Source organism: Pteropus medius, unplaced genomic scaffold, assembly GCF_902729225.1.
Source record: "Pteropus medius unplaced genomic scaffold, Ma_sr-lr_union100, whole genome shotgun sequence".
Taxonomy (NCBI): domain Eukaryota; kingdom Metazoa; phylum Chordata; class Mammalia; order Chiroptera; family Pteropodidae; genus Pteropus; species Pteropus medius.
The window spans coordinates 303,426-447,604 of record NW_024346824.1 but is presented as its reverse complement, the minus strand read 5'-3'; the positions used below and the strand labels follow the sequence as shown (position 1 = coordinate 447,604).

At 38.2% G+C, this 144,179-nt stretch overlaps 4 protein-coding genes, 1 non-coding gene and 3 pseudogenes across 12 annotated transcripts in view; 3 read left to right on the top strand and 5 right to left on the bottom strand.

Moving 5' to 3' along the window:
* Window positions 1-31,582, bottom strand: part of RLF (RLF zinc finger) — a 66,142-nt gene extending 34,560 nt beyond the window's left edge. Inside the window, exons 1-5 of one of the 3 annotated variants that reach the window (XM_039876649.1) lie at window positions 31,313-31,582; window positions 11,738-11,892; window positions 10,141-10,222; window positions 5,848-5,980; window positions 1-36 (exon numbers count right to left, since the gene is read on the bottom strand). The exon at window positions 1-36 is cut by the window's left edge and continues 167 nt beyond it. In XM_039876649.1, the coding sequence (XP_039732583.1) occupies window positions 1-36; window positions 5,848-5,980; window positions 10,141-10,222; window positions 11,738-11,892; window positions 31,313-31,549 (643 nt within the window). In that variant the 5' untranslated portion in view covers window positions 31,550-31,582. Of the gene's footprint in view, window positions 37-560; window positions 652-5,847; window positions 5,981-10,140; window positions 10,223-11,737; window positions 11,893-22,504; window positions 22,532-31,312 lie in introns of those variants that run through there. The other 2 variants (XM_039876650.1, XM_039876651.1) reach the window with 2 other exon arrangements.
* LOC120614052 (uncharacterized) lies at window positions 10,413-10,531 on the bottom strand (annotated as a pseudogene).
* Window positions 31,583-35,231: 3,649 nt separating the features above from the next.
* On the top strand, window positions 35,232-37,528 carry LOC120614038 (crk-like protein). The gene is made up of 2 exons (XM_039876727.1): window positions 35,232-35,265; window positions 36,828-37,528. The coding sequence occupies exons 1-2, from the start codon at window positions 35,232-35,234 to the stop codon at window positions 37,526-37,528; spliced, it is 735 nt and encodes a 244-aa protein (XP_039732661.1).
* Window positions 37,529-67,729: 30,201 nt separating this feature from the next.
* On the bottom strand, window positions 67,730-67,848 carry LOC120614048 (uncharacterized; annotated as a pseudogene).
* A 4,757-nt stretch (window positions 67,849-72,605) lies between these two features.
* Window positions 72,606-94,951, top strand: PPT1 (palmitoyl-protein thioesterase 1). The gene is made up of 9 exons (XM_039876648.1): window positions 72,606-72,771; window positions 76,558-76,667; window positions 77,212-77,339; window positions 77,669-77,739; window positions 79,631-79,733; window positions 89,778-89,868; window positions 90,675-90,773; window positions 92,105-92,176; window positions 93,457-94,951. The coding sequence occupies exons 1-9, from the start codon at window positions 72,648-72,650 to the stop codon at window positions 93,577-93,579; spliced, it is 921 nt and encodes a 306-aa protein (XP_039732582.1). The 5' UTR covers window positions 72,606-72,647; the 3' UTR covers window positions 93,580-94,951.
* Window positions 94,949-117,652, bottom strand: CAP1 (cyclase associated actin cytoskeleton regulatory protein 1). 6 transcript variants are annotated; one of them, XM_039876645.1, is made up of 14 exons: window positions 117,510-117,617; window positions 111,722-111,856; window positions 106,254-106,375; window positions 105,553-105,653; window positions 103,969-104,046; window positions 102,046-102,189; window positions 101,859-101,944; window positions 100,452-100,557; window positions 99,104-99,281; window positions 97,652-97,836; window positions 97,346-97,469; window positions 97,126-97,208; window positions 96,655-96,798; window positions 94,949-96,052 (listed from the first exon to the last, which is right to left on the bottom strand). In XM_039876645.1, exons 3-14 carry the CDS (start codon window positions 106,363-106,365, stop codon window positions 95,969-95,971), a joined length of 1,425 nt encoding a protein of 474 aa, XP_039732579.1. In that variant the 5' UTR covers window positions 106,366-106,375; window positions 111,722-111,856; window positions 117,510-117,617; the 3' UTR covers window positions 94,949-95,968. The 6 variants fall into 6 exon arrangements, with proteins under 6 accessions (XP_039732579.1, XP_039732578.1, XP_039732577.1 ...); XM_039876644.1 differs by having other exon boundaries at window positions 117,492-117,605; XM_039876643.1 differs by lacking the exon at window positions 111,722-111,856 and having other exon boundaries at window positions 117,510-117,652.
* A 5,265-nt stretch (window positions 117,653-122,917) lies between these two features.
* On the bottom strand, window positions 122,918-123,036 carry LOC120614041 (5S ribosomal RNA). Its single transcript, XR_005655843.1, has one exon. It is a non-coding gene; the product is annotated as a 5S ribosomal RNA (ribosomal RNA).
* A 12,177-nt stretch (window positions 123,037-135,213) lies between these two features.
* On the top strand, window positions 135,214-135,332 carry LOC120614046 (uncharacterized; annotated as a pseudogene).
* The last annotated feature ends 8,847 nt before the right edge of the window (window positions 135,333-144,179 follow it).

Sequence of the window (144,179 nt, the reverse complement as noted above, 5' to 3'; positions counted from 1 at the left end):
GAAAGAAAGGTCCTTCTTGTGCAATCAATTTATTGACTAAAAAAAAAAAAAAAGGAAAATAAAACAGTTTGATAACATATCACATAAGAGGTTGTTAGGAAAGTCTGATCTTTTGTTGTTGGCTGGTTGGTTTTTATTGAATAAAAATTCAGTTGATGTAACTGGGAAGTTGATTCTGGTCTCAATACTCATTTAATAGAGCAGAAAGTAAAACTAATTTTGCTAATAACTCCCACATTACTTAGTAGTTTTATTTGGAACACCAAAACTTTTAATAAAGCTAATAACATTGCACCAAAACTAATTTGATCTTCTCCTTCAATTTCTGATAAGGATAGTAAGGATTAGTGAAATTAACTATAAGCATAGATGCAAGAAAAAGAAGCAGGTAACCTATGTAATATTAACAACTACAACCTGAACAGTTATGAGGTATCAAGCTTTAAGCTAAGTGTCTTTATGTACCTTTCATTTATTCTTCACACCACCACCAAGGCAAGTATTATCATCCCCAGTTTAAGGTTAGGAAAATTAACATTCAGAGAAATTAGGTAACTTGCCAAGGATTCCAAAGTCAGTGGTGCTCTTTCCTCTAAATCAGGCATTTCTCAAAGTGTGTTCCACCGACCAAAAGACCTGAGAGATAGTCCTAGAAAAAAAAAGGATTCCTTGGTCAAATCTTGGAACAGTCCTGCAATAAAGAAAACTGTTCACTTTTATTTAACTCAATTTTTCCCAAACTGATTTGACCAGAGAACCCTTTTACACATATTATTAGTACAATGTAAAATATATGTTCCTGGTTCAGTACACACTTTGGAAAATGCTGCTGAGCAGTACTGAATATTAAGCACTTGAGTACTGATTTGTACAGTGTTCTGGACAATCCCTCAATTTATGAATAGTAGATACTCAACAAGAGTGTGGCACAATTTTACAATAGTATTACTTATAGACGTGAGTCTGACGCATGTCAAGACGAGTGGGGAATGATCAAACTGCTTTAGGTTGCTCATCTAAAATAGTGTTTCTTAAATTTAAAAGTACTTTCTGAATCACCTGGGGAATCTTATTAAAATGCAGATTCTAATTCAGTAGGTCTGGTATGGGACCTGAGATTTTGCTTGTCTAACAAGACTCTCAGGTGATATCCATGATGCTATATCTATATGGACGCATATGGAGTAGAAATCATTAACATTAACGATAAACCACTGGTGTGGGGTGGTGGTAGAGATAAACCACTGGCCCAATCTTAACTGTATATCAGAATCAACTGTAGAGTTTTTAAAGTTCTTTTATTAGGTAATACATATTACACATGACAAAAAACTCAAAAGGCTTACAAAAAGGTATACAATTAAAATTGTCTCCCTTTCTACCCTCCTTCTATAGCCTCCTTCCCCAAGACACAATAACTGTTTCCAGTTTCTTATTTATACTTCCAGAGATATTCTGAGTACAAAAGATGTATTTTTTCCCACTTAATATATCATACAGGTCATTTTATAATTATTGTACACTTAGAGCTAACTCAATACTTTCAACAACTGAATAGTATTCTACTGTGTGGATCTATTAATTTAGCCAATCTCCTACTGATACATTTGCAAATTGTTTCCAATCTTTGGCAACAGCCAATAATGCTACAATTTACAACCTTGTACACAGATCTATTCACATATGTCTGACTATATTTAAAGAAAAAATTCCTAGAAGTAGAAATGCTGCCAAATTGATCTCCAGAGTTTGTACCAATTTATATTCCCACCACTTATCCATGGAAGGTACTCATTTCCTATGGCATTTCAAAAAGGTCTGGATGCCAAAGCTCCAACTCTGGAGATTTTGGTTTAGTAGGTGGAGAATGGACCTCGGGATGCGTGTGTGCTTGCGTGTATATGTTGGTTTTAAATTCTGTAGATACACTGAAATGTAGTTAAGATCAAAAAGCATGGAGAGGAAACAGATCACTTTCACATGGACTTTTTCATGTTAGTCCCATGGGCACTAAACTCCACAAAATGAACTCATAACCATATTTCTCACTCAAATAGTTCCTCATTTCTTCTATTTTCCGTAATGGTATTCTCTCAATCCTACAGAAATGAAATTCTGGCATTATTCTTCTTGCTGACTCCTTACCTCAAGGAAATCAATTTAGTTATGTCCTATCAATTCTTTTTAAAACTGTCTCCAATCTCATTCTTGCCACATCTGTCAGCCCTATATCCTAATCTGCCAAACATCTGACTCTACTGCTTATCAGCCCTATCAGGTTTTAAGCATTTTCATAAATCCCATACCTGAAAACAAGTACATTATTTACACAACCCACCCCCTTCTATATTCCCACATTTACTTTCACCACACTTAGTTTTCTCTTAAAGTACAGTAATAAAGGATTACAGTGTATAAACGTTAAGATCTGGAGTTTTGGAATTACCAATCTGAGGCTGAGTCATGACTCTGACACATATTATGAGACCTTTGGACAAACTGACCTCTCTGAGCCTCAAGTTTCTTCCTATATAAAAAGATTAGTAATATCCACCTCATAGAGTGGAAAGAATCATAAATGAAATACTAGTAAGGCAGATAAGACACTTAGCACAGAGCCAGACTCAGAGTAAATGCTCAGTACTCAATACTAGTTATTATTTGTCTATGACATCCTCCTTATTATAGTATCAGAAATTTGTGAACAAATATCAAGTCTTGTTAATTTTTCTATTCCCCACAGTACTACACACGTCTTCTATATAAAAGATACTTAATAAAACCACGTATTTAGCAACTAAATGATTATCACTCAATCAAAAACCTTTAGTATCTTCTAACCTGAGCTTAAATTCTGCCTCCACAATTTTAACTACGTGGCCTGGGGCATGTGTGTAATCTCTCACCTGTTTAATGAATTAAATGATATGGAAAGCACTAATACAGTGCCTATCACATAACAAGTACTGTATAAATCATAGCTATTATTAAGGTAAAACTATTATTGAGGTAAAACTATTTTATTCAATATATTACAACCACAGTTAAATTGTTATATCAATTTTTAACACAGATCAACCTTGCATTTTAAAAATCATTTATGTTGAAATCAATCTTTATTTTTTGAAAGAAAATCTATCCATACACTTCAATATTTAAAGTGAACACTGAGAAGTCTCACTCTCAATCATGATCCTTTCTGTATTTTTTCCCAAACACTTTAATACAAAAAAATTTTTAATCATATATCCTCTCCTCCATCCAGATTCAACAACTGAACTGTTTTGGCATATTTCTTTACCTATATTTTCTCTTTCTGAACCATTTAAAAGTAAGTTGAAAACATCATGACAGTTTACCTGGTATATACTTTATTATGTAAAAAATGATAACATTTAAGGTCCAGTTAAAAAATGAAGTTGTTTTTTTTTTTTTATTAAACAGGAAAGTTTGTTGTTGTTGTTGTTGTTGTTTTTAATAGAGACTCAGGTGGCACATGAGAATTCATAAAATGACTTCAGTGGTAAGGGGTAAAGGGAAACAAAAATCAAACAACCAAGGGGTGGGGTAAAAGCTGGCTGGTTCCTTCTCAGACTTATTTAGAGAAGGGAGCTGGTGACTCTGAACAGTAAGAATGGATCCCTTCAAACCTCTGGTAGCGGGGAAAGAGAGAAAAATGCAAAAGGCTACTGCTTTGGTCCTTCTGAGTCTCAATGAGAAGGGGGAAAAGCTTGTGTTTTGGTATCATAAACTATGGAGGCAGGTGCCAGGTAGGGTACAAGTCCGTTGGAAAATTGGCAGATACTAGATAGTAGTTCTGGATGACCTTTGTGCTGGAATCACTCCAGTGTGGTGGTAGAAGGGTCCCCACTGTTGATGGGGGTTGATGTCTCTGTACGGGGCTGCACCTATTTCCAACTGCTCCACCACCCTGAGAGTAGAGGTTTTATGGGTGCTAGGCCTCAATATTCCATGGTGCTTGGCTTGGCCTTCTGTGGTAGGCTGCTGAAATGGCCTGGGGTGGAAAAGCCTTTGGTACCTGGGCTAGAATCTGGGTATGAGAAACCCCCTCATTTCCCTGCTTATCATGCCAGGCAGAAGTGTCAACAACTGGTACTTAGTATGTATTTCAGTAATAAACTTTTTTGGGGGGTGGGGGATGGGGGAAGACACAAAATTCAAGAATTCAAGGTGGGAAAAATAAAAATCTTATGGATTTTTTCCCCCAAAAAACTAAACTGAAAAGCATTTATTAAGTTCTTTGGAGGTTAAAAAATGCACACTTTTATGCTTCTATATTATAGACCAGAAGACAATCAATGAGATGACAGTCAATATTTCTAACCATAAAATATGTTAATATCTGGGCTGCAAGAGCAGTTGAGCTATAGAGGAAGCTTTCTAATCTGTTTTTGACCTGAAATCAGCGTAACGGTAAACTGAGAATATAGGCAGGACACAGGCTGCCCACCACTTATATTGTGGATCTCAGAATAATTCCTTAGATTTGTGGGTAGCCTATACCCAGTGAATCTTATAGACAGTAGGTGTTTAATAAATCTTTATTGAACAGATGGGATAGTATGGGGATGTTACATAAACAGTGCTTCTCCCTGCTTTTGATTTATTTCTATGTGAAAAGAAATTAAGTACTGTTAACTCCTGAGGTGAGGTGGTATATTTGATTAGTACATCAGGGGAAAATAAATCGGGGATATTTAACTCAACTCCACCTTGGGCCTGCCTACAGAGAGCATGAGTTGTTTTTCACCCTAGTCAAGCCTTATGTAAAATGGGAACTGCCAAATTCTAGGATCCTTTTAAAACAATTTGGTTCTCTCCTTTAACTTTTATTAATAATAAAGGTGACATTTTAGCTTCCATCTGCCTATATTTATAAATGGAAGCCATTTACTAGGGACCTCAAAAGAAAACAATAACCACCAATTTCTTTTTTAATAGCTTTTTTCCTTAACTCTTTTTCTTTTGTTGTCAGTATTAACTGATAAGCAGTAGAATTATCAGAGGAAAAGGACCAAAGGAAAATCTAAGTACCCTTACTGCTAATCTTCTCACTATGCAGAAGAAATCAAATAGCATAAATACAGTAGATTGTCAAATTTGGTGAATGAATAAGCTAACTGGGATAGTTTAAGGCATTAACATTCAAATGGCCTGCTGTAAGACCTATACTAGCTACATATCAAAAGTGTAAATAAAAACTGTTCTGGAAAAAAACTGTTCTGAAACTCATTTTTATTCCAGAATCATACTTAACAGAATGTGATATTTTTAATTTATCATTAACTCAAAGCAAATGAAATCACAATTGTTGGCAATACCAAATGAGATACTATTGTGTTTAAAATGCAAATATCAACTCAAATACATAAATCTTAAACTGCCGATTTTGCAAATAAAAATGTTCATTCTTTTCATTTCTCTGCAAAACACAAAATTTCAGTATTTCATAAGTTTAAAATAAAATAGCAATTTTTTTCATGGTCCTCAGCTGTAATAACCAGTGAACAAAATATGAGCAAAGCTCAACTATAAATCAAGGACTAAAATCAGATTATTCATTTCTATCTCAGGAACTCTGTATAAATATTGTTACTCAAAGCAACATTTCAAAATAAGTACAAAGGGACACTTAAAACTACCTAAAAATACATTAAGTGCTAAAAACATTAAGTACTAAAGGTTAGTTTTTACTGTTCTAAGGAGAATAGAATGACTGGGTATATCAATATACAGGTGAAATTCACAATAACTGTAACCCATAAATCAATTTTAATTCTCTTAGAACTAAGTCCTCCTTCTACATAGTAAAGTTTTAAGGCTTACCTTCTTCAGTTTCTACTGGCTGCTGAGATAGAATTTTAAGAAGAACTGGATTTTTCCACACCCCTTCCTTGGTAACATGAACCAATATTTGTAGGTTATTATTCCCAAATTCCAATAATGCATCATGTGACTCCTAAAACAAAAACAGCATATCCAGAAAACAGGCTAACAAGCAATACAGACAGTAGTTTTGCCTCTTCGATATATGTGAATGTCTATGAAAGGACCTATATTCTTAGATTTTAAAAAAAAAAAAAAGGGCAGGAAAAAAACTAGTCTCAAAGTTTTGTGAAATTCTGTTACTGCTCTTTTTAAATGAAACTAAGATGTTTTCACTAACTTAAAGGGTATCTTTAAAATGTTTCTTGCTTTCCTTTAGGTAAAATTATCACCGCAATTCAATTTACATAATTGCATTACTAAATTATTTTAGGGCCAATGGTACAGTTTCTTTAAAAAAGATTCTGCAGTATCCACACAGGCAACCTGTTCCTTTGAACAGAAATATTACTTAATGATACCAACTGTTACATATTTTTTAAATTAAATTCTTCAAATCAAATGACTTTTTAAATGAGAGATGACTGACTATAAAATGCCGTGGAAAGTCTAGGTTACTAGTTATTATTCTGTCTCCTTGAAAACAAACATAATTGCCAATAGTTGTTCTTTAAAATATTTATATACACAAAGGATAGGAGGAAGAAGTTAGAAATTTAATGTGACATAAATTAAGTATATGTCTCACTGTCCTCTATTACTAGTAGGAATTATTGGTGGTTCCCACATCTAAAATCTTAACTTGTTTTCCCTTAGACTGCTAAAATTCTCAAGAAACATAAGATTCCTTTTACAGCAATATATTCCTTTAGAAAATATAATGTGGTGAACACACTATGTAAATATACATATGACATACTGTTAAAATGTACATCTGTAACTTATCAGATTCCATTAACCAATGTCACCATAAAAAATAAAAAAATATATAATGTTCATTTTCTCCACTTAATTTTCATGTAAAAATAGGTTTTTAAAACGTGTGCTCTCTTTCTCTCTCTTCCCCCCCACGCCCAATATGCTCAGTTACATTCTACTGGGAAAGGGTGTAAGATATAATATTGACACAGAAAGTGATATTTCTAATTTATAGTTTACTAATAGCAATATTTTACTAATGCTGCAATTTTTCTTTAATAGCTTGACATGTCCTCAGGCTTCTTTCTCTTTAACTTAGGACATCAGGCATTTACTTTGCAGTGAAGATGAAGATTTCATATTAAAATTTAAGAATTTACAGTGTCTGGTTACTTTATCTGTAATACCTAAACAAAGGTGTACCATTACACTTAGCAACAAATACTATCACCCACTATGACACACAGCAACTAAAATAAAAGGCCATAGTTTAGGTTAAGAACAAAAAGTTTTATTTTTTATTTGTTCAAAATACAGTTTATTCTAAGTAAGAATGATGCGTGTATAATAATCCTTAGTTGCCAATGGATATACATTTATTATGGTAAAGTTACTTTTAAAAAGTAATATATAGAATCTTTAAACACTATGGTAGAATTTTAAAAATAATTTTAAAACTTAAATCTTTCTTTTTTTAAGGTAAAAATTTCAGTCCACATCTTGAAGTCTATAATACAGACATACTAGCATAAGATGTTCACTCTAGCATTATTTACAATAAATAGCAAAGAGATTTGGTCAAATAATTTATGGTACAACCACATAACAGAATCCCAAGTAATCGCCACAAAGGAAGTTGGTTCTATATATGCAATCTTAGACATATGTCCAGGATTGCAATATTGTGATTTATATTTGGACTTTATCCATAGTTCCTGGCTCCCCAAACCCTTAAAATTTCCTTAAAAAGTAAAGGAGTCTTTTGTTATGTTAATGAGGTGACCTGTGGACTCCACCTAAGGGTGGGGGCTGGTTGCCAGGAGAACCATATGGTTAGAGGTTGGAACTTTCAGTTTCCCCACTCCCACCTCCAGGAAGGAGAGAGGGGCTAGAAGTTAAGTTCAACTGTCAAAGGCCAATGACTTAGTCAATTATGACTATGTAAAGAAGCCTCCATAAAAACTCAGGAGGACAGCTTCTTGGTCCTTTTTAAGAGAGCTTCCAGGTTGATGAACACATGGAGGTGCTAGGAAAATGTTGCACCCCAGAGTGTGTGGAAGCTCCGTGCCCCATCCCACGTACCTTGCCCTATGCATCTATTCCATCTGGCTGTTCCTGAATTACATGCTTTCATAATAAATTGGTGATCTAGTAAGTAAAATGTTTCTCTTAAGTTCTGTGAGCTACTTTAGCAAATTAATGGAACCCGAGGAGAAAGTTGTGGGAACTTCTGATTTATAGCAGTCGGTCAGAAGTACAGATAACAACCTGGATTTGCACGTGGCATTTTTAGTTAGAAGAGGTCATCGGTCCAGCCAGTCAGTCAGAAGTCTAGGTAACAAACTAGGTTTGCGGCTGTTGTGTGTGGGGGGGGAGGGTTAGGAGGGCACTCTTGTGGGACTGAACTTGTAAAATCTAATGCTATCTCCAGGTAGATTGTGTCAAAATTGAGTTGAATCAATTCTTTGACACCCTGCTGGCATCCTAGAATTGCTTGTGGTATGAAGAATGACCCCCCCATATTGAAATGGGGGTCTAGGGAACCCCATTTTATACTAAAATTAAGTGTTTAAAAAGTTACGAAAAAAGGATCTCATTTTTGTTTATTAAAAAATCCGTTTCAGAGTGTATTTTTATACCTATAGGGAAAAGGTGTGGAAAGGTTACAAAGTGGTAAACTGAGTGTTGTATCTGTGGCTTGCCTGCTCTGATAAAACTATTCTCCTACCAAAAGTATCCTCAAAACCATCTGTGGCCTTGTCCACTTATCACTTAAAATAAGAAAATTTCAGGGTTTTACCTTTTAGATTTCAACCGACACCACATCTTACATTTATGTGTACCTCTGCTGCATTTATTTTATTGAACACATTTAAAAATATATTCTAAACTTCTGATAAAAAAAACTTACACAGATGGGAAGGAAAGGGAAATATTTTATTCAGACAAACAATCTAAGAAAGAATGAAGAAATGAGAGTAATCTCTCTGCAAAGGATACTAATAAAAATAATAGCAACAGCCCTAATAAGAATAAGTAGATTTGCCCTTCTAGAATGTTGTACACTAGGACAAAACTACTGGCAGGCCTCAAAACGAAGAGTGACAAAATCAATGTGCTATGTATGTATGAAAGATAATTTTAGCAGCTGTATGATATGTGAGGAATTAGTACTGCACTACAGAGATTAAAACAGGCCAAGAACATGACAAAGAAACCTCTTCTCCGCAAAGAGAAAAAGATAATATTGTATCATTTCATATAGGGTTACATATCTCAGAGGAAAGAAATACCAGATAATAAGGTGTGCCTGATAATATGGAAATTTTTACTTGTACCTATAGGATACAGGTCCAACCTAATACGGAGTTTGGGTCTTTGAGGAAGCAGTTAACAGGGAAAGTTCTGGGGCAAGCTGATTAACCTGATTAACGAGCCTGTCTTCTCGAGATGCAAATGATTATGAGGTTTGTAATTTGATTAAAAGATACAAAACATGTAAAATATAAGTAGTGTTTGGTACATAATCAGTAATAATAAATAAATTATAGCTATTATTGCTTATATTATGTATATTTTTTTAAAAATAGTTTTTGTCTCTACTAGTGAAAGGCATATTTGCCTACTGTCACTGGCAATGACTTGCTTTTCTTCCTACCCTACTCTCCCCACCCCCAACTACTTTCTAATCTGCTCACCCTAAGAAAGCTGATAATCAAGCCAATATGAAAGCCAACATAGTTTTCCTGTAACTAAAATGCATAAATAAAATCTATGACTATCTTGACTTACAATGCTTGACACAATCCCTGAAGCATTAGAGAGAAATTACTAGATAAGTATACTAAAAATGATCCAAATACAGCTACCTTATAACAATATTTGATTTTACATATTTAATAGTTTTATTCTGTCTAAAGCTGTGAATAATGAAAACTTTTTTGTTGATTTCTAAGCTGTGTAAAGGCTAATAAAATGAAAGAAAAAAATTTTAACATACCCTTTCCATCTGAAAGGCCTCTCATTTAATGAACTTAATACCAATTATATAATGAACTTTTTGTTCTAAGTTTCTAATTTTAGTTTGCTGGAAGAAATTAATTAGGTGTCTTAGATACCTAAGCAGAGACATTTTTTGAGCCCAAATCAACTTACCTGTAGAGACTGAAGAAAGAGTACCCAGACTTCACATGGCAGTTCACTTTCAGACACTGAAAGTAGTAATTCAAAACAACTCCTACAATATAAATAACTAAGTCAGTATATCAGTCAATAGTTATAATCAAATACAGTATGACAGTGATATTGGATATATATTTTACATTTGTTTAAACTATTTTAAATTTGTTTTCTACTCTTCACAATTTTCTTCAACATTGTTACCTTGGAATTTCATTTTTATATTCTTTTTATATATATATTTTTTACACCTACAGCTCCTGGTATTCCTAGGTGATCTCCCATCCAAGTACTAACCAGGCCCGACCCTGCTTAGCTTCCGAGATCAGACCAGATCGGGCACATTCAGGGTGGCATGGCTGTAGACAGCATTTCAACTTTAAAAAAGAAAAATCATAGGGCTTTATAATTACATTGTTGTTTTAATACTTTTAGTAAGACTATAAGTCTTTTATAAATCATATTCCAAGCAGTTTTATTTAGTTTATTAGGGTGTGGAGAGAGTACCCATATAGGAACCATACTGACTGCAGAAGAAAAAAACAGGAGCTCATGCTATTGTCAATTCACCTGATCAAGTAATAAATATATGTAACTCATCTATACAGGTTCTTGTCACTTGCTGAGGTAGCAGAAATATTGGCAAGGTCATTTCTTTACCTAACGAATCAAGAGAGTAGAAAAAGTTTTCTTTTTTCTACCCTAACCAATACCCAGAAAAAATAACGGAGAATTTTTAAAGGAAATGCATTGACAATCTGAATAACCGATGCCTCTCTAAAATCTTGCAGAATGCTACTTTATCCCTTAGGGATTAGCACAGGTAGTGGAGAAATTGGGATTTAGAAGGAATAATGGGATTATAAAACCAGAAATGTTTGTGTTCTATGAAAAGTATAGTATTAGAGATTTTGGGTTTTGGAGACTAGAAAGGAAAACAGGTGAAGCCAGAGAAACATAAAACGGATGGCCCAGACTAGAAGTTATCCCAGTAAACAATGTGTAAGCTGAACCAAGGTGATTCCCCAGATAAAAATTGAATAGCTGCTGTGTTTTTTCAATCTGCAGCTGAAAACTGCATTAGAAGTGTAATTTTGTCTGCTACTAGGCAGCCAAATATTAAAACAGTAGCTAAATTTTCATGGACTCTTAGGGTGGTAATCTTACACTGTGCCCTGATATTTTCTGCTAGTAAAATTCTTAGTTCCAATAATATAACTGAATTGCAGAATTTCATAGTGTTTCCCCTCAGAGTGTTCTTCAAAGAACACAAAAGTTTCCAGATCTATAACTTGAATTGATCTTTACTAAGGACAGAGAGAAAATGTATCATTCTTGGATTCTAAGCCTGAGTAGGAAAAGAGACTCTAGAGGCAATTAAAGATTATGTTGCTTGGCTTGTACTTTGTCTCCTGGGAACCTGAGTATGAAGGCTCAGAGCAAAGGAAATTTCATTCAATAGTATGATTATAATGGTGCTTTGAATAACATGATGCCATAGTAAACAGAAGTCGAGCAAACATTACAACCAAAAGTACTCAGCTTTAAGAATGATTTAAGTTCTTAAACTTACAATACTAATCTGCCAAGTACTAATAGGACATCTTCACATTCAGTAGTTAAATATGGACGAGCACTGGCAAAGCTTTGGATGGCAAGTCGATATACCTCCAGAAGATACACCATATGTTCTGATGCATTCTTGTTGCTTGCATATTGCAAAAGGGTCTAAAAAACAAAAGTTTTAATTATTTAAAAAATAAAAACAATGAAACATTGTCTTTGTTTCTCTTTTTCTACGACACATACACCTTTTATTTGCCTTTACAGGTTCTGGGTTGTTAAGAGTATTCTATTTTCATCATTTAATGAGTTGTTTCTGCTGCGTTAAAGAAAAGGCACACTGCTCTTTTGACATGAAAATAATCTATAAGTAAAGCCATAAAATGCTTATAGTGGTTCTCTCTAGAAGTTTGGAGTTACCACCTCTGAAATTTAATAATGAGTTTCATTAATACATTAAATCGAGCACTGACCACGTGCCAGGCACTGGGTATACAAGAATAAGACTGATCTCTGCCTTCTATAAGACGACTTATTCCTGAGTATGGCCCTCAACTCTACAGCTCCATAAAATCTATTTTTTTTCTGCATACATGGAATTGATTAGGCTTAATTTATACAAACCAATTTTTAGAAGCTTGAGATTATATTTTTATTTTTAATGAAGTTTATTTTAAAAAATTAACATATAAGACAAATGTTAACTTGTTTACAGTGGGGAAATGGTCATCAGAGTACCACATAGGTGAGTACAAAATCCAAAACAAAGAAAAATGGAGCCACAATAAGGCCTGAAAAATTACATGTCTGACACTAAGAAGTTGTTCAAATGATAGTGAAAAGCTAGCTTATGTTCTCTTGGACAGTGCTGGAAAATCACTGCCAAATTCTCATCTGGGACTCTCTAGGTTCCATGGAGTTGCTCTATTAACATATTTCTTCTAACAACTGATCAGGTTTTGCTTATGATGAACTGATATATCTAGTTAGGTTAAGACAGGCGGGATACAAGCTTTTCCCCCCTAGAATACACATTCTGACTGGGCTAGGGAGTTCCTAATACTCTTAGTTCAGTACTACTTCTATAGGCAAGTCTTGTTTTGAGAGGGTAGCTTTATCTTGAGTTAATTACATTATGATGTGAATTCATTACCCCCAGAATAATCTCCAGATTCCTAACTTCTTATCTCTACTTTTTCTGCTTAAAGAACTACATATAGCTGCAGTGGCATTGCAAGATTACACTGAATTTTCTGCAGCTTTAATTTCCACACTAACAGTACCTATATCGGTTCTGATAATTTAGAACAGACTGGTCTTGATTACTTTAAAAAAAACTTAACCAAGACATATATGATAAACCACTATACAGTTAAAGCTCTCTTAACACACTGAATTATTTGATCTTTGCATACCTGAATGATCAAACTAGTTAAGCTATTTTAGTATGTCCATTCAATTATCTTGCTGTTTTACCCATCTAATCAAATTCTAAATTTTAATAAAATAAGGAAAAAAAACCCTGAATAACAGGATCATAAAACTGACCTCTTAACAATCCTCTTCCCAGCTAAATGAGAAAAGGAACATAAAATATGTGCTTATCTATTATGTAAATAAGATTACACCGACTTTCTCTTAAGAAATTTATTAAAATGTAAGAAGATTCTGTTTTAGGTCAACAAATTACTTAATGTCTGCTTTGGTTAATCTAAAAACTAGAGAACTTTACAAATTTATATTCGCTACCAGACTTTATGCTCCCTGAGGTCAGATATTGTATTTTATCAATCTTTATAGGTCTACCACTCTTCCACCGCTACAGGACATTTTCAAGTCTTGCTAAATGTTTGCTGAATACATTCACTATTTTCTTCATTTGAAAAATATGTATTGATAGCCTACTTTACATATAGTGCTGAGTGCTGGGGAAAAAGACGTGGGGGCCCATCCTCGTGGAGCTTTCAGAATGAGTCAACACAACATGATAGTAGAAACCACACTGCAAATTAACCAACTGCTAGCTAATGTATGCAAAGGGAAGGGCAGAGTAGAATGCTCCTGCCACCAATCTAATTATTTTCTGACACAGTCACTCCATTAAGACTTCTGCAAGTTACATCACTTCAAAGATTCGATACCCCATGGGTATTTATGTTTACAGTTTGCCCTATACTCCTATTTTTTTAAATATTTCTAAATCTTTTCCCCGTCATGTGTTAGTTCAGTTAAATAGTGAGGTCTCCTTAACATACAACCGGCATACTCTGGACATCTGAATGATCACTGGAACAATCTTCGCTATCATCTTTTTTAAAAATGAAGATTAAGATTAATGAATTTATAGCAATCCAAATAATATTTTAACATGTAACAAAATGTAAAACTTCCATCAGAAGCAGTAAAGAAAATGAAAGTCTCTTCAGAAATTTAAATTTTAGACACCAACAAAACTGAAATAAAAAGAGGAAAATGATAAATATGACTCCCTCTAGTTCACTGGCATTCCAAAGAGAGCACATCAATGGCCTCTCCTCTTTGTTTCAGTAAACCAATTTATTCTACAAATGCCATTATATGGCAGTACTGTGCTGGGTACTAAGAATGGACTCTATTCTTGCTCTTAAAAAGCTAGGTATGCTGAGAGGTCAGATACACAATATACAAAAAATCAGTCCAATTAGGCACCATCTTTGACAATTTCAAACATTCTTAATGGGAGCTCCCATTCATATTCCAGGTATATTCTCTCTCAAGTCCTTGCTATATACATCAACTGCCCTCTTAGACATTTCCACGAGATGTCTTATTTAAATCTCGAACTGAAAACGTCTAAAACAAACATCTTCCCCAGCAAATATATTCTTTCTATGTCCCATCTGCCTCTTTTCAGGAGGCAGTGCTAAAAAAAATTATCTTTGAAACCACCACACCAAAATGTGTAGATTCAATGTCTTTGTCTCCTGCCCTAAGCTTTATTTCTATAGCCACTGACCTAGACCCAGTCCCCAACATCCTTCACTTCGACTGCTACAACAGTCTACTTCCCTAGGCTAAATATCTTCCATTTCTTTATATGTTTTATCACAGTATATTTGCACATTAAAAAAATTAAAGCACCGGAGGGGGAAAAAAGGACCAGAAAAAACTCAACTAAAATGCTAATATGGCTATTAGAACTCAGTAGTAGAATTATGAACAATTTTTTTGTCTTCATATTTTTCTGAACTTCCCAGATTTTCTTTAATAAGCAATATTATGTTTCCAATGAAGGAAAAAATATCTCCCCTCATCTCAATTCTATCTATATACCTCACTCCATTGTTTCAAAGAGGCTATTCTCTGAAACTATCAAGAAGGGAGAATTTCAAGGTGGTCATATTTTATGCAGGGATGCATTCCAATTTAAAACTCAAATGGTCTAAATTTCCCATGGAATAACCATAGTTAATGTTTTTGAGTACACAGTATGGGTTAGGCATTTTCTTAAGAGCTTTATGTGCTACTATCATTTAATACAGCAATCCTATGAGCTAGTGATTTATCGTCACCCATTTAAAAAATGAGGAAATGAAGGCATAGAGAGATTAAGTTATTTGCCCAAAGTCATCCAGAAGATAAGTGCTAAATTCAGGATTTGAACTAGGGTCAAACGGCTCCAGAGGCCACACTTAAATCACGTTACTTCATGTCCTTTCAGAATGCACAATTCTAGAACTATTTTAAGTGTGTTTTTAAATTCTGCTTCCCCTCCCCCCCCGCCATGCGTTAACTTTAATATTTTGCAGCAAGTAGTATCATGGTCATCATCTGACTTTCTTCCTAAGAGCTTATGACATCTAATTTCCATTTAAAGTGATTGCTTCCAGGTAAAATTTTCCTGTAGTGGTGCTGACTGACACCCCACACTTTAGAATGCTGGTGGTTCACAAAATGACAAAAGGTATCTGGTATTTATTGTTAAAACTACACATCCTATGGCAATAGAAAATAATATGACTTTTAATAGAGGATTTGCATTATTTCAAATTTTGCACATAAAGCAAGAAGCCTTATTTTGATTTTAATTTCTCAAGTGAAATTCCCCAAATTAAATAAATATGAGTAAAATGTGATTGCATTATGATAAACAGACTTCCAGCAGGCGGTGGCACCTGAGCTGGGTTTCTGAAGTATGGATCTAGTCTGAAAATGCAAAATTCAGGGGAATAGGAGGACTTCAAGTAGACAGCAATTTGAACAACCTCAGAAAAGACAACGAGAACAGATGGTGACAAGACTTAAACGTCAGTTGGTGAGGAAGCACTGGAGGTTTCCCATGAAGAGACTAAGCCTGGTTAAGATGAAATGGATGAATGGGAAGAGAAGAGCTGGCTGCTTACATTGAGAAAGAGGCTAGAGAAAATTAAAACCTTTAGGTCTTTTATATGTGTTGCTACTAGGCCCCAATTTGCACTTTCTATATTAGTTACAGTTGGGTTTTTTAATCCAGAAATATAACTGGCTTATTTATCTGTCTATCTATTCATCCAACCATTATTAAATTTCACTGGATTCAGTCCATCATCCCAGCCTACCAAGATTATTTTTAGCTATTGATTCTGTCATAGGATTTTAACTATACTTTCTAGCTTCATTTCAAATATTAAAAAATACCTTTTACTGTTTTGTCATAAAAATAATATCATTTATCATTTAAAAAATAGAAATGGAAAAGTAAAAAGTAAAATGTCAACCAGCCACACTACCACCACCCAGAAACAGACCACTATTAACAGACAATATTAAGTTTGAGGGGTTTTTATGCCTAAATAAAGGCATTTTAATGGAATCGTACTATACATTGTTTAGTAAAAATTTCTTCAACAACAGTATTTCTATAGCTGCACAGCCTTGTATGTGTACCACAATTTAGTACCCAATTCTCTATTTCTGGACATTGTGGTTTCTAACTTTGCATTATTATACATAATGTTGAGAGCACCCCTCTATCTAACTTTTTCCATGTATCCATGACAATTTTCTTAGGATAATGTCCTATAAATGAAATTGCTGGGTCAAAGAATGCTTAATTTTTAAGGCTTTACATACTGCCAAATTCTGTTCCAGAAAATTTGTTCTAATTTACATGTCTATTATTAGTGTAAGATAGTGACAGACTGAGGAGCTGTCACAATTATTATACATTACAATTTAAATACAATGTTTGAGGGTGAGCTAGATAGGGGAAATACAATGTTTTCTTTATTCAATTTACAATTCTTTCATTAGTGTGGTAGGAGAATAAAATGTATATGTTTCTATTATGATATAATCTTAAAATTTAATTACTACAGCACATGTATGGTATCTTCATCTGGGTTATCAGTAGCAGTAAGGAAGACAGTTTAGATGAGAATAGCATCCACAGTTAATTTTTATCTTGCAAAAAATCAAAGAGAAGGGAATAATTCCAATTCATTCTATGAGGGCAGCATCATCCTGATACCAAAGCTAGACAAAGACTACAAGAAAACTACAGAATATTCCTTATGAACAATGACACATGAACAAAAATCATGAACAAAAATACTAGCAAACTGAATCCCACAGCTTATTAAAACATGATACACCACAACCAAGTAGGATTTATTCCTGGAATACAAAGATGGTTCAGCATATGAAAATCAATGTAATACAGTCATGTGCCACTTAATGACAGGGATACGTTCTGAGAAATGTGTCCTTAGGCAATTTTGTCATTGTGTGAACACCACAAAGTAACTTACACAAACCTAGATGGTATAACCTACTACACACCTAGGCTATATTGCATAGCCTACTGCTCCTAGGCTACAAACCTGCACAGCATATTACTGCACTGAATACTGTAGGCAACTATAACACAATGTAAGTATTTGTGTATCTAAACTTATCTAAACATTGAAAAGGTACAAGAAAAACTGGTATAAAAGATAATAAATGGCACATCTGTAAAGGCACTTACCATGAACAGAGCTTCCAGAATGGAAGTTGCTCTGGGTGAGTCAATGAGTGGTGAGGGAATGTGAAGGCCTTGGACATTACTGAACACTACTGTAGACTTTATAAACACTATACATGCAAGCTACACTAAATCTATACAAAATATTTTTCTTTCTTAAGTAATAAATTACCCTTAGCTTATATAAAATGGAATAAAACCATGCATACAGTATGCCCTCTGCATCCATGGATTCCCTTAAAGATAAAAATACTATTTACAGAGAACATTTTGATGGTTGACAGATGGAAGGGGGTTGAGGGGATGCATGAAAAAGGAGAAGGAATTAAGCTGTATGAATTGGCAGTTATAAAAACAATCACAGGGATGTAAAGTATAGTATAGGGTAGGAGTCGCCAAACCCAGGCCACAGACTGGTAGTGGTCTGTGGCCTGTTTAGGAACCGGGTCGCACAGCAGGAGGCAAGCGGTGGGCAAGCAAGCAAAGCTTTATCTGTATTTGCAGCCGCTCCCCAGCGCTAGCATCACCACCTCAGCTCCACCTCAGACCACTGGGCATTAGATTCTCACAGAAGCACTGGTCCCTGGTGCCAAAAAGCTTGGGGACCACTGGCATAGGGAATATAGTCAATAATATTGTAATAACTATGTACAGTGTCAGATAAGTACTAGACTTACTGGAGTGATGACTCCATAAATTATATAAATGTCTAATCAGTACGTTGTACACCTGAAACTAATATAATATTGTATGTCAACTGTAATAAAAATTTTAAAAATAAGCAACAATGAGAAAACACAGTTTCGAGCCAAGGTTGGCTGAATCTTCGGATGTGAAACCTGGGGATATAGAAGCCCAACTGTGTATTTACTGAAAAAAATCTGCATGTAAGTGGGCCCATGCTGTTCAAGCCTGTGTTGTTCAAGGGCCACCTGGACACTATTGTGCTACCATCACCAACATCCATCTACAGAACTCTTTTCTTCTTGCAAAGCTATAATTGAACCTATTAAACAATAACTTCCCATTACCCCCTCCATCCATTCCCTGGCAACCACCATTCTACTTCCTGTCTCTATGTGCAATATAGCTTTCATAACATTATATTTTCAATTTAAAAAAGCAAAACAAGAGTGTGGTAATGGCATCAGGATAGACAAATAGATCAGTGGAACAAAACAGAGTCCAGAAATAGACCCACATACTTATAGCTAATTGATTTTCAACAAGGTGCAAAGGCAATTTCTCAATTCAGTGAGAAAGTAGTCTTTTCAACAAATGATGCCAGAACATTTAGGTATTAAATGTTAATACTAAAAAAAAAGAAAAGAAAAGAAAAAAAAGAAAGAAAAAAAGAACTTCCATCCATCCTTTATCCCAGAGGTTTTCAACCTTTTTGGCACCAGGGACTGGTTCTCCTATGAGAATCTAATGCCTGATGATCTGAGATGGAGTTGAGATGGTGATGCTAGTGCTGGGGAGCAGCTGAAAATTCAGATGAAGCTTTGCTTGCTTGCCTGCTTACCTTCTGCTGTGTGGCCTGGTTCCTAACATGCAACTGACCGGTACCGGTCTGCATCCTGAGAGTTGGGGACTCCTGCTTTTATGCAATATACAAAAATTAACTCCAAATGGATCATAGATCTAAATGTAAAACCTAAAACAATAAAATTTCTAGAGGAGAACATAGGAAAAAATCTTTGTGGTTTTGGGTTAGGCAGATTTCTTAGACAGTAAAGCTGATAAATAGAACTTTATCAAAATTAAAAACTGTTCTGTCAAAGACACTGTTAAGAGAATAAAAAGACAAGCCACAGCCTAGGAGAATATCTCTGCAAAGAATATATTTGATTCTATTTCCCCTAACTCCATTAGCTCTGTGGTTATAGAAGGAATCAATTTAATAGAACTTAATCATGGCTTGGCTGCTCTATGCCCACCTAGTAACGTAGAACTTTTCTTTCTTGTTAACATCTCACCCAGTTTTTCCTGGAAGTTCTTTGATAGTATCTCACATGAGTTCATCAACAAATCTGACTAGAATGTGTGACATCTACCATATTCTGAGACAGTTGTTCTACTTCAGCTCATCCTTTTTAGGATATGCTCCCTTTAGGCTGGTGGAGAACACCTTAGCCGCTCCCCTTCCCACATCACCACAATGGAATCTGTGCCATGGCCAAGAGTGTTCCCTCCAGAGAGACCCAAGTGAACTGAAGGCAGAATGTGTATAAGTTACAAGTGATACAAATCACCGTGCCCAATCTCTCCACCCTTTGCCATCTAAACCTCAACGTTTTTAAAAAAGGAATATATTTGATGAAGGGTTTATGTTCACACCCACATATATGCACATACACACACACACACACACACCCCGCCTCTCAAAACTCAAAAATAAAAAACAAACAATCCAATCTTTTCTAATATGTAAAAGACTTGAAGATACTTCATCAAAGAAGATATAAGGGTGCTAAATAAGCACATGAAAACATAAACAACATAATGGCATTAGGGAAATGCAGATTAGAACCACAATGAACTATCACTAATTTTAGAACACCTAAACTTAAAAAGACTGAACACACCAAATATTGACCAGGAGCTGGAAAACTAAGAACTCTTATGCATTGTTGGTTGAAACGTAAAATGATACAGCTAACTCTAAAAAACTTGTCATGTGATCCAAACATGCTACCTAGGTATTTACCAGATAAAGAGGAAGCATTTGTCCACACAAAGGCTTATACAGGAAGGTTCACAGCAGCTTTGTCTGGAAACAAGCCAAATGTCTATCAACAGGTGAATGAATAAACAAATAATAATACATCTATACAATGAATACTAAGCAATAAAAGGAATTAACTATTAATATAGACAACATGAATTTCAAAATAATTATACTGATGAAAAAAGCCAAACAAAAAGAGACTATGTAATTGTATTTATATAAAATTCTAAAAAATGCAATCTAATCTATAAACAGAAAGCAGATCAATAGTAGCAATAGTAGAGTGAGGATGGAAGGATATATAAAGGAACAAGATAATAGGAAATGCAAAGAGGTAGAAGAAACTTCTAGGAGTAATGAACATACTCATTATCTTGATTACAGTAATGGTTTCATGGAACATAGGTATGCCAAAGCTTATCGACTGCATATTTTAAATATGAGCAGTTTATTGCTTATCAATTATACTTCAAGAAAGCTGTTTTTTAGAAAAAGACAAATAGGCATGAAATGCACAAAATCATAAAATGAATTTAAATGAATTTTACATTTCAACTGTCAGATTTATGATTGTTACTGCAATAAAATGTAAAACTTCTATGCCTAAGATAAATTGGAGAGAAGACAATTCCAAAGCATATGACCAACAAAAGATTCATGTTTAGAACATATAATTTCATAAAAACTGTTAAGAAAAAAGACAATAAAATTGAAAAATAAGCAAAAAAATAAGAAAAGGCAATTCACAGGAAATCTGAATGGTAATAAATATACACTAAAAAGATAAAACAACTCACAATTAAGCAGAAAAAAAAATTAAAACCACAATGAGATACCACAGTCCACTCCCAGAATGGCTAAAATTAAACTGTCTGACTATATCAAGTATTTGCAAGAATGTGGGGTAATGGTAACTTTTGTACACTGAAACTGTTATAAACTACTACAAATACTTTGGAGAATAACTTGGTGGTATTTATTACAGTTGATGATAGGCCTATATATAAACTTGGCAATTCCCCTGTAAACATATGTCTTAAAGAAATTTTCACACCCACGTATTAAGATATTTGGAAAGATGTCTACTCCACCAGTTAATGTAAATGTCTCTAAATCCATCAATAAAAAAAAAAAAATAGACAAATGAACCGTGATATATTTACACAATAAAATACTACACACCAGTGAAAAATGTGTCAAAGCTATACATACCAATAAGTCTTAGAAACATTACATTAAATTTTAAAAGCTTTAGAATAAACATATAGTACATCATTTAAGTACTGCTGAAAAACAAAATACTACACATTGTATCAAAATGCACAAATAAATTTTAAAAAGTAAAGAGATGCAGGAAATGATTAAATTAATAAGGATGGTGGTGGGAGGCAGATGATATCTGTGAAAAGATACATAGGTAGCTTCAATCGATTTCAGGTTGTGTTAATTTTAGTGCCCTTTACTACTTTGTATGTTAGAGATATTTGATTTTTTAAGAAGTATCATATCCTTCAAAGTTTAAACAAAACCGATTTCAATCTAGATTCTTATACCCAGTCAGACTAACACAATCAAGATAAAGGAGAGACCTCAGTAAGCTACTGAAGGGTATCTCCCCACATTCAAAACAAGAAAAAGACATGAAGGCCAGCAAACAGAGTATTTAACAAGGGAGAGAAGCAAAGACAAATATTAAAACTACAGCTGATTAATTGAAAATTAATTCAAAAGGGTAACATGTAAGTATAAACTGTATAAAAACACAAGACATAAAGTGAATATCTCACTAATTCTTCACTGAAATGCAACAAATGATAGTACTTTAGTAATTCTTTCAAAACTTTTTCTATACATCGTTGCTTTATAAAATGGGATTATATAGTTTTCTTTTTAAATAACAGATCTTGAATATCCTTTCATATCAATACACAGAGTACTATTTTTGCCTGTTTAAATTTTATTTGAAAAAATACTGAAATACACAGTAATTCACAAAAATAAAATTCGCACACAATCTCACCACTTTAAAATTACGTATGCAATAAAGATGCGAAGGATCACACCTGTGGTTCCATCTAATTCCACTCCTGCTCCCCATCTCCAAATAACACCTATAAACAAGTTAATACATGTTTACATATTACACAAGTTAATACTTATTTACATAGACAAAAGTTTTCCCATTCTTTGTGATAATCTCCTGTGCTCGAATGTTTTATGGCTGTGGAATATTCAAAGAGTACTTATTTTTTGGCATTTCCAAACCTAAAATATCTTATAAAAGCCCTCATCCAGTCCGAAATGGATTCCTGGCATTCCTGCTCTCCCTTAAATTAACTGGGTCTTCTCTTCTTAATCACACACTTGCTTCGAATTTTAGTCTGGCAACCAACACCAATGAAGATGGTTATAGAAAAGTGCACAGAAAATCATGTCTTTAAAATCGATATCAAGTGGTAAAGAGCAATAATATTATTGCCTATTAAAAACCATTTATATTAGACTTCCAAATGTTATGCGATATTCAGACATTGGGAATTGTTTTACTTATGCTTCTATTACCTAAAAATTTAGTTGGAAGATGGATAAATACACACGATCATCAAACAATGACTACTAATTATTGTATCATAAGCAAATGTAATATGAAAAATTTTTTAATATTTATCTTCACTAGACAATAAACTCAGAGAACAAGAACCACATGTTTTTATCTCACTGTAGACCAGAACCCAGCATAGTGAATATCACATAAAAGATTATTCTGAAATTACTTGCTTTTGATGCTTTGCACTATTAAAATATTTTCTAACTTATAAGTTTAATTAAAAGTTTTTCAGGTACGCATCTTTAGCATGAAATATGCCTGTATAGTACTAAAACAAATTCAACTAAGTAGATTTGATTCCAAATTCTCACCGCTTCATTCAAACCCTAGGAGCAGAAGACAGTAGAATGTTGACCAAACTGTGCTTGTGGATATTTTTAAAAGGGAATGCTTAGATTATATTTTTTAGAAGACTGCACATATCAAATCATAATGATAAACTAGTTCTGACATAAACAGATATGTCAAAGTTCAAAATTTTATTGAAATCATAACCTATTCTGATCCTCAGCTAACATCCTAGTTTTCCCCTTAAAAGTTTGAAATTAGAAAGGGAATGGGCTAGATAATCTCTAAAATTCTTCTCTGAAACATAAGATTCCATGATTCATGAAAATATGGCTAACTTTTCCCCAGGGACTCAAATCCAATGTGTTATAAATTCAAATCACTTTTGATATATGCATCTTTCAACAAAATGAACTACATAATTTAAATCCCAAACAATAAATCAAGTTAAAACCAATAGCCAAATGAATAAAAAATATTTCATATAGGACGATCTGTTGGTTGCTACAGGTCACATCCATTATATCCACTATAAATCCCAAAGGGTCCCCATATTGCTTCAAAATGTAATAGAAATTCACTGTAAATTACATTTCCAGTCTACAAAGCTCAGCAGAGGCTCTCTGAATCTAACACCATGCTAGCAAATGCTGTGTAAACATCTAGGAAACTTTTTTCTTTCTGCTTTAATTTTTTAAACATCTTGTTTTAAGCTTTTAGAATGAGCATGTATGAATTGGAGTCAAAAGAAATAAAATACATATATTTAGTTTATTACTTTAAGATACCTTAGTATTTAAAATACATATACAAAAGAAGCAAATTAATGAAAATGAAGTCACAAATAAAAACATGTCTTTTTTATACAATCGTATATTAAAAAATGTAATTCCCAAGCTAGGCCATTCATACTATCACATCTGGTAATAACTCTTATAAGTGCGCATGTAAATAAAGCATTATTGTACTGGGTAATGTGACACTCAGGTTATTTCCTCAAAAGTAAAAATACAATGAATACTCAAATGTCAGTACAGTAACCTATTAAACACCCCCCCAAAAAAGGTACTAAAAAAAAAAACACATGAGAGAAATCAGAAAACACAAAAGCAAAGAGAAATAGACAAATACATTACTAGTTCCCAAGCTAGCTATGTTGCAGAAATATTGGTAAACCCTGAAATAACCTTGAAATCAAGATATATCTGAAATATAATTCATTATCAACTTCTAAAAATTATGATACATTGAAATATTTTTCATATGGGACGATAACTTAAAACCTATAAAAACTTTGGAGGAAACTTCTTCATAGAAAGCTCAGTCATATTTTACGCTGAAACTAGGGAATCAAAACTCAGTAGTATATAGAAACATAAAGAATCAACTCTTCACCGCAGCGTTTTACTTTACTAAAATGAAAGAAAAGCATGTGACTTTTGGTCTGGTTTAGAGTTTAGAACATGGTAAAATGTTAAATGTTTTGAACCTGCTAAATCTGGCTAATGCTGTCCGACTCTTAATGTCTCTCTAGAAGATTCACAATGCATCTAACCATACAAAAGACGCATTAAAAAAACATTTATCCACTATTATTTCAACTTATATGAACCCAGAATCCTTATTAAAAGAAGTACTTACATATATATGTATTACATATATAACATATATAAACAAAACACAATTTAGGAAATGCTGACATAGGCAAAACAACATGGGCTGTGGAGTCTAAAGACTTTGCCACAGCTTACTAGCTGTGTGACCCAAGGAAAGTTACTTAACTTCCCTAGACCTCAGTTTCTATCTGAAAAATGAAAATAATACCACCTATCCAAGTGCTTGGCACGTAAAAAATGCTCAATAACTTAAATAGCTCCTCTAATTTTTCATATAATGGTTTGGATATTGGCTTTATGTCAGCAATGAAAGTTTTAGGAATCTATTTTTTATATCTTCTCGCTCAATCCCTTATCTATATATGTTTAGGTTTTTCAGTATGATGTCAAGCATATCCAAAATAAATGCTTCAATCTGGCAAAGCAAACTTTGTGGAAAAAGTCATTACTTTAAATATTTGTGGAATACAGGCAACCATGGGAAGTTCTTAGAAAACAAAATAAAAATGAGGTTCTACTCAGGTAATCAAGATACAAAGAACAACAAGGTCTGATCCCTGCTGGGAAGCAGCATAATCTGGTTGCCAAAAATGTCCCTATCTCTTGATAAAGACATGTAAAACTTGCCTGTTACCCTCAAGAAGTCTAGTCAGGAATTTAAGGAATGGAGGAGGTAAAAGATCAATAAATATTGTTGAATGCCCATTAAGTGCTAAGGATTATTCTGGGCACTGGGTAAACAAAAGTCAAAAGCCTCGTGATGCTTACATTCCAGGTAGGGAGACAAATATACACATCAGATAGTATAAAGCAGTGAAGAAGGGTAAAGCAGTGCTAAGGAGTTGGAAGAAGATGGGAAAGTGCTATTTTAGATATGATAGTCAAGGAAGACCTCTGGGAGAGGTGACAGGTGTCTAGAACTGAATGAAAACAAAGCACATTATAGTTTACCAATGCCTTTGCAGTCTTGAAATAAGTTGGTGCTTTCTACTTAACCTTTTAAAATTAACATTGGTCAGAAGAGCATGATCCACAGGTAGAAATCACTAGGGGTCACAGTATACAGCAAGAGACTAGGTGGTACCACAGTAAATGACAGCACCCAAAGTTCCCACTGCTTCATAGGTCAAATTTATAATGTTTTGGTCATATGCACTGCAAAGCTAATTTTTGCTACTATAACTACCTGTCATTTAGTTTCTATTTAGACATCTTCCAAGAGACAGCGGCACAAGAAGAAAAGTTAATGCATTAAATTATTTAAAATAAATGAAAAAGGTAAACCTCAAGAGTCTTCATGGCCACCAACTGCAAGGAGTTAGGAAGACTGATTCTTCCCATCTCAACATTTCTAAACTGTTGTCCTATTAGACTCCTAACTCTTCCTCAATACTATAATTCCTCCCATTTTCTCCTCAACACTAACCTTCATTCTACGCATGTAAATGTGTACATCATTATGTGAATGTAGATTAAACTGATGAGTAATGTCTCCAAGAAATCTATCCTGTTCCTTCACAGTAATTTCTTATGGTAAAATTGATTTTTAACATACCAGATTTTACATTAGGTGTTCCTCTTAAAATACTCATCTTGAGTATATCATGAAGTCCCTATAATTAATTAATTCAACAATTACTGTGCCTAGCATTGTACTAATTGCTAGATACCAAGAATACAAAAATGAAAACAACAAAACAAAAACAAACAACGACAAAAAAAAAACAAGACCCACACATTCCTGCTGGCTTACTAGACGGTATGAGACAAAATGGAAACAAATATTCAGGCATCACGCTTATGTTTGAGATGCTACTGTAGTATACTTAATGAAAGAACCACCTCTTTCTGTCTGCTGAAATTTAAAAAATGGTTCTTAAAGATTGTTAATATTTGAGCCAGGTTTTAAAAGGATAATTGGCAGATGGGGGAAGGAGGACCCTGAGGTTAATCAAGCAGACTGAGTGACACCCCTGGTGAAATGGACCAAAAGCTTGAAAGGTGGGAGCTGGGGAAGGAGGGTCCAGATTCCAAAAGACCTTGTACACTGAGCAACTGGGTCTGAATTTTACCTTGCCTTTGAGGCAAGAAACCACTGAAGAATTTTAGGGAACAAAGTGACTAACGAGATTATATTTACGATTTAAAAAGAAAACCAAAATGGATTGTAGATAAGTCCAGTCAGAAGGCAAGGGAGATAAGTAAAGAGGTTCCTGCACTAGGATACTATGAAAACTAAATTAAGACAATGACAAGAAAAACAAGAGTTAAAACCCTAGGTATGTACAAAATATCAAAAGAACACAAACAACTAGGAGGAAATCTATTTAGTGAAATCAGAAAAATTCAGAGGAAGTGACATTTGCACTGGGCGCTAAAGAAGGAAAATTCACCATGCAGAGAGAGATAGAACATGAGAGAAAAGGATAGAACAGCACAATGAAAAAGAAAGACAAAAGAATGCTTGATGACCTATAATCTTGTTAAAGTAGTAATTCTATCCTTTTGGAGATCGGTAAGTTGGTTGATAAATACTTACTGAAAGCCTAATATGTCTTGGATCTTAAATAATCAAATGAAAATTAAGATCATCTTTCCCAAAACAATGCTCTTGGAAATTCACAAACAAAATTTTATTCACAGGAGAAACTGAGATCACACTTTGAAGTGGCCCTGAATAAGAGTCGGATTAGGTTAATGAAACTGGCTAGGTATGAGCTGAAAAGTAAACTAAGGGCAAGGTTGTAAAGGCTTTTTATTCCAAAACTAAGAAATCCGGATAACTCAGGCAATTCCAAGGGTGCTGTTTTCTACAGAGATTGTCTTATTTAGTCCACACAACAATGCATTTACACAGAGAACAATAAGTACTATTATTGTTCCATTTGCAAATGAGAAAACTAAGGCTTAAAAAAAATATAACATGCCCAAGGTCAGACAGCTAGTTTAAATGAAGAAGCCAGTATAGTATGTCTATCTAATTTAGACCCTTTGTATCCAATCCGTAATCTAGAAACTGGAATACATATGCAGTACTTATTTTAACCATTAAATATTTACAATGTCACTGTGAATCTAGAACCTAAAAGTATCTCATAAAAACAAGGTTTACTTATGAAACTATTTTGCCTGGTAGTCTCAAAGTATAATCATTCACCCAATAACCTCATGTTAATGACAACCTTAAAAGTCTTCAAAATTTGTGTTACAAATAGAACAATTGGTTGTAAAACTGCTAATCCCAAAATATAGCAAAAATCTGAGATATCATCAATTTTTCAGCAAAACAAAGGAAGACTGTTTTCTGGAGTTAATCTTATCCACACTGGCAGATGATGTTTTCAGAAAAGGAACTGAGGGAAAGAAGAAACACACACACACAACCACATCCCATAGTCACTGAATACAAATTTTCACGGAATACAATTTGATCTAAGTACCATTTTCTTAGTAACTATTACTTCTAAAGTTTTGTTTTTATCATCTTCACAAACTTCAGAAAATTGAAAATATGCCCAGAATGAGACAAGTTTCTCTATCCTTTCATATGTTAGTTTATTTCTTGATTTGGTGCAATTCCAAAGATAAAGCCATTTCTTTTTAAGTGCTACAAGAAAGGGAGAGAATATGGTCCCAGTCTATTGCAGGAGGAATCTACCTGACAAAATCTAAGTCTCTAGGATAATATTATAAACTAAACGCCTGATGAAGATATATTTGTGGCAATTAAGCATCCCAGAGAACACAGGTCAAGCCTTTATGATATAATGTAATGCTATTACTTATCTTTACACATTATGTGCTCCAAGAGGGCAAGTTCTCATCTCCAGTACTTAGTGCAATTTCAGGCATACACATAAGCAATGTTTCTTATTTTGCCTTTCAAATGTGAAACCAAGACCTATTAAGCCAAATTTGGATGGTGGAATTTTTCCAGTTCCATCATAAAATTAAAAACAACAACAACAGTCACTCTAAGTTGACTTTATCTGAGCTACTGGAAAAAAAAGTGACAAATTTATTGCATTAAGCATGGTAAAGAGTTGTATGTAAACTTTCTATTCTGTCTGTATAAAGCATTACAAGGAGATAAAGATCAGAAAATAGAATTTCAGTCTTAGTTTGCCTAAGATTATTAGCTAATAAGCGGTAGTCACAATTAAGATCCAACTCTCAACCCTATGTGCCTTCTATTTCTACTACAACAACCTCACAGGAACATCTTTTCGTATTTCATTTATTAATCCAAAAAATGTTTGGGGAAAAATTTTAAGCCAAAAAAAAAATTCATAGAAAAGACAAAGCACAAAAGTACTTTCTTTTAAAATTTCTTCTGTGCCCTCACATTTCTAGGTGTGACCAAGACTCAAGACATTAAAACATTCACTTAAAATAAAATCGAAGCTGCAAGCACTACTTCAGAATCTCTCTATATAATTGATATATATGTATGTAATAATAGTAATAATAATAATAATAATAATAATGTGTCGTCGCGTCACGTGAGAGAGATATCCTCAACAAGTTTCAATCTGATTGGGTGCATCCATTCTAGGAAGACAACTGGCAAGCCTTACTAAATCCACAGATTCTCCCTTGCCCTCCTCCCACTACTCCTTGATCCCAATTCGCTCCCCCCTTCTCTCAGCATTTCTGTATTCCTTTCATCTCCCTTTTGTTTCAGATACCACACACCACACACACACACACACACACACACACACACACACACACCATTCACATGGCTCATTTTCATCCTTCAGACAGAGAGAGTTCCTTGATCACCCTATCATCTAAAGAGACATCTCCCGGTTACTTCTAAGCACATATTGCAATCTATAGTTAATCTTTTTATTTACTTTTACTAGCTAATTATTGTTACCATTAGGAGGTCCCATGAGGGCTCTTTCCTCACCACTATCTCTACAACACCTCCTTTCTCATCATTACCAAAACTGCATTGGAAATCATGTTACTTCTACCAGCTCCCCCCGAATGTAAGCTCATTAGGGGTAAATATCTTATTCACATTTCCTCAGAACTTTGTAAAGTGCTTGGCACCATCTTATGGAGTCAGTAAAAGTTTATAGAACAGAAGTGTGTATTAAGTATAAATGATCATTATTAGTGAAGAAGTCAAAGAATGATTACACTTTAACATTTCAAAATGCAGGGAAATGCTGCAGGTTGTAGACATAAAAATTGGAGTGAAACAATGTATGGAAAAGATTAACAAGGACAAAATTCCATTCAAAGATGAGGCACGTCTGGCTCAGCAGAATGAAGGTTGAGAAAAACAATCAAGCAAGTCGATTTTTGATTCTCCTCTGGACCCAAAGAGCAAACTGTCCCCTAAAATTATAAGTTTGGAGCACCACAATTTATTCAACATAGTCAACTACTCATTAAGAGACCAAGAGCCAATATACTACGATTATTCTGCATTCTCTAAGGCATACCAGGTGAGGAACAGAGGAGTAGCTCTAAAACCTGACACAATAGAAGTAGAAATAGTAATCGTATATATCTTTAAATCTATTAAGAACTCGAAAACATTGGGACAAACCTCGGAGTGATCATGGAGACTAAATAAACATAACAATAAATACGTAATCATAGGTTAGAACCCACTATGGCACAGAAATGGTCATACGACTGCCAAGAGACCACACTCCACATCTTTCTCGATTCCCTTCTACTCAAGAGATCCTAACAGTCACTACAGGCTCACCAGCTTCATTCCTGGTAGCACAATTCTTAAAGGAACACATAAGAATCGAAAGAAAAGCTTAAATGTCAAAGGAACAAAAAAAAAAAAAAGCAAAAACCAAACAACCAACCGGCTCCGCAATTCCTAACCAGAAAGCCCTAGACGCCTTTCAAAGCCAACTGTCATACCTTTTAGGGACCCAGCAGACTCTGACTCTAAGGATAAGTGTCTGGGCCCAACACCTATCTTCGGATTATTCAGGAAAAAACAGGTTTTCCAGTTTGGAGATCTGCATTCTACTCAAAAAAGGATCTCCTGGCAGGAACGCGCAATCAATCCCTCAGCGGGCAATGGCGCTCCAACCACCCGGCCAGGGCACAGACAACGGCGACAGGGCACGGCCCTTCCAGGGAGCCGCTGGCGCCCTCGGAGCTCTTAGTCTGGCCCAGCGCAACCCGCCCTGACGGTGGCTAAAGTCGGGCAGTGGCGGAGGGGGGCTAGCGGTTCAGCTTCCGAGCTGGGCCTCCCCGGCCCGGGGGCGCGGCGAGACACGGAGGTAACGCCTTTCAGTCCGGCCCCGGCTGCGGCAACGGATCCAGGGCCTCGTCCCCTGGCCTCCTCGCCCCGCTGCCCTCAGCCAGTCCCTCACCTGGCAGAAGCTCCGACAATATTTCAAAGATGAGACCTCCGACACCTCTTGCTCCCTCAGCTCTGTCTCTAGCTGCCACAGACACGGTCGCAGTCCCGGGGCTCCTGGCGCCGGAGACGTAGGGCGCTGACCCCGAGCCATGGACTCGGTCTCAGTTCCGTCCCCAGCCCCGGCCCCAGCCGGAGCCTCAGCCCCAGCCCCAGCGGCGGTGGCGGCGTCTCCCTTTCCGTCCGCCATCTTCCCACGGCCCAGCAGCGCGTAGGCAACCAACCCACGTGACTCAGCTCTGACCCCGCCCCCATTCGACCGCGCGTGGTGACGCACTCCCTGGCGACGCCGGCGCCCGCCAGATTCCGTCACTGGGACTCCCGACGCTCCTCCTCTTGGCGGCCACCCCAACAGCCGCCTTGGCAACAACCTGGCAACAGCTGGCCACGGAGGCTCCTTCCCACCTCAATCCTTTCGGATCATTTATTGTAATGGGGTCACCGAGCCGGACATACCTGTAGACTTAATCTAAATGTGAGGGGGATGACATTTGAGCTGAGATCTGAAGAACGAAAGAAAGGTAGCCCTGAGAATAGCCATAGAGAAAAGCATCGCTAAAAGAAAATAAGCAAAGGTTGTGAGGCTAAAATGAAGACTAGCTCCATGGGAACGTGATTTATAACAGAGAGGCCATTACAAGTCAGTAAGGAAAGCATGAACTCAAATAAATGGCGCTGAAACATTTTTTCCAAAATGGAAAAAAAAATAAAAATAGAGTTCTACTTAAAACCGTATCCAAAAATAAATCCCAGATTAGTTAAATACCTCAAAATATTTGTCAGAAAATATAAAATACCTTTATGATATCAAAGTAGGGAAGAATTTCTTAAATAAGATCCAAAAACTATAAGGGGAAATGTTAGATCTGACTGCATTAAAATGTGTTACTTCGGCAATAACAGAAATTTAAAAAGATGGCACACAAAGACAAGCCAAAGACTAGACGATATTTACTATACACACAAACACATCCACACACATACACACATATCCATCAAAGAATTAAGATCCAGAAGTTACCAAAATCAAAAGTCAAAAGAAAAGCAAACAATCCAATATGAAAGTAGATAAAGGATATACAGAGTTCACCAAAAAAGGAAGCTGGCCCATAAATGCATGAAAAGATATTTAACTTCACTATATCAAAGTACAAATTAAAACGAGATGTGATTCCATACCTATCAGATTGGCAGAAATTTTAAATTTGTATCATATTTTAGGATTGAGGAAAATTGAATTTACATATTGCCAGTGGAAGTATAAATTGGTACATCACTTAGGAGAAGAATGTGTATTATTTAATAAAATCGAAGATGTACATGTCCTGGGACTCAGCAATTCCTAATAATAATAATCAATATTCATTGAGATTTAATATATACCAGACATTTTTCTAAGTTCTTTACATATATTAACTCACTTAATCCTACTAACAATACCTTCATTTTACAATTCTGGAAACAGAGGCACAGAGAATTTAGGTAACTTGCCAAAAGTGACAACTAGTAAGTGATGTGCCTGGAATTCAATCCCAAGTAGTCTTCTCCAGAATCTGACCTCTTAACCACTACATTGTGATATTCACTGAAGTGCTATTTAAACAACCTAAATGTTCAACAGTAGAAAGACGAATAAACAAATTATTGTATATTCACACTGAAATGTTGTACAGCCTGTAAGTGAATAAATTAAAACTGCATACATCAACATAGTAAATATGGAAAACATAAAGCATGATAAAATGAAAATTTCAAAGAACGTATCATTCTATACTAATTTTAAAAACATACAAATTTTAAAAACATACAAAACAAATGTTCAAGTGGTAAAAAATATTAAAACAAGGGAATGTATAGGAATGGCATATATTACCTTTAGAATGGCAGTGCCATGGGGAAGGAGGGAGGGAGGTGTAAGAGGCATTTATTGCACCTGTAATGTTTTATTTATTTTTTTAATCTGAAGCAAATATTCAATCACACCAGGAGCATTGAGCAGCTATTATGTTTTGGGCACTTTCCCAGGTAATAAAGATTCAGAGGAGCATGCATTTTAATGCACAAATGGTGCTAAGTATTAATGTGTTAGATATGAGTAATGAGTATATGTCTGTAATATTAGTCTCTGTACTTTAAACAAAATACCAATAATATTTTCAATACAAATAATTAGGTTTAAAAAAAGGAAAGGAGGTCAGTGTGCCTGGAGTATGGTACAAGAGAGAAAATGGCAGAGATGAGATTGGAGAGGGAGAAAAGGGCCAGATCGCATAGACTTTATAGCTCAAGGTAAGCAGTGATGATTTCAAGTGTGATAAGTAACCACTGGAAAGCGTTAAGTGGTGGTGCGATGTTACCTGATTTACACTCTTGCTGCTGTATGCAGAATAGGTAGTAGAGGCAAGAATAAAAACAGAGAAGCTATTGCAGCAGTCCAGATGATTAAAATGAACAGATTAAGGATACATTTTTGGAAGTAGAACCAACAAACTGAAGCATTGGTTATGAAGGAAAGGGAGGAATCTGGAAGGGCTATATCACTTCTGGTTTGAATGGTTGACAACGATGGTTACTGAGAAAAATTAAGACTTAGAAAAGATGAGATTTGGGAGAGGGAGAGAGAATGAAGAATTCTGTTTGGGACAGGTTAAATATGATTTTCCTGAGACATCCAAATGGAGATTCCAGATAGACACTCGAATATATGATTGTAGAGCTCCAGAGAAGGCAGGTCTGGAGATGCAGAGTCATCAGTTGTTATGTCCCCTGTTATTAGACCAAAAAAAAAAAAAATCTTCCTTGACTCTAAGGAATTTTAGGGATTTTCATTAAAAGTTAATCAGCTTTTGTTCTGCTTCTGTAAATACGCTTGCTGCACGTAAGAGCTCACTTGTACTTTGTCCTACTTGTCTGAGCAGTGACTATAACTGTTTGTACTCCTTAGCGGCTCCTGCTTCCTGTAACAATTTGTAACCATCAGTACTCTAGCCTTTCTACCAATGTTACTACTCACAACAATAGCAATTCCTGCCATTTGTAATGGGCTGAGTTCATACTAACCAATCAGCATGTGTAAAAATCCTGTATATAAGGAATGTTGCAACTGAGCTCGGGGTCCCAGACCTTCAGAGCACCAGCTCCTCTGGGACCATGGTAATAAATGTGAGTTAGCCTTCTCTCCGAGTTACTGCTTGGTTTTTCACTGGTCTGATTTGGGAGCTTTTCTGCAACATTTTTGGAGGCCCCAGCGAGATTCCAACCACGCTGGCCCCTTGAGCTACTGGACCTGTGGCTTGGCCTGACTGAGGCGGAGGAGAACCAAGACAACTGAGGAGGTGTGCCACCTGAGTATTTCAGGTTCTCTTTTGGATCAGCACCCTGACTTGCGGGAAAGCTGAGTCACCAACCAGATTCATAGAAGGAAAAGACCAACTCACCAGAAACAACTTCACGAAAAGGTACCAAAGTAAGATCAATCCCAGGATTAGCCCCCCATTCAGGTGCCGCCTGTCAGGCTGAAGAAGAGTAGTCTTAGTAGTCCTAGTCTTCAGTAAGAAGACATTGGTTTGGGTCTTCCTAGTTGGGGAAGACACCAAGGTCTCCAAAAGCGGGGGCGGAGACAGGAGTCTCACCACTGGGGGAGGTGTCAGGTTGAGGCAGGCACCCACTAGCCAAGGGTAAAACTTATTGTATATACTGATGGGGAGGGACAATGTTTTAACCTGATGTGTGAATGAGTGAGTGAATAAGTGTCTTGGCCCACTTGATCGATCATGTACGAGTTTGTAGGTCCATGGCTAGGCACCCTTAAGGTCCCCTAATGACTACAGAGTTCGTGTGGGCTTATTCTGTGTTTCCGTGGTGAATGGCATATGGTCCAGGATGGCATTGGACTAGTGTCCAATTGTAAGTCACAAAGCTGAGTCCGCTACAGCTAAGCATCACCTAAATTCCTTTGGGACGCAGCCAGATGAGCATCTGAATGGTCTCCTCTGTGGATGGGGCACACACCTTTTTTGTCTTTGCATCACCGTTGCAGGGTGCAATGAGTTTGGTCAACCCTAAGAAAAGGGAGGAACACAATCACCCTCCAGAGGGTAACCAAGTACCCTCCACAAGTTAGGGGGAGTGACTGCTTGCTCTCCAGTGGACAGGTTAAGGAATGGTGGGACGTTGTATGAAAGAGAGTGAGTGGTGAATGACTGAGACGTGGCTTTGTCATGAAGTGAGAGTTGAGCCTCAATCGCAGTTCCGTGGTGAACCTCATACAGCTTACGGTGACCTCACTGGATCTCCGTGAGGAGTCTACTCCAGTGATCCAGGTCGGGGGTTTATACCGACCCATCAATGCTAAGAGGCACCCAAAATCCCTGTGAGGGGAGCGGCCGGAGACGGATGAAGCGACTGGCATCCCCTCCAAACTTTCCCCAAACCTATTCCCTGACCCTCCATGTAGCCTGATTGTTGTCTGTCGTGGGAGATACGGGAAGTACTCCTGATATATATATGGTGGAAAAGAAAGTGTTTTTGATAACAGAAAGTATAAGGTCTAGAGAGTTATTTTGAAGGAAATTTAAGGAAAGGTATTTGCCTCAGAGTTGGTTACTTCTGAGAGTGAAAAGAGGCAAACTGAAGGAATAAAGGAAGTATGAAAGAAGGTTTGTGGAGGGAAATCCTGAGAGGAATTTTATGAGAGAAAAGTGTGGAAGAAGGTTGGTGAAAGAGATCTTGAGGAGAAATTTTATGTAATTAAGCGAAATGAGGTTGGAAATTTAAATGCCGAAAGTAAGCCAATGGAAAAATTAGAATTGTGTTTAATGTTTCTTGGTCCGATGCTAATGTTATGAAAAGGTTTTCTGAGTAGAAAATAAGAATTCTGTACTTCGTCGAAATAATTTCAGTGTTTTATGCCGCCTTAACCAGGTTTCTGGGACTCTAGAGAATATACTAAAACTGGCCTCTGTGCCCAATTTTTAAAGAAAACTCCCTGCAAATATGGGGGGAGGTTCTGCTAAGCCAACTATCTTAGATTGTATGTTGAAAAATTTTAAGGAAGGGTTCTCAGAAAATTACAGGGTCAAGCTGATCCTGGGAAAGCTTCATACTCTTTGTGAGCTCAGATGTCCCGCCTTCGGGGTAGGTTGGTCCTCAGAAGGGACTCTAGACCTTTCCACTGTGAGAGCCATGTACCAGGTAGTGACAGGGAACCCTGGACATCCAGACCAGTTTCTGTACATAGACTCATGGTTGCAAATCACTACTATAGTGCCCCCTTGTATCCGGTTCTGCACAAATAGGCAGGGAGAGAGCAAGGTACTTGTGGCCCGACCGGCTAGGTGGAAGGACAAGGTGCCGGCAAAAATAATCCACCAAGAGGACCCTGCGGAAGAACCTGTCTTCCCACCGCTGTACATCTCAGCAGCATCACCAGTCCCCATGCAGCCGCTTTACTCACAATTGCCAAACAGGCCTCCACCATCAGTGTTATCACCACCCTGAGCCCTCTGTCAGGTTCAAGTTCGACTCTTCAAATCATTCCACTTGGTATAAGGGGCCAATGTCTCACCAGGGGGCGCAGATCCAGCTCCAGGGCCAGCTCCATGGCATGTTCCTAGTCTGTGATTCCTCTACCTACTTCGGGGACTATGTGCTGTCCATGTCCGAGAATTTGCAAGTCTCCCACAACATAATCAACTCACTATCCAACCATTGTTTTAAGATTGGGGACCTAAAATTTGGCCACTTGCCGGCCCTGCTAGAGTTTTACAAGACTCACCACCTGAACACCGCCACCCTGATGGAGCCCACACCCAGGTATTATGTATGGACTCTCTATGACTTTCCTGGAAATGATGCTGAAGACCTGCTTTTTAAGGCGAGTGAGATCCTGGTGATAATCGAGAAGCCAGAAGAACAGCGGTGGAGTGCCTGGAACAAGGACGGCTGGGTTGGGATGATTCCTGTCCCTTTTGTTAGAAAGCTTTTGAGATCTCTACCACATGGAAAACATAAGAAATCCAAATTAGAGGTGAAAGTTGGGGCTAGGAAGCCAACAAATATGTCAAATATGGCAGAAGTATGGCAGAGGCCAGAGGAGTCACCCACAGAGTTCTATGAGAGACTATGTGAGGCGTTCCGGGTGTATACTCCTTTTGACCCTGAAGCATGAGAGAACCAGAGCATGGTCAATGTGGCATTTGTGATCCAGTCCTTCACTGACATCTGCTGCAAGCTTCAAAAATTAGAGGGCTTTGCTGGGATGAACAGCACCCAGCTACTAGAAGTCTCAAACAAAGCGTTTGTAAGCCGCAGTCAGAAGGCCCGATTGGGGAACCCAAGTCAAATACAACAGATTTTCTTCCCACACGGAAGAAAAAACTAAAAGAAATCCCCACTTCATAGTGACCAATGCTCCAACTGTAAAGAGATCGGCCATTGGAGAAACGAGTGCCCCCATCATAGGGGAATACCTGAAAGGCCAAAGAATTTAAGATACTAACTTGAGCCAGTCATCCAAGAGCTCATCAGCCAGGCCAAGGAATAATCAGAGTAGGAATGATCAATCCCCGTGATCCTAGGCGACCAGGAGCCTACGGTTACAATAGAAGTGGGCGGCGGGGGTGGGCAATCAATGACTTTTATAATGGACACTCAATACCACAGCCAAACACCAAGAAAGGACTCCATGAGTTTTTAGGGGCAGCTGGATTCTGTCGAATCTGGATGCCAGGTTTCTCTGAGATTACCAAGCCACCATATGAGGTCACGGCTGAGTCTGGTAAAGAAAGACCCCCTACTTTGAGGCTTCAAACAAGAAAAAGTGTTCGCAGAAACAAAAGAGACTCTTAACCAGCATCCCAGTATTAGGACTACCAGATGTGACACAGGACTAACCTTTTAGGTCAGGCCAAGGCAACGCTCAATTGTATGTTTGTCAAAACAGCTAGGTCCAGTAGTTCCAGATGGCCGCCATACCTCCAGGCCTTAGCCGCTATGGTAATCCTGGTCAGAGAAGTAGACAGGCTTGCGCTGGTACAGAATGTAAATGTAAAGTTTCCCCATCTGTAGCTGCATTAATGAATAATCAAGAACATAAGTGGCTGACCAACGCCAGAATAACTCCCTGTCAGGGAAAGTTGAACACATGAACTGGACTCTCATAACCACACTAACTAAGCTTTATATGTACATCAAGGCCTTCAGGCTACTTCCCTTTAGACCTCCCCCCAGTGATAAGGAAGTTAAAAGGAGACCCTAGATTAATAACTGACCTAGAGATGTCCCAATACCTTTAGACCTTAAGGAAAATCCTCCGTCACATCGCTCAGTTAATTTTAGAAATAGCCCCTATCCTTTTAGGGAATTGGATCCACCTCTTTCAGCCAGGAGAAGAAATATGGGTTAAAGATTGGAAGAAAGAGCCACTCCAGCCAAGATGGACACGCTCTCACATTGTTATATTAACAACTCTCACTGCCATTAAAGTTACAGGTATCACCCCATAGATCCACCACACTTGGGTGAAGAAAGCAGCGTCTCCAGAAAAACCGGGAGACTTTGGCTATAGAACTTCTTCCAAATTGCATTCCGGAGGCAGCAGAAATCCACCTGAAATCGTTGGCCCTGCTCTGGCCACCCCCGGAAGCTGGCCAGTCAACGCATGAGAAGCTTGAGGATCAACCACCGGCTCCAGCAGAAACTCCTTCATGGACAGCATAGATGGATCCCACCAACCCTTGTAAGTTGACCGTGAGAAAGACAACATGCCCCGCTGCAGCCACAAACCAGAAGCTGGCTGGTCCACACATGGCTGAAGACTGAGGAATTTCATGGTGGGGCTCCTAATAATTGGACACTGGAGAGGGGGCGAAATTAGGGCAGAGGACTGTGAGCTATGTATCCATGTCACCAAAAGGGGTCAAAGAATTTCCACTACCTTCATTTTCTCTAGCTACTATAAATGTCAAGAAACTCAGAAAGGGACCTGTACCTATAACCAGACTCAATATTCAAAATGCAACCCAGAGAGTAATCAACCTTATGCATGTTACAACCCAAATGACCCTCCCACTGAAACAGTTTTTGAAATAAGGGTAGCTTTGAAGGACTATGGGGGAGGGTGGACAGATGGACCTATGTTGGCCCAAACTAGAGTAAAAGAAAATCCCAGTCAGATAACCCTAAAGTTTGATGCTCGTGCTGCTATGAGTCAGGGCCAATGGGAGGAAAGGAGATCCTACGGATCTTTCAGCTGGGAAGAAAGCTACAGAACAGAAGAAAAGTATATATGTCCCCACAGTTTCACATGTGGAACAAGCTGTGCCTATTGGTCATGTATCCTACAGCATACTTGGAAAGAAGACACTACCAACGAGAAAGAGGTGCATTTAAAAAAAGGGGTAGCTTTATCAAACTGTACCACACATATGTGCAATCCGTGAGAATTAGAATTAATTATGATTAATCCATTAGAATTAATCATAACCAACCTCTTGAACCCCATTGGAATTCCAAAGAATTATTAACACTTGGCATTGATGGGATAGGACTAAATCCCTATGTTCAGATTCATATTAGAGGTCAAGTACTAGACCATCCAGCTCAAGTCTATCAGGTTTGTAAGTCCTTCTACAAGGAAGTAACTGAGCCCCTACTTCCACAGCCACAATCAATCAAAAACTTATTTCTCAGAATGGCAGAAGGAATAGCTCACTCCCTGAATGTCACTTTCTGCTATGTATATGGAGGAACTCTGGTGGGGGATAGGTGGCCATAGGAAGCTACTGAATTAGTTCCCTCCCAGGCAATGGCAGATATAACAGCCCCACATACCTCTGATGATGGTCAATGGATTTTAGAACATACTATTATAGGACAATACTGCCTGGCCAGAGGTGGAGGGAATCTCATAAAGTCAGACGGCAACTTGATTTGCTTAGGCCAATGATATTATAATGCCACCTCTAAACGAAATGTGTGGTAGGGAGGCAGAAAAGAGAGAAATCTGTTGGCCAGATTCCCGAGTAGAGTAAAGCCTGGCATAACCCAGGCACGGTTCAAAACTGGGCTTTACTGGATTTGTGGAAGCACGGCCTATATCCGCCTCCCCAAAAAGTGGGAGGGGAGCTGTGTAATTGGCATCATAAAACCCTCCTTTTTCTTCTTACCTCTGAAAACAGGGGAACTGCTTGGTCACCCGGTCCCACGACCTTCACAACAGGTAAAAAGAGAACTTCAAATGGGGGACTGAAAGGATGATGAGTGGCCCCCAGAATGAATAATCCAATACTATCGGCCTCCCACTTGGGCAAAAGATGGATCCTGGGGATACTGTACCCCATTTACATGTTAAACCAAATTATCCGACTGCAAGCAGTTTTAGAGATCATTACTAACGAGACTGGGAGAGCCCTGACCCTCCTTGCACATCAACAGACTCAGATGAGAAATGCCATCTACCAGAACAGATTGGCACTAGATTATCTATTAGCAACAGGAGGAGGCATGGGTGGGAAATTCGATCTCACCAACTGTTGTATACAGATAGATGCCCGGGGCCAGGCAGTTGAGGACCTTGTTGAACAAATGACAAAACTGGCACATATGCCTGTGCAAGTATGGCATGGATGGGACCCTGATAACCTCTTTTGGAGGTTGGTTCTCTGCCTTTGGGGGCTTTAAAACCTTAGTTGGAATAGTACTTCTCCTCCTAAGTGCCTGCCTCCTTCTGCCTTGCCTGTTGCCTCTTGTTGTCCAGTCAATTACCTCCCTCTAGAGGCTATAGTGGAAAGAAAGACTGTAGCAAAGATCTTAATGCAGTGGAATTACCAGTCTCTAGCTCAGGGAGATCAAGAAGGAAATCATGAAATTGATGTCTTATGAAAAATTTAATAGGGCATCAAAAAGAGTGAACTAAGAAGAATTTTAGGGATTTTCATTAAAAGTTAATCAGCTTTTGTTCTGCTTCTGTAAATATGCTTGCTGCATGTAAGAGCTCACTTGCACTTTGTCTTACTTGTCTGAGCAGTGACTATAACTGTTTGTACCCCTTAGCAGCTCCTGCTTCCTGTAATAATTTGTAACTATCAGTACTCCTGCCCTTCTACCAGATATTACTTGCAACCATAGCAACTCCTGCCATTTGTAATGGTCTGAGTTCATACTAACCAATCAGCATGTGTAAAAATCCTGTATATAAGGGATGTTGCAAATAAGCTCAGGGCTCAGACCTTTAGAACACTAGCTCCTCCCGGACCGTGTGTTATAAATGTGAGTTCTCCTTCTCTCCAAGTTACTGCTTGGTTTTTCGCTGGTCTGATTTGGGAGCTTTTCCACAACAACTCCATCACATGCTTCTTTAGTTTCCATTCCACTTATTTGTTTGCTTTCATAGAAAAACTCCTCTAAAGAGCTGGCCAAATCCTCTATTTTCCACTTATTTTCTTCTCATTCCCTCTTGCACACTTTTCAGCCAGATTTTTATCCCCATCCCTTACTGAAACTGTTCTTTTTAATGCCACAAGTAATTTCCACTTTTGCTGTATCAAATGGTGAGCTCTCAGTCCTCCTTTATCCAATCTTTTGGCAGTATTTGGCATTGTTGATCATTCCACAACATTGGATTTCACCTGGTCTCCAAGTCTCCACATTCTTCTGGTATTCTTGGTTTCTTTTCTTGTTCTTCCTTCTCTTTCTGATTTCTAAATGCCCAGGCACACATACACACACAATACAAATATATTAAAGAACATACCTCTATTATTTGAAATCCAGCACTTACCACACAGTACGACCATAAATATTTGCTTTTACAACTGCCACTATTCAGGCTCCAGGAGACTTCTCTAAATCTCTTTTCTGTGGCCTAAAATTGAAAGGCACCAAAATATTTAAAAGCAGGGACTTGAACAGATACCTGTATGCTCATATTCACGACAGTATTATTCATACTAACCAAAAAGTGGAAATGATCAAGTATTCATTGATGAATGAATGGATAAACAAAATGTGGTCTATACATACAATGGAATATTGTTAAGCCTTAAAAAGGAAGGAATTCTGACACATGCTGCACCATACATGAACCTTCAAGACATCATCCTAAGTGAAATAAATACATCGTAAAGAGACAAATACTATATGATTCCACCTATAAAAGGTACTTATAGTGGTTGAAATCATAAAGACAGAAAGTAGAATGGTGGCTTCAAGGGGCTGGGAGGGTAGAATGGGGAGTTTGTGTTTACTAGGTACAGAGTTTCAATTTGAGAAGATAAAAAAGTTCTGGAGAAGGATGGTCATGGTTGCATAACAGCGAGAATGTACTTAGTGGCACTGAACTGTAAACTTAAAAATGGTTAATCTTGCAAATTTTACCACAATATAAAAAAACTGAAAGGCAATTGCATCCTAATGCCTTCAAGGTTTTCTGTTGTGCCATTATAGAGAAACAGGAACTGCTTCTAAATGCCAAGAGAATTCAAACAGCAGAAGCACTTAGGTGTAAGAGAAAACACAAATTAACTTGTCAAACCCTTCCTCTCAGATAGTACAAATGCATATGTTCTTGCATAATCAAGTATTGTTTCCCAGCAGTAGTGAATGTTCCTTTTTTAAATTGCCTCCCTTCATGTTCCAATTCATGGTCTGAAACAACATTTCCCATGATGGCCGAATAAAACTTTTAAATATTAAGTGTTTCCTATGACCCTTAAATTTTGTATGCATATATATCTGTCTAGAAGTAACATGAGTGAAGAGTGAGACTAATCCTTTACAATATCAATAGATGAACAATGAATGCTAGCATTAAGAATAATTCTATTTGTATAAAAATCTTTAATAAAACAATTTAATTTTTTAAAATCAAATTTATACTTCTAGCATTATTTATGTAATTTTTATTTAAAATTTTGATATTTTTGTGTTTTGTTTTACATTTTAATTATAATAGATAATTTGAATGTTTTCAGATGAACATAACTTTTCTGAAAACACATATAAAAGTTTTTGACATTTTACAATATAACTTTTTATCAAAATATATTTAAGTTTTGTATACTTTGAATAAATTACATTTTATTTTAAATCCTTTTTAGCTCCTTATTATCATAGACACAAACTATGTGAAAATTTTTATTATAAAAATGTGAGTAGTGATCTTGCTTAGGCAAGAAAAATTAATTGTATGAAACAAATATGTAAGCATTTATCAATTATGTATGCATTTTATAATTTATCTAACCATCCTTGGCCCATCAATAGAACACCCAGATGTGTACAATAATTAAAGTCAGTCATCTTTGATATTTTGCCGAATTTCAGTCATAAAAATCACAGCTTAATAATGTGTCTGTTTAAATTTCATTGTTGTAACGTTATCTTTATCAAGGTAGAAGGATAGAACATGTTTTATTTTACCCTGTTGCTAACTTGGTTATAACTTCTTAATAGTTAAGACATAAGAGACATTTGTGCTCTTGCTCCTGATCCTATAAATAATAAGAGTGAATCTGCTATCACCACTGCCCTGAAATCCAGACTCTCCCTCCTAACAATGTGTTTTGGATATCTATTAAGCATCTCACACAAAACGTGTCTAAAATGGCTCCTCTTCCAGTAAATGACACTCTATTCATCCAGTTGCTTAAAACAAGGACTTTGAAGTCATGCTCAACTCCATTCTTCTTCTCACAATCCGTTATCTAATTCACGCTCTAAACTGAAAATATATTCTCCAATCTGACCCTTTCTCACCTTCTCTGTCTCTACCTTCTAGATCCCTTCACTAACACCTCTCATCTAAATTTAAGTAATAACCTTTTAGTGGACTATTTCTATTCTTGTCCTCCTTCAATCAATTCTCCAGACAATAGCCATATTAATCCTTTTAAAACATAACTCAGATCTCATCACTCCTCCTGCTCAAAACATTCCAGTGGCTTTCCATCATGCTTACCACAGCCCACAAAATCCTACCTATAGTGACCCCTGCCACCTCTCCATACACATTTCCTATTACTTCATCTCTCATTGGGCTCCAGCCATATTGACCTTACTATTCTTAAACAAGAAAACAAGCCCTATGACTTTTACACCTAATCCTACCTCTCTGGGGAACTCTTCCTTTTTTTTCATGTCATTCAGTTTCAAGTATCACCTCAGAGAGTCATTCCCTGATGACCCTATCTAAAGTAGCCTCGTCTGTCCCCTTGCTCTCCTTTAATTTTTTTTCACATTAATTGGCTTTACAATATCACTATTTTGTGTGTCTCTCCTTGCTAGAAGATAAGTTCTTTTCTAAAAAAATTGAAATATAATTGACATATAACAGAAGGTAGGTTCTTTGAAAGAAGTAGGGTGACTTGTTTTATTCAATGCTGTATCTCTAGAGTCTGGTACTGTAGTCTCTGGCATATTGTGAGTACTCAACATTTGTTACGAAAGAAAAAAAGGAAGAAAGAAAGAAAAAGAAAGAAAGAAAGAAAGAAAGTAAGAAAGAAAGAAAGAAAGAAAGAAAAAGAAAGAAAGAAAGAAAGAAAGAAAGAAGAAAAGAAGAAAAGAAGAAGAAAAGAAAAAAGAAGAAGAAAGAAAGAAGAAAAGAAGAAAGAAAGAAAGAAAAAGAAGGAAGAATCAGGAAGGAAGATGGAAAAAAAGGAAGGAAGGAAGGAAGGAAGGAAGGAAAAGGAAGGAAGGAAGGAAGGAAGGAAGGAAGGAAGGAAGGAGAAGAAGCTTTAAAGTTTTATGGTATTTAAATGACACTGGATGAGATCACTGGGGTAAAGTGTAAATCAGGAGTCAGAAACTCATATTCCTACATGCCTTAGGCAGGTAACCTAAATGAATAAAGCAGACTGGATCTCACTATTTTGGAAATAATGAACTGATTAAGAAATGACCCAAACCTAGGAAGACCAGGTACTATAGGGAACAAAAAAAAAAAAAGACCCAGGCAGTAGGTACTCAGCTCCAGTAAATTATTGCTATATGAGAAAGTAGATTCCATTTTTATAAAACTTCTCCAAAAGAAATTTGAAATCCAGTTTTGAAAACTGCAGGCCATCTAATGCCCACCTATGAGTTTGATTTGGTTGATGAGCCAATAGTGTTTGACCTCAAACAGTAAAAGAGAAGGGTACAGAATCAGTTCAAAATTGACTTGTCAGAGGAAGGATCCATCCAGCAAAGAATGTTGAGAAGGAGCTATCAAAGAAGTGGAGGGAAAACCAAAAGGGTGTGATGTTCCTGAAGACAAAAGAAGAATGTATTGGGAAAGAATAGTCAACTGTGTATAGTGCTAAAAAGTGTTTGGGTAAGACGAGGACAGAAAAGGGATCACTTGATATGACGTCATAAGTTTGTTGATAATATTGACTTAGAGAAGTTTCTGTGGATCTCTGATATAGAAGCCTGATTGGAGAGGGTTGAAGAATTAACTCACGGTAGGTTTTTTTTTTTTTTTAAATAAATAAAAAGGAGGGGAGGAGAGGAAGTTAACCCTTTTGAGAAGTTTTCCTGTGAAAGAAAAACATAAAAACGGAGCTGTGCTATAAGGCAACATGAAGATTTGGAAGGAGTTCTTAAAGATAGGGAAATTCTAGAGTATGGTTTTATGCATGTGGAAATGATACAGGAAAACAGGAAAAATTATGATATAGAAAAGAGAGAGGGGGAAAACTAAAAAAAAAAAGTCTTTGAGAAGGCAAGTGGAAACAGCATCCAGAATACAAGAAAAAGTTTGGTCTAGAATAGAAATTAGAGACACTTTTTTTTTCTTTTATCAAGAGAGAAGCTAATGAATATGGGTACAGATACAGGTAGATGTATAGATTTGATAGCTGGAGATTTGGGAGTCACTGACTGACTTTCCTACCCCCACAACCCCTTCCAGGAAGTACAAGATGAAGTCATTAGCTGACAGTGAGGTCGGGAAGGAGAGACAATATTAGACATTTGGGGGAGGAGAAAAACCTTTGCTAGAGTTGTTTCAGAGTGAGATAAGGAAGAAAACTTGCTAGACATGTGCGGGGAAAACTGTAGGGCAGTGTTGAGTGGCATTCATTCATTTGTTTAACAAATATTCATTGAGTCTAGTATGTTTCAGGTACTGTCCTAGCTAGGGGTGGAAATATGTCATGAATAAGAGAAGTCCCTGGGTTTTATATTCTTTTTTTTTTCCCCAAAAAAGTTACAATATAGTTAATTTATTTGTAACTTTCTTTAGTCATATTCCAGTTCTAAGGATACTCCCAGTTCCCCTTGATTAAACTTGGATATTTCTCATAACACCATCAGTAACACATTTATGAGTGGTGACTTAGGGTAGTTCATTTTGCAGATTCATCTATTCAGATTCAAAAAGCATTGTGAATACCTACTATGGTTATAGCATTTCATTTGCATATAGGTAAAAAGCAGAGGGTTCTGGGGTCAAGTTTGCCAGGTTTGAATCCCAGTTCCACTACTTATTATGTGCCTTTAGGTCATTTACTTTCCTTGAATCTCATGTTTCTCACCTTAAAATGGGCATAAAAATAGCATGTATCTCACAGGAATGTCATGGGTTCTAATAAAATACATCTGAAGGGTCCAGAACAGGGCAGGACACAATAGTAAGCACTTCCTAAATATTATTATTATTGCTTCTATGGGGTTCAGTATCAGAGAATAATTTAGCTTCCCTTACTGTAGATCCCACACACACACACTGATTTGGAAACAATCTATTCTCATGACTGTCTTGTAATTGACAAGTGGACAGAGGACAGACGCACATCGTGTTTCATTAAAGAAGCTTATGCTAGAATTTCTGATTTGCAAGTTCAAGAACTAGATTCTATTATTTCACCTAGGTAGTGATTAAGTCACAAGAGCCCAATTTACTAATTTATCCTAAGAAATATAATGGCATCCCTACAGAAAAGTCGGTTTGGGAAACAAAATCATCATCAGAAGGTTGCTTAGGGAAGGTAGAATCGGTGTAAAGGGAATTAGAAGATCTTAAATCATCCCCATTCCAACACCCAGGCTTCTCTCATAATTATTTTCTATCTTCTTTCTCCTCCTAGAAATCTAATCAGGTTAGATCTCAAATCCTATTAATTTGTCCTCAGGAAATTATCTTCCACCCATCTTTTCTCTGACCCATTTCCACTTATTCATTCTCAGGAAATGAGAACATATAGATAACACGATATAATGTCCTCTAAAAGTCTGAGAAGAGCGTGAAGGGTGAGAGTCTCAGCCAGGTGAAGAAGCAGTGTTTATACTCCAGAATCTCTTTTTAAATGATAATCCCCCATAACTGTCACCATGCTCTCCCAGGCCCTTTATCTCCTTTGGGCCCCTGGAACATTCTATTTCTTCCCCAGGAGCTTAGTGTTCCTTTCTGGGAGGTAGGCTTTGTTGCTGTGCCTTAACGAAAGCTTAGGTGATCTAAAGGCAGAGAACCTGCAAAAGAGGTAGAAACTCAAAAATCTCACAAATGCTGTTTCAGTCTTTTCTCTGCTGCCAAAGATTTCCCCCAGAGAAGTCTTTGCTCTTCCTTTTGTGGGGAGGGACATCTTGGTTGGACTTATGGAAGGGGCGATTCCTTCATCATACCACCACCCTTAGACAATTCCTACTTCTCTCACGCTTGCACTATTGTAAGTGTCCCAGCAGGTATCCCAGCTTCTAGGTCATCCCGCTCCCTGAGATTCATCTCCCTAAATTTATCTTCATTGCTTAAAAATGTTCAGTCCCTTTTTTCTTCAAATAAAATAAAATCTTCAGCCTGGCTGCTAAGTCCAACCACTTATCACTTGCTATTCCTGAGAGCACAGAGGTTCTTGCTAGCTCTCCAAACACCTCACCACCACTACCCATTATACACACTTTTCCTGCTTTTTGTCTTTGCTCAATTTGTCACCTCTTCCTGGAACTCCTTGTTATTTGTCCCAAATAGAATTAGGAGATAGTATCATACTGTCATGGTAGAGGGGACTCCAGGTACATCGGCCTTCCTACAGTCCTTCAAATCTAATCTTTTTCTTACCTCAGGGCCTTTGTACTTGCTGTTCTCTCTGTCTGGAACATTCTTCACCTATCCAGCTCCTTCTCTTCATGGTTCTCCTCTTAGAGTAAGTTCTTTGCTTTTCTCTCTTTAGGCATCCTGTTCTGTCTTCCTTCAGAGCATTTACCATGTTCTATAATTATTCGTTTAGGTATTTTGTTTGTTTGTTTAACCCTCCCCCCCCTACACACAGTAGATTGTAAACTTGCAGACAGTGCTCATGTCTGCTTGTTTCCCACTACTCACATTTCAGTGCCTAACACAGTGCCAGGCCACAGTAAGCATGAATATTTGCTGAATGCACAAGTGACCGAACGGGTTATAATGCATGGAACTCATTGACTATCATCAGCAAAATCCCCTATATTCTCAATCTCTTCTCTGCTTCAACTTAGACCTAGCTCTTCCCAAAGGCCATTTCTCCCAAAGGCTGTCTTCTCTCTTTTGTTCACTGCATAGATTGGTGCCTGGCAGAGTAGGTGTTCTATATGTATTTAATTACTACAGTATCTACTTGCTGTCTTTTTCCCTTTAATCTAGTGAATGGTCAGGAAGATAGCCCAACAGAGTGAAAAGCAGTCCTTGTTCAGGCAGACTGAGATGGAATCTGCTACTGACTAGCTGGTGATCTTGACCAAGTTTTCTTTAACTTCCTGCACCTTAAGCTTCTTCCTTTGTATGTAGCAGAGTGGGCAGAGATACCGTTAGGTTGGCCTAAGGAGTTAATCTACGCTGCCCCCTAGAGGATCTTTATTTCTGGGCTAGTGACCGAATATCGAAATGTTTGTGAGCTACACTAACATCCTGGAGAGAGGCGGGCTCTAGCGTAGCCTTGCCAGAGTTGGCTCCAGCATAGACAGTGGGGCTAACTCTGGCATGAACAGATGAAAAGTTCAGTGGTCTAGGAGCGAGTAGCACAGACTTTGACAAAGGTCAGCAATTCTGAAGCAGAAGAGTGACAGTGGTCATTCTAGTTACTTCTGAGAATTGCCAGGGGGACCTCATTGGGAAACTAGATTTGCTGCTACTTAAACATGTGGCGGGTTGACAAGAGCTTTGAAATTTGGAATATTGCTAAATGTGTTAATCATACTTAGGTGAGGTCAGGGATGTTTCTGAGCCACACACAAAATGGAAATAATAATAAATATCCACCTTTTAGGGTTGTTGTGAGGATCAAATGAGAAAATGGATTCATGTAAAGTGCAAATATGGTGCCTGGTACATAATAGATACTTAATAAATGGCAACTGCTATTATTGTTCTTGAAAACAAGGCAAACTTTCTGCTTTTTTTTCTTATTCCACGTGACTAATTTATTCTTTAATAATAAAGAGAGAATCAGAAAAAATGGATTAAAACAAGAACATGCTCAAACTGCATTCTTTGTAGACAGTCCTTTGCTTTCTGGTTTAATTATAAAATGCAGACATTCTGTTAATAAATTAAACGTGTATAAATATATTTAAAATCCATTAATAGGTAGGTGACAATGTCATTATTAAGTGATCACCAGTTGTCAGGGTGGGAGCTAGAAAGTGATTGAGAAGGGGCACACAAAACCTTTTCGGGTGATGGAAATGTTCTATCAATTCTAATTCTATCAAATGTTCCTATTTAATCAAGAAATCAAATCTTGATTGTGGTCATGGTTACACGTGTATATATATTTGTCAAAATTCATTGAATTATACACTTAAGTGGGTGTTTTATTATATGTAAATTATACCTAAATTAAGCTAGGTTTTAAAAAATTCCAATGTTTTCATAGATGTTATTTTTAATAATTATTTTATTTAAATTAATTTAAGGAATAATTGAATTTAAAATTATTTATTTTCACTATTAATTAAGTTATTATCTGCTCACAGAATTCCTGAATATTTAACAATTGACTTTTGCAAGCCCATGTGAATTGACTCCAGCCTCACACTTTAGAATCCACATAATAACTGTGTTTGTGTATATGTGTATCCATACATATGGTTCCTAGTTGTTGTCCTATGTCCTTGTTCTACTGAAAGAACCTACAAGAATGACACCCTAATAGCAATGAGCATACCTAGCATCTACATCTTGACTTCCAAATATCATTCTTCACTAAGAAGGAATGAAAACTTCTTGGAGAAACGGCTAATTCCATGACTGGGGCAGTAAAAAATCTTAGTGGTTCCTTACTAAAGAAAGAAAGTGCTCAAAGAATGATAATGTACCAAACTGAATAATGGCCCTCATAGATAACAGGTTTTAATCTCTGTTATCATATATGGAAAAAGAATCTTTGCAGATGTGATTAAGTTAAGGATCTTGAGGTGGGGACATGATTCTGGAGTATCCTCTTTCTGTTAAGAAAGAGGCAGAGAGAGATTACATGAGAGAAGATGACAAGCAGGAGGCAGAGACTGGAGTGATTCAACCACAGGCCAAGGAATATCAGCAGCTACCGGAAGTTGGAAGAGGTAAGGAACAGATTCTTCCCTAAAGCCTTTAGCATGCCCTTCCCCCATTGCATAAACTTGCCACTCTTGTCAAAAATCATTTGCCCACATATGCGACTATTTTTTTTTCTGGACTCTATTATATTCCATTGGCCTATACCTGTCTTTATGCTAGTACCATACTGTTTTGATTATTGTAGTTTTGGATTAAGTTTGAAATCAGTAAATGTGAGACCTATAGCTTTGTTCTTTTTGTGGACAAAAAAAGAGGTGCTGTAAAAAATCTAACTGAAAGTAACTTCACAGGGTGATCTGATCATAAATTCCTGACTGGACAGTTCATGATAGGTAGTCAAACACCAGGCATATAAGTTTTAGTAAAATGTTTATCTTTGTCTTATGCAACCCCTGTTCATTGTTTTTGTACAATGCCTCTTTTTCAGACCCCTCCGAAACAAAAGTGTGACTGCCCTCAAGAAAACATGTAATCTTGTTAATTATCCTGTAATTCAATCCCTGCCTTGCTTCTCCCACCTTCGGACAACCTTCTTTACTTCTCTCGTTAATTCCAAATGTATAAAAGAAATGGCAAAATGTCATTCATGGGAGCATTTGATATCTTGCTTCTTGTCAATGTGGTCAGTTTGGACTCTAATAAATGCTTATAAAAATTCTCTACAGGTTTGAATGTTCTTACATAGAAAATTTTCGACATTGTTCTGACTATTTGAGGTCTCTTGAGATTCTATTTGAATTTTAGAATAGATTTTTCTATAAAACTAAAAAGTGTTAAAACTATTTTTCTATAGAAAGAAATAGTACACATTCTTAAAATTCAAGGTTCTCCTTAAAATGGTCATAACTGGCCACAGACATAAAATTAAGGACCTTTTTGAGACATCTCTTAATGGTAATGGACCCTTGTACAGAGCAAGTTGAGAAGCCCCAGACTCAGCATTTTATATCTCCTTTCCCTGTTTCCAGCCATGATGATCTCACATTGAACACACAAAAAAAAATTTTGTAGAACACAGACATCAGAGAGAGGTGGACTATGATAGAGGCAGACAAAACCCAAAAGAGAGCAGGATCAGTAACCTTCCTGGTCTACTTTCCCCAAGGCTATAACATCAGAGAACAGAGCTTCTCTTTTATTGGTTCGTTTGTTTCAAAGGCCTTTTCAGAGCCAGGGGAAGTTCAGTGGTTCTTGATAGGTTTGCTTTATCTTATTAATGAAGAAAAAATTTAACAAATACTACATAGTCACAATATCTTTTATGGCCCAGTATCACTTAGCAGTATAAAATGATGTTCTATTCATTTGCACAAACAGTGCGTTTGAAATCAAATCACTCAACATGACCCTTCTCTTTCTAAGACAAAAAAATAAATAAATGATGTATATTTTAAAAATGTGTGTACATAGATTCTGGCCCTGCACTTACTAAGGCTCTTAATCTCTTTGTGTCTCAGGTCTTTAAAATGGGATAAAAACAGAAACTACATCATGGGGTTGCCTGAAAATTAAATTCACTAGTATATGCAAAATGTTTAGAATAATGTTATATAAATATTGGCCATTATTATCACCTTATCAGGTGTCGTGAGGATTAAAGTAAATGAGATAACCTTTGTGAAGCTCTTGGTACAGTGTCCGGCACATAGAAAGTGCTACATAAATATTGGTTATCATTATAAACAGATATTTCTGTGATTTCATATGAAGTTCACCCCTTTATTAAGTACATCTTACCTTTCTTCACAACTTGGACACATGTGGAACATAATAAGCATTAATTTCTTTATAGTTATTCTTCAGGCAAGCAACTCATTTTTGAGTCCTTTATGGCTGCATTGTCCAACATGGTGGTGGCCTAGAGCCACATATGGCTATTGAGTACTCAAAATATGCATTAATAATTTTATACTTATCACATGTTGAAATATTTCAAATATATTGAATTAAATAGATATATTATTAACATTAATTTTTCCTGCTTTTTAAATTTTTAATGGGACTACTAGAAAATTTAAAGTTACATGTGTGGCTTACATTTTATTTCTATCAGATGATGTTGTTTTATAGGGTTAATTTGTGACTATTTCCTCAAGTCATGACCACAGTTTCAAGGTGGACTTTTCATAATTTGGCTTAATCCATAAATAATACTTCTAAATGTTTACAAACATGTATTGATCATTTACTTCTACATTGCAATTATATTTTAACTATATTATATGTTAATATCTTTTTCATATTATTCTGGATTCAAGGCATTTTTATAGATTTAACTCATTCCAGTTGATTACAGTCATGATTTCAATATTTAGCTTGTCATGGCTTGACTGTTCTTGGGTGCGCAAACTATTCTCAAACTGCCTTGTTTACTTCCTTCAACACTATACGTGATATCTGCAAAGAACTGCTTCTTCCTACCAGTAGCAAGATATACCAGAGTTTCTCTGCCTGGAGATTTGGCACTGGCTGCCCTCCTAGAAGCTCTGGTTTCTTTTAGTGGATAATGTGAAGAATATAGGCTCTGTGGCTGCATCTGTATCATTCTCAGTGACGACTGAGTATCAGCTGGCCAAAAACAAAGCAAACCTTAATCATCTCACTGGCTGAGTGAAAGCCTTTCAGATTTATAAGTTCCATTTAACCCTAATCTCATTATTTTTATCTAATGCAAATCATAATTCTAAATAAAAATTAAAATTCTACATAAAAATCTTAATCATTTTACAGTGTGAATCCTCTTATTCTGCTCTGTTTTTCTATGGTACTTAAATTTTCCAACATACCATCTCTCAATTTTCATTTATTTTCTTATCTAAATTGTCAGCTTTTTAATTTTTAATAGGTGATATATCCATACCATACACATTCTTAACATGATGAGAAAGAGAAAAGCAGTCCCTGACCAATCCAGAGCTGTCCGGGCACTCACACCAGGGCCTTAGCACAGCTAGGAGCTAGCCTGGTACTCATAGCTCGGCCATGGTGATCTCTCATTGAACGCATCAGAGAGAGGCAGACCATGATAGAGGCAGACAAAACAAGATCACTCCATAATTATGTCTGAGTAAACAAAACCAAAAATATTGTCTAAACTGAAAAGATGACTGAGCATATGCCCCTTTCCTGGATATTAAGAGTGACTACTGCTTCTTTACCGAGTACAGCTTTAACTCTGCTTTGTTCCTCATACCTTCTGGATAAAAATTATTAAGATACCCAATCACAGAATTAGTCCTGCCTCCTGAAAACATCTAATCCAGAGCAAAACTCCCTTTCCTTAAACCCTTCCCCAAATCATCTAGCCCAAGCCCAAACTCTATAATAAATCCTTTATGACATCTTGTGACTAGGATGCCCCACTGAGCCTATGGTTTACTGTCTCCCTCATTGCAACGAGCCGATAAATCTCACTTTGATTGACTACAGGTGTGTTTCTTCTGGTCTTTGACAGACATCAACACATGCTACATATGGCTACACCAAATCATATGTTTAAATTATAATGCAGCCCAAAGCTTTATAAACATTCATATTCAAATTTCAATGTATGTTTCCATTAAATTTACCCTTGTCTATTAATTTCTTTTGGCTAGAAGACCTGACCTTGCAAGACTTCTGAATCTAACTCTCTTAGGTTTACTCAATATATTCATAGCTAATGGATTCAAGATAATAGTAGCAATATCAAATTCACCAAAATCAGTCTTATCTAAGGACATTATAAAGAAATATTTAGGAGCAGGTACATAAGGACTCCATAGGATAAATTTTTAGACACTTGAACTAATACATAGAATCATCTGACAATTCAATTCAAATATATTACTTTTAAATTGAAGCATTGAAACATTGAAACATTATGTAAAATTATCGTACCAAATGGCTGCCTATAGACTAGACTAGCTCACTATTCCAGTCTTAAAACACAAATTGAGATGTCCTCACGTATCTTAAATTTGTTAATTTTACTATTTTGGGGTAAAATCTTTCATTTATTGTCATCTCCTCTTTTGAATTTTCACATCCATGGACACCGGCTAAGAAATATCATCCAAAAAACCCCACTTTGGCTTTTTCCTGTCGATAGGGGGAAAATCGGCTCCTTTGCTCATCTTTTTGTCATAAACAGCTTTGCCATAATTTAATTTAAAAAAACACAACAGGAAAAAAAAATCCTAAGCAAGCAAGGAAATATAATTAATTTATATGTTACAATTTATGATTTGACTTTGCTCTGAATAATAATTAGTCAAAATAATTGAATTATTATATTGTCGATTTCATCTTTTGGAATCAAGTTATAGAGAAAGCACAGAAGGCTGAAGGTAAATGTTTTCCATCTTAATCATGTGAAAATAAAAACATAGATGATAGAAGTTGGGAGATGAAAGTGGAGAAGAATGCTGACATCTGCATTTTACAAAATGAAGAATCTAGTGATTTTTCTACTGTCAAGTAGACATAAACATTGATTAGAATTACTAAATTAAGAAGAAAAGATCTAAAATAGTGCCATAATTATACTGAGAGAAGGAGATGGTGTGTGTTTAAGTAAGCTCTTTCCACTTTCTTTTTCTTTTTCTTTTCTTTTTTTTTTTTTAATAGTAGAAAAGTTTTATTAGAAGGGAAAGTACACTTCCAGAAGTGGAAGCGGGCCTGAGCAAGAGAAGCGTGCCTCAAAAGGCCTCCTTCCACTTTCTTTATTGCTCACTCTCCTTCAGTCACACGGCTTATTGGCTATCTCTCAAACTCACTAGGCACACTTCTGCCTTGGAGTCTTTGCTGGTATTAGTTCCTTTGCTTAAGAGCTTCTTCTCCCAGCAACCACATGGCTAAATTCCCTCTCCTTTGACAAGTCTTTAAACAAATGTCCCTTCACAATGAGATCTACCTTGACCATCCTATTTAAGGTTAAAATACCCTCACTGGCGTTAGCAAAACTTTGCCCTGTTATATATTTTTTATTCTATTTTACATATCACCTTCTAACATTATTTACTTTGCTCATTTATCATGTTTATTGCTGCTTTCTGCCTTCCCTACTATAAGCACCCCAAAGATCTTTGGTCAGTTTGCTCACTGACCTATCCCAAGTGCCTGTAACAGTGCCTGGCATATAGTAGCTGTCAATAAATATTAACTGAATGAATGAACTTGATAATTTCCAAAGGCTTTAAATACTTACAGGTATTTGGTATTCACTACCAATCCCAAATTTCCAAAAGATATTTTTAAATCAAGAATTTTAAAAATCTAAATTACACATTATAAATTATATCTAACAATATACTCTCAACTGTAGACAAGAGTTTTTAAAAGACCATATGTTATCCTCTTTCTATTCCAGGAGATAAACTGCACGGGAAGTTAAATTTTAACTGAGTTCTCAGAATCTTAATGCTTTCGTATTGAGAATTCAAAGATAAAATTGCCTTCGGGTAACCACTGGGTCAGCCTGCTTACCCTAGCTCTGCTGACTGTATTTTGAGAAACACATTGCATTTAGATATTAACAAAATTAATTAAATCAATCTGTTCAGCTTTGGTTTTTGCCCTCAAATTTCCCAAGTAACTGCAGACACAAAAACACGCCCCCGTCCCACATATAAACATATAAACCCATGTGCAAAAATTACAGCAACAATTTATCTTTTAAAACAATAGTTTATTTTTGCTCATGAAAGTATGGGAAACTAAGTTATTTCCATGAGTTGGGCAGGTCTTATTTAGCAATCAGAAACTTCACCACACAGAATCAAATAATTCTTAATCTTTATCCTAAAATAACTTAAAAACTGGACAGGAAGACAACTTTTGTTTAGTTTTGTAATACATTTGGTTCACGAATATATCATTTTAAAATTAATATGTTGCTGAATCATGAATTTTCTTAAATAATTATCTCAAAGTAAGTTAACTGTGTGTCAATTGTCCAATTGGAAAACACAATCTAAATTTATTTTCCCAAATTATAAATATAATCAAGTCTTACATTTAAAAATGAACTTCATAATAATATTTAGAAATATGCAAACCTAAAATAAAATGTTTTACTAAAATCTGCTTTAACATATATGCAAAGTTGACAAATTTATTACCTAAATGGCTCACAAAGGTACAGGTTACATTGAAAGGGGTTTAAAAAATCAAGAAAATGTGTTAAATGTTCATCTCTAGCATGAATTAAAATAATTTATGATTATTTTATTCTATTGCTTTGCTCAGTACATGGCTCATAGTTAATAATCTATCTTGACATATTTGTATTGTCTTAAATGAAACGTAAGAGTTCTTTATTTTCAGTATCTAAATATAGAGCTGTTGTCAACTTTTAATTTAAATTCTTAGATATGGTACAGTTTTATTTGCTCTCCTCTTTATTGGTGTTCCTTTTTAAAAAGTGAAGTAGGAAACTATTAAATTCTATTGGTAAATCTGACACCATAGAAGCACAAAATCTTAGAGCTGCAAAAGTTAAAAAATAATTTAGTCCATCACTCTCTCCTTCCATTTTTATAAGTGAAAAAAAGCTCTGGTAAGAGATGTTATAGAATGTCTGGCTCCCACCCTTGGTTTCTTTGTACCACATCCATCTCCCACAAGTTAAAAAAAGAAGTTTCCATATCAATAACGCAGGACTTATTAAGTAGATTGACTTGAATCCAAACTCATAAAGAATAAAAATATTTGAAGCAACTTTCAGCAATAACACACGTAATAAACTAGAAATTGAAACAGAACACCATATTTAGTGAGAAAACTAGGCACACAGCTTTGGGAGCAGAGGCCTACAGTCCTTGGATGCCCTGACCTGATCTCTCTTCCTTTTGTTTCTTTGTTTATCTTTCAACAGTATATTTTACAATTTCCTGTAGAGTATTGAGAATAGTTGGAAAAATGTTCTCAGAATTTATTTTCTCTTGGTGCATTGCTAGATACTGGGGAAGAAATAGCTTCGCTGTGAAGATATCAGGCAGTCTTGAGGATCCATCTGAGGCCTTTCCCAGGCTTATAGGGAGATGCTATATGCTGCAGCATTCCAACATGCCACCAGATAATGCAGCAGGAACTCCATACCTCCCCAGGAAAACATCTCTTGGTCTGGGCCAAATGGCTCTCTTTATTTCCTGGCCAAAAATCTCCACCCACCACTGCTTATGTTCTACTGGTATGTAGGACTTGACTGTGATGGAGAAGGGAGGTAGGACTGGGAGGGAATGGTTTAGTGTGTGCAGACTTAGGCCATAGGAAATCCTTTGTGAAAGTTGATTCTTCAGCATTGTGACTCCCAGCATTGTGACTCCAGGATGCCATTGTGCCTCGTTAGTTCATAAGTCTCATAAGAACTTTCAAGTCATAGGTAGAAGTGAGTTTAGGTACTTGGGCTCTGGAGTCAGAATTGCTGGCTTTAAATTCTATTTCTTATTTACTGTCTCACCTTGGCTTTAACTTCATGTCTCAGTTTCTTCATCTGACAATTGAGGACAATTGAGCTTACTTCATAGGGTTGTTGTTGGCTTAAATTCGATAATCGCCATAAACTTCTGTGAAATAACAGAAAAAATATATATATTAGTCTCCACCCCTGGATTTTTGGCACAGAGTTCCTAAAACCCTTGTAATTTCTCAAGTGGTAAGAGCAGTAGGAGCATCTTTTTTTCTAATAGATAGTCTTTGACCCTGATTCCTGACAGAGCTCCTAAACCCCTTGGAATTTCCTGGGTGATAGGAGTGTTTTTTGTTCCAAGGAGGTTTCTCTTGGTGGGCTCCTGAATAGCTTCAGCATGGGGTTGGTGACCAGAAAGGCCAAGCCATAATTAGATGCTTGGAACTTTCAGCACCCCTCCCCACCAATCCTTTGGGAAGGGGAGAGGGACTGGAGATTGAGTTAACGATCTATCATGTCTACTGGATGAAGCCACCACAAAAATCCCCAAAGTATGAAGTTTGGAGAGCTTCCAGGTTAGTGAATACATTTACATGTCTAAGGGTTGTATACCCAAACCCTGTGGACTTTGCCCTATGTGTCTCTTCATCTGGCCATTCATTCATATTCTTTATTATAACCTATTTAATAAACCTTTATAGCAAACCCATAAGCATAAGTAAGTGTTTTCTGAGTTCTGTGAGCCATTCTAGCAAATTAGTGAACCTAAGGAGTGGGTCATGGGAACCCAGATTTATAGCTGGTTGGTCAGAAGTACTGGTAACAACCTGGGACTCATGATTGGCATCTGAAGGGGGCGGGCAGTCTTGTGGGGCTGAGCCCTTGTGGGATCTGACACTACAGTGTCAGAATTGAGATAAATTGTAGGATATCCAGCTGGCGTGGGATAATTGCTTGATTTGTGGAAAAACTGCACATCTGGTGTCAGAAGTGAAGTGAAATGTGGTAGTAGTGTGAGAGTAAAGGAAAAGACACAGGAAAATTGTAGGTTTTCCTTTACAACCTCTAAAAAAGTTCATGGCTCATAGTAAGTGCTTCATAAATATTAGTAATAATTACTGGTCTTCATTTTCTCCGTGGGCGTCCAAGGAGGCTAATGACCACTAACAAATATACAGCCTTCAGGTAATTTCGATCTGACCCACAGATGGCGTTAAGAGTACCAATAAGAGGGGCAGATTCTACACTTTCTTTTTTTTTTTTTTTTGCCTAAAATGCTCCCCTGTTCACCTCTAACTCCAGTTTTGCAAAGTAAACATATCTTTCAGATCACAGCTCAAGTGTGACTTCCTTAAGAAAATTTTCACTGACTTCCCAGTCTAAGTCAAATCCCTTTTCTCACCTTTCTGCACAGAACTGATCAGAAGTGTAATTGTATATTTTTTTACATAGTCATTCCCTTTATACCTGCCTCCCCACTAAATTGCAGGTCCCGTGAGGGCAAGACCTACTGCTTTTTGCTCACCTTTATAGCCCCAGACTCAGCATAGTGCCTGGGATATAACAGGCATTCAAAAAAAAAAATTTTTTTTTAAAGAATGAGTCTCTTGTGTAATCATCCATAATATAAGTTCTTTTTGTTAGACTTTAATTTTTTAAAAATTAATTTTGCTGTTGAAAAATACTTTTTACACTTACTACAATAGATATTTAATGGGTGTTGGCAGCATAAAATTGAAATTTGTATTCTCTGATAAAATCCAAGTACACTGACCTTCTGATTTGCTGGCAGAGGTGACCTTAAAATTAATGAGTCCCAAATAGAAGATATATTTGAAACAAGGTACATTGCCCAAAAGTTTCCTACTGTGGTATTTCTGCATAACCTGATTAAAAACTTAGTGCACTTATCCAATTCCTTCTGATCTATAGATTTTTCTTTTCCAATAACTATAATCATATTATTCTATGAAGGGCCAGTGATCCTTGTAATTCAGTTAATCTACTTATTATAAATCATCATTCAACTATTGCTAATAGTTGAGTTATCAAATTCTGTAGCTGGCTTCAAAATACTGATCTCTATATAGTTCAATTACCTTGTATAGTCTGCAAGTTTTGGTAACTGCTCTAATGGTGAAATAACCTTGTGTCCATTTTCTATTTCACTTAGATATAAGAGTTTTATTTGTTCAACTGACTGTATCCACTTAAATAGACTCTGTTTACTCTGATGGCCTAGTGTTTCTGGCAAATATCCAATAAAGCTCAGCTTCAAACATTCCCCAGCTTTTCACAGCTAAGCTGCTAGCTTTTTATTTTACTTCTCAGCAGATAAGAGCATCTCATCAAAGAGAATATTTATTAGTAAGTTGGCATCTGTTTTGTTCTGAATGGCTCCCAAGTGAGCCAAGAAAATTAAGGATAGAAGAAATTCCAATTCTTCCTAGACCACTCACAAGAGATAATTGAATGGATCTCTCCTAACATGAGGCTGTTAATAAGAGGGGAAACAACTATTGGGCACCAGTACACAAAAGAATAAGCAATGGCATCAATAGCCTCATTCTCCCTAATTGCTTATCCTCCCAATGGTGTTCGCCCTCAGGATGGAAGGGGACTAATAGTGCTCCTAGTGGCCCCTCTTAAACAACAGATTCTTCCTAGGCTAACATCTTAAGTAGTGTATTCAGAAGGAAAAAGCCACCGAATTATCTGTGGTCTCAAGATGCCATCTGAATGAGCAGGATGTACCCAGCAGGAGGCCCAACCCCAGAGCACTCAGTCTTCTTAGAGGGTTTCGAATGCTCTGCCACTGAACTATCGCTTTCTCACATAAACAGACTAACACTTGTTCTCCTGTTCTCTTCTCTCTGGGCATGACCAGCACAAGCAGAACTTTTAGAACTCCTTTGCGAAGGCTTAGACTCCTGTGAATTTGATTATCGTGAGTCAACACTGAGCCTGATCCTCGCTGGCCACACTGACAGAGCTCAGACTTTGGGCTGGGAGGCCCTGAGTTTATGAAAGTTTGAAAAGGTGTCTGTGTGTGAACAAAATCTGGAAGGTGGCATGCAAAAATAAAAATAGCTGCAATGTTTGCTGGAAGAATTGTATGTTACTTATTAAAAATTTTTTTCTTCAATGTTGTTACATTGACTTTTCAGCAACTTTTTTTTTTTTTAGGAGAAAGGTTCTCGACCTTCATCTTGATGTCCATATGACAAAAGTCAGATCAGTTGAGGGTTTAGTGCTGGCTGCATCCAGGCCAAAACTTCTACCTTGGCAAGAATTAATCCTCTAGAGAATTCCTTGGTTAGCAACATTTAATTTTTCTAGGTTCTGGTGGTATAGCAAAGCATAAGATAAACAAAGTCCTTGCTCTCTTAGAGCTTACATTCTAGAACTGCATTGCCCAGTACAGTAGCCACTGGCTACATGTGGTTATTTAAATTTAAATTAATTAAAATGAAATGAAAATTAAAATTCATTTACTTGGTTGCACCAACCATATTTCAAGTGCATAAGAGTCATATGGTAACTAGTGTTTACAGTACTGTATTGCTCAGATATAAAAACTTTTTCATTACAGAAAGTTCTATTGGTCAGCACTCTTTTAGAGAGAGGAGTTTGACAATAAACAAGTAAACAAAAATGGACAAGAGCAGAAATTACTCTAAAGAAAATAAAAGATAGTGATGTCAAATAGATAGATGGTCTTTGGGAAAGCATCTCTGAAGAACTGACATTTGAGCTGAAAAAGTAATAAAAAGAAGGAGCCAAAGAATGTTCCAGGAAGAGGGAGAGGCAAGTGAAAATGTCATGAAGTGGGAATGAGCTTGGGGTATTTGAGAAACAGAAAGGTCACTTTGGCTAGAACTTTGTGAGAAGGGAAGAGAGTGTTCCAAGGTGAATTTGGAGAGTTAGGTTGGGGCAAAATCTGAAGGGCTTCCAAGGTCATGATGAGGAGCTTGGATTTAGCCTCTGCCTATCTTCAGAGGGTGGCCAATCTTGAGGTCTACAGAAAAGCCTAGAAATTTTATTAGGTTTTTGAGGCTATGCATTGCATATTCAGGCATCTGAGACCCTGAAGCACAGCAGAGTTCCAGAGTCTGACAATGGTTCTAGAATTGAGCAGAAGATGGTGTCAGAAAAGTTGGTCTTGCCAAAGACATATAGGAGGAGTTGAGAGACGAGCTAGCAGCATTCACAATCCCACTATTGGATCAGGGAATAGACTCTTCAGACAAGCTGGTGCTTTCATAGGGCTGCAGGGAGCTCCTCCTTGCCTACCTCCTAAAAGGATAGTAGACCTAAGGATATTTCCACTTAGTTGGTTCCACCCTAAGAACAAACCTTTTGATATTAAAGGGACACGGCGTGGTTCAGGTGAGCATAGGAGGAGCTGGGAGTGGGGAAAGGGTCACATCCTCTCATCCTGGAGTGTTCGAAAGCAGAGCTATCTTCCACCCTTATCTAAGACCCATTCATTCCAACATTCATTCCCTCAACAGATCTTGGTTGTCTACTTATGCTATGAATTTTTTTAGGTGTTAGGGACATAGCAGTATATAAGAATAAGTTTTTGCTCTTTTGTAGCTTACAAAGCAGGTAATAAATGGATATAGAATATGTGAAAAATTAAAAAGAAAGGGAATAGAGAGTGACAGAAATATTTGCTTTACATATATTTTGGGGGAAAGGCTCTACATAAATGACAATTAAACAGAGATTGGAATGAAGTGATGGCGTAGGCAAGTAAATCCTTGGGGGAAGAACATTCCAGGCAGAAATAACAGCAGATATCTTGAAGTGAGAGTCTGCTTGGTGGGCTCATGGAATAGCAGGAGGCCATTATGCTGGAGTTCATTGGATGACAATGAGAAGGGCGAGAGATGCAGTCTGGCATGTGAGGCTGGAGGTTGGGTACAGATAACAGGGTATTACAGGACATCATAAGGATATGAGTTTTATTCTAAATGTCATTGTGAAGAGGAATTTTCATTCAAAAGGCTAATCAGCTCTCTGTTCTGCTTCTGTAAATATGCTTGCTGCACTCGAGGTTGACTAAAGACTCACCCTCCCTTTTGTTTGATCTGTCTGAGCTACAAATGTAAATGTTTGTACCCCCTAGCAACTCCTGCATTTTGTAACACTTTGTAACTGCCAGTAACCCATAGCAACACCTGACGCTTTGTAGCAGCCTGAGTTTAAATTACCCAATCAGGCCATGCCAAAAAGGGTCTATATAAGGAACGTTGCAACTGAGCTCGATCTTCAGAGCGCTAGCTCCCCTGGGACCACTGGCGTAACAAATCTGAGTTCTCCAACTCTCCGAGTGCTGCTTGGTTTCTCACTAGTCTGATTTGGGATCTTTTCTGCAACAATGGGACCTTATTGGAAAGTTGAGAGGCAGGAGTTACGTGACCTGATCCACATTCTCAAAGAATCACTCTGGTTGCTTGTAGAGAACGAATTATAGGGGCCAAAGTAGATACAAGCCTGTTAGAAGGCCTTTGCAAGAGCTCAGGGTACAAATGACAGACAAAGATAGTAGTCAGATTCCAAATGCATTTTGTTGATGGGATTGGATGTGGATTATAAGAGAAAGAGAAGAGTAAAGGATGACTCCAAAGTTTTTGGTCTGAACAACTGAGTGAATATAATGTCATTTACAGAGACAGGAAACCCTAGGAGAATTGTAGTGCAGAGGGGGATGATCTAGAAATTATTTTAGACATGTTATGTTTGAGATGACTGTTAAATGATCAAGTAGAAATTTTGAGTAGACAGTTGAAAATACATGTCTGGAGTTTAGGGGGAAAAAGCCAGACCTGGAAGCATAAATACAGAAATGTTCAGTATATAAATTATATGTTTGTATGTATGTATGTATGTATGTATGTATGTATGTATGTATGTATGTATGTATGTATATTATGGAACAATTTTAAGTATATACAAAAGTAGAGGAAATAATATAATGAATATTCACATATCCATTATTTAGATTAATCAATTATTAATATTTTGTTAGTCTTGTCCCAACCACCCCCACTCCCCCCCTGGGTTTGAGTATTTTAAAACAAATTGTGGGTAATACTATCATTTGTAATAGATTATTTTTAAAGTTCTGGGGCCAGTGTATATAAATAGAGAAGAGGTGGGAAGACTGACTCCTGACACTCTGCCTTTTGAGGTTAGGAACAGGAGCTACCAGCTAAGGAAGGGGACTGAGAAGGAGCAGCAAGTGAGATAGGAGAAAAAGTGTGATGAGTGTGGGGTCTTAGAAGCCAAGTGAAAAATGAGTTTCAAGAAGGAGGGAATGATCAATTGTGCCAAATGCTGTCGAGAAGCTAAGAAAGATGAGGACTGAAAAATATCCCTTGGCTTTAACAACGTAGTGATCACTAGTGACCTTAATGAGGGCAGTTTAGTGGAATTAAGGTAAGAACTTGATTAAAATGGGTTCAAGAGAAAATGAGAGGAGAGGCAAGAGAGACTTCCAGTACATACAACTTTACAAGGGATCTTTTTCCTGTAAAGAGGAGCTGGGAAATAGGGTAATAACTAGAGGAAGGTATAAAGTTCAAGGGAGGTACATTTTTAACAGGAGAAATTACAGTGGTTTTGTATGCCCATGGAAATAATAAAGTAGAGAGGGAAATTTTGATGATATAGAAGTGAGAAGGAATAAATTAATGAGCTAAGTCCTGGAATAAGTTAGAGGAAGTTGGATCTTGGGTTTTAGATCATTCATTTCAGTAGTTACAGGAAATTCTGAAGACTCAGGTCTTGCCTCTTGTAGGTCAAGTCCTAGGGCAGAGGCATACCCCCTTCCTTATGGGCACTAGTTCCAAGGAATGAACATCTTTGCCCAGAGAATGTCAGGGGCTTATCACTGAGATAGATGGGATCTTCTCTTACTAAGTGGAGTCATTTATTTGGAAGTGTCTTAGTCACTTGGATGTATCATCTATCCAGTGACTCTCACTGCAAGTAGTTCCTGTGCCCAGCCCCAGCTAAATAGTCATAAGTCCAGGGCTAGGCATGTGATCTAAGCCAGTTCAAGCATATCTTTTTTAGGAATGTTAACCCTTGCCTGAAGTTTTAAAACCAAATTTCAGTACAGCTCTGAAAAAAGTGTTCAGTTATGTAGGATAATAAATCCCTTTGTTGTTTAAGCTAGTTTGAGTTAGATTTTCTATTACTTGCAACCAAAAGCATCCTAACTGAACTACAAAGAAAGGCACAGTTTTCTACTGGGTGATGCATATATTAAACATGTTTATCATATACCAATTCTGTGTCAGGCATGTGCTATGCACTAGGGATACAGTAGTAAACAAAGAAGATTGAGTTCTCACAGTCTAAAAGCAACCCCTCCAGGCACCTTTTCCTTGAAGGGCATTGGGACTTTTGTTCTTTGCTGTGAGTCCCAGTGAGTCAACCCTTTCTTCTCTCTTCTCAGAGCTGCCACCTCCTGCCTTCACCATGTGGGACATTCTTTAACCAATTTCATCTCAAAGAATGTTTATATTCCCAGCTCTCTTTGTCTTTGTCACTATGTCAGTTGGGAAGTAGTCAGGGAAAGAGAAACTACTCTAGATATTTTAAGCAAGACGGAATTTATTTCAGGGAAATAGCTATTTTACCTAACCACTAGAAGAACTAGAGGATTGAAGGTTAGGGAAAGTCATTCTTTGCTCTCATACTTGCCACTAGTTTTCAAAGAGTCACAAGTTTTAAGAATTGAAATGATTACTGCTGCATGTGGCACCAAGGTGGGTGATTCATGGGGAAATACTGAATAAAATTTGTCCTTACTGGCTTTAACTAGTGTCTGGCTCTATTTGAAGCCACTGCAAAACCTTTAGCCTTTCTCCTGCTGCCCAAGGAGCAATAATTTATGGCTTCTGCTTCTCATTTGCTTTCCAAATCTCATTTGAATGGCTTTCATTGGCTGGCACTAACCTGAAGTCCACTGGTAAGGGATTTTGAAAAAGGCAGATCCCAAATGGCCAGTCCCTGTGATATCAAAGAGCTCAGAAGAGAGTAAATGGTATGAATTTCCAGACAATCTGACACAGCCATCAACCAAAGGAAGAACCAACCACATTTTTTTTAAGGGTTTGTCTGCTAATCACAGCATAGATGCTCTCTGAAGACAGTGGGGATTTGCCTGAAGCTGGTTCCTAGAGATATCCTAAAGAGAAAATTCAGCCTCACAAAAAAGCGGATCAGACTTACATAAAAGAAAGGAAGGTGAGAACGGCAGCTTCACTCAGGCACAATTCATGAAAAGTATACTCCTCCCTCACGATGGAGTCAGTTATAGAGGTCACCAGACTGCCTGCCTGCTTCCCATGCACCCTACAAAGAATGCTGCCTGATGATTTGATATGTACCTCCTGCTCATATATAGCTCAAGATTAAGGAATAGGCTTATTGGAAAAATACATATGCAGAGGAAGTTCAGGATAGTTCTCTACACAGGAATATGACTGGGTAACCAGGTATCCGAAAAGAAAAAAAAAAAGCAAAATAAGCAAACAAAACAGTTCTTTATAAAGGAATGAGACTTGTCATCTTTAGCAATGAAGGTCTTCAAAGTTGTGAGGGACGAAGTATTTGAACTTAGGGAAATAGAGCCAGCCAGACACTAGTAAAGGCAGTAAGGATGGATTTTACTGAGTACTATTGCAATCTGGGAGTGAAGCTTCAGTAAAACTGAGCTCAACTACAAATACAGCAAAGACAGCTGGGGATTTATAGGCAAAAATCAGCATGAGGAGATCAGTAGAAGGAAAATGACTAAAAGGAGACATTGAGGTAGGGGGATTCTTGACAAGTTTGTCTAATGGGATTCTTGCTAAAAGCAGGCCAAGTACTTAGACATCAAGGGAGGAGAATAAGAGGAACTCGATCAGATATTAATGGTGATTAGATATCAAAGATAGCGGGTAATTCTTGCTAAACTTACTTAGGATTCTTGCTAGAACTGGGCTAAGCAGTCTGAGGACAGAGCCAAAGGGTGAGGAATAGTCAAAAAGAGGGCTCAGAGAAGCTCATCTAAAATTTGGTCAAGGAGAGAGTCTTTGTCAGAATAATACACCTAGCCACACTGCCTATTGAATGTGAAGGCAAAACAGGAAACAATTGAGAACTCAAAATGTTTAACACCACATACTCTATGTGAAAAAGTTACTCATAGATATAGTTCAGCATAACAAAAATGGTATCTATCAAGGAGGACCATATGTGTAATAGAAGTATAAGACCAGACAAAGTGAAAAAATCTTGGGAAAAAAACATAATAAAAGATCCATAAGATCCTGATACACGGAAGGCTCCCTTCTGAGTTACAAAGTTTTGTTTTTATTTTTTATCCTTTTAGGCAAGGCAACCCTTGGTTGACCTCACAGATTGCAAGGACCTTGTTAGCTTACAATCCTTTATTTTTTAATTTCTTATGCCTACAGCACCTGGTCTTCCTAGTTAGTCTCCCATCCAATTACTAACCAGGCCTGACCCTGCTTAGTTTCCGAGATCAGATGGGATCAGGCTTGTTCAGTGTAGCATGGCCGTAGTGAGTTACACAGTTTTAATGACATAAGAATATATTTTCATCACTGAAGATCTAATTATATTACCTGGTTCTATAGTTTGTATTTATAAAATTATAGTATGGCAAATGGTGGGTTTGGGTTTTTAATTTTTCGTCAATTTATATACAAATTTTGTATGTAGTCACCAATATAATGTTATAAATATTTACAATTAACAAATTTAGAGGTGGAGAGAAGTGGAAAGAAGAGAAAATGTGTTAATTTATCTTTACTGTTGAGAGATGGTTTAAAATTAGTAAACTGATAATTATGCTGATTGAGGAAATCATGATAAACATCAGGAAAGCTAAAGAACAGAAATTAACAGAATTGCTTCTAGGAAGTGAGACTTAGTAAGAAATGGAGAGGAAGAGAAACTATCTTTTCTTGTATGCCTTTCTTAAAGTTTAAAAATTGTATGTGTCTATGTATTGTAAAAATTTTTGAAATATTTAAAAATCGTTGGAATATTATTTTTAAAAAATGACATCCTCTTCCACTGTGCAAGAAGATGAAAGCATTTTCTCAAAAGTTTTAAATGTAGATGACATGTCTAATATAACTTTTTCACTTTTAATATCATTTCGGCAGCTCTAGGAGTCAACAAATAAAGAAATCTTGGTATTACTTTTATCCATTGCTGTCAACAAGTAATGGTATCATGGTCTTTTTTCATGGCCCAGATGATGGAAATAAATTATTTCTCAGTCTAAGAGTATTTACTATATGTGGTCACTTAGTGAAATCTGTTCATTTTATTGAAAAGCCAGTAGATATATAGATCTTGATTATTAATAAACTTTTTAATAGCAAGCAACTTTATTAAAAAATTTAATCTATAAAAAGCGTTTTCATTACTTGTGTGCAAAAAATAAAACTGAAACCCTTTATGAACATTCAGATACTTCTCCATGTTCCCATTGTTCCTTGTCTATTTAGGGAATGGATATATATCTTATTAACTTCAGTATTCTTTGAAATTCCATTGAAATTTAAGCTTTGCAAGTTCTCACTTCCTATTATAATATTAATAAGCTTCAGAAGCTTCTCATTAAAATAACAACCTGAATTGAATTGACTTAAATCGAAAGAACTTGTCTCTCATTTCATGGTTCCTCTTAAAACCAAATCCAGAGGAAATAAGAACTCTGTTGGTACTTCTCTACATAAATCATTTAAATTATTATTTGATTAAAAAATACTGGGCAGGGAGAGGGGTGAGCTCTGAAGAGGTCAATGGAACAGATAGACCAGAGGTTGAGCTTTGTGAGATGGGTTGTATTTGTTTAGATAAAATAAGGATGGTGAGCCTATTCTAGATGGTAAAAATGATTTGGGAAAAGGAGCAGAAGCAGGGATTTTCTTATGGATAAGCCCTGTTGATATGAGAGTAAAGGAAGGTAGGTTTAGAAAATTGTTTGGGTTTTTAATTTGAATACAAAAGCTTATCCATATCCTGAGGACTAAGGAGAAATGTTGAAGGTTTGTTTTTCATTCTGCTTTGTTTTTAAAAAAATCAGCTTATCGGTCTTATAAAAATAATACATTTTCATTATAAAAAATTTAAGCAATGCAAAAAAAAAAAAAAAAAAGGCACAAATAAATTCTCCATTCCAGAAACACCAATAACCTGTCTTCCAAATTTATGAGCTTCTCCCTGATTATTCGAATCTCTTTGTGATTTTTGTTTGCCTTTATCATGATTATTTCAACTTTTTTCCACATCAATCATTCCATTTCCAGCTATGTCTATTCTGTTCCTTGCCATTTTTTTTTCTTTAGTTCTCTAATAATATTGTTTTGGTCCATGCTTTATCAGATGTGCAGTTTCCCTATTCATCTCTTTCAGGTGTTTTATTGTCTCATTTTTGAGTTCTTAGTTTACTGAGCTCATTTTCTTTTTAGGTTTTTCTTGAGCTCAAAGCACTTGGGTGAATTTTTTCTGTTTCTCTACTTGCCTCCTCAATTTCTTCCCACTTTATCTGAAACTGGTTTGGTTTTCCTACTGAACTGAAATTTGAGGGCTTTTATTTTAGGCTGCATGCACTTTTTTTATGATTTGTAAACTTATCTGAAGGAAGGGACAGGGCAGAGTCGGGAGGTGTTGAGCAGCCTTTGTTAGAATATCTAAGTTCTGCAATCACTGAAGTTTTAAGTGTCTATTCCAGAGTTCACTCTACTAAGGCTTGGGGTATCTCAATTCTATAGGAAAGAGCCTCATTCTTTGGAATCTCCTCCAATTCAGTATGCTTTCCTGCATTCTTCACTGCTTCCTAAAAGAGATAGTCTGTTCTTCACTTCTCATTTCACCTTCTCCCCACTAGCCATTTTCACCTTTCCAGAGAGAAGAGGTGAAAGATAAGGAAACCACTTAATTTTCTTTTCTCTTAGAACATATGTGCATATGTATATGTTAATTTCCAGGATTTTGTAAACCTAACAGTATGAGTTTTGATGGAATGGAGGCAGGATTGGAAGACTTGACAAGCTCCAGGCCAAAATCTATTTCTTTCCTTGCCTGCAATCTGTTGAATTTAAGATACTGAGCTGTTACTCTTTGTTTTCTGTAGATAAAATTTTAACTTTAAACTTTCTTAGGTATTGGTGGAAACAGAGTCTGTGAGAAAGCTTTATTCCATTATCTTAACCTAGAAGTACAATACTTTTTAATGTACATATTTATTTTTTCTAATTATAAAAGTTATATATACTTATATCAAATCATTGTGTTGTACAACTTAAACTAATACAATGTTGTATGTAGATTATATCAGTAAAACTGGGGAGAAAAACTTAGGAAAAAATAAAAGTTATGTATCCTTTCTGTAAACATTCAAAGCATACAGAAATGTATAAAGTAAAAGTGAAAGTTCCTCATAATATGAGCCCCAAGAATATTACTTTTAACATTCTCTGATATTTTTATAAATTTTTCTTTTTTTCTTGTCAGTGCTTTGGCCTTTCAGTGAACATCACTAGATATATGTGAATACATATATGTTGAAGGAATAGCTTTATTAAGGTAGGTTTTATATGCCATACAATTCACCTCTTTCATTTGTACAATCCAGTGATTTTACTAAGTATAGAGTGGTGTAACCATTACCCCAACACATATACTTTTTCAAAAATACAGTTACTTTCTTAATTTCTATTTCACCTACTCTTTCAATCTTAAAATGTACTTACTGATGCCCACAGCATGCTAAACATGGCTAGGAGGCTACTTTTGAGAAATTCTGGGTAGTTCTATTTCTGCCAGTTGAGCATGACTACCAAATGTCAGTTGGGTTTATTCCACTTATTGATATCAGTAAAATTTGCTATTGTAATCTAATTAAATCATGAAAACATATGAAAGATAAAAGAGATGTTTCTATGAAAACTAAGTTGAATGCTTTGGAAAGACTCGTTAAAGGCAAGTTGCTAAAAATTGTTAAATTAAGTATGTGTGAGAAATTTGTGATTGGAACAGCTACAAATCTATAAGAATTTTACTTTCAGATTGCTTCACAAGTGTCTTCTAGTTATTGCTCCATTTTAAAGAAACATTTGAAGAAATCATTGATGATTTATTAAAGGCAAGAAGTACAAATCACTCCAAGAAGCACTTCAAAGACCCCATTATCACAGAAAAAGCCTGAGCCTATCTCAAAAGATTGGCAAAGTAACTTACATTTATAAGTTAAAAAAAGTTTATCATACACGAAACTTATTTTTCTTAAAATAAAACAAAACTGTATTTTGTATAATGCTTTATGATTCTGCATTTTAATTGACTTTATCAATAACAAGTAACCAACAATCCCAACAGCATCAGGTAAAGGGCTTCAGGTGAGTGTGTAACCAGCTTTTCCTTTACAATACACTGAAGATATTTATCATGTCCTATATATAAACCTACCTTATCATTTATAAAACCTGCCTCATAATATTCCATTCCATAGTGGATACACCTTAATTTACTTAAATCCTCTATTTAAACTATTTCAATGTTTTTCTTAAAAAAAAAAAACCCTTGAATAGAGATCTACGATGAAAATATTTAGAGGTAATGAATCTGGCAATAGAACACAAAATGGATTAAAGAGGGATGGAAAGGGAAAAATGGTAGGCGAGGGGCTCCTGCAATAACCCAGCTCTGAGATCAGACCAGAAGTGGCAGAGTTTTTTTTTCTATCACTATTATACATCCAACAGTTGCTCTTGTCAGTCTGGAAAACCCTGCCATTTCCAGAAAACATTTTTCCTCCACTCTGCCTTAGCTCATTCCAGTCCTCCCGCATTTCATCTTTCCTTCGAGATCCTTAATAAATACCACCCCCTGCCTTGATTGGCCTTGGCTGGAAATTATCCCTCCTGTCCCTTCCTAATAGAGAGCTGAGTCCTGACTTCTTATTTCCTCAAAGTGTTTTTCTTCCAAAGGCAGTGGTTAAGAGCACCGACTTTGAAACCACCAATTTGCTATCTCTGTGACTTTGGCATCTTACCCAAATTCTCAGCGCCTCAGCGTCCCGACTGTAAAATGGGGAGACGTGTATACGGTTATCACGATACATCAGTTAACAGATGTAAAGCACTTAGAATAGTGTTTGATGTGCAGTAAGAGCTGAATAAATATTAGCATTCATTTTGACTCACAGCAGTGGATAGTCTACTACAGCAACACGCCAGGGGCAACGCCCACCCAGCCCAGTAGCCAAGACGGAGGCGTGGAGGATGTTTTCTGTCCTGCCCGCGCCAGGCCCGCGCTGTGGGAACGTGGTCACGTGATTGTGCCAAGATGGCGTCGCCCAGCGCCTTCTGCCTCTTGGCCATCGCTCTTCTGCCGGGGTCTTGCGGTGCCCTGGCGCTAGGGCATGTTGACCTGCCGGCGCCGCTGCCGCTGGTGATCTGGCATGGGATGGGTGAGTGACTGAGAGGAGGGGCAAAACGGTTTGGCGACTCTTTCCCTCTTAAATCCTGGGTTCGCGTCTGCAAAGTGCGAGTGCCGAGGGCGAAGACCGTGGTCACACAGCACCCGGCTGGCCCTACGTGAGAATTTGGGGGCTACTCTACATCGGAAAGGAAGGAGGGGAAGGAACTGTCTTTTGGTGAGCGCTCACAGAAGGCTGCGTACTGCATTGGAGCTTTAATTGCTGTCCTTGTGTAATCCTCATAGCAGTGGCGTTAGGGTGCAGAATCTGGCACTTGCTCACGAGAGCGGGGCAGTGGCCATGTGACCCGGGCATTCATCCTTTTATTCGTTCACACACTGAACAGAGATTTGTTAGGCACCTATAGTTCATTTATACATTTAACATATAGTTATTGAGACCTACTAGATGCTGAGGATACAGTAGTGAATGAAACAGACACTTCTTTGCTCTTTTGGAACTTTTAAATGGGAGAGACAGACTATAAAGAAATAAGTAAAACATATAATATGTCAAATGATGTAAGTGCAATGGAAAAAAATAAAGCAGAGAGGAGATAGAAACCGAAGATGGGGCTTGCAATTTTGTTGAGCAAGATCAGGAAAGTATTCAATGAGAAAGTAACATCTGAGCAAAAACCTGAAGTAGACCAAGGAAGATGCCATGTGGCTGGCTATCTGGTAAAAGGAGCGGCGAATGCAAAGGCCTGGGGCAGAAGTATGTCTGGTATACTCAAGAAATAACATTTAGATCAGTGTGGCTGGAACTGAGTGAGCAAGGAGAAGAAAATCGGGATTTAGGTGGGGATGGTTCAGATGTTGGTGGGCCTACTGAGGCTACTGTAGGGACTTTGGCTAGAATGAGGTAGGAAGCCCTTGAATGGGAGTGTTGAGATGAGTGATATGATCTTGTCTTGCATTTTAAAAGGACCAATCAAGTTTTATATTGAGACTATATGATTATATTGTAGGGAGTCATGGACATTTGCAGAAAGTCAAGTTTAGGAAGCTATTGCAGTAATTTAAACGAGATGATGACTTGAAACAGTATGGAGATGTTGAGAAGTGGTCGAAGTTTGGAATATTTTGAAGGTGGAACCAATGGAATTTTCTAACAGATGAGATGTGGAATGAGAGAAAGAAGGGAATTAAGGATGACTCCATGAGTTTGGTCTGAACAATAACAAGGATGAAGTTGTCATTTTACCAAAATGGGGAAGCCTGTAGGGGAGCAAATTTGGGGTGAGGAAAAGATCGAGAGTCCACTTTTGGGCTTATTAAATTTGAGATGTTTGTTGGACATCCAGGAGATATAGAGGTATTTGGAGTGTGGAGTCTAGGACAGAAATACAGCCTGGAGATTTAAGTTCCGGGAGCCTTCAGCATATAGCTGGTATTTAAAGCCATGAGACTGGGTGAGATCACCTAGGGAGTGAGTGTACTTACACAGAGGAGGGAAGAGATCTGAGAGTCCCCTGAGGCACTCTCAACATATGGAGGTTAAAGAGGTGAGGAGAAACTAACAAAGACAGTGATAGAACAACAGGGAGGTAGAGGAAAGTCAGGAGAGTGCAATGTTCTGGAAGACAGATGAAAATGTTTTAAGGAGAAAGAAGTAATCAACTATATGGAATGTTGTTGACAGCTCAGGTAAGATAAGGGCTGATAATTGGTTATTGGATGTAGCAGTATAAAGTTGACTAAAGATCCTTGCAAAAGCAGTTTTGGGGGAGTGGCGAGAATGAGAGCCTTCTTGGAATGGATTAAAGAGAAATGTTCAGAGAGCAATTAGAGTCAGCAAATGTAGACAGTTCTTTCAAGGTTTTGTGCCGGGTTCTGGGGCTGCTACAGTGGAGTTAAAAGAGAACACAAGATGCTCCATGTCCTCCCAGAGCACAGTCAGTCCATAGAGAGGCAGTTAAATAACTAACAATTACAGTTCAGTGCCATGAGTGTTATTATGAGAGAAATAGAAGATTCTGTAGGCCTTAGCTTTTCTTCTTTAAAAACTAATTCTTAACCTTCCTCTCAGGTTGAAAATGGGATGGTTAAATTAAAATGGTAAATGATCTCAGCCTACATCTCCTACTCAGTGGCCTGTCACTTTCTTCTAGTTTTCAGTTCTGGTTCCTTGAAATAGGACTAGGCCTTGGGTGAGACAAGTAAGTGCATAGGGTGTAAATTTTTTAAATAATTAAATTTTTTTTTCAGTTACAGTTGACATACAATATTATATTAGTTTCAGGTGTAAAACATTGTGATCAGATGTTCGTATAACTTATGAAGTGATCACCCCCAATAAATCTAGTACCCATCTGACACCATATATAGTTATGATATTATTGACTATATTCCCTGTGCTGTACTTTACAACCCCATGACTGTTTTTATAACTGGCAATTTGTACAGCTTAATCCCTTCCTCGTTTTCATCCATCCTCCCCTTCCCAATTGCAACCATCAAAATGTTCTAGAGTATAAAATTTAAGGAAGCACACGCTCTAATTTGTGCAAATTTAGGGTCAGCACTTGCACAAACCTGGCAGTGGTGCCTCCTTAAATTTTGTGTCCTAGGTGCTTCACTTGTTTTACCCTAGTCGCAGCCCTAAAGAGAAATCTGATTCTAAACCGCTTTTAAGTCTATTAACCCCAAATATACCTGATGATACGGGAGGGGAATAGGCACTTCTGCTTTTGAAGTTTATTACTTGATAAACGTGAGCTAAACATTCAAAAATGTTTTTTTAATTGAGGTATAATTCATGTAACATACAATGAACCATAATAAAATGGCCTTTAGTATATTCACAATGTTGTACAACCACCATTTCTCTCTAGTTCAAAATTTTTCATCACCCCAGAAAACACTTGTACACATTAAGTTATCACTCCTCATTTCCCCTCCTACCACTCTCTGCTTTCTGTCTCTATGGATTTACCTAAAATGGATATAGCATGTAAAAGGAATTGTACAATATGTGACCTTTTGTGCCTGGCTTATTGCACTTATAATAATGTTTTCAAAGTTCATCCACATTGTAGCATGTGTCAGTACTTCATTTCTTTTTATGGCTGAATACTATTCTATTTATATATTTCTATATGTCTACCCAATTTGTTTATCCATTCATCCATTGGTGGACATTTGGGTCACTTCCACCTTTTGGAATAATGCTGCTGTAAACATTCAGGTACAAGTTTCTGTATGGATATATCTTTATTTCTCTTGGATATATACCTAGAAGTGAAATTGCTGGGTCATATGGTAATTCTATGTTTAACTTTTTGAGGAACCGCCAATCTGTTTTTACAGTGGCTGCATCATGTTACATTTCCACCAGCAATGTATAAGTGTTCCTATTTCTCCATGTCTTTGCCAACACTTGTTATTTTTTCATTTTTCATTAATTAATTATTTTATTAAAGCCATTCTAGTAGGTGTGAAGTGGTCTCTCATTGTAGTTTTGATATTGCATTTCCTTAATGACAATGATGTTGAACATCTTGTCATGTGCTTATTGGCCATTGGTAGGTCATTTTTGGAAATATGTCTGTTCAACTCCTTTTTCCATTTTCAATAGGTTATCTTATTGTTGAGATGTAAGAGTTCTTTGTATATTCTGGATATCAAAGCCTTATCAGATATATGTTTTGCAAATATTTTCTCTCATTCTGTAGTTGTCTTTCCACATTCTTGATATGCCCTTGGAAGCATAAATTTTTTTTTAAATAAATAATGTTTTGATTCATGAGTTCCCACCATTGTGTTTGTTGTCTAGGAGACAGCTGTTGTAATCCCCTAAGCATGGGTGCTATCAAAAAAATGGTGGAAATGAAAATACCTGGAATTTACGTCTTATCTCTAGAGATTGGGAAGACCCTGATAGAGGTAAGGCCCTTCACAGCTCTGTTCCTTTGAAGGTTTGCTGACTAATTTTATGGAGTGTACTAATAAAATCCTTTACCTTGTATTTTCAGCAGCAAATTATACTATGAAAAACAACAACAACAACATTCTCATCTCTTGCCAAAAAATAAATAAATATATATATATTGTTTATATATATATAAATTGTATATATATATATTATTTATATATATACAAATAATATATATTTTATTGTATAAAATAATAATATATATAAAAATAATAATATATATATAATAATATATATAAAATAATAATATATATAAAAATAATAATATATATTTCATTGTATATATATATTATTTATATATATAAATAAAATATATATTTTATTTATATATATATATTTTATATATATATATATAATATATATATATATACAATGATACTTTAACTCTTGAGTGGTTTAAGTGAGGATACCAACCTAAACAAGTTCACCTTTTAGAGAAGATGTCAGCATTGTTTTCAGCCCCATCTTTTCACTTCTCTATGGCTCCTCTTTTAGGATATGGAGAACAGCTTCTTCTTGAATGTCAATTCTCAAGTAACAACAGCATGTCAGATTCTTGCTAAGGACCCTAAGTTGAAGCAAGGCTACAATGCTATGGGATTCTCTCAGGGAGGCCAATTTCTGTAAGTGCCTTTCTGTTATATCAAACCATTTACATGGAATTGATTTTTTCCCCCTTTTATTCAGATGGATCCACTCCTCTAATTCTTTTGGGATCTTCACCTATCTTGGAAGAGAAACTGCTCTAAAATATCTCCATGTAAAAAGCTTTATAGAGCTTAATTTGTTTTCTATGAAAGAATAATATTTGTGTTTGCCACATCAGAGGAAAATCCTGAAACTCTGTGGCATTGGGAAACCACAAAAAATTAAGTAGATTAATCTGAGAAGTTGATTGTTAATGATACATTTCCATCTGTCAGTGGGAACTGTTACTTTTTTTTTTCTCCAGGAGGGCAGTGGCTCAGAGATGTCCCTCGCCTCCCATGATCAATCTAATCTCAGTTGGGGGACAACATCAAGGTAACTTTGGTCTCTTTGCCTCCTTTTTTCTCTGTTCTAACCTATATGACCACTTGATTTTTAAAAATTCTTGCAGCTCTCTTTGTACAAAAGTCAGCCATCTTTGCAAAATCCTGTTTTTCCAGCTTATTACAGATTAGCCAGCATTCCTGAAAAAATAGGAAGAGAGTTAGAATTCCAGAACAAATCAGTAGGTTACTATCTACTTCTTCCCAGTTTAATTGAGATGATTTCCAGGAGGTGAGATGGTTGCAGCCACGTAGCAGGTGGTGGTTAAGGAATTAGGAAAGTCTAATAATTTTTCCTGTTTTCTGACATTGGTGATGTCCTGTTGAATTTAGGCTTAGGCGAAGAAGAGTGTCTAAGTTTTTGTCTGTAAAATAACAGAAGAGATTAAATCCTTCAAAAAAAAAAAAACACAACAGGTTTTCTATTTAAGCAGAATTATTACTTTGGGGGAAGAATGTGTCCTTAGAATAGAACTTTATCTTTGTTCTGATGGATATGGCTATTAGCTAGTATACTGGAGAAGCAGAAGGATTCTTCTTATAATCAGGAAACTGGATTCACCCAATTAATTGTTACTGATGGGCAAGTAGTTTGGTATCTGAGGTCCTTTTTACAAATGATGGAAAATAAAATAAGGCCCTGCCCATCTTGTGGGAATTTTTCAGAGACTAAGGTGAAATAATAGGTAGGAAAATATTTTCTAAAAGTGCAGGTATTATTTAAATGCAAGTTGGTAAAAAATAGGTTTATCATTCATTTGTTCAACAAATATTTATTGAAAACCTAGAAACAAGACAGACAAGGTCCCTGCCTTCATGAAACATCCATTCTAGTTGGGGTAGGGGAGAGAATAGATATGAAACAAACAAAATAAATACAGACAATGGTAAGTATGATGAAAAATCATGGGTTACTACTTGAGGGATAGCATTGCGGTTGTATTTGTCAAAGGTGTGGGCTCTGAACTGCCTGTGTTCATCTCCTGGCTCTATCACTTATTGTCTAACCTTGGAAGATGTTTAGAACCTCTCTGTTTTAAAGTTTCTGATCTGTAATATTGGTCAAATAATGATTTCTATTCCATAGGGTAGTTTTGAGGATTAAATTAATTATTGTCAATATATTGATCTATGCCTGGTACCCTCCAAAAATGTTAATGAGGACACTGATGAGGATGAAAGTGTAACTGGGGGAGGGGAAAGAAATGGGGTTGGACACTACTTGAGTTAGGGTAGTCAGATGTGCCTTCTCTAAGCTAAGGCCTGCGAGGTGCGAATGAGTCCAGCCACTGAAGCAGCAAGAAAAGTTGTACAGGCATACCTCATTTTATTGCACTTAGCTTTACTGCGCTTCACGGATACTGCATTTCCTCAACATCCATACTCCACCAGCAAAAAGATGACAACTTGCTGAAGGCTCAGATGATGGTTAGCATTTTTTAGCAATAAGTTATTTTTAATTAAAGTATGTACTTTGGTTTTTTTTTTTTTAACATAATGTTATTGCACACTTAATAGATAACTGTAAAGTGTAAACGTAGCTTTATATGTACTGGGAAACCAAAAAATTTGTGCACCTTGCTTCATTGCGATATTTACTTTATTGTGGTGGTCTGGAACCAAGCCTGCAGTATCTCCGAGGTATACCTCTACATCCTCCAGGAAGGAGCAGGTGCAAAGGACCTTGGGCAGGAAAGAATGTGGTGCTAGCAGGAAGAAGCTGGTTATAGTATTAATCCTCAATACATTATTTTCTTGTAGACTACACGAATGAGATCAGAGTCAAGCTCTGGTTTGTTTTTGTTTCTCACAGTGCCTTGTACATAGTAGGTATTCAGCACATGATTAATGAAGGGATGGGTATTTGTCTTCTACTCCTCTAGGAGTTTTTGGACTCCCTCGGTGCCCAGGAGAGAGCTCTCACGTCTGTGAGTTGATCAGAAAAACACTGAATGCTGGGGCTTACAACAAAGCTGTCCAAGAACAGTATGTATGATTAAGTGAAAGGACACAGAACTGTCACTGCATGAAAGTATCATGCTGACTTTCATGCTAACAGTGATTCTAGGTGTAGTTGCTAGTGATATTCAAATGAGATCTTTTTGGTAAATATCTCTGTATTATCTGCTCAATTTTATTGTAAACCTAAAACTGCTCTAAAAGGGAGCTCATTTTCTGTATAGGAAGAATGTAATTACAACAGAATCAATTTCCATCTTTAAAAAATAAACTGAAAGCCTTTAGAAAATACCAAACCCAGGGAATTATTGTTAATATTGGAGGACAGATTCTCTTTTTTTTTTTTTTGCTTTTATCTTTTTTTATTTGCTTTTTAAAAATATATATATTAAGTTTTTTGGGCAACATTGGTTAATACAATTATATAATTTTCAGGTGTACATTATAATTTGACATCTATATATTCTATTGTGTGATTACCGCCCAAAGTCCAGTTTCTTTCAGCTACCATATATTTGACCTCCTTTACCCACTTCACCCTCCCCCTACCCCGCTATATTTGACCCTCTTTACCCTATCTACCTTTCCCCTCCTCCCCCGTCCCCTACCCTCTGGTAACCACTCGCCCATTGTCCATTTCCCTGAGTCTCTGTTTGTTTGTCCTGTTCATTTGTTGCTTTTAGGTTTATATCCCACATATAAGTGATATCATGTGATTTTCAACTTTTTCAGTCTGGCTTATTTTGTTTAGCATGATTATCTCGAGGTCCATCCATGTCGTAGCAAATGGTAGTATTTCATCTCTTCTTATGGCTGAGTAATATTCCATTGTATTTATGTACCACAGCTTCTTTAGCCAGTCATCTATCATAGGACACTGTGGTTGCTTCCATGTCATGGCCACTGTGAATAATGCTGCTATGAACATCGGTGTGCAAATATCTTTTTTTGATATGGATTTTCAAGTGTTTGGGGTAAATACCCAATAGAGGGATTGCTGGATCATATGGTAGATCAATTCTTAGTTTTTTGAGGAACTTCCATACTTTTTCCATAGTGACTGTACCAATTTGCAGTCCCACCAGCAGTGTAGAAGGATTCCTTTTTCTCCACAAGGAGGACAGATTCTTTATGTTGTCAGCAGTGAGGGGTTAGTCTCCTATATCAATGTCCCCAACTATTTAAATGTGTTTGGGTATTTAAAAACATACAGAAACACTTTTGGAGTGTGTTCTTGTTCAGTTGTTTTCAAACTAAAATATACATCTGAATCCCTGGGAAATTCATTAAAAATAGATTCCAGTGCTCCATTTCTAGAAATTCAGATTCAGTAGGTCTGTAGTATTCTAGGTGATAATTGAGATTTGAGATCAACTAGTATGGTTATGGTATCTATCCTATGGGTTTTTCAAGTGTATCATTATTGCCTACTAACAACTCTTCAGTACAACACTTTCTTGAAGCCATTTCCCAAGGGACAGACTTGTGAGTGACTCACATAGAGAAACACCCTGCAACTAGCTCTTTTCCTTTACTTCCTGTTGGCTAGACTCAAAGGCACAAAGCTGTTTTGGGTCAACAGTGCCACCTGATGGTCAGTGAAGAAAAGTAGGATACTTTGTATCTCCATTTCCCTTGCAGGCAGTTTAAACCACAAAGCTTTACCTCTTACCTGGTTTGACTAGTCACAGCTTGGTTATATATGTCCTCCATATTCTCTGTTCTCATGGATATATATGGCCTCTTTAGACTTTATTCTTGATTGTATCTCAGATGCCTCAGAAAAATTCATCCTTTTCTTTGCATTTCTTTTGCGAACCAAAGACAACCTTTGGCAATCAGAATTATTAGTCACTATAAGTGAACAGTCAGTAGAGAACTGGGAGGACAGTGACACATAAGTACTGATTAAAAGTGGAAGATCGATGTGTTTATCTTCACTTCTTCCTTACACTTTAATAAAATGGTAACAAAAGAATAAAAAGTGATAGATCCACAAGGGCAAAGAGAACAGGAGAGGAAATATGAGGTAATAAAGGATGTCAACATGTTTTTGAAAGACAGAGAGCAGATGAAGGAGTGATAACTGTTTTAGCAGAGCGGAAAAAGCTGATGCCTTTATGTCTGTAGAGGGACGCACTGACAAGAAGAGAATCACTTTTTACAGCTCCAAAAATGTTCAGGAATTAGATGCATAAGATACTTTGGAAGGTAGAGATAAATGCAAGGCACTAAAAACAGGACTTTTTGTTGAAAATCTATATAAGGAATGATCGGATTCCCCAGTTCCCTTAAGTGCACATCCAAGCGACTGCTCTTCCCCTGTCCCTGACAAGAGAAGCAAAATTTGTTCTCAGGAGCAGTTTAACTAGAGTAGCATCAGACTCCAAGATAACAAGCACAGGATTGGTGGTAAGAAGCCATATTGGAAATTCATCTCCTTCTACTCCCCTTTCTTCCACTTGCCTTCCAGAATGATAGCAGCCAGGCTTATCATGTACTAGGCAGAAGTTTTTTGGACCCCTCCCTGGAAAAGCTGACTGGCCCCAGAGAAAATACTTACAGGTTGATGTTTTGGCATCCTCCAGCAAGTCAGGACTCCTCCCGACTACCATGTAGTGAAGCCAGCAGTAGACAGGCTCTGCCGAGGTGAAGAGCTTCCAGTTAACTTTGTAGTACCTCATTTAAATATGGACAGTGAGCCAAGACCCCCCGTCAGACATCTGAGGAAAGCTTCTAACATAAAAGGCAGACCAAAACAAACAAAAAGTTAAAAAGAACTTAGAAGAAACAGATGGCAATTCAAGGAGCAGAAGAAAACCTAAAAAAAAACACCACTTGTAATTATCTCCAGAGGTAAGAGATCGTATCCATGACACTTGAACAGAATGCAAGTAAAACCAACAATCGGAAAATAAGAGAGTTCTGGAAAATTAAAAATAAGATAAGCAAAATTTTAAAATGTATTAGAAGTATAGGACTATAAAGTTGAAAAAATCTCTTAGAAATTAGAACAGAAACTCAAAGAGGTAGAAAAAAGGAGCGAACAGAAACAATTAGAAAAGCCATTGAGGAAGTTCAATTTCTGACTAATAGGAATTTCAAAAAGAGAACAGAGGAAAGAGTGGCTTGGAATTATTAAAGAAGTAATACAAGAAAATGTCTCAGAACTACAGGACACGAGTTTCCAGATTGAAAGGGTTCATCAAATAGCCAAGGCAAGGAATAAAAAAAGACCCGCACTAAGTATGTTCCTGTGACAAATTTGAACACTAGAAATAAAGAGTAGATTTCAACGAAGTCACTTGCAGAATGAGTCCTAATGGCAGCAGACTCCCTCAGCAACCCTCTTGGCTAAATGACAGTGTTGCGGTAATTCTAAGGGAATGTGATTTACAACCTAGAATTCTCTACTGAGCCACGTAGTAACAATCAAATGTGAAGGGAAAATAAAGACATCTTCAGACATACCAAAAAAAATAAGACCTTCCATACCCCCTCTTTCTAGGGGGCTGTTAGGCCCAGTTCTACACTGTCTAGCTGTGTGGCCTTGAGTGTCTTTGAATTTCCTTCTCATCTCTAGTGTGAGGTTAATAGTAGTACTTTCTCGCAGGGTTGTGAAGAAACCCCAAAACAAATTGAGGGGAAAGTTTTCAGTGCAGTGCTCAGCTCATATGAAGTAGGCGGGTTTGGGCTGTGACCACTAGTGGTGCCTTATTTAAAATGTTGATTCAACTTTAGTTTTCTGTTTCCTTTCCTGATAAGTATTGCAGTGGTTTTGTTTTCTCTAACTTTTGGTTGCAGTTATAAAGTATTTCATTCATAATTTCATCAAATATTGAACTGCTGTTTGTCAGGCCCTGCTTTAGATCTTGCAGATACAATGGAAATAAGACAGTTAATGGAGAATGAGACAATTAAGGTCTCTGCTCTTATGAATTAACATACTACTGGGGAAAGGAGATCTCCAAGTGGACAGATGCACTAGATAGCCTTGAATGGTGCTATGGCCGTGAAGGAAATAAGCACGGTGCAGTGATGGAGAGTAATGGAGAGGTACCTACTTTGCGCAGAATGGTCTTTGAAGAAGAGCTATTTAAGCTGAGATCTGAAGGATGAGAAGAAAGGAGCATAGGAGGAGCTAATGAACGAGGGATCGGGCAGAGGAGACAGCAAGCAAAAAGGCACTGAGCCTGAGATAAGTTTGGCTTGTAGGCCAAAAGTGACTAGAGTTTAGTGATAGATGGGAAGAGTTAGACAGAGAAGCAGGAGCTACATTATGCAGGGACTTGTAGGCCAAATAAGGAGTTTGGGTTTTCTTTTGAGCATCATGGGAAGCTATTGAGATTTTTTAAAAATTATTATTGTTATTACTATTATTGCTATTATTATTATTATTATTATTATTATTATTATTATTAGGATCTTTTAAGCAAGGGAATATGAAGATGAGTGAGCTGAAGAGAATAGAATGATTTGAGGTATGTTTCATAACATAGATGAACTAGACCGTGAGCCAGGATACAGCTTACCATTTATAACAGTTTCCCTGGGAAATGCATTCTGAGTTCTCAACAGCTTATTGACAGATTAACTTTTAAGATACTTTTATGATTTTATAGAGTTATTTGCTTTTTGTTTTTTAAGTTTCTTTGTAAAATCTCATTTTAACACATGACGAGATCATTTTCTCTTTGCAATATTCTCTTTGCAAGGTTTTCTGTCCTTTGTATTACGGAGAATTCCGGTTGCAAGAAAGAAACCAAATCAAGCCCAAGTAAATTTAAAAAGAAAATTAGTAATATTTGGTATCCAAGGCATCAGAGGGACTGGAATCAAGAAATAAGAGCCATCAAGAGCCAAGGCAGTCTCTCTCCAACTGTTGTCAGTGCTTCTCGTTCTGTGTCGCTGCTGCTTTTTTCTTTCCATGCAGACCAGCCTCTCCAGCTATCTGCAGGGTGAAAGGTGGCCTTGTACAGCTTGCAGGTTTTTAAATCTTCTCATTTTAGGAGATTATCTCAGTCAGAGGCTAGAATCTCTCCCTCCCAATTCAGATTCTTAGGGAAGGGACCATGGCCAGCTCAGACCAGGTTCTCACTTGTTCTCATTAGCTGTGGCTTGGAGAAGTGGGACCACATGGTACCAGTCATACTCGCCCTCTAACTGGTAGGTGGGGGCAGGAAGGGTGCAGTTTCCACACAAAGGAGAATAGTTTTGATTTAGGGAGAGACCCCAAAAGATGTCTTTTACCTTGTTCTGATAATTTAACCTTAGCAAAGCAAATTTGATATCCTAAAACCCTGAGTAAGCAGTGAGGAAGTGTTTTTCCAGTACCAGGCAGGCCCTGGCCAGGCCTGGTGTGGGCAATGAAGAACGTGAGTGTAACAGCTCCCTCTCACCTTCTGGATGTGAAATCTGCCCTCTAGTTCCCCTTTGAGTGCTGGCAGCCCTTCTTGATTTCTCCTTCCTTGTTTTCTCCCTGCCATCCTCCCACCCCAGTGTCATCCTGGCCTTGGCCTCTCGTCTTCCCTTGTGCCAGCCCTGTTCTCCCAACTTGTCCACTCCTAGCCTGCATGCCCCTTGTTTTGCAGGGCCTATGCACCTGCCCCACCCTATTCCTCATGGTTCTCAGACTCTTTTCCTCAGTTGTCCCATTTTACCCACACCTTTGCCCTCAATTTGTCATACCCTTTCCTGGAAATACTGACGTACAATCACTCAAGCTCCCTCAGATACTTTTCAAACTGTTCAGAAAAATATAGAGAGTAGTGTAACAAACTACTGTGTACTTAAGACCTAAAATTAGTATTTTGCTATATTTGCCTCTGATATTTTTAAGAACAGAAACATTTTAGATAAAATTGAATTTTTCTGCATATCTCTCCAAGGTCCCATTCTCTGCCCTCCCTTCACAGTGACAACCACTGTGAAAGGAATCAGAGTATATTCTATTAAAAAATTTTTGTATTATATACATACATGTCTATAATCGATATATAGTGTTATATTGTATAGTTAAACTTTTGTGTAATGGATATTTTATTGTGCATTTTATTCTACAGATGATTTTTTTACTCAATATTATGTTTTTAATACCTAAACATGTTATTATATATACATCTAGTTGATTCATCTTAACAGCTGCATGACATTTTATTATATGAATCGCAGTTTATTGATTCCCACATAGCCAACATTTCAGCATTTCCAGTTTCTCATTATAACAACCTCTGGAGAACATTCTTGTGTTGGAAAGCCCAGTCTTCTCCCCTGTGAGCCTCCTATGTGTCGCCTTTACTTCTCCGCTACTACACAGGACACTTCATTTCCGGTCACCAAACGTGTGGGGGATTTTCCCCCACCAAGCAATTCTCTGCAACGCCAGCTGGGTGTACTACAATTTAACTCAATTCCAACACTGTTTACCTGGAGATAGCATCGTATGCCACAGGTTAAGGACTCAGTCCCACAAGACTGCATCCCACTTCAGATGCCAATTGCAAATACTAGGTCCCCAGGCTACCCACAACCTCTGTCTGATTTGGCTACAGTCAGAGGTTTCCATGACCCCCTCCTCAGTTTTGATTAATTTGCTAGAGCAGCTCACAGAACTCAGGAAAACATTTACATTCACCAGTTTATGAAAGGATATGATAAAGGATACAGATAAACAGCCAGATGAAGAGATCCACAGAGTGAATTCTAGGAGGGTCCTTGTGGAGTTGGGGTGCATCACCCTCCCAGTATGTGGATGTGTTCGCTGACTTGGAAGCTCTCTGAACCCCATCCTCTTGAGAGTTCTTCACAAGGGCATGATCAATTATTAACTCCATTTCCAGCCCCTCTCTAGAGAGTGGTTGGGGACTGAAAATTCTAAGATCTAATCATGGCTTGGTCTTTCTGGTGACCAGCCCCATCCAGGAGCCCACTCAGAGCTGCCTCAGTAGAACAAAAGATGCTCCTAGTGCTCTTATCACTTGGGAATTTTGAGGGTTTTAGGAGCTCTGTGCCAGGAACTGGAGGCGGAGACCTATATATATATTTTTTTTGTTGGCTTTTTCTAAGTCGTGGTAAAACATTGTCATTTTAATCGCTTTTAAGTATAGAATTCAGTGGCATTAAGTACATTCACAGTGTTTTACAACCAGCATCAGGTACAGCGGCTTTTAATATGGATTCAGTCCGATTTATCAGTATTTATGATTGATGCATACAGCTATTCTCTTATCCTATATTTTCCTACTTTTTTTTTTTAAGGTTTAGTTTTTTATTCTTTTTCATCTACCTGAGGTTTTCTGTGCTTCAGTCTGTTTTTGGGCTGTTCTGTTCCATTCATTTGTCTATTTCTACCCCATTTACCATACTTTTAGAAGTTACTATAGCACCTTTTACCTAGCTCTTCTTCAATTCTTGGACTTTAATAATTTCATGTGAATTTTAGAATTAGTTTGTCAAATTCCACCAAAAATCATCTTGTGATTTAGATTGGCATTCCTTAGAGAGTTTTGGCCTCACCTCAACACATCCTCTTCTGTGCTTCCTTTCCTTACCTTCTGGCGTGTTTCTCTCAAGCTAGGCCTTTGCACAGCATTTCCCCGTGTAAGCTGTACTTGAGCTGGATTCAGAGCGAGGGTGAGAAAGAACAAAATGGAATGACAGGTCTGATAGCACTGTCTTTTACTAAATTTATACCATGAGTGGGCACAGTACTAGAGCTTTTCATATCTTATTTAATTTTCACAAAAACCCTGTAAAAACAATAGGCTTAGAGAGGCAAAATACCAAAATACCAGGTCTGTTTGACATACAGCTGGTGCTGTGTACATCCCATAGTCATCAGAGACAGTATGTATAGTGGTTAAGAGCATGGCTTCTGGAGCTAGACTGTCTGTATTTGTGTTCTGGCTCTGTTAATACTAGCAGTATGACCTTGGGTAAGCTACTTAATCACTCTGAGTATAGTTGCCTCATTAGTAAACATGAGCCATAATAATAGTACTTACCCTGTGGGATTCTTGTAAGATTTAATAGGTTAATATGTGTAAAATGCCTAAAAAGGGCTGGTAAATGTAACTGCTACTATACGGGTGTTATGATTATGATCTCTCAGCCACGATGGCTAGAGCAGTTCTCAGGTAGAGGCTTATCTCACAAGGCTCTGAATTGGGCCCTTCAGTGGTGAAAAGGAGATAATAGCACAAACCTGTTTCTACTCTGCCCACCTCCTGAAGAACCTTCCCCCTCCTCAACCTCCCCACCTTCTGCAGCACTCCTAGCTTCAGCTCATCCTCAAGTCCTTCCCCTTGGCTGTCCCATGTGCACCAGGCTTCTTACTAAACAAAATGTCCTTCATCTTTTTGCCGTTGTCCCTTCTTAGCTCTGTTTCCTTTTCACATGAAAAGGTGACCTGTGACTACTGATTTTGTTCGTTCTTTCATCCTTAGTCGTTAGGCCTCCCTACTGCAGTTCTGGGTCACCAGAACCTGGCCTGGCAAGATCCAAAGACTTTTGTATTCTTTCACTTACATTTTCTGAAGGAACTTTGATTGGCTACCCATGTGGAAAGTGTGTCTACTCAGTACTCACCACTCCTCAGCATTTGACAGTGTTGACCCGAAGCTTTTCTTCCCTTGTTCTTCTGACTGTACTCCCTTCTCACTTCTCTAAATCCTACCCCTCCTTCAGTGTCAAGCCTACTTCTTTCATAGCTTGTCTGACATCCCTACATCACACCATTTCATTTGGCAAACCCTTACTGCTGAGCATCTGCTATATGCCAGACAGTCATGGCTGAAGGAGCTTATAGTCAGTCCGGAGGGAACCAGTACTCTCACACGATAAGCAATAGCAATGCTAAAACAAAATGACAAGACCAGTACTAATATCGGTATTTTATAAATGTTCAGAGTTCATCACATTTTTAAAAATCAGAGAAACTAAACATTTAAAAGCTTCCAAATACGTTATTTATAAACAGATTCTAGAATGCCACTTTGACTGCGGACAATCCGATGGTGGCTTCATTTAACTGCAGTCCTGTCTGCTCCTGGGTGTGAGGAGTTGCCATCATCTCTGTCATAGCTGGTTCCCTTGGGTCTTAGTGCCATCCTATTCTGCTGAGCGGAGCTTTCAGGACCACCATCTCCGGGCAGCTCTTCCACTCTGGCTGGGGGCTCCTATTGTAGAAATTTTTATTTCTTTTCCTGCCCAGCTGAGATAAAGAGTCTCACCCATGTACCCATGTTCTAATTTCTCCCTTTCCCCGGATGACTTCTCTCATTAGGTCCATGCTCAGCCCTCCTCCCCGCCCCCGTCCCGCTGCCCTGCCATACACATACACACCTCACTGATGGGAATGCTGCTGTGTAGATGCAGGAACTAAGTGGAAACTAGCTGCTGGGACGACTTGTGGTAAAGCCGTTAGTTTTGGTGAGGGAGGGCTGGGAGAGAAGGGAAGGAGAAGCGGAGAGAGATTGGTGAGAAAGTAAGAGTGTGAAGAGAACTGACCTGTGTCTGAAATAATAGTATTATAAGCACCAAATACCTGCCTTTTGTTCTTAAAAACTGCATGACAAACCAGAATCCTGAAAGCAGTATCACCACTCAATAGTATAATAAATGCTTTGCCAATCTGAGGATGGCAAAATGGATGAAGAAATAGATGAAGAGGAGATAGGGGATGAAGAGGAGGCAGAGGTAGAGGGATCTGAGCTGAGTCTTGCAGGATGAGTAGGAAGCAAAGGAGGGAAAAGGAGGTGGGGTTGTGGGAGGGGACGGCATGTGCCACTATGACCTGGAGTGATAAGTGTAATAAAGCCCAGTGCCGCAGGGGAACGGTTTTGAGGAGTCCTTTGCCTAAAGCTTGTGGGCTTTCTGTGCTGTGTTAAATCACACCCTTGCCTCAGGTATCTTGGTGATGAACTGTTATCTTCCATATGAGAAGGAAGGCCTGGGACCTGAAGGCTCTGGTCTTTTGTCCTTCTTAAGACTTTTCGTGGCCTATGCACCAGGGCATGCCCCAGGCCTGCTGACTTCCAGCTTGGTCACCTTCATTCCTTTTTCTTCCTGCAGCCTGGTGCAAGCAGAATACTGGCATGACCCCATAAGGGAGGATATGTACCGCAACCACAGCATCTTCTTGGCAGATATTAATCAGGAGAGAGTAAGTACTCAACCCACGTTGCCACAGCTGCACATTCATTTTTCTATTGGAGCATTATAAACAGATCAGCAGTGACTGTTGACCCAAAATATCCCAGGCAGAACCTGGGAAACAGAAGTTCTGGTTTTGGGGGAGCCAGTGTTTCTGAGATTCAGTTCCTTTTAGGGAGGCTGAAATCCATTTGGCTTTTTTCCCTCAGGTCTTTTCCCTCCCCCTAGGGTTGAAGCACAGTAAGCTCAGTGGGTTGGCTTACATGGAACTTGACAGCTGCTGTCTTACTGAGGGAAGCCTTCCTGGTGGGTCTCTTTTGGGTCATATTTTCTCAGAAGAGAGACTGCAGAGGGGAGTGAGTGTGTCCAAGGCATAAGCATAGGTTGGGAGATTCTGATAAGCTGAATGGCTCCATGTATAATGGGCATTATCTGGAGGTTTAAAATTTTTTTTTGAAAAGGGGAAAAACAGAATAATGTACCAAAACCACTCAGAATTTGCAGTTTGTTATTTAGCGTTGGTTTTTTTTTTCTGGCTAGAAACCTTTAATCTATGTGACAAATGCCTGTGGAGTGCAATGACAGATTCATGGTGGCGCTGTGGTTGCCATGGTTGGTGGGGGCATGTCAATCAGATAGGACAGTAAGGAAAAGCTGTACAAGGTATATTCTGGCCAGGAAGCTGGAAACGCAACCTGTACCTTGGGGAGGAAACATGGTGGCCCAGAGTCTGGGAGACCAGAGCACTGAAAGGCTTTAATGCTCCTGCTAGAACATGATGGTGATGTCCTGAGATACTGCTGGCCTTTCCTCTAGGGTATCAATGAGTCTTACAAAAAGAACCTGATGGCCCTGAAGAAGTTTGTGATGGTGAAATTCCTTAACGATTCCATTGTGGAGCCTGTGGATTCTGAGGTGAGACGCTGCTTAAGCAGGCCAGGAGACCATAGGAATAAATAACATTAAAATACAGCTGCCTTTCAGGGGAAGAACCTTCAGTCCCTTCCATCAACCTTTGTGTAGAGCAGGGGTTCCTCACCCAAGGTCTATAAACTGAGGGTTGTAAGCCTCCCGCCACCTGAAATGAGATGCAAAATTGTGTAGTTGCATTCTCTGAGGAAGGGTCTATAATTTTGATCGGATTTTCAGAGACCTATGACCCAACAAAAGGTTCAGAACCACCACAAAAGTTGGTAATTTCCTGAGGTTGGCATTCAAGGTCTGTCTTGACCTGGCTTCAGCTGTCTCTCCAACCTAATCTCCCTTCGCTACCCACTTCATACCCTTTGATCAAGCCATATTGTACTATTTGAAATGCCCTAAACTTGGCACGTACATTTCCTTTGCCTTTGTTCATGCTTTTCAGTCTCTAGAATGCCCTTCCCTGAGCTTCCCCATCTGACAAGCTATTCATCTGTCAAAGCCAAACTCAAATCACTTCGTCCATCCAGGATGCCATCCCTGTTCCAAGCGGAATTTGCTCCCTCTTTTGTAGAATCAATCAACCTTTATTAGAGCACTCATCACGTCACGTCAGACCATCAGAGACTAGCAAAATCATGGCCTGCTGGCCAGATCCAACCTGCCACTTGCTTTTATATGGCCACGGACAGAATGGTTTTTACATTTTTAAATGGTTGAAAAAAATCAAAAAGATTATCTGCTGATGTGAAAATTATATGAAAAATTATATGAAAATTATATGAAGTCAGATTTCAATGTTCATAAATAAAGTTCTATTGGAATTCAGCCATGCTCACTTTTAAAATATTTTCTGTGGCTGCTTTTCCATTATAGTGGTAGTGTTGACTAGTTGCAACCATGCGGCTCTTAAAGCCAAAAGTATTTTGTATCTGGCCTTTACAGAAAAGTGTGCTGACACCCATGCTAAACAATTAGTTGTTTCTGTGCCTCATTAGACTAGAGCTTCTTGAAAACAGGGACTATATATATTTGTCTTTGAATGTATGTCTAGAGTTCAACACAAGGATTTCACTGGGTAGGTACCCAATCATTATAGGAAGCAGAAATTCTGGGAAATTGGAAAGCTCTTTGGAAAGATTAACTCATCCCTCAGGGTACACCCTTAGAAAGAATGACTCAGGACATACTCTATTTTTCCTCCTTGCTACAGCTTTATGATGATGTTCAGCTTGTCGGTAGTCTTAGCTACCAGCCAGTCTTAAATTAGTTTGGCAGTATGTGCCATGTGTCTAATCTGATTATTGCTTCCTCTTTTCCTGCAGTGGTTTGGATTTTATAGAAGTGGCCAAGACAAGGAAACCATTCCCTTACAGGAGACCACTCTATACACACAGGTAACGGAGAGAGGAGAGGCGTTGTCCTTTTAAGCTCCTGGCTCCTGAAATGCTAGATTCTCTGGAGATAAACCCTGTCCTATACATCCCAGAACAGTAGGTGCTCACAAGCCGTCTAACTCATGTCTGTTACGGGTGAGACTTGTTAGGTTGCTGACTGTTGCACCAGCCCATCAGGGGCTGGTTTACAGAAATCTACATCTCGAAGGTTAAAGGACCTGTACCTCATGATTTTCAAGTATGTACAAGGGACACATCATCCCTAACTCCTTCCTTCTGATAAAAAGGTTTAGAACTGACTTCCTTTGCTAAGGTGCAGACTGGAACAAATCCAAGGCCTCATGCATAATGAAAACATAGAAGAGAGGGGTGTAGTAACATTAACATGTGAAAGTTCTGTTTTTGAATTAGGCACCGACAAGGGGAGCTCCTCTTGCAAGAGAATGAATGGAAATAGAGCTGTGAGTTTTTTTTTCTTAGCAGTAGGTGGTTTCTCAAGCAGAGGTTGCAGCATTTCGCCACCTCCTGTTCCACATTCTGAAGATTTTATATTGGAGATCACTTTCCCCAAAATGCAGAAGCGCTGTATCTGCAGCAATTGCCACAGCTGCATCAGTTGCCTTCTACTAGAGTTCCTTCAAAAAGCCATTTGCCGCCTCTCTTGGCTTTTCTCCTGCATTTGGTGCCTCAGCTTGGATGAGGTAAAAGGAAAGGGAAGCTAGGGACTGTCTAGTTTTGGAAATTACAACTAAGAACTTCCTTATCCTGAAACTCGGACCGATGGTAGCCACAGAAGCAACATTCTGGCACTCCGTAACTGCTCATCCTCCCAACTGTACTTGTTCTGCAGGACGTAGACATTTGTAATTGCAGGATATGAAAGTGTCCCAGGTTTGTAACCTAAGGGTTGGATATGTTTTAAGTTATCTCATGTTCTCCTGCCTTTGGCTGTTCCACTGAACATTTTGAGGCAGTTTTGTCTGTGGGTGGTCCTCCAGAAGCTTCGAGAAGCTTCAGAAAGCAGAATTTAAAACACTATAAAATTATCTCAACTGCATATATTTTTAGTACTTAGGGGTAAAATGGAAGGAGGTATCCTTTCTGGCATTTATGACAACATACTTAAATTTTTATACTTAGGGAAAATATTTCATATTTTATAACATTGAATATTTCATTCAATGTTAATTTGAGAATTTATCTCAAATTAACATTGTTACTAAGATTTTACTCCAAAACTTTCATTAAGCGTCTGGACTGATTATGGCCTTTCTTTGCAGGACCGCCTGGGGCTAAAGGAAATGGACAATGCAGGCCAACTAGTGTTCCTGGGTGTAGAAGGGGACCATCTTCAACTGTCTGAAGAATGGTTTTATGCCCACATCATACCCTTCCTTGAATGAAACTCTTGGATTTACACCAGAGCTCAGGGAGCCCCCAGCACTTCCGAACCAGTGGACGACTGTTCCCTTCACACCCAACCTGAGCTCAGATCCAGCTTGCAACTAATCCTTCTCTAACATGCCCTGCTCCGAAAGATCTCTAAGATCCAAATCTTATCCTTTGCCTCATCCAATCAGCATGTGGTGTTGAATGCAAGTTTAATTAGTTAACCATGGAGATTATTTTACAATCATTTGATGTGGTCAAGCTGTCTTAGAACAGTCTACTGCAGGTCAGTGCCAGAACTGTGCCCAGGCCTAGAAGAGACTGAACTAAAGTGGTCTTTAAAGAGTCTAGCTAGACTCTGAAGGGCAAACATCTTTCTCAGGAAAATCTAGCCACATTTTGAGCCTAGAGAAGGCCAATACCCAGACCTGAGGTATTCACAAAAATGCTGTTTTGCTGGTGGATATTTAATCAGTGCTTGGAAAACTATTACTTAGATAACGTTTCTGCATAATCTGAGACTGCCCTCCTCTGACTACGTTGCCTTTTATGACGTCTAGCAATTATTATTTCTGCTAGCCCACCATCTTGCTTCGGTAGCACTCTTTTTGTCTCCTCAGGTAGTGATGAAGTAGTTGCTCTGTCACAAAAGGAGGGGACTCAACTGGATTGCTTAAAGGAGGAAGTATATTTTACTTAACTTAGGAGGGGCATGAAGAAAAATATAGAAATGGAAATGAAAATTTCACCCTTAATTAACCTGTCCTCTTAATATGACTAGTGGTTGGATTCTAGAGTCATTCTGTTTCTGGCTTTAGAGAATGGAAGGAAAAATGTGAAGAGATCAGGCTTTATTCTATCTCAAAAAATCATATTTACCAGTACACTCCAAACTTGTTTCTGTTGTGTCCTGTGAAAAAAAGATTCTTTGCTCAAAAAGCTTGGGAAATGTTGCATACCTTAGAGATCAACCCACATTAGAATATTAAGGACTCTGAAAATGCCTGTTATGGTAAAGAAAACTAAGCTTAACCTACCATTTCCTATTTGAACTATTTGAACATGGACATCTTGGCCCCCACTCCCTCACACATTTAAACCTGGTAGTACTTTCTGGAAAACTGTTGTACAGAATGCCCGTTTGGGGAAATGATTAGCTAAACGTGAGGGAAGTACCTTGTTAGTGCTGTAAAGTTTACCCTTTTATTATTTTTCCTTCACCTCTCTCAAGCCTTATTTTTCAACTAAAATAAGGGTGACAAGTGTGGTGAATGTGAAAAGAATTTTATGAGGTTGTTTTGAGTAGCCTCTTATCCTTGGTGTCATTTTTCTTTTCAATATTCTTACATCTGTGTACAGCAAATATTAAAGGGAAATGCTAAGCAAGTTTGGTATTAATTTTATTCTATTTTCTGTATAACTTTAAGTACATAAAGGTTTATTTCCACAGGCCTCAGGAAATGGGTAGAAGTCACAGAACAATCTCTCTTCCAAAAAAAAGTTGCATATTTTGGTAAGTGTGTGTCCTAGAGGGAAAAACTGAAATTTACATTAGCAATGCTGTGCAAGAGTCTTACATAAGACCTAAAACCAGTCTGCAGTGGAGATGTTAGTCCTTTGTTCAGGTGCCCGGACAGAAGCCAAAAGCTGTTGAGCATGACAGGGCAAAGGAAACAGTGAAGATGGATGACAGGCACCTAGCATGGCAAGAAGAATGGTGTGGTGTTTTTCTTTTTAAGTCATCTCTGGAAGGTACTGGGCAAGGATCCCACAGAAAGAGTCCAAGACTCCTTTAACTGGCCTGGGTACAGGGCCCTGCCACAGCAGCTGGTACAGGAGAACCTACTATCTCAGGTTCAGGCAGAGCCAAGATGGAATGGAGAATAAAAGGATTGCTTACAGGAAACAATTTTGCTTGGAATGCTACATGGCCAAGCTTCAGCCTTTGGTCCAGTCCAATCCTTGCCTCATTTGTCAACATTGAAAAATTAAACAGCTGCAATCACCAACTTCTGCTACCTTCATGCTCATTGTTAGGAAAAGATTAACTTGTGTGAACTTTCTGAGCTGTTAATTCCTGGAGACTGCTTTTGGCCAAATAATCCCCAAAGGCTGAAAGCTAAAACATGCCAGTCCTGGTCTGTAGTTCCTTAAGAATAGACTGGCAATGTAGTTGAGCTGATACGGAAAAGCTGCACCTTCCTGCAGAAGATCAACTGACCTGCTATCCCACCCCAAATCTCAGCCTGAGGTATATTTTCAGTGAAGGCAGGTAGCTGTGCTTCTCAAGGCAGAGAAGCAGTTTAAGAGCAGAAAGGTAGAGGAAATCTAGAAAAGAACCGTCTTGATACAGATTTATCCCATGATGTGAGGGAAAGGGCAAAGAACCCAGTGGCACTTCGCTTATCCAGCAATTTCTGTCACTGTGGTGACCAACTTCTGCCCATTCCATAGGGTCTTGAACTGCTCAGGGACGGGGAACTCATTCTGCAAATAAAGAAACAAGGTTTACTCTAAGCTAAGAAATAAGTTGGGGTTAAATCTTATACTTTTCTTTCAATGGCTGCTTCCACTGAACTCAGAGCAGGTAGGATACAGTAAGAAACTGAACCCACCTGAAAAGGTAAGGCTATGTAACTGGCAGCACCACATCTACTACTCCCTTCCCCTACCACTGACACAGTGAAGAAGCACTGCAGTGCAGGAATGAGAACAAAGGCTCCAAAACCAGAGAGATGTAGGTTTGAACTTGTTCCCTACTGTTCACTGATCAGAGGTCTTGGACACAGTGTTAAGCCTATGAGGCGAAGATGAGAATGTATAAGCTTCATGGCACCAGCTCAACAGGGTGCTGTGACTTAATCCCTTTCCTTTTTACTACTCGGAGCATCTATCTACTCAACCTAAGGCAGAAACCACCCTCCTCTGGAGCTCTCCTTCGTGACAACATCATGCTTCTGTGTGCCTGAGGTGAGCATTGCTGGGTTTGACGCACTAAATGCAGAATGCCCATCAACTAGTCTAAAAGCAGAAAGTCTTCAGTCCCTTCTGTTTTTAGATCAGACTACTAAAGAGGTCAAGAAACTTACAAAGTCACCGCCTTCTGTAGGAATGAGGACATTCATCTCAGAAGATTTGGCACTGACTATCTCACAATCCAGGGAATTCTTGCTCAGGTAAACGTGGCAGCCATCTGTTTTGTTGATGGAAATGGTTGGCACTTTACCCATTACCTGCAAAGAACACCAAGAACACTAAGTCCCAGCAGCTAGAGAGAACAACAGTTCATTTGCAGGAAAAGCTTTCAGTGTTTCATGTGATTCGGCAATGGCATGAAAAGCTCACAGGTGCACAACAGGTATTGGATACCAGGGGCAGGCTGGGATGGGTGCTGGAAAGAGCTCACTCTAAGAGCCAACTCCTTTCCTACCACATCCAAAGCAGCTCAGCTTACAGACTTTGAGAATCAGATTCCCACCACCGCAACATCTGTGGGTCGGCTGTGTCTCTTTCAATTAATTCCTCAGGGACCAAAGGAAGGAGCCAAGATATCAAGTTACCTGAACTTTGACATCCCTACTATTGATTATCTCCACAATGCCCACCACATCGTCGAACACCAGACCGAGTTTCTTACAGTTATCTAGAAGAAAGGGAGCAGGTCAACAGTATAACTTTTAAAGGAAAGTAACATATTTGAGAATTTTTAGGAATAGAACAGGTATGGTTCCAGTCCTCTCAGGCGCTAGACAGAGCCTGCCTAGGACAACAAGAACTCACCTATTGTAATGGAATTAATTTTGCCCTTGATTTGCAATGTTGAGTTGACACACTTGTATACGTAAGCCACCTGTTTGAGCTCTGTGTCATCAATCACCAGGTTGGAAACATTCTCCTGATTTTCCTGTTAAAGAGATACCCCTTTCAGGAATCTCATCACGAAGCACACACTACCCCAAAAATCTGACTGATCCCCAAACTTTCATTCTTGCAATCTAAGCCAGAATCCTGCATTCAATCGGCCGTGCTCCATTTAACCCTTCTGTCCCCACCCTTTGTTCCCCTAGCCTGGCATTATTAACTCACCACTCTCCACTTCTTGCCCTCCAGTTCAAGTAGAGCTGGCTCCTTCTTCATGGCTGGTTTGGGGGATGGGCTGACTCCTGGTTTAGGTGCAGAGAATGGTTTGGGGCCACTTCGTACTGGACCACTCTGAGCCTTCAGAGCAGGGTTCTTGTGAGTCTTCATATCATCAGATACATGTTTCAGGGCTGTAAGGACAAAAGCTGCCTTGGTCCAGCCCTTCATACCAGGGCTTTGGGCTGACGCAATAACCAACTTCTGCTATCATAAGTTAGACTGATCCTTAACAAAAAATTCAAAGCCAAGAACCCGGAACCTTTGAGATGTTCTCTCACAAGCACTTTTATAATTTCTATCCCGAGGTTAACTTATATAGTTCCATTAAAAAAATAAATAAAACATGGCATGTGTGTGTGGGGGGCGCGGGGAGGGGTACATAAATCCACAGAAAAAGATCTATAAAGGCATATACCAAATACATACAAAACATGTATGTAGTTTTTAAAGTAAGAGGAAGAAAAATATGTAATAGTAAAGAAAATTTGTAAAAAACAAAACAAAAAAACCTCATCCACAGCTAACCTACTGCTCTCCCAAATCAGTGTTATCATAAAAATTTTCTCATATTAACCTATAGTTTCTAAAAAAATTTTTTTTTTTTTTTTTAGGGAAACGATTCTAGTCACCCTCAGCATGCTGACCCACTCCTTGCTCTTGAACATGGTCCAATCTATATAACTAATAGAGTGGCCTTTTTACCTCCACCACTTCTTATAATTATAATTTAAATACTTGATTTTTCTTAACACTGCACGGTTCACTATAGAAAAAGATTTAATGGCATAGTGTTTCATCAGGAAGATATACTACAGTTAATCATTTTTTTTGTTAGATACTTAGGTTGTTATACCATTTTTAGCTACTATAAATAACACTATAAAGCTTGGTCTTTTAGATATTTTTATAGGTAGATTCCTAAAAGAGCGCTATATAATTTAGACTTCCATCTGCTGTGTATAAGGGTGTCTACCTTCTCTATACTAACATGAGGTAATTCTTATGCAAATATTCCATATGACTATTATATATCCTCTGAGGAAGTTAACCCCCAGCACAATGACGTCCCCCCAAAAATCATGTAGTAATATGGAAAAAGCTCTGGGAAAAACTGCCAGCACTATGCCTTGGCATAATCAGGTACTCTATATATGCCACTTAATATTAAATCACTTTCCTATGGAGCAGAGGGCATCCCTCAACTATAATCACCCATTTTCAATTTCCATTTAAGCCAACTTTGCTGTCCCTTTGGGCAACTGAAGGAATGTGACACTCAAATTAATTCTCCCACACACAAACCAGGGTTCTGGCTTACAGACCGTCCAGTCTGTAGTTGGTAAGGTCTGGCCAAAACAACTTACCATACCACCTCTTCTTGCCAAAGTATTCGCTTACCATGTGTGATGCTCTCTCCCTGATTAATCTGCGCAAACAGTGCTGAGCGTGAAGCAGAGTCATCTGAGCCTGAACTGGTAGGCACTGGGGGGGGAGGTGGGCCTGGTGGAGGAGGAGGAGGACCTGATCCAGCAGAAGGTCCAGATGGCAATCCACTCAGTTCTTTTGCTACAGGCCCCTGGAACAATAAGTGCAGACAACATAGTCACCATCTCTTCTCTTTTTTACCATTCCCAATCAGGACCTACATGTGTCCAGGGGACACAGGGTACCTACTGTAGCCCTTAACAAAGTGATTAATGCTCTCTACCCACACCCAACTTGGCTTGATGCCTTCTCATCTTTTCTAAAAGATCCAACCCAACTCAGCTCCACTTCTGTAACTTCATCTTTTTCCTTTGGCCTCTTAACTAATTCCAGCTTATACTCATACTTCCAAAAACCTACTTAAGTGTCACCAGTACCTCAGACTCAACATGTCCATCCTACCTGTACAATTACCAGTCTCTATTTCAGTGGAAGAGACATTATCATCCACACTTGACTATTCGATCTTCTTTGAGTCTTTCGTCTCCCTCGATCTCATTAAATCTTTCTTTTATCTTGGTTATATTTCTGCAAATTCTTTTGTACTAAATCCTAGCACCATGAGCACTTCCACAGTGTGAGCGTGAGCCCTTACTCCTAACCTATAAATTGAGACTCTTTTAAGGACAGTTCTGATCATTATCACTCTCTTGCTCAAATACCTGTTATCATCTACTATAAAGTCAAAAGTCTCAACTTACCATCCTTTCCAGCCTTTCTCCTAAAAATTTGACTATCTCCTTATTGAAGCCAGGAATGACCAACCTCTACATTTATTCTGTATTTCTTTGTTTAAGCTATGCCATTTGCAAGTATTCCCCATTTCTCACTTCTCACTGCCTTAAACTTGCAAAAAGTCTCAGATCAGAGTATATCCCTTCAAACTATGATCTCTCCAAGTGAGAATTACTCTTCTTTCCCATACTCTGCAGTATGTATCTTTACTGTAGCATTTAGCTTGGTGATTTATATTTGGGGTTGCATATCTATATTTTTAAGCTTCAAGAGTGCCAAGATAATATAACACATTCACCTGTCTCCTCTCCAGCCCAATCACTGTCCTGGACCCATGCTTACTGAAATAGAATAGAAATGAATATTCCTTCTCTGACCCTTGCTTTCTTTACTCTTTTTTCCCTTTTCTTTTCCTCTTCCACCGAAAAGACTAGCATTCCATCTTGGACCCTGGTAGTACCAAAGTCTAAGACACCTGTGGACCCAGATCTAGAGGGATAAAAGAAAGGAAGGAGGGTTCACTGACCGTTTTACTCCAGGCCAATCCGGTGGTATGGAACTCCTTAATGTAAGCCTGCAGCTCTGCCCATATATTCAAGTAAGCTTTGACCCAGTCCACATGCTTCTTATCCCTGGGATAATTAAAGAAGAATGCATCACAGGCAGTCACGGTACATTACCACAGTGATTCCAGAACCCTTTGTGTCAGTGAGCTCGTAACCTCCTGCCTGTGGTATTTCTCAGGCTCTGCTCAATGGCAGCTTTTCTAACATCACAGAGCTTTTCTTTGTTTTTTAAACCTATACCATTACCCTAATTAGACTAAAGTCTGTTAGGATAGGGACTCCAGATTTTATCTCTTTCTCTTATAGCAGTATTCTTCAAACTTTTTTTTAAGTAGCAAAAAGTTTTCACAGTAGACCTTAGGCAAAATGTAATATGTAAAACTGATAAAAGCAGACATTCTGTGAATGAAGTCATAGTATGAGCTCTCAGGCATTAATGTGGAACTCTAGGACTCTAAGAAACTCAACTGCCACAAAGCATTGTGCCTTGTATCAAAATATACCCTCTCCCACAAAAAAAAATAAAAATAAAAAGCTTCTCTTTAGGAGGAAATACTCCACATTAACTAATACAAACAGCAATGCAGTATGGTTCAACTTTCCTTTCTTCTTATATACTAGCTGGAAGACTTTATGATTATTTAGCATAAGACCTAATTTCCTCAACTGTAAAGTGATGGGGATATAATGGTAGGGTATAATAAAAAAATTGTGATAAAATTGTGATACGTAATTCCAGGTTGCTGGAATGATCAAGGAGGTGCTTGGTCATTAAGGCTTACTCCTTCACAGAATTGTTACTCAAATGTTGGCTGACTGATCATAAATAGAAGGAAGGGTTTGTATAGCTGTGCAGCTAAGTAATAGCTACCTACAGTCACTCCAGCTCAAATCCAGCAATGGAGAACTCAGTTAGGATCAGTGGACATATGCTGTTAGACATACAGTGAATCTCCTTACTTAATACCTACGTTGCCCAGTTAGCCTTCTACTCACTTTATCTGACTACATTAATAGTCAAAGTAATTTCCTAGTAAATTTTACTGAATCTTTTTTTGCCATAGGGCCAGTTAGAAATTCTCTTGTCTAAACAGGCAAATTAAAAGGCATTAGTTCATTTTACCTCCAGCAAAACTTCCTAAACCTGGAAGATTAAGCATCAGAATACTAAATGGGCCTCTACCAAGCCTGTAGAAAAAGGAGAAGCAGAAACACTTCCTGCTTGCAAATGTAGCTTCTATGAGCCAATATCTAGCAAACTTTCCACAAAGCAGTCCTGAGACAAGAGAACCAACACAGTAGCCAAGGGTAGCCTTAAGTATCCAGATGGGTTTGCCCTTTACCCCTTGAGGGATGGCTGGACTTACACATCTCTGTACTCCTTGAGGACTCTGTTTGTATAAAATGTGGCAGCATCATTCATTTCTTTCACATAAGGACCAGGCTTGGGAGCCTAGAGAAAGAGAAGGTGTCAGTGAATAAGAGCCTTTCTAGCCTTATCTCCTTACCTTTTTCATCCTATCCTTTCCCTCCCACGGAAGATACGCTGCTCACCATTGCCACCCAACCCAGGGCCTGGATACTTTCGCTGACAGCTGACAGGTGATTGAACAACTTGCTGCCTCGGTTCTTCTCCCGCAAGGTTATCACTTCTTGGATTTGCTCTGAGATGGGTGCCAACAAATCAGAAAGCTTATCCTAGAAAAAGATGTAGGAAAAGATTCAAGTTAGAGTCTTTTCACAAAAAGCTTTGTATGTTGGTCAACTCTGATCCTGAAGGCAAGAATTCTTTATGGATGCAATGAGCATCCAAATAAACTTTGTATTCATCTTATACAGATTCACATGGCTAAAATGCTGCTCATCATCTCTCTCCTCATAGAATTCCAACTCCTCAGGCTGGATTTTGTGGTTCTTCATGATTAGGACCCACACTCCAGCTATACCACAAAATTCTACCATTTCAGCCACTTGTTTCTTTTCTGTCCCACTAATAGGAGATACTAGTTCATTTCTAGGCCTTTACTCATGATGGGCTCTTCTTTTTCCATTTATCCAAATGTTCTTCATAATTCATGAGGAACAGCCCTCCAAATCCAGCCACACTACAGCATTTATTGTCAGCATAACCAATTGTGGCACATTATCACACACTAGGCTCAAACTATTAATGGACCCAAGTAAATGTTTTTCTTTCTCATTAATTCTTAAAAGACAAGGGCTTTGTCTTAGCCCTATTTTATAATCCTTATAACCTTCAACACATTGCAAACCACACAGCAGCTGCTGAATAGAGATCTGATGAATCGAATGCAATTAGGGGGCTTGGCATCTGAGCACAGGCAGCTTAGCAAAAGGGATGGATCTTGTTTCTGTGTTTTTATCCTTCCTCCAAAGCTCAGTTTCCTGAGCATCTCAATTCTCAGCTCTTAGCATGGAAACAGTCTAAAGCAGGCATCGGCAAACATTCTGTAAAGAGCCAGACAGTAAATATTTCAGGCTCTAAAGACCATACAGTCTCTGTTGCAATTTCTTAACTCTGCCATTGTAGTGCATAAAGCAACAATAGATGAAATTTAAAAGAATGAACATAGCTTTACTGCAAAACCAACCAACCAACCAACCAACCCACCCTTCATTTACAAAATAGGTAGCAGGTCAGATTTGGCGGGCAGACTATCAGAATTGGCTTGCAGGCTATAGTTTGCCAATCCCTAGACTAAAGCAAGGGAAATATAATAGTGTCTTAGGTGTTTGATTTGTTTTGGGGAAAAGGTTTAGAAGAAATGCTTTAACCATTCAAGACAGATTAAGAATTGATGTCTAATATATTTAACATCATCTTATACTATTTTTACATTATTTAGGCATGCTTAGAGTCCAAAGGTTTTAATACAGCATTAGCAGGAAGACTCATCTTATTATTACCCTTCTGCCTAGGGAAGCCAAATGCAAAAAAAAGAAACAAAACTAAAATCTTGGGCTCGGGGAAAAAAATCTAAATTTTCTCTAGTTCATTTCACACCCTGGCAGCATAAAATTCTGAGGTAGAGTTAAGGGAGATTTGTTCAACCACTGAAGGATGAAGGGAGAAGCAGTACTTTAGAAGTTTTAGGATCTCCACAGCAGCATGGTTAAAGCCTACTCACAGTGAAGCAAAAGAACCACTCTGTGACCCAAAGGGCTTAGGGGACAATGTGACAAATTTAGCCTCCAATTTCTCTATTAAGAGAAGCAGCAAAGTCTCACAAGTAATGACAGTCCTAAGTAAAATGACAGAAGAAAGGCCAGTAGAGCCCAATAAATACTCAATGGCATATTCCTATGGCACTTTAAGTCTGACTCTACTTCTGGAACTTGGTGTGACTGTACATGAGCCTGGTAGGTCGATTTTAGCACACTGTGATAGCTTAGCAGAAACCTCCCAACTTGTCCTGAGCATCAAACCAAAACAAAATCAACCAGTAGTGAACTTACAGCTGCTGGCTGCTGGCACTGAGAGGCTGTAACCAAGAGAGCTTGCTCCAACTTTAGACCTTTGTAGACCATCTCCGCCTGCCGGAAAGAAAAAGAATCAGCTATCGATGATGACACATTACAACTGGAGAGGTCTTGAAAAGAATAACCTAGTGGTAGCAAATAACCAAGTGGTAGCAACCCACACACTTTCCCCAGGCATTCCAGAGTCTAAGGACTGATCGTAGCATTACAGAGACCACTGTTCCTGCTGGAACTGATCAGGGATACGTATCTAGGAAATGAGGTTAATCAGAGCAAGCCTTAGATGAGGTCAAGTTAGCAATTGCACATGCAATGGATATAAAGTGTACTCCTGCCCCTCATCACCAAGGAAAACCTCTTTTCTCAAAAAAATAAAGATAGGAAAAAAGACAAAGGCCTAAATTTATGCCTAAAATTCTCAAGGTATTCACTTCATTAGGTTAAAGCTATTAAACAAATGTTGAATCATGATCCATTCTCTGGTAATTAATCAAATCAACTTAATGAGCCATAACCAGCACTTTATTAAGTGAAATAGAACAGAAAATTAAAAAAGAGTGCAGTACATCAGCATGAAATTACTTCCAAACAAAAAGTTTTTAAAAAGTTCAATACAACTAGTATAAGCATTATTTTGTAAAACTTATCTCAGTTATAAATACGGATTTTCTTACTGAAGGTCCTGGTCAAAAAAGTTTAAGAAGTATGAGGCTATAAAATACAAAAGTTCAAATAAGGTAATCTATTTTTTCTGCATGTATATTTTTAAAATATAAAAGTGATACAAGTTAAAAATTTTTTTCAAATGTTAGACTGTATAAAGTAAAAACGCAAACCCCCACACTCCTATTTAAGTCTCGGTCCCACACTCGAGAGCTAACACTATTGCCAACAGATGGTATCTAGGAGACTCAAAATATATCTTCTAAGGATCAGGCAACCACCCTTGTCGAAGGGTCAGCAAGATCCTTAAACATGGTTACTGTTTACAAAGGATCACTCCGATAACTAGCAGGAAGACTCTGCCCAAAGAGAGAGACCAAATATGTATATGAGTGTGGGGTGGTGGTGATGACGTGGGTGGCAGTACGTGAAGGGAAGTGGGTGGAGAGGCAGCAGCACATCTGAAGGGAGGTGGGTGGAACCACCTGTCATTGCCTACTTCATATTCTTGCTGTGGGCTAAGTGTGAAAATAACTCATATTAGCATAAGAAATAGCTATCAAGTATAGTTTTATAAATGCTAAGTCACGATAATGACTCTTTTGAATAAGCCACCCTGGGCTTGATTATATAACATGCTGGGATGAGACTGGTAGCATGTTCTCACCACAAAGAGGAACCAAGCCACATTTTATGCACCAAGCAAGTTATCTGTATAAAAGAAGCCCACACAGAATATGTGATAAAAGCAAGGGGCCTGGAAAAATCTAAGGAACCATTTACAGTGCCTGGACTCAATACCAGGCAGGAGTTAGCTGGAAAGGAGCTAAGAGTCTCTTAAACCAAGGACAAGAAGGATTTGAAGAAAATGGGAGAAAGAGGGAAAAACATCCTTACATGTTTCTGCACATCTCCTCCAATCTCTTTACTAATCTTCAGGTACTCTGCCACGGAACCAGCAAGCAGTGAGTCAAATGCTTGCACATAAGGAACTGTTCCTGATGAAGATAGGCACACCACAAAGAATCAGTCGTGCATCAGAAAGATTAATTGTTAAAAGGCACTTCCATATAAAGTGGAGAGTCAAGGCTATACAGTAAACAGAATACTAGAACATGGGTCAGGAAATCTAAACCTAGGATCTAGTTCCAATACCACCACTAACTGGTTGTATAACCCTGACTAAGCCCCTTTTCCTCTTTGAGCTTAATTTTCTTTATCTATAAAATGAAAATCAACAAAACGATCCCCCAAGGTTCCTTTTAGCTCTAACATTCGATTGGTGCATATGCAAAATGACCAATATGCCAATCATCTGAAGACAGAAAATTTTATGATCACTTGTCATTTGACTTGTACTGGCGTCATTCTGCTAAAGAAAGAACAGGAAATAGCACACAAGCAGGAAGTTCTTGCATTAAAATAACTTAACCACAGGCCTACTTGCACAAGTCACTTCCTCTGTTCACAGCAATACGAATTACAAGCTATGAACTTTCTAGATTAAGTGTTTTGGGAAGCTGGCTCCAAAGGAGAGAATACACTGCGAGAGAAAAATTTCAGGCCAAGACACTGAGTCTTCAATGTATATTACTTACCTTTTGTATCACGGTCTCCGTACCCACAGTGCATGTCAGAGGCATGGGATACTGCCTCCAGGCGGCCTACTACTCTCTCCAATCTTTCTACCAGATTTTGCATGTCAGCCATAATGCACCACCTGCTGAAACAGATCAAATGTCATTTGTTGTATTAATATTACATAGTACCTAAGGAGAGAAGACAATAGGGAGTGAAGAGATGCCAATTCTGAGGGAAAGAATCATTTAATAATAAAATGAGATGGAAAAATAGTCTAGCATATTTGCAAAATCATAAAGACCTCAATAAGCAAGAGATCTACCCAACAGAAGGTGTTCACTGAAAGCAAATGTTCACTTATTCAAATACTGAATATTTACAATACCATGAAATATCGTAATTTAGAATTTACAAAGTAGAGTCACATATATTATCTTAGTTTGTGCCTTCCAACAGCTATTCAGGGATGGAAAGATCATTAATTATCATGCTCTTAAGATAGAAAACTTAAGTTCAGTGTCCTTTCCTACAACATTCTGCTGTCTGCATATAAATGCCCAAACCAAGATAAATAGGATACTTAGCATGCCATGCCTTCAATATCTTAGTCTGATACAGGGGGCTTGACATGTACAACCATAAAACAAATAGAAAAAAAAGAAATAAGGTGATCTAAGATAGGATAATACAGGATTTCAGAAAGGGGAAGAACATATGCTTGGAAGGATCAGATAAGGATAGCATAGAGAAGCTGCCATTTGAGCCAGGCTTCAAATAAGGATGGAGAAGGATCTGGATATGCGGTAGAGAAGAACAGACACATTCAGAAGAGCTTTTACAGATCTTTCACTAATTTATCTGAACTAGCTTCATTCAGTGTCTAATACCCTAAAGAAAGTAAGCTTCACCAGAGCAGTGACCTTCTCTGCTTTGTTCCCTATTATACCCTACCATCTAGACCACTACCTGACAGGTAGAAGACATTCAATAAATACTTATGAAGCTGAATGTCAATTGTAATCAAAAAATTTTTTAAAAATTTAAATAAGTAAATATATATATATGAAGTTAACCTGAAATATAGCATCCCAAAACTCCAAAGGGACAAGTGTTCTGAAAGCTGCCCATTCTATACACATAAATAAGTATTAAATGTTATCGATATATAGCTATTTAAAATGCTTGAGACCATAAGTGAGCTCATAAAAATCAGTGAAATTTCAATCAAAGCCTTGACTTGGGAGAGATACCATTTCAAAGCATTAATTAGTTCAGGTAACTGAAGGAGAATGAACTCAACTCCCTTGAACCTGCTTAAAATGACCATTGCAAAGATGACATCATGCCAGCATATCTCAACTCAACACATTGTTGTCCCTGTGGAAGAGATAAGCAGCTCACAAGATAAAGGATCCCTGTCCATTCTTTTCGGTGTATGGGCTCTTGTCTCTCTGGGCCCAGTGACTTGCCAGAGAATGTTATTTAAAAGAGAATCAAAGGAAAAAAGGAGAATGTAAACTAAGAAAACCTTGGCCTGAAGACGTAGCAGCAGCCTCTAAGTCTCTGCTCTACTCACAAATAAGGCAGACTAGAAACAGCCAATATATTCTCCCTTATGTTATGCTACCATCACCCGAGTCGCTGAATTACTGCCCATTCTGGGTACTGTCCAGGGACAAACTCACATATAATTCACCACACTCAATAAATCCCAGGGGAAAAGGCAGCAAATGCAATAAGTTCCCAAGCTATCTTCCATTAATAGATACCACCAGTTCTGTTATAAAACATGTTCCTTCATACAAAATGAGTGCTACAGGTTGAGACCAGTGTTAACGTGGAAACACAGTACAAGTATCTCAAAAGATTGCTGGGGTTGGTGAACACTTACCAATCTTAACATCTTAATACAGTTTCATGGGATTTGGTTCCTTTTTTCTATTTCACTTGTAAGCTTTCACTGCTAAACAAAAGCTATAGTTCTGCTGTCTAACTTAAGCAGAATGAAAAGGGACATCACAGCTATGATTTATAGCTAACCTCATTCTACCATTAACCAAATATAGAACAGTAGCTAGTTGTTTGTTGTTGTTGTTGTCAGTGGTGGTGGGATGAAATGTGAGATGTTAAGCAAAAGAATGTCCAGAATTGAAGACACCAAAAGCCACACCTTGTCTCATTGTCTATGCACACATATTCACATTCTTTAGGTGGTCATGTCCACTCTCAAGCCTTCCACTACTATATCACAGTACCATCCAGCCAGTGGTACCACCACAACCACTACAGACTAACAACTCCCAAAGCAGTACATCCAGTTCAGGCCATTCTGGGATTCTGGATTTTAGATCTAGCTTCCACCTAGCCATGTCTACCTGGATGTCTCAAAGGCAACTCAAACTGAAATATCCAAAACAGAACTCATCATCTTCCCACTCCACCACCTCAGTAATCCAGTATTACCATCAATCACCTGACTGACCAAGATAGTAACCTGGTAACTGCTAGGTTAACAGCATGGTCTTCATAGAAGTCTGACAGATTGGAGGTTTGAACAATAGCATTCCTTAGCTCTGTGACTATGAGTGTTAACAAACTTCCTGAGCCTCATCCTCATGTAAAGCAGACAATAGTACAAAATCCAAAGGGCTGGAACTGGTCCTGCTTTATCTCTCAACACTCCCCCAGTTTTATCTCTTGCCACACCTTTCCTCAGCACACTATAGCAATCCAGGACTATGTGCACATTCCAGAAACAATCATGCTTTTTCTCACTTCTGAGCCTTTACAATGCTATCCTCTTTGGTTGGTTGCTTTCTCTTCCCAAATCTGTCCCATCTTAGAACTCCTGATGCCTTTTAAGACTCAACTAAAATACTGCCTGCTCCAGAAAGCATTTCCAGTTTGGTATGCTTGTCCTTCTCAATCTGCCCCCTTCTCCATTAAGTCTCAGCTAAGGAATCACTCCCCAAGAAGCATGTCCAGTATGTGCTCCCACAATGTCATGCACTTTCCTCTACCACACATTTATGATTTTAAATCATTTACTTAATAGTCAACAGGCAATTAGCCACCCTAGGGCAGGGACTGTATCTTTGTAATTTCAGGACTATAAATGTAGTAGGCACTATAAATACAGTAGGTTGGTAAGAATTCCTGAAAAAAAATAATAAGGCCCTCTCTCCCCTCAACACAAGCCTGGATATCTCCTCTCTCTGATGAATCTGGGGAGAAGTGTATTTTTCTACTTCTTTCTTTTTTGCTTGTCTATTTGCAGGATCTTACAAACACTTCCATTTTTCAAATAAATGCTGCTTTCTTGGGCACAAATCACACTGACATAGAGATCTTTAAACCAAGTACCATAAGGAAAATAAAATAAACTTGTTTATTAGATTATATAACATTAATTTAAAATAATACTCCTTTTTAGCTTTAAGTGCTTTACAGCACCAATCTATTGCTCCTTTTGAGACTTAAAAAACTTCTGTGAGTTATGTTATGAAGACACTAAACTCCATTTTTAGAATGAAAAAGTCGACAGAAAGTTTAAAAAGCTTGCCAGATATCAAATAGCCAGCAGGTAGAGACCCTAGGCCTGGAGCACAAATTTTCTGAATCCTAGTCTGAGGCTCTTCCTACCACTCCACATGTCTTTCAAGCGATTAAGTGACTATGTGGTTCATCAGAGCATACAGCACTCAGTGTTTGCTGAGCACAGCACTGTGGATTCAAAGCCTCTTTATGGTGTCTTTAGCAACATTATTATTAGCAGCTCTCAATTTTCTTCATGGAGGCCAATATTTTTTCACATTCAGGCTAGATGACACATGTTTAGAAGGCAAATGTTTAAAACAAGGGTTTTCTTCAAGTACAGAAATGCCAGAGTGGAAAATGCTGCCTAATCTTGTTCTTTGCTATTTCTGATAACAAGAGCCAAGAACTATGTGTAAACGTCCATAAATGAACATACAGATTCCCAACTATTTAAGCATTCATTATAAAGCTTCAGAAAGAGAGGTGGTCCTAATTACACAAATCTAAATAAAATTAGGATTCAGGAGATTAAGGTTTGAGTCCCAACTCTGCCACATATTTACTGTATAACTTTAGGGCAGTCATTTAATGGATCCTCATCTAGCACGTAGAGATATAAGGATCAAAGGAGTACATTTTATAGATGAGTAGTCACTTTGGGAGACTTAAAATACAGTTCAAATGTAAAATGTTACCACTGCACACTGTATGCTAGAATATAGACCCTCCCTCCCACCCTAGAAGGATGAAAATTTATCCATTCTCCTCTCCTGCCTCCAGCCCCATCAAATTGCAGCACCTAGACAACCTGGCACACAGAAGATGCTCATAAAATGAAAGTGCTAAGCACTGCAGTGACTACTGAAGATATAGAAGACGCCTGGTCCCTGCCCTCCAAAAGCTTTCATTCTTATTGGGAAGGCCAACACAGATGAAATGTCAATGGAATAAATATGGAAAATTAATTTTTTTAAAGTTATGTTAGAGATGATATAACTTCACTTGGATCAGGGTAAGTTAAAAGTATCAGCCTTTATACTAAAGTCTTTTCTTTGCAGAATATTGTATGGTTCTGAGTTATACAGTATAAATGACTATGTGTTCTGAGAGTTTAGAAGAAATCAATGAGGACTGGAGGTGGTCTGGTTTCAGGAGGGAAGAGAGGCATCTTGATGGAAAAAGTAAAAGAAAAAAGGGAAGACATTCCAGAGCTATCAGAAGCAAAGAGGGGAAACCAAAGAGGCTATATACACAAAGTATGAGTAGGTTAGCCCACATAGAGCATGCAGTATGCAGTATGACAGGAAACAAGGCTGGATAAGCCAGGCTAGGTTATGGAGGGCACTGAAAGCCAAGCATATTTGCATTTGATGCTATGATAAATGTGAAGGCATTCAAGGGTTTGAGTGAAGGAATATGATGAAATCAAAATTTTTACAAGTACTGTCTGATAAACAGAATAGCATTTGTAAAAAGAAAGATACTAGGATCTAGGTTAGGTTGAAATAGAAAGATACTAGGGTCTAGGTTAGGTTGAAAGCTGTTGTTCATCTAGCTGTAAAATATGAAGACTACTGTAAAAAGTATTTTTTATATTTCAAAGGAAAAAATCCACAACATCTAGTGTCTAACCAGATTGAGAAACTAAATTAAAAGAATCAATTAACCTACAAAAATCAGTTTTAGGCACTAAGTGACCAGCACCTGAATTAAGTGCTGTGGAAATATCCAGCACCTGAATTAAGTGCTGTGGAAATATAAAAGAATGATAAAATAGTTTTTCTGCCCTAAGGGAGTCTAGCAGGAGAAACAAGGCTACCTTCCACTGAATCACTGACTCTTAGGATAAGGAGGGAGTGTAGAAATCATCTTGTATAAACATCATCTGATACCAGAACAGTCCTTTCAACATTCTCAGCAATTAGTCAGGTAGCCTCTGTTCAAATACCTTCAGTGTGGAGAACACGAGACTTCTGGAGGCAGCCCATTCCATTCAGACAGCTCAAAGTATTTAAAAGTTCTTCCTTATATGGACGTAAAATCAGCGTCCCTGCAACTTCCACCCACTGATCCTGGTTCTGCCCTTGGAGGTCACACAAAACAAGTTTGTATTAAACACAGGATAAGTACTAACTGTGGTACTGACTATTGAGGTACAGTAGCATTTACAGAAGGGACTCCAGAGTTGCAAATCCAGTGGCCAAAGAGACTGATGACACTACAGGCAGAAGCATGTTATGCAATGTTCAAGTTAGGGTAAGAAGATGAGGTCAGTTTGGATATGAGGAGAGTGAAGAGACAATGAAGCTTCCAATTATTTCCAATAGTTAGAAATAAAGCTTAGGGAAGGATCAAGGCTAGAGATAAATGTTTGCAAGTCACTGGGAAAGAAATGTCATGAAGTCATGAGAATGGAAAGGCTCTGGGAGAACAATCATGCAGAGCAAAAAGAAACTAGGAGCTTGATTCTCCAGCAATTTCTTTTGTGGTCTGAAACCAAGAAAAATCTGAAATGCTAGTGATTCCTGTCACAGCTGCTTCATACTCTCATTATTCTAACAATTCAAACAACCCAATTCTTCTGCCTATTCAAAGAAGTCGTTCAGAAGTAAATGGAACCAGGTTACTCCTGCAGCTCATAGCTCATCTCACCAGGCAATTAAGCCAGTGGTATGAATTTTACTTGAATTTGTTTCTCTAAGTCATACCCTTAAGTAAAATTGAAAGGAAAGAACTATACAAGTTAGCCTATATACTATGGTAGCCCAACTGATCTGCTTCAAAATGCTTCTCTTGGCCTTGACTTTGTAATTCTCTTCCTGAGATGTTATCCTAAGAAAGTAATCCTAACGTGGGAAAAGTGAGAGGTAGAAGGTGTTCACTGCAATGTTAGCTTAGACTTCTGGTTATAAAGGAATAGCTAAATGTAACTGAGGAAAAAGACTTGACGAAAACACAAAATTTAAAATATTTGTCACAGAGTAATGGGGTTTTCCCTCTATATTTTCCGAATTTTCTTTAACAAAATTGTATAACTTCTTTATACTGAAAACAAACAGCTCCCCTTGGATATCTCTCTTAAATTACCACTGAGCTATAAGGTGTTAATTAGTTACATTCCTAACAATATAGTTCTCATCACCAGGCTCTAACATGTCACAAAGCAAGACTAAGTAAGATATGATAATAGGAGATACTTACAAGTTGGCTGTTTTAATCCAGAAACCAAAGAACACACTACTTTGACCCAGCAAAGATGCCATCTAAATCTAACCCAAATCAGGAGCTACTGTTCTTCCCCAAGCATTTGGTTTCGCTGATGAAACCAATGACATTTAGTGCCTGAGTCACTGCCACCTGAGGTTTAGATGAAAAGAGAAAGAAAAGCCTATCTTCTAGGGAGGGAAAGAATCCAACTCAATATTAGCATTTGTCTCCTTCCTTAAACATGGTCCTCTGAAACTCCAGGAGTGAGTAAAGGTGATAACAGTGTACAAGCTGAAGTCAGACTTGGGAAATAGCTGTTTCAATGCTTTGGGGCAAACAGATAACTGCGTGGCCATGGGTTCCTCTCTCTTACATTCAAGGAATATTATGAAGACTAACTTCCTAACAACATTCAGCAGGCATCTTTGACACTATATAAGGAAAAACAGCATTGACTGATTTCAGCTGGGCAGTTGCTTTAAACAGAACAGCATTTCCCATTCTCATGTGTAAACATAGATTCAAGGATGCCGTTTGTCCCTAGCCATGATTCAGCTACAACTAGATATATGAAAAGACCTCTGATTGTAAATCTATAATTAACTTAAGTATAGGATTTTTTCCCGACCTCTGGAGGAAAAAAACAAAAACAAACCAAAAAGCAAGCTCACTCCTTCCATGAAACATTTCAACTATAACTTCAATAAAGTTTTCCAGTCAGATGGAAAACTTTGACACAACAGGTTTGGTAATACAAGGCAAACAAAGCTGCACTGTAGCTGAGAAATACTTTTAGAGCTATGATTCTTTTTATGGAGTTTACATAATGGTATATAAAGTTTCAAAAACAGAAAAAGAAATAGTTTCATGATGGATGCTGTAGATACATTAATTTAAAGATGATAATTCTATAATAATTTAATCAAAATAAACATTGAGTCTCAACATCATAAACTATATGCAATTTAAAATAAAGGCTAATCCCTGTCCACTAAACCAAGCTGTCTAAATGCAGGCAACATTAACAACACAGGAATTTATTATCCCCAATGTAGGAGATATATAAATCTGCTGACTTGCACTGTCAACCAACACAAAACTCTCTTGAGTGCCTACTCAGCAGCATTTCTCTATTAACATCACAGCCTCTGAGGAAAAAAAGAAAAAGGCAAGTCCTTTAAGACCACCCAGGAATTCCTTGAATAAACAATATTTTTTGATGTCTCAATGAAACACATGCTTCATTCATTGCAGGGTACCCAGTTCTTCTCATGTGCCATACACTATGCTAAGCATGGCCACAGGGCCTGACCTCAGAGAATTTAGTTGGAGAAAAGACACTCACTGCACAATCTTAGTTATGATACTTTCTAAAGCAGTGGTTCTCAATCAGAGACAATTCTGTCCTTCAGAAAATATATGGCAATGTCTGTAGACATTTTTGGTTGTCACACTGAGGGAATGTTACTGGCCTCTAATGGGCAGAGGCCAGGGATACTGCTAAAATCCTACAATGCACAGGACAACCCCACAGCAAAGAATTATCCCACCCAAAATGTCAACTGTGTCAAAGTTGAGAAACCCTTTTCTATCATAATAAAGAGCAAAAGGGAAGTGCAGGAGTATTAACAAATAAAATGCTAATGTAGTAGTTTAGGACTTTGTAAATCGAAATGTCAATCTGCACCATCCAATGAAAACTAATTAGGATAAGGATCACATTGTGGAGAATTCTGTAAATCAAACAATGGAGTTTAGACTTGATTCTTTGGGAATATGAAGCCAGTGACGGGTAATGAGACGAAAATACTTCTTTTTAAAAGATTACTCTGGTTGTGGTAGATAAGTTGAACTATAGGCATGAAAGCCAGCTTAGTAGAAAGTAAAAAAAGAAACTGATGGTAACTCAAAGGAATAATCACTAGGACTGGATAAAATATGGCTTGAGGATCCTTAGATTTCAAATCTCAGGTTTAAATTTCAAACCAGAGGGTTCAACTTCCAATGATACTATGCATTTGCTTGTTTAAGTAAAATGAATCTTTGACTCATAATGCTTCACATAAAACTGAGTCACTTTTTAAAAGCTTAGCCCCTGGTTAAAAAATAATTGCAACTAAACAAATGTATGTATAACCAAAAAAGGAGGTGAGGAAAAAGATCACCCCTCAGGTTGGAAACATTTTACAAATTAAACAGCTAACCTCCTCAAGGCAAAAATATACCTACTCTGAATCTTAATACTATCACTCTATTTGCATGATAAGTTGTATTTTGACAAAGTTCAATACTTTCACTGCAACCATTTTATTTAAACTCCTCTGAGACATAAATTACGTCCAACTGATTGAAAAAGTATTTCTGGGGAAGAAAAAGACAGGAAATTTCTACAGAAATTTCTTTCTGCTGGACTGCAATAACTCAAACAACAAGCAAATTGCCAACCACAGAATAAAATCCAAATGCATTAGAACAAGGCATCAAAAGCCCTTTGTAACCTGGCTACCATCTACCTTTTTTTGGGTCTTTATGTCCAAAATTCATTTTCTTTCCGTGCCACCTCCTCAAATCACCCTTCGCTCTCACATTACCTATCTTGGTGAATGGTACCGCCCAGTTCCCTAAGCCAGAGAAACAGGTAATCATCCTAGACTATTCCTACCTCTCCATTCCCATAAGCAACAAGCCTCCAGTTTGAATTCCATCTTTTTAATATTGCTCAAATCTGATTCCTCCTCTTTACCACTGTCATTGTCTTACTTCAAGCCATGATTATGACAACAGCTTCCAAACACTAGTCTATTTCCTCATTATGTCCCTTTCCTCTGGACAGACTGAACTTTCTAAAACAAATCTGACCACATTATGTTTCCTACACAAAACCTTTCAAAGCCTCCCCATAGCTTTCAGGATAGGATCCCAAACTCCTTAGCATGGTTTAAAAGGTGCTTCATATTTGACCCCCACCACTTTCCATTTCCTCCACTTCTCCATTACTAGAATTCCAGTCACAGTGAACCAGTCGTGACCTTTCACATGTCCAGATCTCCATGTCCTTACACCATATATCCTGCAAAATTTGGCCTCCCATTTCCTCCTCATAACCTGAAAACCTGACATAGGTATTTCTCCTCTAGTCATATAGTCGTGTGCTCACACAGTACACTAAAACATTGTAAGCCGCCCCTGCTTTACTTGTCTGGCCCCTCTTCTTCCATTCTATGAAAACTGTATTCTTAGCCACTCATTTAATATGTGCCTCACAAATATTAAGGGCTCAAGAAATAATTGGTGAATGATGAATGTGCTGGGCTGCCCTGTTTTTCACTTGAACAGGGATCCCTACAAAGAACTCCAACTGATAGCTCTGATAATAACCTCTACCTTAAAAAGTTGTCATCCTCTCTTCATCGAGCTTATTCCTATTTATCCTTCAAAATTCCTCTCAAACTTTGCTTCTGCAGAAGGGATTTTCCTGAGCCCCTTGTTATACACTTCCATAGCACCCTGTTGTTCTTTCCTAACACTCATCACATTTATAATAACTTCTTAAATGTCCTTGCAAACGGTTAGCTCCATGAAGACAGGATCTAGCTGGTTTTGTTTCAAAACTGCATTCCCTGGATGCGGCAGAGTGCCTGAGACAGAATAAACAGAAATTGTACCGAATTTAATTCTGTGGGGCAAGTAGAGCTCTCTAGTTACAACACGAGCAAAATGAGGCTCAGAGTTACATAAAGCAACTATGGCTACAGATAACTTAGCGATGGAGACAGACCAAACCCGAGCCATCTGATTTCAGGTCCAGAAGTATGCAAAAACCTTCAATAAAGTTAACTTGGCTCTTCGGAATAAAAGCAATAGACCAGGACGAAGCAGAGGCTATCTGAATGCAAATACAAGGACCTGTCCCTCTCTTTTTAAAAACTCCCAGGCATTGCAAACAGGGTGCATTACAAAAAAAAAAGTTCTAAGCAGTGGGTGACCTTTAACTTGCTGCCCAAGAGAGGGCACCTACTGGAAGACCACTCCAAGGCAAAGAGAGGTTCCCAGGAAATGAATGGGGGAAGGATCTGGGGCTGGTAATCTAAGGAGTTGAAGTCATGACTCCGACTCTTTCCTTCACTCGCTATACGATCTTAGACCAGCTTCTTCTCTTCGGGGATCAATTTACCCATCTGTGCATGGGAACGAGATGAAGATTGGGAAGACTAAGATCTTGGAGGGACCTTTCAATCGGGGCACCTTAAGAATCAGGTCTCCACTGAGGCAGATAACCAGGACTGCGAAATCCAGTGGAGGGGCCTCCTCAAGAGAGCCCGGCTCAGTTGGTCACCCCGGCCCCACCTCAAGAGACCGCGCCCAAGATCCCAGGTGGGCCTGAGGGCCTCCGCTCCTGCCCCCTCAGCAAGATTCACTACGCGCGCACAGACCAGAAAGGCCATTAACAACGCCAGGGGCCAGTGGGCCGCGGAGGGGACCCCAATCTCTACCCAGCCGCGTACCCTCACCTCGGAGTTCTGCCTCACCTCCGGACTGCGAACAGCCGCTCTCCACTTCCGGCAAGAACAGCCCAGCAATCTTCGCGCGACCCACTTCCGGGCCCTCACTGGGCGCGGCCCCCCGCCGGAAATGAACGGCCAGCCGAGTCCTCAGGCTAGAAGAGGGCGGGGAAGGAAGTCCGGCTACCCGCTCGTGACTCCGCCCCCTATTCAACCCGCGCAGGAGACTCCCATCTAGCCTGGAGGGCAGAGAGGAAAGAGCCCGCCCCCAAGGCGGGAGAAACCCTGGGGGCGTGCTCAAAAGTAGCCACGCCCTCTGTCCACAGTAGGACTCACCGGGGCCAATGAAGGGAAGAAATTACTGGCTAAGCTCCACCTTCGGAGGAGGGCGTGTGAGTGTCCAACTCTCTTATCAGTGTTGTTTCAATGGCAAAGGCCGGTTCTTTTTCGCAGGAGTCAGGAAGGGATCTTGGACGGACTGAAGGGCAGGTTTTTCTGAGGGCGGTAGTCCCCTGTGGCCGTCAACTATCTGTGGGGTAGAGCCTAAGCTCCGCCTCTCTCTGGGCGTGCATACCTTGGTTTCCCCGTTTGTGACGTGGGAAGGCCATTGGCTGGGCAGTGTTCTGGGTGGGCCTTCAGGGGCTGGGTGTGGGAAGGGGATCGGTGAGGGCGCATGGGCCCAGCCCGGCTCGCTCTGCCCGGGGTCGAAAAGGCGGAAGCGCGCCCCACTTCCTGTTTGTTCTGTGCGCTCTGTGACCATAGATGGTCAGGTCTGGGGCCGCGCGGAAGCCTCCGCCTCGCGGTTTTGGAGTCTTTTCTCCCTGCGCGCAGGGTGTGGTCTCAGAAAGAGCGGAATTAGAGAAGATCCTGCTCCTCGCCGCTAAACCCGACTTCTGAGGCATCCTAGCCGGGGCTGGGCGTGGACAGCCGGCTGCCACTCAGGTTAGGGGAGGTTCTGCATGGTGGCTGCGGCCCACAGGGGAAACTTCGCTTCGGTGCTGCTCGGGCCCGGGGATCAGAGCTTTGTTCTCTTAAGGCTCACACTTTCCAACCAGTGATTATCCTCCCACAAAGATTTATTTCCAGAAAAAATTGGCGAGTACTTTACCTCCCACCCCTTCAGCTGAACCACTGTGACAGTTCCAAGCTTCAAGTTGAATGCAAGCGTTATATGCCAGAGTCACTCATTCAACAAATACAGTTTTTATAATTTATAAGAGCTACCATTTACTGCGTGCTGATTACATGCCAGGCCTGTACTGAATGCTTCAGTCGCATTTTTATTTCCTATTAATAAGAACTCTCCGCGGTCGGTACCATTATGGCCTCCAGTTTTCAAATGAGGAAGCGGACTTACTTGGCCAAAGCCACAAAGTAACTGTTGTAACTTTGAAGGGAACACATCTATATGACTCTAAATCCCATGATTTTAACCTCTCTATATAGACCACACTGGAGTCATTTGCAGCAGTTTTGAGACAGTGGTGCCTCTGAATGGGGAGACATCCTGGGTTTGAATCCTGGCTTAGACGCTTTACTAGGGGTCGGACTTATCGAGTTACCTAACTTCTCTGAACCCGGGCCTCTTTTTAATTTTATGACTCCTACTATATATAAAAGAAAAACAACAAGACAAGATATTGTACAAAAATTGTAGTACATTTTAAATAGTTACATTTAACAAAAAACACTGTCACAAGCACATGCACATACAAACCTTGACTTTATTCAGACATAACCATCAAAAGGTTATATAGCATCCCTGGCCCTCATTGGAATCAGCTCTACATTTAGCCTTTAAAATCTCTTTCTCAGAGACAGGAAGTACATAGACCATATATTTATCCTAGAGAAAGCAGAGAAAGGAGAAAACAGGAAGGGGAAGGAAGGAGGGAAGCAAGCTTTCCTAGAATGGGGATAATAATTCATAAGGTTATAATGAGAAACAAGCCATAACCTATGTGAAACCACTTTGTAAAATGATTTTCTATAAAGAATGTACACATGAGTAAGTCAACCCCTGCTCCTAAAAAACATCTAATCTTTTAAGGAGTCTAAACATATGCACTTATATCTCTAGTGGGAGGCAATATAAGAGTATCTGTTACTTTTATTTATTCATTCATTTATGTATACACTGAAAAAAATTATTGAGTTCTTTCTCTGCGCTAAGCGCCCTAATACTTTGTACCAGCACAACTAGGGGCACAGCAGTGGACAAATCAGTCCCTGTCAGTGCCCTCATAGAATTTACAGTCTCTTGTAGAAATAGCTATTGCCATCTAGGGTGTTCATCAGAACATGTGCTAACTACTGACTTCTAGCTTTATCCTTCTCACTGATCTTGCCCAGTGCCCCATGCCTCATCCATGGTGGGCCTTCATCAAGCACATATTTAGTGAAACCTTTAAATTTAGAATAGTTATTTACTGGGCTGCAATAGATGGGTAAAACATTGCAAAGCAAACATGAGTTAATAGTTGTGGAGATAGCGATCTGTGACTGGCCAGGTGAGAGGTTCTTGTAGGAGAGGAATAAGATAAGGCTGGGGGAAAAAAAAAAGGTCGAGCAAGCTGTCCCAGGCAAGACAGGTAAAACCTTAATGTGAAAGCAAAGAAGGAACTGGTCAGATTGCATTTTAGAAATACAACTCTAGCTGCAGTGTAGAACATGGGCTTGAGTGTGCAAAAAAAGCAGGGAGATCTGTTAGAAGATAGAAACAAAAAATGTATCAAGGAACTGACTCAAGGCTGTGGTGTGGGGATGCAGGAGAAGGGACAATGCCGAAGACACCATTCTTATAAAGGAGATAGTGAGGGGGATGATGATAAGGAGGAAGACAAATGGAAAGGAGATGATTTGAATGTAAACCTCCAGACTACCTCTAGTTCTTCAGGGATATACTCCCATTGAATATTAGTTTTCCTTCCTGGCAGGTTTCACAATCCTAATTAAATAATTACTTGTGCATCACCTTTTAATCTTGTCTTTCTCTGTAAGTACCTCAGAGTCCTTGCCTCTTTGGCTCCAAAATTGATACTGATAGATATTTATGGAAATTTTGACTAAATAAAAAGGATGAGAGGGGCCAAGGTTTCTCTGAGACTTGGAGAATGGGTGAATAGAAGGTGGAAAACTGGATCTGGGTTTTGGGGTTTTGAGCCTCACACTTCAAAATCCAGCCTAGGGAAGAGATAGGGAGAAAGGAGTGCAATTAATCATTTTTGCAGGCAAGAACTGCCATCAGAGTGTTGATCGATTCTCACAGATGCCTCCTCTTTGTACATTTTGCCACTTTCTCATTTTGCCTAGATTTCATCACATTCTAAACCTGCAGAATTGCTTTGTCTCTAAAGATACCACCCCAGATTCTTTCTTATCAAGGTTTCAGACACAGAAGTCTGGCAGTTCATCTGGAGTGTTTCCCAGCCTGGCTCAGAGGATTGCCTGCATCTGTGCAGCCTGGCTCAGAGCCTGTTTGCATATGGGCATATCCTGTATCCTCCTGCCAGAAAGGGCTGATGACAGACAATAATCTATATGAGCCCATCTTTCTTCCTCTCCTAGAATGGACCCCAACCTGAGTTAGGGTCCCAGGTTCAAAAGTTGCAAGTTAGCAAAAGAAATATTGGCAATATAATGTAGTGGGTTAAAATCTGGCTTTGGCGTTACTCTGACCTAAACCTGTATCTCGACTCTGCCACTTGCTAACTGTGAGGTCTTGAGCAAGTCATTGATCTCAGAGAAGGATATTAATACCCATCTTGAATGGTTGATATCATGATTAGGAGAGAAAATTCATAAAATACTTGGCTCACAGTAAATACTCAATGAGTAGTAACAATTATTCAAGAATTTCTGGTGAAGACCCCTAGAAAGCAGAATAAGGTCTGATGTGTTAACACACTGGATGATATCACTATAACCTCTGATGCATCACAAAAAAGTTGCCCCACAGTGTCTGCTTCTTTATATCACTGTCTTTTGATTCAAAGTCCAGGCCTGTGCCCTTGGCCGAATGCTTTTTGGCTGCAGATAGAAAACTTGACGGTGGTGACATTTTAAAAACAGGTTTTTTTTCTCACATACAAGAAGAATAGAGGTAGGAAGTTTTTACTGGCTCAGTTATATCACTGATTCAATTTGATTTACCTTTATAGTTGCAAGTTGGCTGTTATAGCGCAAGTCATCATTGTGTTTAAGAGAAAAAAGAACAGGAAGGTGCAGTATGTGAAACTAGAAAGCTAAAGTTTTCTAAGGAACTCCAAAAGCATACCCTGCTTCCTGTCTCATAGCCATAACCAGTAGTCAACAAATATTTCAACTTCCTTGCCCCTCAGAGGGAGACTTCCAAGGTATTCATTTCATACTGTTTCTAAGGGTCCCCAGAGGGACTGAACCCCAGTTTCCCACAGCAATAACCCTCTTATTTATAAACCCTTTACTGGCTTTTCTCCCTTCCCCAACTCACTTGTCTCAGGGTACACAAACTAAAGAGAATGGAATTGGCTAAGTCTTTGACACTAGCAAAGTGACGGTGAGCATTGTCAGCTTTGGTGGTGTAAGGTGTTTCTCTCTCTCTCTCTCTCTCTCTCTCTCTCTCTCTCTCTCTCTCTCCCTCCCTGTTTGGGATATTGCCCAAATATATGAAGGGGATGCAGATGCTGAGTGTCCAACAAGAATGATAGCAATCCATGATAGTAAGCCCCTGGAACTGCCCAACATCAACATATACCCTTCTTTCTATACTTACCCTTCAAAAACTGGAACAAAACAAAACTCCTAACTAAAACAACCTTCCCTTTTATCACCTAAATTGTCATCGTGACACTCATTCCCTCACCTCAAAACAGGAATCAACCAAAGTTTCATCAGGTACTGAACCATGTTCAGGATCACTGAATCATGTTCATTCTTCCTCCTGTTCCATTAATGATCCTGCTTCAATGTTCTTCAAATCTATGGACTAAATTTTAAAGAACCACAACATACCACGCCCCACATATATTGGGGGCAGGGTGGGAGGAAAGGAAAAGAGAAGAAAATTAGATACAGCATGCAACTGTTGAACCGACCTGGCAAGAAACCTTTCTGTAGCTACTAGCAAACCTTTAGTTAATAGATTTGACTTCACATATCCACTATCCATTCGTACTCTTTGTCTTAAACCAGCACCTCAGTTCGTCAGGGTTATAGTGATGGGAAATGAAAGGGCATGAAGGAGGCATGCTACTGTTTTAAAGGCCCTAATCCAGAAGTGGCATATATCACTTCCATTTATATTGCATTAACCAAAACTTAATCATATATAGCTTCTACTTAGAGCTATAAATGAGTTTTCTTTTTTTTCTTTTTTTAGGCGAGGCAACCCTTGGTTAATCTCACAGATTGCAAGGACCTTGTCGGCTTATAATCCCTTTTTTTTTTAATTTTTACGCCTACAGCACCTGGTCTTCCTAGGTGGTCTCCCATCCAAGTACTAACCAGGCCCAAACCTGCTTAGCTTCCAAGATCAGATGGGATCAGGCTTGTTCAGGCTGGCATGGCTGTAGACTATAGATGAGTTTTCTATAGGTGACCCAAAACTCCTTTCTTGAGGGATTGGAGACCTTAGTGATCCTGCCTATATGATATTCCTATAATTTTCTGCACTAAACATGGCAGGAGTAGGAGGTATACAAGATAGCCTCTGGATTATATCCGTAATCTTCCCTTCCTCTGTTGCATAGTGACAGTTCTCTTTTACCTTGATAATAGTCTCATTCACCCTGGTCAACCGTGACAATCAGAGATATGTAGGTAAAGTTTACCAATAAGCTCAACGGGGTAAAATTCCTGATTAGTAGTATTTGCCAATTTCTATAGTACAAATACTCCCACCATAGCCAATTCTAAGCTACCAATGTTATGTCACTGAATGTAGAGTTGAGAAAAATGCACTGTGGTATGTTGAATAATGGCCTTCCAAAGATATCTACATCCTAATCTCTGGAATCTGTGAAAATGCTACTTTACATGGCAAAAGGGGCTATTGCTGGCAATCAGGTTTCTGTAGTTGTGGGAGCCAGGAGCTCAGTCCTTGGATCCCCCATGAAAGATTTACTTGGAGGTCCAATACTCAGAGACGAAAGAGCAGAAGTGATTTTATTAAGTAGGCAGAATAAAGTACACCTGGAAGAAAGTCCAAGCAGGCACCTCAACAGAGAATCGAGAGCTCCAAGAAGTTGAGGGTCAGGGGTTATATGGGCCATAGGGTTTCTTTATTCTCTCTTTGTCCCTCCTGTCTCAAATGGTGTGAATTTTTTTTCCTCCCTTAGACTCTCCTACTTCAAGCTGGGGCATGTGTAGTGTGTGCCCATAAATGGGAAGTCATATACCTGCATGCTCTCAGTTAACTAATTTTGCCTATACCAGTCCCCAGAGTAAGGTTATATAATGGTCATTTGCAGTTAACTGACCAGGGGAAGCAAAGGGTTGGGGGAGGAGGGGTGATGGGAGAGAAGGGGACGAGGAATGTGTCAGGCACTACTAGGCTTTTTGGTCTGCCTGTCTGGCTTTTGACCTTGGGGGAATGAGGGAGGCTCCACAAGCCCCCTAGACCGGGTTGTATATTTTCTTCTGCTGAGCTGGTCTCAGCACATCTCATTAACCCTTCATTGTTCCTCTCCCTCTGACTCATATCTACCTATCTACCTACCCTGTCAGGACTTTGCAGATGTGATTAAATTAAGGGCATTGAGATAGGGAGATTACCCTGGATTATCCAGATAGACCCAGTGCAATCACATGGATCCTTATAAGGGGAAAAAAAGGAAGCAAGAGAGTTAGAATCAGAAAAGCAGGTAGAACAATGAAAGCAGAAGTCTTCCTGATGGGACCAAGTAATGTGGGCAGTCTCTAGAAACCAGAAAGGCAAGGAACAGATTTTCCCCTAGAGTCTTCAAAAAGGAACACAGCTTTGTTGGTACCTTGATTTTAACTCATTCTAGATTTCTGATCTGCAGAATTATAAGAAATTTGTGTTGTTTTAAGCCCTAAATTTGTGGTCATTAGTTACAGCAATAATAGGAAATTAATACATACACATAATCGACTCCTATAAGCCTGTGCGAGGTGGGTCTAGCACACCACTGAATTCACCATTTTTTCCCTGTTTACCTACTGGCATGACAAGCCCAAATTGGCAAATGGCAGCCTTAGTTGCCAATCCAGTGGAACTATTTTTATCTCCTTTGGTGGAGGTATTTCTTCAAAGGGTAAGAAAAACTTGTGAATAGCTATACTCAGAATCACAGAGACATGAAGATAAACATTTAAAAGTTGTCAGTTAGGTATAATAGAATTACCACTTTTTCTTCTGGGATCCATCTATGTTGGCTACCACAGATTGGTTACTGGTTCAGAATTTACAGAGCATCTTATAGGTTAGAACTTCAATCTGGCGAGGTGTTGTCTCTTACTTCTGGCTACGTATGGGCAGTTTTGTGCTTATCTTTCTGAAGAAGGGCCAAGTTGGGGCCGGTAGCCTCAGCCTCGCAGCATCCTGACCTCACCTTTCCTTATCTTATGGTTTAAAAGTAGATTGTCCCCTGCGGCTTGACCCAGAGCTTAGTTAGATCTTCCCCTGCCATAGAAAATTGCCCTGAAACTTATGATTAATGCCCCTGTGCTTACTGATTACAATCTTTAAGGTCTAGCATTCTTTCCAGACAACTCCTACCTTTGTTCCTGGGTTGCTAACACCACCAGTGGACTACACTGCCTGAGGGAAGGCTCTGTGAAGCACAACAGACACCTCCCCCCACCGTCATGCAGCCTCTGGAATAATGCCCAGATTTTCCCTTAAATACTCTGAGCCAGACTGAGAAAGTAAGGAAGTTTTTGAAGGTGTTAACCTGCTGCCTTCTCATATCACTGGTGCTCTGACAATAAACACTTATTTTAAATAGCCCAGCTCCTGCCATTCATTAATTTCTTTTCTGTTCCAGCTACTGTTGTGGCTACCAGTCTGAATGCAGGTGTGACCTGACAGTCCAAAGATTCAACTGCTTGCTCCAAGTATCTCTTGCTTCCTGCCCTATGGCTTCTCTCATAGATTTCACCTCATAGGATGCCCATGGGTACTTGCACAGCCATTGTGACTTATGTGTCAACTTAAAGTGTCAACTTGAAAGTATAAGGGAATTAACCTTTGACCAATGAAGACAAGAGCTGGTAAATGAATACTTCCCTCTTCCTTCCCTTGGTCAGACAATTAAGAGGCACATTCTACACTGCCTCAGAGTATTTCCAGGGGAATCGTGCCCAAAGCCGTGACCTGGATCACTTGCCAGTGGACTGGCTTTCCTGGCTTTGCCTATTTTACTCTTCCTAGTCTCTGACTCCTATTCCTTGGGATCAGTTCTGAAAATAAACTACCTGTTTGTAAGCCCTTGTCTCAGGCTCCACTTCTGTGGGAAATTAAATCTAAAAGATTTGGTCATAGAAGTGACCCTAGAAAGCAGAATCTCTGGCTGAGATTCTGTAACTGTATCAGACAGCATTCTGAGTGGTAAATAGAGTAGTGATAACCCTGGACATGCAGTAGCCTCATACTTACTAAAATTCATACCAGTGGTATATTTTAATACAGTGTAGAAGGAAGGTGAAGCATTTATTTAAGAGGAAGGATAGCATTTGAATAACCTGGCAATGGCATTATAAGGATTGTGGTGTCAGCTGGCTGGTATTAATGGCTGTTGAGTCTTGAAAAACAAAAGACAAGATCTGGTTAGCTATCAGTGCAAATGTATATGTCAACTCTGGCTTAAATGATACACTAAACTGCTTGTTCACTTCTCCTTTCATTAGTAACTTCTTTCTGTCCCTTTCTGCTGCGTGTGACAGTTCCTAAAAGTTCAGTCTTAGGTTCTTTATTCCCTTGCTCTTTCAAATGATGAATTACCCTTGTGTCATGTCTTTAGTTGTTATCTTTATTCCAATGTCTCTCTGGTATTTCTGCCACCCTTTTATGTAGCTTTAGGTTCTGGAACATCTTGAAATGTGCTGAATGACATTGGACAGTATGTCAGTATATTGCCACAAGATGGCAGCCTTGCTAATTTTGGCTGCCCTGAATCCCGTTATCCATCCCTTCCATTTGGACAGGGTAGGAGCGACTTCTAATAGACTTTAATCTTACTCATTTAACATTCGTTGAGAGCCTACTGAATACTGAGTCTTTTAATAAATTAGTATTTCTAAAAAATATTCTCAAAAGTTAAGCATAATCCTCTTTGCAGATGAGAAAACTGAGTTGAAAATGGTTAACTTGCTCAAAGTCACGACCTACATTTGAAATCAGTTTTCTGACTCCAAAGCCAGTTCTCTTTCCATTGCATAAATGAATCTCAAGCTGCAACAATATTAAGGTTTTTTGTTTTTGTTTTTGTTTTAAATTACAAGTAACGGAAAATCAATTTGAGCCAGCTTAACAACACAAGAATGTATTTGGGAGTGCCTCATGGAAACTTAAGCAGAAACAATGCTCTGACTTTAAAAGAGATAATAGCAGGAAGAACTGGAAAACCTTCAAGATTTGGAGAAGGGACAGAAAAATGGGGAATGGGAAGGGAAAGAGAAAACTGGGGAGGCCTAAGAGATCAAGCTCTGTCTCATTCCCCATTCAACTAGAATAGCCCCCATTTTGATGCATTTTACATATTGAGCCCCATGCAGTGTTCGTTTTGAAAAATAATGATTAGCTATATTAGATAATATTTTTAAACTACTGGTGTAATATATGAAGCCCGTTTCATATTTAGGAGAATTTTTTTTCTCTAATTTTTCACTCTAATAAGTAAAATGGTGATAAGTATTCTTTCATATTGTACTAGACAGTGAATGAAGTTATCGATTATTTCCATTTCCCTTGGCCCTTATAAGATCCCTTAAAGGAGGAAAGAGATTGGGGTATAGCCTCAGGCAATTCTATCCTGTACCCAAATGCTACTTGGGCCTTCCCCAATTGTCAGCCAGTCCAGAAATACTTAGTGAGCATCTAACTACATGCCAGGCACTACTAGGCACTGTGGATACAATGGTGAATAGAATAGGCACAGTCTGTCATCATAGAGCGAACAATCTAGTGCAGAAAACAGACATGAAAGAGATATTCCACAAAATAATTACAAGAATCACAAGCAAAGTGCAACCAAACAGAAATTCAGAAGATTAAGGAGACTAACCACATGAGTTGACTTAATCTGGGAGATTGGGGCAGGCTGCCCTGAGGAAATGTTATTTAATCATTATTTAATCTGAGACCAGAAGAATGAGTAAGAGTTAGTCAAACAAAACAATTGGAGAAGAGCTGTTTGAGCAGAGAGAAAAAGTGTGAAGGCCCAAAGGTGAGAGAAAGCTGGGCAGGGCAGGTTCCTGAGATCTAGGCAAGATCGGTGTGGCTGGACACAGAGACTAAAGGGAAGCGATAAGAGATTGAAGTGAAAGAGACAGCAGGGTTCAGATTTTGCAAACTCTTATGAACTATATTAGCATTTTATAATTATAATTTATAATTAACATTTCACGTCCCGCTTCCAATACGTCAAAAAGCCTGTGGGCTCCAATTTCAAAATATATTCTGAATCTCACCATTTATCACATTCTCTACTGCTCCCTACTCCAAACCACCATCATCTCTTGCCTGAGCTATTTTAAGAGCTTCTTAATTTATCTCTTAATTTGGTCTCTTCCTGATGCATAAGTAAAGGTAATCACTGCCTTTTTGAAACACTTTCTTCCCTTGGCTTTCTTGAACCATATACTTTTCTGATTTTCTTCTACCTCTGGTTGCTCCTTCTAAATATCCTTTTCTGGCTTCTCTTGTAACTCACAGTTAATGTGGTCCCTCAGGAGCTCTGGTTGACCCTTTTCTCATTTTATATTCTTTCAATCTCAGGACTCCATACCTCCTGGCCAGACTTATCTTCAAAGCTCCAGTTCTATATGTCTACTTGCATATTCAGGAAATCCCATAGACACCTCAAACTGAGCATGTCCAGAATAGAACTTATCACCTTTCCCCATCAATCTTACTCTTCCTCCAGTGTTCCTAGTCTCTACAAAGAAATATCATCTACCTCTATTTAGTGCAATTGCCTGAGAGTTGTTCATTTTCACCGTGGATTTTGGATCCCATGGCTAGGTTTTTGATTTCACACTCTGACTAAAGGGAAATGATAAGAGATTGAAGCGAAAGAGACAGCAGGGTTCCGATTTTGCAAACTCTTATGAACTATATTAGTATTTTATATTTATAATTGTAATTATAATTTATAATTAGCATTTCATTTCAATCTCTTATCACTTCCCTCTAGTCTCTGTGTCCAGCCACACCGATCTTGCCTAGATCTTAGGAACCTGCCCTGCCCAGCTTTCTCTCACCTTTGGGCCTTCACACTTTTTCTCTCTGCTCAAACAGCTCTTCTCCAACTTTCTTTTTTAGATAATTTCTTCTCTACCTTGGGCTCCCTGAGGGATTGCTATGGTGAAATAACATCTTTGGAGTGATCTCCTTAGATCTTTTTGAAGTCTTAACCCTTAACTTCATTTTTAGATAATGTTTTCATGACAGTGTCTTGGACTTTATTTTTGCCAAGAGCATTTCTTAATTTTAGAATCATTTACCATCTGGAGAAGCTGACAATAAAAACCAGTTTTATATTCAAACCCAGTAATAATTCACACACCATGCAATTCACCCACTTAAAGTATATAATTAAATGGTTTTTAGTATATTTGCAGACTTGTACAATCATCACCACAATCAATTTTAGAACATTTTCATCACCCCAGAAAGGAACCTGTTACCCGTTAGTGGTCACTCCTCATTTCACTCCAACTCTTACTGCCCAGCCATAGGCAATCACTAATCTACTTTCTGTCTCTACAGATTTGCCTATTCTGGGCATTTTGTATAAATGAAATCATACAATATGTGGTCTCCTTTATATTTAAGTTTATTTTTTAGTTTATCTCTCTCCTCTCACATTTTATTATAAGCAGCATGTAGAAAGTAGATAGCTCTTTCAGTTTTCTGCCTAGAAATTTCCTTGGCTAGATCACTGAACACATTAGGGACATTTCTCATTTTCTGTATTACCTCACGTGACAGTTTGCCAACCTTTCTGGGAAAGGATCCCCCTTTCTCCAGCTTTCAGTAACGTTGTCCTCACTTTCCTTTGTGCCCCACCAAAGACCTCCTCCAGGCCCTTCAGGTTTTGCCTAACACTCTCACAGAGGCCCTCTGGCCTTTCTCCTCCAGGCCCTTCCAGCTTCTGTCTGCCATGCAGTGCCAAAGCCGATGCCACATGTTTTAGGCTTTTATTATGGCAACATCCATACCAAACTTTATCTGTTTCATTATCTATTGCTGATGAATCACCCCAAAACTTAGAAGCTGTGTAAATGTGAGTCCTCTTGCAAGTAGATGCCAAAGATAGAATCAAAAGTTCAAGGGAGGGGAAATGCCTGTGAAAGATAAAGATGAGAAGAAGCAGGAGTATGTGAGGATAAACTTCAGGCCATGATGCATAACTGACACCTGTGAAAGGAGGCTTGGATAAAAAGAGCCTCAGAGTGCAGTGCAGGCAGCTCTGAGAAAGCCTTGGCCAGGCTGATTTCCCGTTAGAAAAGTCCCACATGAGGCAGCAATGGTCTCGCTCAGCCATGGCCGCTGGGCTCAGTCCTTGGCTGGGATTAACCCAGGTAGAGTGTGCCTTGGCATGAATGCTATGGAAAATCCCAAAGGTATGGCAGGTGAAAGCTGTCAGCTACCCATACACTTCACAGCAGTTCTCTTTATGAAGGTAAATCTACAAAGTTGTGCACACAGTCCAGTTCTTGCTAACATAGTCCATACCTTGCACTGCTCAGAGATCCCCTCTGCAGTTCTCACAGGCCCCTCCTCATGAGGGGAAACTTAGAAGAGAGAGGTTAATGAAATGAACTATAGCCCCATTGCTGATGGTTGAATTGTTTTTTAAATAAAATTTATAGACTCATCGTATATTACTGGTATTAACCTCTTTTCAATTCCATACGCTGCATACATTTTTCCAAACTATCACTTACCTTTTGGCTTCGTTATCTTTTCCCTTGTCAAAAAGGATTTTCATGAGGGCAAATAATTCTAACTTGTACTTGACCTTCTTAGTTTTTCTCTTGTTTATAAAGGTCTTTCTAAAACTTAAGTTATATGTTTGAACTCCAAAATATTATTAAAGATATTTTTTTACCTTTAAACTTTAACACATCCAAAATTTATTTCTGAATATAGTGAGTTTGGGAGTCCAATCCTATTTTCTTCCAGATAGATATTTGATTGTGCCAGTGCCATTTATTAAGTAGACTATACCTTCTTCACTAAATTAAAATTTCCTAAAATTCCCATATATACTTTCTGAACTCTGTTTCTATGCTAACATATATAGTCATGTGCTGCATAACAACCTTTTAGTCAGTGATGGACCACGTACAGGACAATGATATACCTTATAGCCTAGGTGTGTAGTAGGCTATACCGTCTAGGTTTGTGTAAGTATACTCTATGATGTTTGCACAACAAAATCATCTAGTGATGCATTTCTCAGAATGTATCCCCATGACTGTACTTTTTTATAACCAGTGTTTTATTATTTTTGTTTGAGGATCAGAATACAGACACTATGAACAATCTGTACATAATTCTTAATCTAAGTATTGAAAAAACTCTATAAATTACATGATTATAATAATTTTCTGAACAATTTTACAATGACTTTCCAGCTTAAAATTTGGAGTCAATTTGTTTCTATAAAGAGAGCATCAGATACCAATATCTTAAAATATTGAAAAACTATAAGGTATAAAACTCCACAAATTCATAACTTAATATCAAACATTCTGCCTATATCATAAACTTTTCAAATATTTCAAATCACATTAACAAAGAAAGGAAAAACTGGATGACCCTCTACAAAAGATGTCACAGATAGCATACAGTTATGATGGGGGATCCAAGACTAAGAAGTAGTTTTTTTAAAAAAAGATTTGATTTAATAGATCATATTTAGAAAACTTCACTCACTATTAGAGAATATATACTTTTTGTCAAGCATTTATTTCCATGGTGCTATTGACCATACTGTAGACAATGCTTTTGTTGAAAAATAAGTCTCAAATAACAACGGATCAGTATTATATTTACCGTATTACGTATCTACATTATAAGTGGAAGACAATAACAGCAACAACTTAAAATACCATGTATGTTTGGAAAATTTAAACCATACTGCTAAACTGATCCAAGAACATACAGGAAATCAGAAAATATTTAAAACTAATGACTTTAAAAATACTATATTTTGAAACTTATGGGATGCATTTAATGCATAGCCTTGAGTGCTTATATTAAAAAAGAAGATAGGCTAACATTTAAAGCACTAAGTGTTAAAGTTAAGTAGTTAGACAAAGAACAACAGAACCAATCCGAAGGAAATAAAAGTAATGAAAGAATAAAAATAAGAAGAGAAACTAAATAAGCAAAAAACAAGTACGTGTGATTTTTAAAAGATTGACATAGCCAAAAGTTGATTCTTTGAGATGAGTAATAAAATAGACAAAACTTTAATGAAATGATAGAAAAAAGTCACAACAAAATTTTGGAGGAAAAAAGAAGGCATAGTACAGATATAGCAGAGACCGATGGTGTACACATTTAAAGACTATTTTCCACAGCCTACCCTCTAACCAACATAATTCACATCCCCATTGAATATGCAAAATATATTCGCCCTCCCAGAACTCACTCATCACATTAAGGCATCAGTTCAAAATTCAGAATCTCATCATCTAAATGAAGTCTAGGTGTGGATGAGGCTCTTCAGATGTGGCTCCTTGGGTGTGATTCCTCTTGATCTGATGATCTGTGAAATAAATAATCAAGTTGTCTAGAACATACAGCCTACAATGTTGGTATGGGGATAAGATAACTGCAATAATTGCTTTTGTTCAAAAAGGGGAAAGCAGGAGGCACATAACAGTCAGCGTTCCATAACAATTCTGAAATTCTAGCTAGGTACAACTTTCTGTTTCTTTGATTGGGACTCAGTTCTCCCTGAGAGTGATTCTCTCTGGCTTTCAGCTCTGCCTTCTAGACTCTTGGTTCTTCACTTTGAGTCATCCTTCCTTTCCCATAAAAACTGGCTCAAATTTGTTGCTGTGTAGCTTTCACAGCCTGCTTCTTGCTCATAGAAAGTTGGTAGTTCTGAGGGCTCTTTTTGTTTTGAACCGTCCTTTTTACCTGAAGCTGGTGATGCTTCTACAAATGCAGTTCTCCTAAATTTCTGTGTTTTCTATGAATTTTATTTAGACTCTCAAAAGCCATACCCACAAATGTCTTCGAGATAGGCACTCTCTACCTTGGTCTGAGATACAGTATACTATAGGAGACACCAGTAAGGCTCTTGAAAGCTCTCTTGTCTAGTAAGAAAAAGTCTAAGAGGCATTCCAGCATCTTAACAAAGAGTCTTACAATGCATTCACCATCTTTATCTTAATAGTATTTTTCCTTTGAAAAACTTTTCATGGCTGGAAAGACTGTCCCAAGCCCTTCATATATCCTCTAAATTTTTCTAAAAAGCTGACCACTTCCCTTTTTAACTTACCTTTCTCTTTCCATATGTTATCATTGATAACTAAAAAAAAACCAGTTGGCACTTTGAATATTCTGTCTGAGAATCTCCTTAGCCAAATTTACCCCATGCATTAAGTATATTTTATATTTTGTGTTTTACCATAGGTGACATTCTTCTGAATTTAGATTTTTTGTTTGATGGAAAACTGTATGGGCAAATGAGAAAATGATGAGAAAAAGAGAAAAGATGATAAAATGGGAAAAAATAGTTTCCATGTCTAATGCCAATGAGAGATTATTATTTAGAGTTTGGAAAAGTCTTTCTGTAAAGGACCAAACAGTGCATATTTTAGGTTTGCTTTGTGGTCCAGATGTTTTCTGAGAAAGCTGTTCAACTCTACTATTGTAGCAGGAAAACAGTCATAGACAGTAAGTGAATGAGTATGACTGTGTTCTAATAAAACTTTATTTACAAAAATTGGAGGTGCACCGGATTTGGTCTTTGCGCCAAGGTTTATTGATCCCTGATCTGGAAAAACAAGGAACTCCTGCATATCAACAAGAAAAACACAGCAACTCCAATTTAAAAAATAGAAAGGGACATGAATAGGTAGCACACAGAAGTGGAAATTCAGAAGGGTAATAAGCATATAAAGAGATGTCTAAACTAAATTATAATCAGAAAAATATAAATTCACAATGAGGTATTGCTTTACCTCTAATCAGATAGCAAAAATTAGAGAGATAATGATGAGCTTTGTTGGGAAAATAAGAACTCTTCATGAAAGGAATAAAAACTGGTGATACTATTCAAGAATGCAATACGGTGGCACATAGTCCAATAATGTGGATATGTATCTAATGACCCAGCAAATCAGCTCCTGAGTCTGTCTATCTCAATGAAATTCCCATACAAACCCAACAAGAATGTTCATTGCAGCATTATTTGTGGTGCAGAGGAGTGAAGACAATCTGGTTTTGTCATTTTTGGAGAAAAATGTAAAATTTGGTGAAAGTATACCATGAAGTGCTATGTAGCAATTGGGAGTAATAATTAGATATACACTTAACGACATGGATGAATCTTGAACTTAAAAGCAGTGCTGATTTTAAAAAGTCAGAACAAGTTATAAATACAAACCACTTGTGCAAATTTAAAATATATAAACACAAAACAATATATTTTGCAACAACACAAAAAGATACAAAAAGATACACATTACAGTGGTTTTCTATGGGGTGGGAAAGGAGTAGGTTATGGAATTAAAAGATATCTCTATAAGTAGATAGACATTTATCTATATCTATATGTAATCTATATCTATCTATCTCAGTAGATATATAGATATCTATATATCTCAGTAGATATATAGATATAAAGAGAGAGGAAGAAAGAGGAAGAAAAAGCAAGCAAGTGCATTGCATGGACCAATGACAGTAATGTACCATGAAATAAAGAGGAGAATTAACTGCATCAGAACTTAATATAAAATAACAGATAAATAAAAAAGCAGAGAATATACATTTTTCTTTTGAAGGAGTAAAGAAGACAGCTCTATAGGAAGATGAACCTCAGCAGAGCTGTGAGCCCCCCATTCAATTCTTCCTACTTGGAATTAGCTATCTGCACAGGCTAGTGAGAGAGTGTGTGCTGAGTAGTATCTGAGTTAGCATGAATGACAGTGGGTAATGTCTGCTTGAGGTTAAAAGATTTGAATCAACATATTCTGAATGTATATCTGAATCAACCTACTCATGCATAGTATGTATAGTATAATTCCATTTTCATTTAAAAGTACTATTACATATTAATGTATGCATACAAAAAGAGTTGTAGGACTTTGCTCTAAACTGTTGACAGAGTTATTCATGGGCCAGGTGTGGCAGACATTGGTCAACAAATCAATAAATCTCTTTCCTTTTCCTCTTGGGCCCTCCTTTTCTCAGCTTTCCTTGCAAATAGGTGTGGCCATGTGCCTGAGGTCTGATGGGTGGATTCATGGACAATTCTCCATGCTCTTCTCCTTTTGTGTCAACTTTGAAAGCTCTGTGTTCAATCAAGATTGAGAAGATGGTGTCTACAGTCATGCCACCCTGAACAAGACTGATCCTGTCTGATTTCGGGAGCTAAGCAGGGTTGGGCCTGGTTAGTACTTGGATGGGAGACCACCTAGGAAGACCAGGTGCTGTAAGCATAAAAAATAAAAAATAAGGGATTTTAAGCTGACAGGATCCTTGCAATCTGTGAGGTTAACCAAGGGTTGCCTCGCCACCCCCCTCCCAAAAAAAAGATTGAGAAGAGGGAAGGAGCTGGGGTCCCTGAATCATTGCTTAGAAGAGAACAGTTTATTGGTCAGTGATGAAATCCTGTTTTGGATTTCAGAAGTAAAAAATAAACTTTTATTTATTAGGTATTTAAAATGTTAGGATTTGTTAAACTGCTAGCATACATTAACTCATATAATAATTAGATTATAAGAAACTGATTTTTCACATTATACGTTTAGGTATTGTTTGCATTTTGAGAACTTTGTATTATATTTATAATTAGCATTGTATCCAATATAGATTTTTAGAAAATTAATGTTTCATAATTTATAATCATCTCTCCTTGTTCTCTGAGTAATTCCTTCTTGCTTAACATTTCGGTAAAAAATGCAAAGTATGATGATGTTACCAAATGTCTGGTTATTTAAGGCCTATAAGCACAGAGTCAGCTTGTTATCCTTTTTGGTCTTCCTTAATGAGATATAATTCACATACCACAAAATTCACCCTTCTAAGTGTGCAGTTCAGTAGTTCTAGTATGTTTACAAGGTTGTGCAATCATCACCACTAATTCTAGAATGTTTCCAAAAAGAAGCCCATACCTATTAGCATCGTTCCCCCTCTGCCCCACCTATCACCTGACAACCATTAATCTGCTTTCTGTCTATATGAATTTGCCTATTCTGTACACTGTTTAAATGAAATCATACATACGTGGCCTTTTGTGTCTGGCTTCTTTCAGCAAGCAGAATGCTTTTAGGGCTCATCCATGTTGCAGCATATATCAGTCTCTCATATTTTTATGGCTGAATACCATTTTATTTATAGAAATACCACATTTTATTTATCATTCATCAATTGATGGACATTTGGTTTGTTTCCAACTTTTGGCTGTTATGAATCATGCTGTTATAAACATTTGTGTACAAGCTTTTGTATGAACATATATTTTCAATTTTCTTGGGTATATACCTAGGAGTAGAATTGCTGGGTCATATGGCAACTTTCATGTTCAACTTTTTGAAGAACTGCCAAAGTAGCTGCACCATTTTATATGTCTACCAGCAATGTATCAGGGTTCAAATTTCTCCATATTTTCTCTAATGCTTGTTATTGTTTGTCTTTTTTATTATAGCAGTCCTAGTAAGCGTGAAGTGATATTTCATTGTAGTTTTGATTGCATTTTCCTAAAGATTAGTATCATTTCTGTTTTAACGTTTGTGCATCTGTGTGTGTGTGTTGTGATAGTTACTTTGCTATAGTGACAAGATATTTATGGATTGTGTGTGAAGAAAACATAAAACATAGAGTTGGTTCTGGTCTCTCTCAAATTTTTTATTAACTTATCCTTCACCACAACAAACAGACATCCAATCAATTCATTTTAACTTTTTTATGTAGCAAGGTGGCTCAAGTGGACATGGTTTGGGATTCAATGCTTCTGGTGAATGAAATTCATTAATACCTCCACCTATCTGTTTAAATCTGTCTTGATCATCTTAGGCTGCCATAACAGAATACCATAGGGTGGGTTGCTTTAAAAACAGAAATTAATTTTTTCACACTTCTTGAAGCTGGAACATCTAAGATCAAAGTACTGGCCAATTTGGTTTCTGGTGAGAACTCTGTTCCTTACTTGCAGACAGCCACCTTCTTGCTATATCCTCACATGGACTTTCCTCAATTCATGCGTGTAGAGGGAGAGATAAAATGCGTGTTTTCTCATGTCTCTTCTTATAATGAAGCTAATCCTATCAGATCTGGGACCTACCCTCATGACCTCATTTAACCTTAATTACTAACTTAGAGGCTCCATCTCCACAAAGAGTCACACTGGGGGTTAAGGCTTCAACATATGAATTTGGAGGGGAACACAAACATTTAGTGTATCCACTGATTTCCCAGGAACCTCCTGAGAAACAAAATCTTGATCTCTGTCTCCTTTTTGATTCAGATACATACAAACCCGTCTGATGGATTGGTATGGTCCTGACTGATTGCTGGGAAGCTCAACTGTGTACTTGAAAAATTCAAGAGAAGGTGGAGGCTGCATGAGGCTGTCACGAAAAGCCAAAATCAGCAACAAAGACTATGAGAGGTGGGTAACAGGTTACTGTACTGAGCAACACCAATGACACCATTCACGTCATAATCTATGTGGATGGCAGTCCCTGGAGTTTTTTTGTAGTGCAAAACCTGCAAGGCCATACCCTAGCTAGTGGTTCTGAATACAGCGTATCAGCAACTGGTACCCTTCCTAAGACCTTTCCAATCCAGATTCTATGGCAGTATGTCAGGGGAGAAAAATGCTACATGCATATGTTGATAAAGCTGGATCACTAAATATCATCTCATTTTGGGGTCCTCTTTGCTATCTATGTTATTATTCTGAGTTTAATGTCATTTTGCTATGGGGCTCTCCTAATTGAGTTTAATGTTAAGGGACCAACTACTACTTAAAGTCCTTTGGCTACAAGCAACAGAAACCAACTCTGGGTAACTTAAGGGGAACATAAAGGAATTTATTGAAAGAAAATAGAAAAATTCACAAAGTCAAAAAACAACCTGAGCACCCAGGTATCAAGATATTCAGGGATCAGGGCAGTTCTGGATATGTAGGCAACAGAAACAAATAGAAAGTCTCTTCAGATTCATACCCCAGAATGAATCAGCTTCAAGAGGTTTCTTTCCTCCTGTCTCCCACTAAAATATTTTCCAGAGAAAGCACTTTCAACTAGTTTAGTTAGGATTGGAGGCCATCCTCTGACTAGGGAAGGGCAGAGAACAATAATTGACATTCCCATTAAGCCAATATGCAGTGAGGGAGGAGGCGTTGTACAAAATAAGGACATAGAATGCGGATAGAGAAAAACAATAAAAGTTCTCTGCATTCCAACTATGGGTTGCCAAGCAATGGCCTCCCACTCTTTTTCATCCCATATACAATTTTTTAAATGCCTCTGCCTAACAATATAATTATCTCACATGCCTAAAAAAAATTATATATATATACATATATATATATATACACTCAACTCTTTCCAAAAGGAGACAACCCATGTCTAATTATGGCATCCTTTCCTTTCCTGGTTCCTTCATAATCCCCTCCATATTTTGCAACTTGTGGATAAAATGACAGACTGAACCATCACCAAACCATAGTATACACAATTCTAGGGGAAGGGAAAAGGGAAGAGAAGGATAATCACTTTTTAAATATGTCCGACTTTCTTCATATGTAAGTTTTTTAAATATGTCTGACTTTCTTCATATGTAAGTTTGAGAAGAAAAAAACCTAGTCTTCCTCCTGTGTTTCTCCTTTACTTTTAGTCACACTTCTGAAACCAGGTATAGTTCCTCCCAGTCTCATCCCACAGCAAACAATTCTCTGTGACAGTAGCTGAGTGTCATACAATTTAACTCAAATCTAACACTATGTACCTGGAAATAGTGTCAGATCACACAGGTTAAGAGCTCAGTCTCACAAGACTGCTTCCCCCTTCAGATACCAATTACAAATCCAGGTCGCCACTTTTGCTTCTGACCAACTGATTAATATTGAAGGTTCCCACAGCCCTCTCCTTGGGTTTGATTAATTTGCTACTGTGGCTCACAGGACTCAGAAAAACCTTTTACTTATTCTTTACCAGTTTATTATAAAAGGTACGATAAGGATATGGATGAACAACCAAATGGAAGACATGCATAGGGCAAGGTATGGGGGAAGGGACAAGGAATTTTCATGCTCTCTCTGAATGTGCCACCCTCCCAGCACCTCCATGTGTCCACCAAACTAAAAGCTCTCCAAACCTCATACTATTGGGATTTTTAGGGAGGCTTCATCGTATAGGCATAATCAATTATTAACTCAATTTTCAGCCTCTCTCCAATTCTGGAGAATGTTGTGTGGAGATGAAAGTTTCAAGTTTCTAATCATGGCTTGGTCTTTCTGGTGACCAGCTTCCATGCAAGAGTCACCTCATTAGAACAAAAGACACTGCTCTCACCCAGGAAATTCCAAGGGGTTGGGGAACTCTGTGTCAGAAACTGGGGTCAAAGACCAAATATTAGAACAAAAGATTCTTCTAAGGCTCTTATTATTTAGGAAAGTACGAGGATTTTAGGAGCTCTGTGCCAGGAAGTAGGGACAGAGAACAATATGTATATTTTCTATACCTAACAGATTATACCTCAATAAAATAGAGAAAATATCCATGACACAGAAAGGAGGGAAATACAGGTAGAGCGACAGTCCTCACTCATGGAACTAATTATAGTATTTATGACTTCTCTCCCCCCCAACTCAATCCGCATTCTCTTGTCACTGGCCAGCTCTTCTGTTGGTCTAGTGCTTTGTCAGGTAGGTTGTGGTAGCCAGTCTTCACGATAACACTGAATGATTCTCACTTTCTTGTGTTCATGCCCTGTGTGTCCCCTCCCACATTAAATAGTTCCTAGAATATTTTAGATTACTGGTATTAAGGCCTCCCCCAGGATAGCTACGTCATCTGCTCTCATGCTTACCACTATGGTTTTTACCTCTCTCTTTACTTTGGACCCTGGAGATTTCTCTTTATTCCTATAAGTTCAGTTGAGCATTTCCTTAAATTTTAGCTGGTGTTTCTAAGTGTTTATCATAAGAACATTTTCTGGTTGTCTAGTGTTCTAGATGGCTGAAGTTGGAAGTCTCTATGTGTTTACTTTTCTATCTTCCCCAACTCTGCTGCAAGCTCCATAGGGACAGGAGAGATGTTTTGACCATAATTGTGTTCTTGTAATCTAGCATCGTACCTGGTACATAATAAACACTTATTACATGTTTGTTAAATGGACTAATGTAACCATAGAAGAAATGGATGCCATAACTGGACATACGTTGTCTCTTTTTGGAAGGAGTTGAGTGTATTTTTTATTTGCATGTGAGATTGTGAGATTACTATACTAATCAACTAATTAATCAAGCAATTAATTCATGAGAAGGCACATGGAAGACTTTTTCCCATTTAACAAAATTCTCTTTCATAATTGTCTATTGCTGATAATTAAATCTCGAGACTTGCCTTTTAGATATCATCATTTGGCCTGCAAATACGGTTGTCATTTGAGATAACTTCTTACATTTACATTTTTAAACTTGACAGTCTCCAGAAGAAGTAGAATTCGGTTACACTGACCTAGTTATGATATTGACAGGACATGGACTTCTCCAGGTCAGAGTAAAAGAAATAAAATGTATTCATATAAATATATTTTTGCATTGGTATTTATAGAGCTTGTCCTTAAATAGATGAATATTTTAGTGAACATTTGCATTGTTTAGAATAGGCGTCCGATAGTCTATGGAGTTTGATTTGGTCAATGTCATGATCAAAAGGAAATTCTTGATTTTCTTTTTCCAAAGCTGCACTTGCCCCATAGACCCCTTTTCTGAAACTTTATCTGGTAGTTCAGGCCAAAACTCTAGGAAGCAACCTTGAATCCTTCTTTTCTGCCTGTCCCCCAGCCCTCAGCCCACATACAATTCATTAGCAGTCCTATTGACTCTCCTTTCTAAAGGTATCCAGAATCCAACCTCTTCTTTGAAGTCCTGTCTACCAAGTCTAGATCCTTATCATGTCTTCCTTAACCTACTGCAATGGCCCCCTAACTCATCTGCCTGCTGTTGTTCTTGTCCTCTCTATCAGCTCTTCCCACAACAACCAGAGGGAACTTTTCAAAATATAAATCAGATCATATCAGTTATATAGTGATGGGTCAATTTAAAAGGCAACTCGAAAACATAGCCTCCTTGTCATCTCTAGCCACACTATAGGAAGCCAGAGGCTATCATAAAAATAGGGTGATGTTCCATCACTAGAAAATAAAAAAAATTTTTTTTAAAAGGAGGAAAATGTTGCTGTTGTGGGAAGTTATAAATAGCAGAGCTTGGCCTAATCATCTTGGCTCTTCTCCATACCTCATTGTGAAGCTAACACAAACAACCTCTGAGCAACCAGCATGAGGATGCTGGAAAAATAGTCATAAATAACCCGATGTTTTCCAGATAGGTTCCTGCTGTTCTACTTGCTTCTCTCATTACAAAGTTGAACTTTGATGAGCTAGTGAAAGGCTGGTTCCTATGATGACCCAGGGTTGCTGCTCTGATGTTATGCCATCACTCAGCAGGAATGAATATGGTGGATTTCGGTCCTTTTCAACGATGTCTTCCAGAAGGACCGATGGCCAGAAACACAGTGGACAGAAGAAAGTTTTCTAAATCTCAGGCAGGGAGAGAGACATATTTACTATGATGCTAATGAAACAAGATTTAGTTCCCCTTCCTTGCAGGAGAGACTTCCAAGGCCCTATACCTACTTTTTTATCAAACGTTGTATTCTTTTTTTCTTTAAAAGGACCTCACCTCTTTGCAACCAAGTTTACAACCTCTCTTCCCAGAATTTCTGATAGCTACCAGGAAAAGGAGATTCAGGATGTTGATAATTTTGAGGAGCTGGGGGAATAGAGCAGCCAATGCTGTGTCTCCGCGACCTTCTATTTTGATGACCCCCTGAAAAACCTTCTGTGCTGACCCTTCCAAGTCACTCGACATCCATACCCCAACTCAGTAATCATCACTTTTTGTCCTGCCCAAGAAACCTGGCAGATTGCCAGCTTTGTAGAGCTCCATGAGATCTCACTGAAAAAGATAATCCTAAATATCTTGATTATAAAACTGTAGGTCAGTTTTTTGATCATTTCTTCTCCACAGAACAAGGAGAGACCAGTTTGTTGTAGGTAGTTCCACTTGGCCCACCTCTCTACAATCTAAGATGTGAACTATGACTCACTCAAGTCCAGGAAGGATATATTTGAACTTCTCAGAACACAGACTCTCTGACTTACTAAACTTAACTGTAAGTGAGACATTTAAACTTTGATCTCTGCCTCCAAGTTATAGATAATCAAAATGCTCTGAATTTGCATTGGTTTAGATAGCCGTCTTTATGCAAAGTTGTACAAAGTAACTGAACTAGTCTTAGTACTTCCAAGGTGTAGCCCCCTCCTCTTCATCATCTCCAAAGAAGGACTCACTGAGTTACATTTTTAATAATATATTTTTTTCAGTGTTTAAGAAGAATCATTATAAAAAGCACCCCATGAAACTATATAATCTTCAGACCCCACATAACCCAACTTTGTCTCTTTCACACTTCAGGGAGTGACAAATTGAAGATTTCATTATTGAGAGACCTTAATTTCTACTTACAGATCAAGTTAATAAAAGATCAATATATTTCTGACTAAACTAGATATGCGAAATATTCCAAGTCTCCCAGCAATGTGGAGGTCAAAGTGACAATTAAAGTTTTCAGCCTGGCTTAAAAAAAAAAATCACTCTACTTCTATGCCTCTTGCCATATATTTGCTGGTGAACCTCCTTGGTAATGTGATACTTAATAAATAAGAGGCATAGAATACTGCCATAGAATGCCAGTATTTATTAAGTATCACATTACCAAGGAGGTTCACCAGCAAATTTCATGGTTGAACAACGCTAACTCTTTTTTCTTAGGTTCTTATAACTTTATCATATGTAATGGTATTATAAGAAGGGTGGACTCCATTAAATATGAGACCCTGACTTGATGGGTCTAGATGTATATGTTGCAGATTCAGAGGCGGGAAGAGCTAAATTGCTCTGCATAATAGAGGAACACAAATTTGGAGTACAGAAGGCAATTCTAGAAGGAAAAAGAGAGAAAGGAGAGGGAGATAGGAGCCAGCAAAATTCTGAAGGATTGGCTGTATCTGGGGTTAAATGTCAGTGAGAAACCTGTAGAAAAGAATTTTAAGATTGGAGTTTTCCCTTATGCAAAGTTTAAGTGTATATCACTTCAGTGCAAATACTTCCTTCATCTTTTCCCTGCCCCAGCACCGCCAATCTTCTATAATACCTATTACTTGAACAAATATTTAGCATGATTAGCTTTTGTAAAACTTGGAGAAAGAGGTGAGATCATACATGTGGAAGGAATCAGGAGCCCAGAGAGATAACAAAAGAATGTAATCCTTGGGGATTAACATCATTCTTAAGGAATCTGTGGCTTTTCTCCAGAGTTTGGGATTGGAGGTTAGAGGCAATTTCAAGTAATCTCTGAGGGTAGGGAGCTGGGCTACCTATAAATGCTGTGTGTTTGGCCTCTTCTTTTCTCATCCCACCAAGAGTGCCTTGAGATGGGAGAGAGTCCTGGGCATCACTCTTGTTCTGTCTCCATTGGGGTCCACTCATGTTGGCAGATCTTCTTTCCAGCCCACTAGTCTACAATGAGGGCTGGCAATCAAAGCCAATGAGCAGAGCCTTGGAGACGGTGCAGTGTATAAGATGCCCAACCCACATTCCACTCACCAAACCCTGCATCCTGGCACAGAGCTGCATCCACTCAGAAAGGGGGCGCCCTTTACTAACTTCCTCTATGGGACCCTGTAGGATAGAGGTGGCCCTGCTGCCACTGGCTGTGTCAGCTAACAGGAAGGAGAAACTTACCCCTCCCACGCTTGTCTTATATAACATCTTCTCACCTACCTTCCTCTGGAGATTTATACAATTCTCCATTCTTGAGTTTCACTAATTGTTCCTGCCTTAGCTACCTCACTCCTTCTATCCCAGTAATTTGCAAAGTTGCCTCTTTCATAGTGGAGTTAGGACTTCTATTTGCAATTCAGAACAATTGTATTTATTTCTTTGATCCTTGGCCTTCCAAACTGTGCTCTCTTAGGCCTGCTGGCAATAATGA

Excerpts from the sequence above, each read along its gene's own strand:
- CAP1 (XM_039876643.1), bottom strand. The coding sequence starts at position 106,365 with ATGGCTGACATGCAAAATCTGGTAGAAAGATTGGAGAGAGTAGTAGGC. Across the intron at positions 104,047-105,552 it reads GAGGAGATGTGCAGAAACAT|GCGGAGATGGTCTACAAAGG; the intron begins GTAAGGATGTTT and ends TCTTTCCGGCAG. Across the intron at positions 97,209-97,345 it reads AATTAATTCCATTACAATAG|ATAACTGTAAGAAACTCGGT; the intron begins GTGAGTTCTTGT and ends CCTTTCTTCTAG.
- PPT1 (XM_039876648.1), top strand. The coding sequence starts at position 72,648 with ATGGCGTCGCCCAGCGCCTTCTGCCTCTTGGCCATCGCTCTTCTGCCG. Across the intron at positions 76,668-77,211 it reads TTGGGAAGACCCTGATAGAG|GATATGGAGAACAGCTTCTT; the intron begins GTAAGGCCCTTC and ends CTCCTCTTTTAG. Across the intron at positions 89,869-90,674 it reads CAGATATTAATCAGGAGAGA|GGTATCAATGAGTCTTACAA; the intron begins GTAAGTACTCAA and ends CCTTTCCTCTAG.
- LOC120614038 (XM_039876727.1), top strand. The coding sequence starts at position 35,232 with ATGGTCCAGGATGGCATTGGACTAGTGTCCAATT. Across the intron at positions 35,266-36,827 it reads CATTGGACTAGTGTCCAATT|GCCTCCACCATCAGTGTTAT; the intron begins GTAAGTCACAAA and ends ATTGCCAAACAG.